This window comes from Hyla sarda, chromosome 9, assembly GCF_029499605.1.
Source record: "Hyla sarda isolate aHylSar1 chromosome 9, aHylSar1.hap1, whole genome shotgun sequence".
In the NCBI taxonomy this organism is placed as follows: domain Eukaryota; kingdom Metazoa; phylum Chordata; class Amphibia; order Anura; family Hylidae; genus Hyla; species Hyla sarda.
The window spans coordinates 84,210,583-84,354,761 of NC_079197.1; the positions used below are offsets into that span (position 1 = coordinate 84,210,583).

Consider the following 144,179-nt stretch of genomic DNA (forward strand, 5'->3'; position numbering starts at 1 on the left):
ATACTTTTTCTTCCTTTTTTTACACAACAAACATTTAAAATTAAGGATTCACTAAATTGTGACACCACTTTTGCTATCTATTTATTAACCTGTGGTTGCGATCGCCAATACGTTGGCCGTACCACACAAACGGTGCGCTCCAGGATGAACAAACACAGATGGAACATAAAACATGGTTTTTTGTTGCATAGTTTTTCCCGTCACTTCACTCTTTATCATCAAAAAAACACTGAAACTTTAAAATTAATTATTTTAGAAACTATCCCCATTCATCTACCCAATAGAATACAAAGACTGAACAATCGCGAATCCTTTTGGATTCACAAACTACATACTTTGCACCCTCAAGGTTTTAATGAATGTATCGATACAGTTAAATAATTTGATAATTTGGGATTTAAAAATTTCCCATCTTTCCATATGGATTAATTTCGAAAATATTGTACCTTGATTTTCTCTTCGTTCCTTCTGTACTGTTCACCCTGGAGCGCCCCACGGTGTATTTATTTATTCCTTATGTTTTATTATTTAAGTTTTGTTTATTTTTCTTTCTTTTTTACATATAAACACTTTTGTATTTTTAATTTATTCATTTCTGGATTCTTGTACGAATATTCACACCCTGCGTTTTCGCCGGTTGCTGTATTCAATACCGCATTAGTTAATTGAGTTCATCTTATTTTCTAAATAGTGTTCATACATTTCCTTTTTGATCAGTTGCGGTTTGGTTTATCGCACTGTCATTTATTTATTTTTTACTATTTTATTTTTTAATAAGGTAGCGATATACAATTAAATAATAATTTTTCTATCTCTTGAATCAATTGACATAACTCTTTATATCATATATATTTTTTGAAATAATATCTAACTTGTGTTGTTGAATGCCGCACCGGCTATTTAGCGGTGCGACCTCTTGAGTCGCTTGTGGTGTTACATTCACATCACATGCGATTATAATTATATTATATATATTTATATACATATGTTTATAGGATTGCATTGTGCTTTCATATTGCTGTCTTATTACTATTTTTGTGATTTCTGTTTATATTTATTTATATATTTTTTTCATACATTGTCATATGGATATGTAATTCTATGTAACAACTCTTTTCAAAAAGCACTCTAATGGTTAATTCCTGGAGGTATATATACCTGTTACCAGCCTCCCCTTGTCATGCCTGATGAAGCTGCGCATGCGCAGCGAAACGCGTTGCATCTAATAAATCCATTGATTTTACTTGGCTGTCTGATGGTTCCTCTCTGCGCCAGACAAACTCCTGACTCCCTGGTCATTCGCCTTTGATTCTACACCTATCCAGGAGGGCTGCAGTGGACCTGCCTTCATATCTCTTCTGCTCCTAACCTTGTTGTGTGTGGGCGCACAACCAACTTTGGTAAGCGGCTTGGGAATCACCTTCCCCTACCCCCACCTGCAAGATCTACTGATCCCGCACATGAGGCGCCTTCCTTTCTTTCTCTTTATATAATAGGTATTTTTCTGAGGACACATTCCTTTCAAGTCAACAGTAGGCAAGAATTACCCAAAGCCTCCAAACAAAGCTTAGCTTTAAAAAAGGCAATACACTGGTAAAGTTAGAGCGACAATCAAAGTTATTTCATAGGTCAGTCAGTACAGCTGCTACTTCATTGTAAAAAATGTTAAGGAGACATTGGCTGTCACTCTAGTTTCTAAATATTATTTTCTACTTACATTGTATTTTCAATGTATATTCAGCAAATGCACTGAACCTGTGGGCTTGATACATATGCTAAAAGAAAACTGTAGGCATCCACCATATTGTTATATCTTTTGTTTGCTGGACAGAAAAGAGTAGCCTTCTGTGCATTGTATACATAAAAACATAACTGTAGAACACAGTTATATACTTTGGATGTATATGGTGAGAACAGATTCAGTATGAAAGTAACCTTATGTGGGTTATATGTAAGCCTTAAAGATGAGCCACATTGGAAACCATATTTTTCTGTTGCTATATAACTTAAAAGGGTGCTCCGGTGGAAATTTTTTTTTTTTTTTCTTAAATCAACTGGTGCAAGATAGATAAACAGATCTGTAAATTACTTTTTAAATTTAAAAATCTTAATCCTTCCAGTACTTATCAGCTGCTGTATAATACAGAGAATGTTCATTTATTTTTTTAATTTCTTTTCTGTCTGTCCACGGTGCTCTCTGCTGACAATTATGTAAATGTCAGGAACTGCCCAGAACAGGAACAATTCTCAATAGCAAACGTCTCCTGCTCTGGACAGTTCCTAACATGGACTGAGGTGTCAGCAGAGAGTACCGTGGACAGACAAAAGAAATTCAAAAAGAAAAGAACTTACTCTGTATTATACAGCAGCTGATAAATACTGGAAGGGTTAAGATTTTTTAAATAGAAGTAATCTGTTTATCTGGCACCAGTTAAAAAAAAAAAAAAAAAAAAAGGAGATTTTTTGTACTTCCTGTAAAATCTCTTTCTCGAAGGATCCATTGGGGGACACAGACCTAAAAACCGGGACAATAACTTCCCGAATGAGGAGGGACTGGAGAGCGCTCCCCGAAAGGCCCTCGCCAGAGAGGGGGACCGGGGAGCCCAGGTACGAAAAAAAAGCGGTACCTTGGAAGGGAGGCAAATTCGATCCGGTATGCGTTGGACACCACGTCCCTGACCCAGGAATCCTGCATGTGTGTGGACCAAGTGTGCCAGAAGAGAAGCAGACGACCACCCACCCGAGAAAGAACCGCAGGTGGGGCGTCCCTTCAGGCAGAGGTAGGCTTGCGGTTGCCCACTTTGGCCAAGAAAAAAATAATTACGGTTATTCGATTTACAGGAGGAACAGGTTTGGAAGGAGGAAGCCTTCTTGTCCCGTGAGGGTGCCGGTCTGGACGTCCCACTGGAACCAAACGCACGAAAGGACCGAAAGGAGGTCGTGCTGCGAGTTTTATTTTGGGGTAACAAGGAACTTTTACAACCCGTCGCCTCTGAAATAATCTCATCTAGGCGCTTGCCAAACAGACAAGAACCAGTAAATGGAAGCTCCGTCAGAGACTTCTTAAAAGCAGCATCCGTGTTCCAGCCCTTGAGCCACACAGAACGGCGAAGGGCCATCAAGTTGCCCGTGGCAAAGGCCGCACAACGGGCTGATTGCATAGAAGTGGTACAGAGATAGTCTCCAGCCCTTGGATAGTTGAAGAGCTAAATCAACCAATTCCTCTGCGGGGGGGATCCAGAAAGAATACCCTGGCGCAGTTGAGAAGCCCAGACAGAGAGCTTTTGACACCCAGGCAGAAGCAAAAAAGCCGGAAGCAAGGAAGAACCCGCTGCTTCAAAGGTGAATTTCACCAGTCTCCACCTTCTTGTCCGCCGGGTCTTTGAAGGAAGCTGCGTCCACCAATGTCAGAGTAGTCGCTTTTGACAGGCGGGAGACCAGAGGGTCCACTGTGGGAGGAGTGGTCCACCGAGCAATAAGGTCCCTGGCGAAGGGAAATTGTGCTTGAACCTTCTTGGTTTCTTGAAACTTCTTGTCAAGGTGTCTCCAGGCAGACTCCAGCAAGGCATCAAATTCAGCAAGAGAGCTGAAAGCCTTAGGTGCAGGCCGGGATCGGTGAAAGGAAACTTCTGGAGTCACATCCGAAGTTCCTTTGTCATCTGGATGAAAGGTGTCCCTTATGGCCGCGACCAAAGTATCCGCCAGGTCAGACGTATCTGTTCGGTCCTCTGAGTCAGAGGCAGAACCAGAAACCTTATCTTCCAGTTTTCCAGGAGCGTGAGAACGGGTGGAGGCAGCCTTGGATGAGGGAGAAACAGACCTGGTGCACTGATCTGGAGAACCAGAGTGGCGACCTGGTGAGCGCCCTTTAGAAGAGGTGCGTTTGCGGGCTGCTGAGGCAGAGAGGCAATACCCATTAGGGGAGCGCCTATGTCTACTAGTAGACTCCTTAGATGAGTGAGAGGAACTACCCTTGGTACATTTGTTAGAGCGCTTGGTATAGGGAGAACGGATCTCTCTAAAGGGTCGGCTAAAGGAGGACCTCTCTAAGGCAGTCACCACGGAACGGGAGACCTGAGCTAAGTCAGAGATAGAGAGAGAAGACACCCATTCTGGAGGGACAGCGAAGCCCACAGAGTCTGGAGGAGAATCCTGAGTAGAAATACCAGGAGGGTCTAGGGGTTCAGTGGTGCAGGTGAAACAAGTTGGTTCAGCAGAACCAGACATTTTTGTATTACAGCACTTGCAAGTGTAATAGGTGACCAGGGCCCCGGTTAGCTGTCTAGAAAGAGGGACAGTTTTGGGTTCGGACATAGCAAATTAAAACAGCCTCACCCAGTGTCTGTGTCCCCAGTAAGGTAGCTGCTGTGAGGAGAACTCTGTCCGCAGCTGAGGAAAGGAGAGAGAGAGGGGGGGGGGGGGAGGATATTGGATACAGCCCTTGCATGTGTAATAGGTGACCAGGGCCCCGGTTAGCTTTCTAGAAAGAGGGACAGTTCTGGGTTCGAACATAGAAAATTAAAACAGCCCCACCCAGTGTCTGTGTTCCCAGTAAGGTAGCTGCTGTGAGGAGAACTGGGTCCACAGCTGAGGAAAGGAGAGAGAGGGAGAGGGGGAGAGAGAGGGGGAGGGGGAGAGAGAGAGAGAGGGGGGGGGGAGAGAGAGAGGGGGGGGGGGGAGAGAGAGAGGGGGGGGGAAGAGAGAGAATACTGGACCAATGAGAAGAGGGGCCGGCTTAACTAAAGGCGCCTCACATTGGCCCTGGTAACACCTCTGCGCGCGCACAGCGCTCATTGACTACAATGTGAGCCCACAAGTTAAAGAAAGCCGACAAGAATAGCCGACAAGAATCGCAGACAGGGGATAGAAATATGCTCGGCTATAATGGCGCCCGATAGCTCTATATGAGGGAGCGTGAGGGGGTTGACAGAACATCCACGATGTCTGTGCTCCCTCAATCGCAAATGGGGAAACAGTGAATGCCATGTTCCTGAGTCCCCACCTAAAAACAGGAAAGGAAAAGGGAAATAAAAATCTAAACGCCCCTAAACCGGAAAATAAAAAATGTTTGCCTGGGGAACCCTAGACCAGCGTCTACCTCCTACAGACACTAAAGCTAAAACTGATTCGCTCAGGTGCCTGTAGGCGGGTATACCGGGCCGACTTTTCTTGCTGCCATAGTGTCAAGTCTCCTAGTGACAGCAGCATATACCCATGGTCTGTGTCCCCCAATGGAGCCGATAGAGAAAAAAAATTTCCACCGGAGTACCCCTTTAACAAAAATAACTATTGAATATGTTACTATTTTTCACACCAAATATATTTTCAAAGGGGCTACTGACATGCCATTCTACCCAAGTAATACATTCATACAAAGACACAAAAACAAAACTCAGAAATTAAGTTATTTATAATGATGTGAAATGACATAGGGAAAAAGCATTGAACAGGTCAAGAAAGGGATGTGCAAAAAGGCATGAAAAGCTAAGATAATAGCTGAAATCTATCTGTAATTAAAGAGCAATCCAGCTCCTTGTCAATGAAAATTGATATCAGCTGGTTCAGTCCTAACTGATGACCTACAAGAAGAAGTTCTCTTTACCAAGGAGTCACACAAGACAACTCATGATGGGTAAAAGCAAAGCGCTGTCTCAAGACATATCTGTGTAGGTTACAGGCACATTTCTAAGCTGCTGAATGTTCCAGTAAGCACTGTTGGGGCCATAATACGGAAAAAGGAAAGAATCATATCACCATGAATTTGCTTCTACCCGATGCTCCTCGCAAAATTTCTGACAAGAGAGTGAAAATAACTATCAGAGGAGTTGTCCAAGAGTCAAGGACCACTAGTGTAGACCCTAGAAATAGCAGGTACTGTTGTCTCAAAGAAAACAGTAGTAATGAATGCACTCATTATGGCCTGTATGCACGATCACTACACAAGACTCCACTGCTGAATAAAAAGTATTTTGAAACTTAAAGTTTACTGCACAACATTTATAAAAGCCAGTGAAATACTGGGAGAATATAGGGGGGGGGGGGGGGTATTAAAGGATTTACCAGATTTTGCATTAAATAAGTGTGTTAATTTGTCGCAGAATTTGTTTGTGTTAAATTTGCAACTTTTCCTGTGACTTTTGGGTTTACACAAGAAATCAAGGTGTTGTCCTTTTAGATTTATAGTAACTTCAATGCAGTGGTAATGGATTCATCAGGTTTTTAAAAAAAATCGATCATCTAAACCACCCTTGATAAATCTCCCCCATAGTGTGGTCAGATGAGAGCAAAATTAAACCTTTTGGATGCCATAATATACAGCATGTTTGGTACATATTATGTACACGCCACTGCACTTCACCCTAAAACACCATACCAATAGTAAAGTTTGGAGGTGGGAACATCATGGTGTGGGGCTGGTTTTCATCAAATTGTACTGGCTATGGAAGAAAGGATAAATGGGCAAATTTACTTCTTGACAAAAATCTGCTGCCATCTTTCAGGATGATGAAGATGAAAGGAGGGTGGACATTTCCCCAAAACAATGATTCAAAACACAAAGCCAAAGAAAACTCTTAAATGGTTATAAGGAAACAAAATAAAGCTGCTAGAATAGCCCAGACAATAAACTGACTTAAATCCCATTGAAAATCTGAAAGAACTAAAGATTCATAGAAGAGGCCCTTCAAGATTTAAATATTGTTTGTGTGGAAGAATGGGCCACAATCCCACCAGACCAATGCATGCAACGAGTTTCTACATACAGAAGGCTTCCTGAAGCTGTCATTACCAACAAAGGCTGGTTCTTTGTATGTATAGATTACTTGGGTTCTTACCAATATCCGGAGAAAATTCAATAGCACCTTTGGAATATACAGGGTGGACCATTTATATGGATATACCTTAATAAAATGGGAATGGTTGGTGATATTAACTTCCTGTTTGTGGCACATTAGTATATGTGAGGGGGGAAACTTTTCAAGATGGGTGATGACCATGGCGGCCATTTTGAAGTCGGACATTTTGAATCCAACTTTTGTTTTTTCAATAGGAAGAGGGTCATGTGACACATTAAACTTATTGGGAATTTCACAAGAAAAACAATGATGTGCTTGGTTTTAACGTAACATTATTCTTTCTTGAGTTATTTACAAGTTTCTGACCACTTATAAAACGTATTCAACGTGCTGCCCATTGTGTTGGATTGTCAATGCAACCCTCTTCTCCCACTCTTCACACACTGATAGCAACACCGCAGGAGAAATGCTAGCACAGGATTCCAGTATCCATAGTTTCAGGTACTATAGAATGGGAAAAACAAAAATTTGAACAGGACCCTCAGTTTACGCAGAAGATTTTGTTCAGTGATGAGACAAACTTTTATGTGAATGGTGAAGTTAACAAACAAAACCACCGCTATTGGTCTAACACTAACCCACATTGGATAGATCCCTCCAAGACTGTTGGAACACAAAAATTGATGGTATGGTGTGGTATATGGGGTACAAAGATAGTGGGCCATTCTTCATCAATGGAAACCTCAAGGCCACTGGATATGCAAAATTGCTACATGATGATGTGTTTCCCTCTTTATGCACTGAAGCTGGCACATTCCCTGAGTTTTTCCAGCAAGGTGGTGCACCACCACATTATGGGTGTCAGGTCTAAGCATTCCAAGATGAACAGTTTCCTGGAAAGTGAATTGGTCATCGTGGGCCAGTTGAATGGCCCCCAAGGTCTCCCGATCTGTCCCCCTTAGACTTTTATCTTTGGGGTCATCTGAAGGCAATTGTCTATGCTGTGAAAATACGAGATGTGCAGCACCTGAAAATATGGATACTGGAAGCCTGTGCTAGCATTTCTCCTGCAGTGCTGCTATCAGTGTGTGAAGAGTGGGAGAAGAGGGTTGCATTGACAATCCAACACAATGGGCAGCACATTGAACACATTTTATAAGTGGTCAGAAACTTGTAAATAACTCATGAAAGAATAAAGTTCAAACCAAGCACATCATTGTTTTTCTTGTGAAATTCCCAATAAGTTTGACGTGTCACATGACACATGTGTCACTCTTTCTATTGAAAAAACAAAAGTTGGATTCAAAATGTCTGACTTCAAAATGGCCGCCATGGTCACCACCCATCTTGAAAAGTTTCCCCCCTCACATATACTAATGTGCCACAAACAGGAAGTTAATATCACCAACCGTTCCCATTTTATCAAGGTGTATCCATATAAATGGCCCACCCTATATATTTAGTGAGAAAAATGGTGACGTATTCAGTACAATATTTTAACCACTGTATACAATTTACTTGAAACACTGTAGGAGGCTGGACTTAACAGCCACCTCTTGCATAAGATAGTGCCATGCTGTATCCTGGTATGTGTAGCTTATTTCAATAAAACGAATACCACTATATTTTTTAAACAAAAGGTGACTCTTGAATTCTAGGCCATACAGGCCTTTCAAACTAGTTAAAAGTAAGCAACTTTTCTATTGCTTTTATATTTAGTTTATTTTTACATAAAGATGATCCTGCATCTTTTAGTTGTATACCCAGATAAAAATCATTTCAAGTGGTTTTTATGGAAATTTCTTCCTATATTTGTGCCTAAAATTAGAAGTACAATTCAAGTTCTCATTTTAAAAGGCTATGGCCACCATTGCAGACAATGTTTTTTTTTTATTCAATAAAGCATATTTACCAAAAATTACAAATTTAAGACAGATTGTCTTCTTCCGCTTGCAAGTTTTACAATGAGATTGCTCAGTGTTCATTCTGTTAGCCAAGTCCAAAATTTGTATTAAATCCAACTGTAAATATGTTACATAAATATGTACACAAAATGTATATAACGCAATACAAATATCTGCAAAGGTGTCCATTACCTTTAAATTACATTTGCCAATGTGTGGTTTTAGTGCATTTTTTGGATTTTTTTAATAATTAAAAAAACAAAAATCCTTGGTGCATTCTAGTTATCAGGGTGTTTGTAGAGGGCATCCCTCTACACCAGCCATACATGCTTTCATACTTTGCCAAACTTTTAAAACAGCTAATTCCCACAGTGTTTTTGTCTGTAGTCTTAAAATGTTACTGTCCTTTATGAAAACATTTGTTTCGCACATATGCCATAAGGTTTGATTGGTCAGGGTCTCAGTGCTAAGATTCCAACCAATCTCTAGCCATGGGAAGCACACTACAGCGTGCTTAAATCTTGGGCTTGGTATTTCATCCAAATGATTAAAGGAGTCAGTCTTCATAGACTTAGAATGGATTTCCTGCAATCAGATGGGCTGAGTGAATAGCCGAAATGTAAAGCGCGCTGCCATGTGATCCACCAGGCTATATCTAAAGATTAGAGGCAGGTCTCAGCAAAGGGATTCAATCTAAACTATTGACATTACTCATTGACTTGCCAAAAGGTTTTTCAACCACAGTAACTCAACATCTGCGTTTTATTGTTGTGTTTTTGTCAAAAATGCTATGGCCTGATCTTAAACGGGAAAAAAAAAAAATATAAATCCCCATAGTTAAAAGGAGTTTAAAAACAAAAGCTGAAAAAGTTTGAGTAAAAGTAGCCTTAAAGAAATTAGACAATAGTAGACCCTACTGTACAGTAGAATAAAAACTGCAAGTAATAAAAAAAACTGTCCCAAAGGTTAAACCCCACTCCAAGTAAGGATAAATGGGTTACTTTATTTATGGGATTTTACACTATAAACCTTCATCACCTGTCTCTTATAACTGAGGTTTTTGGACAGCAATTGCAAAAAGCCTAGAAAGCAAGGACTCTGGAATCCAGCAGTAAACATTTTTCAGGACCGGATGACAGGAGCACAACTAACCAAGTGCCATACTAACCTTGGTGCCCATGTGCATAGATCCTGAAAAATGAGAAAAGAAGTTAATGGTTGCAGGCAGAAACCTTTAAACAGTTTTGCACTCTTATTAGTCTATGTCCATCTCTGCAGTAGTATTTTCAGAGGACAACTTGAACAATTAAAAAAAGGTGCTAAAATTCCAAAATATATTGAAAGAAAATTTAAATAACAAAATAAAAAATAACAAGTGATCCCATTGTTTAGTGTGCAGAACAGCAGCCTCTTAACACTCACTACAAGGAGTGTAACAGCAAAAAAATAAAAAATGGAAGGTAGAAAGGTGCAGGTACAGTTATGGTTATATGTGATATGAAAAAAACATTCTTTGTAATGAATATCACATTTGCCAAATGGTAACAATTTCTATTGTGAACTCTCTCCGAACCACAGCTGTCTTCTGTCTTACAAAGTGCTATCTTCTTAGCTTGGGTCTGGGAGGCTCATAACAGTCAATGGCAGACTCCATTTTTCAAGGGTCCATTTAGTATGTAACTATTTTGCAGCCTACAAAGACTTTGGAAGGATGAGACTTTTTGGTGTGGTAAAAACACCTACACCTGGTTATGAGAAGACAGACTAAAATGGCTTATTGGAGAAGATTGGTTTAGTACGGCTGACATCAATAAAATATGAAAGTAAAACAGTCCATCCAGATACTGATAGCAGATTTTTGTGGCAGCAGTTATGAGCTTCTCCTCTGTACTCCATATAGAACTTTGATCCCTCATTCACTGTCCAACAGTCCACCCTTCTTCACGAATAGGAATTTACTCTAACCCAATCATGGGATTTAGTCTCTGGATTGGTAGAATAGGATATATCCTGACTCTGAGTTTTTGGAAATGTCTGACGTTAAACCGTAGAACTCTTCAATGGCTTGGGCATCAATTTTCTGTTGTCAAAAAGAAAAATATATAAGTTTTAGTGAATAGTTTTTAAATACTGCACGAAATTAAGCAGTGAGCAACTGAAACAAATAGATCATTCACAGTAAAATTGTGACCTGTAATTTACCTTTAATCCCTTTTCATGGGAGGGAAGCAAACAACACTTACAACCCACCCCCCCAACAAAAACACTGAAGTTGTGCAAATTCCTCATAATAGAAGAATACACTTCTAGGTTTGAAACAAGCATAATATGTGAGTGATTCTTACTCTGTACAGCACTACATAATGTTCAATGCACTCAATGAAGTTTTGTACACTTCAGCCTTTATTTCTTTCAGAAGTTGGCAATTTAATGCAGTTCACATTTGGTATCATTGCCTTTAAATTCTCTAACTTGGGTCAAATGTTTTGGGGTCTTCCACAAGCTTCTTAGAATAAACTGCTGGAATTGTGGCCCATTCCTAATTTTAACAGTCAGGTTTGTAGGCCTCTTTGCTCACACACATTTTTAGTTTTGCCCATAAATTCTTTATTGGGATTGGGGTCACGACTTATGAGGGTGACTTCATTACTTTCATCATCACTTTGTTGTCTTCAAAGCCTATTTTGCCACAACTTTGAAAGTATGCTTGAAGCTAGATTTTGTAAAATATCAAGAGATGTATATTTTTCAATATACAATATCATTGTATATACAGTCATGACCGTAAATGTTAGCACCCCTGAAATTTTTCAAGAAAATGAAGTATTTCTCACAGAAAAGGATTGCAGTAACACACGTTTTGCTATACACATGTTTATTCCCTTTGTGTGTATTGGAACTAAACCAACAAAGGGTGGAAAAAAAGCAAATTGGACACCAAGCTCCAAAAATGGGCTGGGCAAAATTATTGGCACCCTTAACTTAATATTTGGTTGCACACCCTTTGAAAAAAATAACTGAAATCAGTCGCTTCCTATATCCATCAATAAGCTTCTTACACCTCTCGGCCGGAAATGTTGGGCGCCTTTTCCCAATAGCAACTTTAAGATCTCTTTACAGGTGTTCAATGGAATTTAGATCTGGACTCCTTGCTGGCCACTTCAGAACTCTCCAGTGCTTTGTTGCCATTCCATTTCTGGGTGCTTTTCGAGATATGTTTGGGGTCATTGTCCTCCTGGAAGACCCAAGATCTCGGACGCAAACCCAGATTTCTGACACTGTGCTGTACAGTGCGACCCAAAATACGTTGGTAAACCTCAGATTTCATGATGCCTTGCACACATTCAAGGCACCGGATGCCAGAGGCAGCAAAACAACCCCAAAACATCATTGAACCTCCACCATATTTTACTGTTGGTACTGTGTTCTTTTCTTTGTAGGCCTCATTCCGTTTTCAGTAAACAGTAGAATGATATGCTTTATCAAAAAGCTCTATCTTGGTCTCATCTGTCCACAAGATGATTTCCCAGAAGGATTTTGGCTTACTCAAGTTCATTTTGGCAAAATGTAGTCTTGCTTTTTTTTTTTTTTCAAAGTAAAATTTTACATAGAGTTCAAGGTGTAGCCTTGCTTTTTTATGTCTGTGTCAGTAGTGGGGTTCTCTTGGGTCTCCTGCCATAGCATTTCATTTGATTTAAATGTCGATTGATAGTTTGCGTTGACACTGATGCTCCCTGAGCCTGCAGGACAGCTTGAATATCTTTGGAACTTGTTTGGGGCTGCTTATCCACCATCCGGACTATCCTGCGTTGACACCTTTCATCAATTTTTCTTTTCCGTCCACAACCAAGGAGATTAGCTACAGTGCTATAGGTTGCAATCTTCTTTATAATGTTGCGCACTGTGGACAAAGGCAAACCTAGATCTCTGGAGATGGACTTGTAACCTTGAGATTGTTGATATTTTCCCACAATTTTTGTTCTCGAGTCCTCAGACAGTTCTCCTCTCCTTTTTATCTGCTTTCAAGTTGCTTTTTATGCCCACACCTGTTACTTGCCCCAGGAGAGTTTTAAGGAGCATCACATGCTTGAAAATCAAATTTTTCCAAAATTTTGAAAGGGTGCCAATAATTTTGTCCAGCCCATTTTTGGAGCTTGGTGTGACATTATGTCCAATTTGCTTTATTTCCTCCTTTTTTGGGATAGTTCCAATACACACAAAGGGAATAAACATGTGTATAGCAAAACATGTGTTACTGCAATCCTTTTCTGTGAGAAATACTTCATTTTCTTGAAAAATTTCATGGGTGCCAACATTTACGGCCATGATAGCAGTCATTTTACCCAAAAATCTATGGCGAAACGGAAAAAAAAAATCATTGTGCAACAAAATGGAAGAAAAAACACCATTTTGTAACTTTTGGGGGCTTCCATTTCTACGCAGTAAATGTTTTGGTAAAAATGCTACTTTATCTTTATTATGTAGGTCCATACGATTAAAATGATACCCTACTTATATAGGTTTGATTTTGTATTACTTCTGAAAAAAATCGTAACTACAAGCAGGAAAATGTATACGTTCAAAATTGTCCTCTTCTGACCTCTATAACTTTTTAATTTTTCCACGTATGGGGTGGTATGGGGGCTAATTTTTGGCGCTGTGATCTGAAGTTTTTATTGGTATTATTGTTTTGATCGGACCTTTTGATCGCTTTTTATTCATTTTTTTTTAGGTATAAAAAGTGACCAAAAAGACGCTATTTGGGAACTTGGAATTTTTTTGCGTGTATACCATTGACCGGGCGGTTTAACTAACAATATATTTTTATAGTTCGGACATTTACGCATGCGGCGATACCCCATATGTTTATTTACACCGTTTTTTTTTATGGGAAAAGGGGGGTGTTTAAAACTTTTATTAGGGAAGGGGTTACATCATCTTTTTTAACAATTTTTTTAAACTTTTTTTGCAATGTTGCAGCCCCCATAGGGAACTATAACATGCAGTACATTGATTCAATACACTGAACAATGCTTTTGCATTGCAATGCATTGATCAGTGTTATCAGCGGTTGATTGCTCAAGCCTGGATTTCAGGCTTGGAGCAATCAATCGCCGATCGACACGCAGGAGGAAGGCACCCTCCTGCTGCGTCCTAGCTGATTGATACATCGCGATTTTATCGTAATGGTCCCGATCAGCCTGACTGAACAGCCGGGAAGCTTTCACTTTCGACCCGGCGATCAATTTTGATCGCCGCATCTAAAGAGTTAATGCCGGACATCTGCCGGAATAGTGATGTCCGGCGTTAGCCACGGGTCCTGGCTGCTGATAGCAGCCGGGACCATGCGGTTATGAAGCAAGCTCAGCTCCTGAGCTCGCTTCATAACCCTCCTGTGCCGGAGCGCCGTATAAACCCGGCGGTTTGCGGCAAGGGGCTAAAGTTATGTTAACCACGTGTTGAAATAAGCTCACAACAGCTGTTTCAAGAATATCACAGTATAGTATATATAGATATTGAATCTATGACATATTGCCATTCTATTTCAGGTACACATGTAGTGTGAGGAAGAACAAGGTCATATGTGGATGGTTGGTAATTTCCAATCAGGAACGAGTACATAATACACATACACCCACAAGTTAATGCTATACAACCAACCCACATGGTAAATCATATATGTATATTTATAGACAGGAAATACATCCTGAATAAGGATAAACATGCCCACATTTATAAAAGGACACTTCAGTCATCATAAACACACCCATCATCTGAGCATAAGTGGCTCCAGAGAAAGCCAACAGGAGTGCACAGAGGAAAGAAGCTCAGGAGACCAGGCCAACCTGGAGGAGGCGTGGATGAAGACACTAGGACAACTGACCAGATGGGAGAAGGAGGCGGCCATCTTAGACAAAAAAGCAAGATGAATCCTCTATTTTGTATGGACTGACTAGGCCTGAGATGGCGAGATGGGATTATTCTGACATTAAGAAAACTCCTACATAGTATATAAACTAATCATTGTAATAAAATATAGTATATCTATGTATGTATAAGTGCCATATTTACTCATTAGTTAATAAATAATCCACTTTTTATATAAAAGCCTGGCATGATAATTTCTCCATCATAGATAAGAAATGTTTTCTTGATTCTGAAATTTCTGACATGTTTCCACACAGTTTTTGGATATCTGCTACTGCAGTTTTTGAGCCAAAGCCAGAAGTGTATTCAAAAGGAATGGGAAATATAAAGGTTGGACTTATACTTCTGCTTCCTCATGGATTCACTTCTGACTTTGGCTGGAAAAACGACAGTTTTCATGCCCGATGAAGTGATTTGCATCTTAGGTAAAAGCAAACACAGGTTTATTTTCCCCATCTGTTGGTGTGTTCAGGCCTTTCAATATTGACAGTTTTCTGAAGCAAGTCTGTGTATGATTATAAAAACTAAAGTGGCAGTTTTCCACAAAAAAAAAAAAAGTGTGGAAACCTAGGAGACTCTTTTGCACCGAAACTATACCTTCCTGGCTAATATCCTGAGATGTTGATTCAATACCTTACAATTTTCTAATAATGACATTTTTTTGTGTGAAGTGCAACATGATGCTACCACTCCCATGCTTCACAGTTGGGTAGGTGTCCTTTGGCTTGAAAGCCTCTGACATTTTTCTATGTACATATTTATGGTCACCAAGGCCAAACAGTGCCAGAAAACATTTCTCTAAAAAGTACAACCTTTTTTGTCATCATCTACCCTTACAAACTATGATCTGTTATTTTTTTTTCATTTATTTTTTTTACGTGCGTTTTGGAGCAGCGGCTTCTTTTTAGCTGAGAGGCCATTTAGGTCATGTCAATATATGATAATCTCTCGGAGCCAGAACAGTACCGTATTTTTCGCCCTATAGGACGCACCGACGTATAAGACGCACCCAATTTATAGGCGCAAAATCTAAAAGAATAAAGATTTTGAACCCAATAGTGGTCTTCAACCTGCGGACCTCCAGATGTTGCAAAACTACAACTCCCAGCATGCCCGGACAGCCGTTGGCTGTCCGGGCATGCTGGGAGTTGTAGTTTTACAACATCTGGTGGTCCGCAGATTGAAGACCACTGGATAGGAGGTAATACTCACGTGTCCCCCGCCGCTCCGGACCAGTCACCGGTGCCCTGGATGTCGCTCCATCGCTGTTGCCGTGTCCCTGTCGCTCCAGAACGTCTCTGCTGCTGGCCGAGTATCCTCGCTTTCCGTCGCCGCCATCACGTCGTTACGCACGCCGACGCACGTACGCAACGACGTGATGACGAGGAAGGAGAGCGCCAGCATACAGGGGACTCATGAATGGAGAAGACACAGAGGAGGCAGGTAAGGTCCCTCCCGGTGTCCTGTAAGCACTAACCCGGCTATTCAGTCGGGCTGTTCGGCACCGCCGCGGTGAAATCACGGCGGTCCCGAACAGCCCGACTGAACAGCCGGGTTAGTGTCACTTTCCCTTCAGACGCGGCGGTCAGCTTTGATCGCCGCGTCTGAAGGGTTAATACAGGGCATCACCGCGATCGGTGATGTCCTGTGTCAGTCGCGGGTCCCGGCTGTTGATGGCCGCAGGGACCGCCGCGATAGGGGTGTATTCGCCGTATAAGACGTACCGACTTTTCCCCCTCAGTTTTGGGGAAGAAAAAGTGCGTCTTATACGGCGAAAAATACGGTACTTCTTCCTGTATGGCATGATGGCTGTGTTGCCATAGAATTTAAATTCACATATCAATTGAACAAAAGAACATGGGACCTTTAAGTATTTTGATATTGGTTCCAAGCATCTACCAGACTAGTAGATCTCCAATTCTTTTTCTAAAGTCTTGGCTGACTTCTATTGATTTCCTATGAGGTCATGCAAAATCCTGCCGAAGGTCCCCTCTGGTTTCCTCACGTGATCTCAATTAGCCTATTAGACACTTCTAAAGCCATGGACATTGTTTTTTTGTTTTGTTATAAGCGATAGAAAAGCAGTCAGGTGGATGTAAATTTCTGACCAACTGGAATTTTGTTATAGAGAATTATAAATGAAAAGATCTGCTTGTAAGAGTAGATATCCTAAACAATTTACTAAAACTATAGTTTGCTGACATGGTTTCTGTGACTTCAACTTAAAAGGGGTATTCCAGGCAAAAACTTTTTTTTTATATATCAACTGGCTCCAGAAAGTTAAACAGATTTGTAAATTTCTTCTATTAAAAAATCTTAATCCTTCCAATGCTTTCTGATGACTCACGTCCCAGGAGCTGTGCAGCTCCTATGGGGATATTTTCCCATCATGCACAGCTCCCGGGACGTGAGTCATCAGAAAGCAGTTAGACAGAAAACAGCGAATCAACTTCAGAAGCTAATAACTCTTGGAAGGATTAAGATTTTTTAATAGAAGTTATTTACAAATCTGTTTAACTTTCCGGAGCCAGTTGATATATATAAAAAAGTTTTTGCCTGGAATACCCCTTTAACAGCATGAAAACTTACAACTTTAAATGTAGGTTTCTGGTACTGTTTGTCTGGCATAGTCACAATATGTCCATGCCATCATCACCTATTAGGTGATCCAATATGATTAGGAGACTACTTTCTCCTGTGGATAATCATGTCACCCTGTGCACACAAAGGCATATTCAGGGTGCATATTGCATGAATCCTGCTGAAAAAAATCCTACTGTATGCAATTGTGTCATCTGCTGAGCACCTTCTTAAGGACAGCAATACATCCAGTGACATTATTTCACTACACTTCGCATAACTACTATTCATTCCAAGAGCTGTACAGAATTAGATAGCTGACTCATAACTTCATATTGGGGTTTCTATCACCTCGTTTTACTTGTATATATATTTTATACTACGCATTTTTGCTACTTATGAAAATATGACAATGGGAGATTACAATTAAGAAAACACTCTCAACCACATAAATATGTATGTCTGACTGCCATATTCCCAATTCCTTACTGCATAATAGATACTAGAAAAATTTGGCAATATAAAACCAAGGCTGAAAGAGTGATCAGCCAATATGTAAAGACACTAGTATGGATGTAACAGGGTGTATACTAGAAGTATGACTAAAGATCGGGAAACTGAAAAGAAGAGGCCACACAAAAAACAACCAACCTCTACAATGTCATCATCAAACAGCAGCCAGAATCCATGACTCTTCACAATGGTGATGTAGTGTCCACGATTTGGGCCACTGCAAAAAATGAAAAATATAAAAAGTTATGTTAGGTTTGCAAATTTAAATTTTAACTCCTTAAGGAGCTGTTTTTTCCTTAATGCATTTTAAAAGCCATAGCACTTTTATTTTTCCATCCACAGAGCCATATGAGGGATTGTTTTTTTTTTGCACCGCTAAAGACTATTTTACCATAAGACGTACAGCATAAACAAACAAAATTATTATTTGTCTCAATTTCTCACAACTACAATTTTGCAACTTTTGAATTTCACTTTTATGGAGTGCACTTTACGGTACCACTGACATGCGCTTTTCATTCTGTGAGTCAATGTGATTAAAACTATTCAGTGGTTACATGCTTATCCTTTATTGTACTGCTATTAAATATTTTTTTTTTTTTTTTTTTTTTTTTAATTTTTTTTTTTTTACACAAAATAAGTATGTTTCAAATTTCCCAATTCTAACCCCTACAACTTTCTTATTTTTAGATATACACGACTGTATGAGGGCTCAATCTTTTGCGAAGTGAACTGTATTTTCTTTTTTATTGCATAAATGTGACTTTTTGATCACTTTTTTATTTATTTTTTTCCTAGGATGTGATGTGACAAAAATCATCAATTTTGGAATTGGTATATAATTTTTTTTGCATTTACGACGTTAATCAATCATACGGGATTATTAACATTCTATTTTAATAGCTTAAAAATTTTCACATGCAGCAATACCAAATATGTTTATTGATTTTTTTTATATATATTTTTTATTTGTAAAATGGGAAAAAGGGGTGATTTAATTTTTTATTGGGGATGGGCTTATTCAAATTTTTTTTAAACATTTTTGATTAAAATGTTTAGGTTCACATAGGGGACTTTTTATAGCAATCTACTGATTTTGATTACTGCTAAGCACTATGCATTGGCATAGCACTGATCAGTGATATTGGTGATGCATTTGTATAACTTACTAGAAGAACCTTACAACTGGATCCTGAAGAAGGTGAATTAATCAAGTAGAGACTCATTGGACCCCACAATCACAATAATTCTATGGGTCTAACAAAGCCCCCCTAATGCTTTAAATGCCACGATCAGCATTGATCAATGCCATAAGTGTTTGTTTTGATTTTTCTTCTCTTTGTCTTTCCAGCATGCTTCACTGCAGTGCAGATAACAGATCTTATTCTTAGTGCTGTGTTAAAACAGTTTTGCAAGCAGAGGCGCCCAGGCTGCAGTGAAAATAACAGATCAGAATACTTACTGCTCTCTGTAGATATGGAACTGTAGATAAATAATAAATCTCCCCACCGCATATTATATATATATATATATATATATAGCTAGAAGTCTCCAAATCAGGAATAACAGGGGAAAAGGGGAGTGAATAAAAAGGAGATTTTTTGTACTCGCCGTAAAATCTCTCTCGTAGCCTTCATTGGAGGACACCTAACTGATGGGTATATGCTCTTGCCACTAGGAGGCGCTGACCTTAGGAAAAAAGTTGTCTCCTCCCTGGTAGGATATACCTGCCCACCTGCAGTGAGGTAATCAGTTTTGTCACAAAGCAGTAGGAGAAGCCAACAAACACATACGTCCAAAGGACCCTAGAAAGGAATCCCGGATAAACAACCCAAGAACCAGAAAAAATTGTCCGGAAAAAAGATGATGAAATGGGTGGGTGCGGTGTCCCCCAATGAAGGCTATGAGAAAGAGATTTTACAGTGAGTACAAAAAGTAATCTCCTTTTCTCAGTGGCTCTTCATTGGGGGACACATAACTGATGAGACGTACCAAAGCAGTCCCCTAGGGTGGGAAAAAAAGCAGCAGTAGATAGCCAAAAACAGAAAGAGAGCCAGGCTGTAATAGTGGACAGTAAGCACACAAGCCTAGACAGTAAAAATGTCTGTTGAATGCTCTCAACAGAAAAAAACAAAAAAAAAACAGGGGCCCCGCCAGATACTCCACCTATATAGTGGGAACAGCTAGATGGCATCATCTTGGAGGCAGAAAAAAAAACTCACCAAAATAGTCCCTCCTGAGGAGGGAAAACAAGGGTGGCCGAGATGAAAACTCAAGTACAGACCCATGCCAAGCACCCTGATCCCCATACCCCCTGTGGAAAGGGCATTGGCAAAACACACCAGGCGCAGTAGGAGCAGGGAAATGCTGCCCCACAGGCACGGGACAAGTGCTGGGCGGTCGGAGCCCCCATGCCCCAGCGGCAACCATCGCTGTTTGGAGGAGCCACCTTGTGTCCCAAGAGGGATCGGAATCCTGTACACTGGAGCTGGGCAAAAAAGACAAGACGTGTTGAGAGCCATTCCAAACAGTGACGAGTAGGAGTCTGAGCCACATCGGACAGAAACCCCAGAAAAAAAGACCTGGAGGTATAGGGAGGGGCTAAACTGACTGTCGCTCCAGCAGGCCCCATGTCAGAACAGAAGTGCTGGAAAGGTGGGCTCTACACCTACAGAGCGGTCTTAGCATATGTAGGAACACAGACATGGGTACCCCACGATAGTAGTTGGGTACCAAGACTGCAGACACAAAAGAAACCGCAGACATCCAAGGGACCAGCAGGAAGGGAGGTATGCCTCTAGCAGACCAACAGTGCAAACTAAGCAAGGAGAACACAGAGTGATGCCGGTTGCTAAGAAATTCCTTGGGACCTGCAGAAAAAAAAAACACACCCCATTCCCTAATGGTGCCAGACACCAAGGCTGCAGACACAGACTTAGGAGATGAAGAATGAATATGGAGCAGGAAAAATGCAGACAGCGTGACTTAGAGGTAGAAAGGGTGCCAAGAATCCACAGGTACACACTCTGTGGAACTGCCCCTGGAAGAGAGATACTGGACTGCAGCTGCGGCAGAAACGTGGGAGGAAACCAGGTGGAATAGAACACCATGCAGACACAGTCTGGCTATGTGGCAAAGGGACCATGGCCATGCCGGGTCCCTCATACGGAAACACACAGTGGAGTGAGATACCAGCCTGTAGACAGAGAAGCAGGCATGCAGAGAGGGACCTGGCCAAGTAGGTAACCTTGTAAACCGGTATGTGGTGCGGGGTACAAAGCCCATGGAGCAACATGGGGTGACGCACTTGAAACTACACCATGGCAGTGGGTAACCTGAACTACCGTCCACAGGGTGAAAGTGTATGGTAGGTGACCTGAAGTAGTAGTAAGCCATGCGGAAAACAGTCTGGCCAGCAGGTAGAGGATTCCTGAGCACCCAGGGTGACTCCATTCAACCTCCCACAAAAAGCGGGGTACTAGAGTGCGGCCTATCCAATGGGTGACCTGGTGGTGCAGAAAACCCAACAGACGAAGGATTGTCCTACTGGTATCAATTCTGTATACCTGTAGGGATCCTACTTCAGATCCCTCACCCAGCTGTGAGGTACGGAAAACCTGGCTGGAATACATCCCTGACATCCCGTATAGCTGGGTCAGTTCTATGTATACCACGCACAACAGTGGGGTACCGGAACTATAGCCACAAAAACATCAGCCGTGCGACGTGTGACAGTTGGCAGAAGAAAACATGCAGACAACTGTCTGGCTTACTGGAATGGATCCATAGTGGACAGAGAGTCAATCAGTCGGGCACCTCACACAACGGTACCGGAACTCCAGCCACAGATTAAACAGCCGTGAGATGTGTGAGAGGCAGTGTAGTAAACCATGCAGACCGCTGTCTGGCTTACTGGTATGGATCCATAGTGGACAGCTAGTCGTTCCATCAGAAACCTCGCACAGTAGTGAGGCACCGGAAGTCCAGTCGCATATACACCAGCCGTGTGACAGGTGGTGTAGGAAACCATGCAGACCACTGTCTGGCTTACTGGCATGGATCCATAGAAGACAACGAGTAATTTTGTCGGCACCTCGCCCAGTAGTGAGGTACCGGAACTCCAGCCGCAGATACTTCAGCCGTGGGATGTGTGACAGACGGTGTACGAAACCATGTAGACCACTGTCTGGCTTACTGGTATGGGTCCGCAGTAGACGAGTCATAGGGTCCGTATGACACACTGGGTCAGTTCTCAATATACCGCACACAGCAGTGGCGTATCGGAACTCCAGCCACGGATACATCTGCCGTGTGACAGGCGGCAGAGGAAACCATGCAGACCACTGGTACGGGTCCAGAGCAGACAACGAGTCATTCCATCGGACACCTCGCACAGTAGTGAGGTACCGGAACAACAGCTGCAGATACATCAGCTGTGTGACAGGCGGCAGAGGAAACCATGCAGACCACTGTCTGACTGAATGGTATGGGTCCCTAGTAGACAACGGGGCATTCCTTCGGACACCTCGCACCAGCAGTGGGGTACAGGAGTGTCAGCAGCTGCCGCGGCAGCTGTATGATGAGTGACAGACGAGACCACTGTTTGGCATAGTGATATCAGGTCCAAACAAAGCCCACACAGGGATATTCCCATGGAGATCTAGCGCAGGGTGTGAGGTCCTGGGCACTAAATGCCCTAGCCTGTGGAGAAGGGATCATATAGTATGACATGCCAAGAACACCCCAGGATGGGTGGTCGGCATACATGACAGGTGAGGAACCTCAAAAGAGACCTGAGTGTCTGTAAGGAACGCCAAAGAGCTTGCACAAGGTATGGAACTCAGTGGTAGGAGAGAACAGGTTACTTAAATATATCCCGATAGTTTCCAATGGACCGGTACATCCCAGGCAACAACCTGCCACGGTGTTTCGCATATGCTCCATGACAGTGAGCAACAATGCAGAATTAGGGACGCCAGAGGGATACATTAAGCAGCTCATGTATAGCGGGGTCACCATCTAGGGTGACTGAAACAAATAAAGCAGCCCCTAATGCAGACTCTAGGAAAGGACTGCAGATATTAAACTGCGGCCAAGGCTGCAATAGATTTAGAGTGCAATACAAGAATTGGCCACAAGTGGGTGCCAAACTACACCAAATGGTGAGAGTGACCAGGTAATGTGTGTGTGGAATAATTTTTTTATATTTTTTTTTAACTTCTTCTCCAAGCCTGCATTTTAAAATTTTGCATCCATTATTACTTTTTGGTCCACTGGGGACTTGAACTCTGCACCTCATGGTATTAACAAGATTCAAAGGAGCCACAAACAGTTCTCTTATAGAATTAGAAGAAAAACACACAGCAGGCAGACTCAGGAGCGGCGACTGCACGGAGCAGCATGCTTAGAAGCGCCTGCTAAGCCGCCGCATAGCTCCGAGGCTAGGGAAACAGGACGGCCCGGATAGGAGGAGCTCCCGCAGGGTCCGCAGCTCAGTGAGGCCGACGGAGCCACTCTGAGTACAAAGCGGTGCCGCTCCTCGAAAAAGTGGAGGGGCAGAGCTAAACTCCGCTGGAGGCACACAGTGTTAAGGTCGCAGGTAAGCACCCGTAGGCCGTAATAAGAGCCGTGTAGCATGCAAACCTGCCAGAGGGAGCCGCTGCAAAGGGCCGGCGGCTGTCCCTACAGAAACACAGCAACCCACAGAGTCCCTTTTTAGGTGGTGGTCGTGGGGGGGGGGGGGGGGGGGGGGGGGGGAAAGAGACGTACATACTCACCTGCAGATGCCAGTTTCTTATACTCACTTCAGGCATCTTCAACCAGCTTACAGCTACGCTGCATCATACCAGGCTGAGATAGCGGGGCGAGCAGGGGCAGTGGGGGACCCGGACTGGTGTTGTCTATCCACTATATCCACTATAAGACGTAAATATGGACTCACTGTTAAATGCAATAGGTACCATATAACAATGTGTGTCAACAATGTGTGGTTATAACGAATCCATCAACCGTGCTGCTATATGCTAAATTCAGCATCCCTTATAATCATCTGCTCCTATATGTTATATTATATATATATATATATATATATATATATATATATATATATATATTTTTATATATATACACATACATATATATATATATATATATATATATATATATACATACACACACACACTAGGATGACGCATCCCCCGGCTGACATCACAAGCCAGGGGGCGCGCAAAACGGGTGCCAAGTAAATTAGCTAACCCTACCGCGGCTGATGAGTCACTCTGCCTCATATTACTGCACCTCCCCCTATGAGAAACTAGGGAGTATGTTTAGATTAATATTTTTTTTAGTATTCTGTGCCTTACATAATGTGTTTCCGTACAGCCATTAAGCCTATTGCATACTTATTACATGGCAGCCAATAGTTGCAGCTCATTACTAGTCCCCCCCCACCCCCCGGCAGCGGTAGGGTTAACTAATGTACTTGGCACCTGCTCCATTGATACGGAGTGTTTGACGTGCCCCCTGGCTTGTGGTGTCAGCCAGGGGATGAGTCATCAGCCTAGTACCGCCTTCCGCCCCGGAGGCGGATATGAGGTCAGACACCGTGATAGCTCTCTGTGCGTGCTCGGTAGCCGGCATAATTGCACGGCTCACCGCCACTGTGGGTACGCATATGAGACAGACAGGACGCCTAACCTAGCTTGCTTTACAGGAAACTTTCTTTCACAGATGCTGAATATGGCCTGATAGCTTGCTTTATGTGATTTCTCCTACAGGGTTACCAAGATTCGGTGTAAGGCCTTCTCCTGCTTATAAATTTAGTGCCCCATGACATGGGGGTACAGCGGTACCTAAATTATATGTCGGTTGGGAGCTACTACTGTATCGATCACTCCTACTGTTGGTTTTTGTGTTTTGCCTGGAGGATATGACTTATCTCTTGGTATAGGCTATTATAGCCCACCTAGCCCCAGAAGAGGTCACATATAGTGTCTGAAACGCGAGTCGGGCAGCTTTAAGGGATGATATATTTGGGACAGCCAATATTACGCCTTGACACACTGTTATATGGTACCTATTGCATCTAACAGTGAGTCTATATTTACGTCTTTATAGTGGATAGGCGACACCAGTCTTTTCCCCAAAATGTTCACTTAAATGTATACATTTTTTATCAATACATTAAAGGGGTATTCCGCCCCTAGACATTTTATCCCCTATCCAAAGGATAGGGGATAAGATGTCAGATCGCCGGGGTCCCGCTGCTGGGGATCCCCGCTGCGGCACCGCGCTATCATTACAGCACAAAGAGAGTTCGCTCTGTGCGTAATGACGGGCGATACAGGGGGCGGAGCCGCGTGACGTCATGGCGCCGCCCCTCGTGACATCATGGCCCGTCCCCTTAATGCAAGTCTATGGGAGGGGGTGTGACGACCACACCCCCTCCCATAGACTTGTATTGAAAGGGGCGGGCCGTGACATCACGAAGGGCGGAGCCGTGACGTAACGATGCTCCGGCCCCTGTACCGCCCATCATTACGTGCAGAGCGAACTCGCTCTGTGCTCTAATGATAGCACGGTGCCGCAGCGGGGATCCCAGGGGTCCCCAGCAGTGGGACCGCAGCGATCTGACATCTTATCCCCTATCCTTTGGATAGGGGATAAAATGTCTAGGGGCGGAATACCCCTTTAAAAGTTAAGTTTTATTCACTCCCCCCTCTTCCCTCTTTAATAACATAGTTGACATAGATATGTATAAATGAATCTATAAAATGGTCCTAAAGCCATAACCTTTGAATCTCAGGGAACCGGACTTAAATTTATCATTTATCTTTCTGTCTGTGAGGTGGGGGGTTTAAAACTGTAATGAGTATATTGTAAGGAAAAGTAAAACTATTGAAGGCGATTTGGGGATACTGCTTTACTGTATTGTTCGAATAGGGTATGTCAACTGATTGATAAAAAAAAAAAGTATTTATGAACAGTGAGGTACACTTAGAACCCTCTAAACATAGTCAAAGTTAGTTTTACAAATTGCTCCCCCTTAGCTACTCATTAGTTCTAGAAGATGTCTGTACTTCGAGGCATCCTAGTTTCCTAGCAGTGGCGGATCCAGGGGTGGGGACAATGGGGAAATTCCCCCCCCCCCCACCCCCAAATTAATTTCCCCCCATTAATACTAAGGACATACCTTTGTCCTGAAATATATTTTTGGGACACAAGGATGCCCCGGTTAACACTCTGCGGCCCCGCATTAACTTTAAAAATGCAAAAATGGGGCCGCCGGGAGGTAACGCACACAGGGACGTCACTGACGTCCCGTGCATACACCCATACGAGCGGAGCATTGAGAAGGAGGACGTGCGCTGGCCAGCATGGTAAGTTACCAGCGGCATGTCAGCTTCGGTGCTCTGACCACCGCTCTTCCGGTCCCAGGACCTGCTGCTATGGCCTATAGGACCGGTGGTCATAGCACTGTGGTGGGGCAGTACACACAGCCACCAGCCATACACTGTATATGGCTGGAGGCTGTATGTCTGTTGGGGGGGGGAAACTATGCTGCCAACCTAATGTGGGGGAGAACTATACAGCCAACCTAGTGTGTGTGTGTGTGTGTGTGTGTATGTATGTGTGAAGGGGGGGAACTGTGCTGTGTACTTAAAGGGGTAGTCCACTGCCCCAGCGTTTGGAACATTTTGTTCCAAACGCTGGGTGCAGACTGCGGGGGTCGACACACCCCCTCCCATAGACTTGCATTGAGGGGGTGTGGCATGACATCAAGAGGGGCGTGGATGTGATATCACGCCACGCTCCCTCAATGCAAGTCTATGGGAGGGGGCGTGATGACCAACGCACGATACTCTGATTGTGCCCCTCCAGAGACTAGACTCTGGATCTGCCCATGCTTCCTAGGGTAATGGCATTGTAAAAATAAAACATTCCTATCTTCTATACACTTTCCCTTTATCCCCTATTATTTTGCAAGTCTTCTCTTTCTGATATTCCTCTTCTCTCTATCTTCTTTCCTAATACAATACTGTTTATCATAGAAGTCCTATGAATAATCTGATATGTACCCACCTGCCACAGTGAACAACCACAGCTACGAGGTCATACATTCGCTCTGGGTTAGTGGCATCCCCGGAAGTGTTGAAGAGCCGCAGTTCAAGTGGAAACACCACACGGTAGGAAAGTTTGGTATATCGGTGCAGCTGGTCCATGTATTTAAACCTTTTCAAGTGCAGGGCTAATATCATAGGCAACTTCTTCACTCTCATCCTGCCAACAGATTTACAACACATTTTGTAAGCACTACATGGGATTACTCTATAACAGTCTTTGGCAAGAGAGAAGGTCAATGACATACACAACTATAAGAGAAATTAGGAGAAAGAGAATTTAATCGTCCTCAAGCACCGAGGACAAGTACAGTAATACATTCCCTGCTGTGAAGACACAACAAATGAGTTGTCTGCTCGCTGAGAGGACAAAATGTAAAATATGTAGTGGATGACAAAGACTGTCAGTGATCTCAGACTTATGAGTGAAAAGCCTAATACAGATCAATATACATAACCAGAACTACGACTAAAGGGGAACACATGAATTATACAGCCTCACATGAGGTCTGTGCCTGGAGTGACAACTATGCAATGAAATATATTGTGAATAAGACTGGGTTAATGCTGTGATCCTGAGCTAATTAATGCACGGACATATAGGAGTAGGTCTAGGATGGCAAATATATGCTGTGTAAGCCGCCGGGGTGTTGAATCTTATATAAAGACAAGTCCAATAATATACCACTGGTAAAAAGTAGTAAACGGAAAGACATACCGAGGTGCTGCTGTAGACATAGTATCTTTAATATGTTGCATAACGCACAAGAAGTACAGCGTGTGTGGAGACAGACAGGAATGGGAGGAGCTATTAGGTTCTCCCTAATCCTGTTTATCCCCGTTGATTCCCCACACATGCTGTACCGTTTGTTCATTATGTAACATAATAAATATACTATGTCTACAGTGGCAGCCCTGTGAGTAGTTCCGTTTACTTCTTCTTACCAGTGATACACAATAAAATATACTTGTATTGGGGCAGGTGCTTAGTGCGCCATAGGGTAGACATGTTATATAGGAAGTCTGTGTTCCTAAAAGGTTTGTTTCACTTTATTTTGTTACTGTACCTACAGGCAAGTCCAGCGACTTGACATTGACTAATGACACGGACACACATTCAACACCTGTTGATACATACTCTCTCTGTACTGAGGATGAAGTCTACTTGTCACCAGACCACTGACTAGGCCTGTGCTGAGGGAAGATACTAACTTACTGAAGGGGTTTCCTTGAAGACACAGCTGCCTTGCTTTACTGCCGGTCCATTCATTCTCTGTAAGTGCCGCCAGGGAGTCTCAGGGGAGACTCTGCCCCAATTTCTGGAGATGACATAGGTGAAGGGGTTCAAGGAATAAGGCTCCTTTCACAATATTAGCATTCATCCATTATTAAACATCCGTTTTCTGTGTAAAAATGGATGTATAATAACTAATGAAATAACGGGGGCTAATAGCCGAGTAAATATTCATCCGTTAAGACCCGTTATAACATCCCTCATGTATGGCCATTTTAACACCTCTGCCTACAGACTCCCACAGCCGGGACTACTACTACTCCCATCATGGAACAGACTTCTTTCCATGATGGGAGTAGTAGTTCCCCGGCTGCGGGAGTCTGCGGGTGGCTGGGGAGGCTACATTAGTATATATACGCTGCGGGGTGAACATATATATATATATATATATATATATATATATATATATATATATATATGTATGTGCTTCAGGGGGAACATATACATGCGCTGCGAGGGGAACATATATGAATGCGCTGCGAGGGGAACATATATGAATGCGCTGCAGGGGGGCAAGATATATAAAAGCACTGTGGGGGCTAGATATATACCCCCCCCCCAACGATTCTATATATTTTTCCCCACCGCAGCGCTTCTATTTGAAAACCCCGCCAGGAGCCCTGAATGGCTCCTCAGTACCGGCCATTCAGTGGAGTATGCTGCCCGCTCCTGTTTAACAACTTCTAATCGCATCGGGTCTCAGAAGTGAGACCCGGTGCGATCAATCCCTCAGCCCCTGTACTAAAAACCCCATCATGGAACAGAGTCTGTTGCATGATGGGGGTAGTAGTACAAACACTTATGTAGCCTCCCCAGGCCACCCGCAGCTGTGGAACTACTACTCCCAACATAGAAAGAAGTCTGTTTCATGATGGAAGTAGTAGTAGTCCCTCAGCACTGCAGGAGTCTGCTCATGTCACCTCCACGGATATTATAAACCAGGTGCAAACTTATGACATAAAGGCTCATCCGTTTGCCATAGACTTCAATGTTAAAAATAATGGCCGTTAATTTACCCGTTTCTTGTGACGGAAGAAAAATTAGTACATGTGCCGTTTTTTCTTCCATCACAATTAACATCTGTTATTCATGACGGGCCATAACGGATAATCAAAAAAATCCCATAGACTTGAAAAGGATTTTTTAACGGACGTTTAACATCCGTTTTTTAAAGCTTTTCTAATAGACGTTTATAACTGATCTTTTAGCGGATTAATTTTATATTGTGAAAGCGGCCTAACTTGTGTTCAAGGGAAAGCCTCTTTAACAGGACGTATGGTAAAAATAATGTCCGCCATCTGGGAGTCTAACCTTGTACATCTAGCTATTTTCCCAATTTCAAAGTTATACTCACATTTATACTGTAAAACATAAAACATTTAAAAACTAATACTATATTAGGAAATTTTGAGCAAACAGAAGGAGGTCCTCAGTAATCAATCAGCAAAGAGAGCATCTTTCACTTTGTAGGACAGTGTTTCCCATTCAAGGTGACTAGCTTTTGGAAAACTTCTAATCCCAGCATAAGGTGCAGTAAAACAGGAAGCTTTATTGGAGGATCATAGGACACACAGGCAACAGGACAAACGCTGACACGTTTCGGATCTCACAGGATCTCTTAGTCATGGCATAACACAGGAGACTTTATATACTCTAAAAACATCGTGTGTAGATGACATCATACTCTATAGGTTTAGATGGAAAACCTAGACACTGGATCATGCCCAGGAACAAGAGGGGAAAAAAGGGGGAAAAAAAAAGGAAACAGAGAGAGGGGGGGGGGGGGGGGGGAATAAAAGAAAATAAAGTAGGAATGAATAGAAAATTAGCAGATTGGGAGTAGTAGTTCCCCGGCTACGAGAGTCTGAGGGTAGCTGGGGAGGTTACATTAGTGTTTGTACTACTACCCTCATCATAAAGCAAATATCTTTATATAAATTGTTAATATGTCAAAATAAAATCATGTCTCGGATTCATTCCTTTAGGTTCTCTAGTTTCCAATACAGAAATCCAATAGGATTCTCTGTTAAAAAGCTTGCTACTTAAATCTCCTCCTCTGATGTTGTTCCTGACTCTTTCAATTGCACTAACGCATTGTGTAGACATATTCCTATTTTGTTTTTCACAGAAACGGCGAGAAAAAGCTGATATGTTAAATTGTTCATTATTAGCATCAGAAATATGCCATCTGATGCATGTTTAAAGAGTGTTTGGCGTACAACCAACATATTGGCAACGGCATGCTGTACAAGCAGATAAATAACTGAAGTAGTATTACAGTTGATATAAGTTCTATTTTGAAAACGCTTGTCTGAGCTGTAAGATTCAAAACAGTCCGATGTCAATATGTGGGAGCAGGTAATGCATTGTCTCTGACCACATTTCCATGTTCCGGGGAGTGTTACCATGTAGGGTTTATGCGTTTTCTATTGCTGTCCAGATATAAACTAGGGGATAGTGTAGAACCTAGAGTGGCCCTCGTCTAGAAACTATTTTAACATGTGATTTATCTACATGTTGAAAAGCCACATTACTTTCCAAGATGGGTAGGTATTTTTGAATTATATTTTTGATGGCATGAAATTGTTTGCTATAACTAGTTACAAAGACCTATAATCTTGTTTAATTATTATTAGGTTTAGTATATAACAGTTTTTTGCTTTCTGAAATCAACAATTCCAGTTTTAGATTTTTTGCCCTTCTGTAAGCCGTGATCAAATCATGTTCTTTATACCCTGTACCTAAAAGTCTGTCATGTAATAATTTTGATTCCTGCTCAAAGATGTCATAATTGGAACAGTTTCTTCTCAAGCGAACCCATTCTCCATAAGAAATGTTTTGTACCACATGTTTGGGTGGCATGAGTTCACTTGTAAGATAGTGTTCCCCGCTGACTCCTGTCTATATGGTTGTATAATCCCCTTTTTGCCTCCGGTATTGAAATCAAATGAGGAGGGTGCACATAACTTAAGAACCTAGAAAGGGGATGCTGGATTTGGAAAATTGGGCTGTAAATTTCAATTTAAATCATTGTTATTAATATAGTAAACAAACTCATGAAAGAGACTGTCTGTACCCCCCCCCCCCCCCATACCACGACAAGATAGTCTCTATAATCTTCCATTAAACAAAAAATAATTATGAGATTAAAAAAAAATAATAATAATAATAAATTCCTTTAGATCAGGGGAGTAAATGCTGTGTGAATTGAGATGGTGAGATAATGCTAACAAACCTTGTTGTCGTGGCATGGAGGGATAAAGAGTAGTGACATCACAGGTTGCCATTTTCAGACCATTCCATTTTGTCTACAATCTCCAAAACATGTTTGGTGTCCCTTAAGGAGGACAGGGTTACTTTAGTAAGTGGTTGCAAATGAGAATCAAGACAGTTTCCCCAATTTATACCCAAGAGAACCTATACCGGCCACAATGGGCCGGAGGGGAGGTGGAAAGACCCCTTTATGTAACTTGGGAGGAGAATGAAAGACCGGTGTAATAGGATTCTCCACATAAAAATAATGTTTAAGTTTTGTGTCAATAACACCCATGGCAATTCCTTCCTCCAATAGTTTTTTGGAGGGAGGACTGACATGACTTAGTAGGATTTGCAGATAATTTTCTATATGTGGAAGCATCACTAAGCAATTCTAGATTAAGTTTAGAATATAGACCTGAGTCCAGGAGAACAACTGCCCCTCCTTTATCGGCATTACGTAGAATTAAAGGAGAACTCCAGAATATAAAAATTGTTGCCCATACTGCCGGCAGTAAAAAAATTAAGATGTACATACCTTCCTCCGCTCCCCCGGGGCCTCCGGTAACCAGCTCTGGTCTCCGCCACCATCCACTTCCTGGTTGCTGGTGGTCGGAGAGTCATAATGCGCTCAGCCAATCGCCAGCCGCAGGGAAGTCCAACTCGGCCAGGGATAGGCTGAGCGGCAGTGTGAGAACGCTTCAGGACACAAAATTCTTCACTACACCGGCACCTGCTGCCGGGGCCGAAAACGTCAGACTGCCGCTCAGCCTATCGCTGGACTCAGGCTACCATGAGCAACATGTTTTTAAAGATCTCGGTGTCCTTTTCCACTAATTCTTGAAATTTGTCTAGGGGAGTAGTTCAGGACACTAAGGGATAGAATCTATGGTTGGGAATACGAAAGGGAACTTTTTCACTATAATAATCATTAGACTCAAGACTGAGAGTGTGCAGCAACAAAGTGTTATATATTGATCAAAAAAATCTGTAAATATAGCATGTTCAGCAGTACAAGTAGGGCTCACATTATTCCCTTCCCCTGTAGATTAATCACACAAAATAAAATATCTTTGAATTGTGAGATTTGGGGTGCAACGATTAACGTCTAAAAGTGGAAAATAGAGTGGAAAATAGATTAAAGTTGCATGATGGGACAAAATTAAGTCCTCGACTGAGCAGATGAAATAATATAGCTTGATAAGTTGATGACGGAGAGACTTGGCCGGTGTTCGAGACCTCAGGTTGAAGCTATGATCTTCTATGCTTCCGGCCGGCTCTCCTACAGCGTCCTATGGGTGATGCAAAATGATATAGCAGGTGTAGAATCAGCTTGTGAGTTACCAGCCCCCACTCTCGCTTCTTGGTAAGTATTCTCATTATCAGAGAAACTTACTCTGTGTTTCACAGATTTTTTTCTATTGGAATTGCATTTTCTCTGTGATTTATGTTCTGTTTTGAAAATAGACAGAGGGATGGCAGGCATATGATGTTGTGTAGCCCAAGTATATACTGTGTCACTTTGGTAATCCAAAGAATCACCACTGAACTTGCCTTTTTTGTTATCCATAATTATATTTTTAAGTGTACTCCGAGGTATGTTCAAACGGCTTTAGCTGGTTTTCGATATCTTTGATTTCTCTTTCATGAGTAGAGAGCTCAAGCTCTTCTTCCTCCACAAATTATCAAATACATTTTTTGGAACACTCAGATAAGGCATTAGTCCACTTGTCCTCAAATTATGCTGAAAATGTCCTGATAGGACGTTTCTTTAGGCAGAGGCCTCTGGGAACCGTATCCCTGGACAGATAGGTGGAAGGAGTTGTAAAATCCCACCATAAACGCATTTCTTGGGTCTGAACAGTCTCCAGATGTCTAATGAGCATGATGAGGGGGTGCGGGGTTAGCTTGAACTGTAGTACTTTGAAACACCATACATGCTTTATCAGCCCTATCCAGTTCTTGTGGTAGCTGCGGTATATTTCTGATGCTTATAACAAACAATTTAACAAATCAGCGTTGTCTCGCCATTTCTGTGAAAAACATAATAGGAATAGGTCTACACTATGCGTTAGTGCAATTGAAAGTCAGCAACAACATCAGAGGAGGGGATTTAAGACGCAAGCTTTTTAACAGAAAATCCTATTGGATATTTGTATTGGAAACTTGAGAACCTAAAGGAATGAATCAGAGACATGATTTAATTTTGACATATTAACAATTTATATAACAATATTTGCTATATGTCTCTGACTTCTAAAATCTGCTAATATTCTATTTATTCCTGCTGTATTTTCTTTTATTCTACACCCCCCCCCCCTCTCTCGGTTTCCTCTTGTTCCTGGGCATGGTCCAGTGTCCAGGTTTTCCATCTAAACCTTTTGAGTGTGATGTCATCTACACGTGATGTTTTTAGAGTATATAAAGTCTCTTGTTTTAATTGTAAGTTATGACATGACTAACGATCCTGCGAGATCCGAAAGGTGTTGGCGGTTGTCCTGTTACCTGTGTGTCCTATGAGCTTCCAATAAAGCTTCCTGGTTTTACTGCACCTTGTGCTGATATCCCTTTCTACATTGCTGCATTCGGTCCGGGGATGCTGCCGGCCAGTCTGGGCGCAGGTGTTGAGAGTGAGAGAGTGAGAGAGAGAGCTGTTTGCTACTCAAATCCCAGCATGTTGTAGTTTTTTCCAACAGCTGGAGGCACTCTGAATGGAAAACTCTGATTTAACACCTAGCAATAAAACAACACAACCACAGAAGATAGAGAACAGTAAATTTGTTCAAAGGAAAACAAACTGTTCCCCTGCTTTAAATCTAATACACAAGGTAATAATGTGGGTGAACTGGAATAAAATCATGTATTACTCATCCAGATCGATGCCATTGTTCCAGAGATACACAGAGTATTAGCCAACATAATGTTTATCACCAGTTTTGTGCAATGGAATCAGGAGTCGGCAAACCCAGAATCCCTGCCTCCTTCTTCCCCTCTGCTACGATATACCTGACCACTTCATGCTCTCATAGCTGAAGGGGATCTCCTAAATACTCATGAAGTAGGCAGGCATATTGGAGCAGAGGGGAAGGAGGCAGGCATGCTCGGTTTGCCGACTTCCAACTCCATTGTGCATAGTTGGCTATTGACATATTAGTAATGGAGGCTAATACACATAATGGCCCTTATTTACGGAGCTAAAACCCACTAGTTTTTGTCTGTTTTTTTCCCCAAGTTATTTTGGTGCACAGTGTCTGAGACCAGTCTGAGACATGTGCATGTGCACCAGGAAAATTCAACTAACCCGACATTAGATTATGAAAATCAGAAAGGGGGAGTGGCCTGTTACAAAGCGTGCGTGGTCAGACAAAATGGGGTGTGGTTTCACAACCCGACCTATTTACTATTGAATTCAAAGAAAATCATGTGAATAAATGGCTGGAAATTTCCACCTAGAAAAAGCTGGTCAGAAAATGTTCCCTACTTGTAAATCTGTGATCCCCATAGTAAATAGAATCCTACAAGTCTGAAATAACATTTTCCACTAGTAAAAACCCTACACTCTGAGTAAATGACTCTGGAATGGTGGCACCAACCTGTGTGAATAACACAGTGTTAATCAGGTTCACCCGCACTATCACCCAGTGTATTGGGTTTAGTATGGTGACCCGGCTGTCAGATTCACTTTAACGCTGCAATAGAAAACAGATCATCATCCATATGTCCATAAATACTCTTACTCACCTCTTCTGTCCTTCCTGTTTGCTTCGACACTGCTCACAGTAATATTTGTATTCACTGCATAGTGTTTCTGTATTACTGAACCCCCTGTGGCAACACAAAAAAGGCTATATAAAGTCTACAACAAACTATTATCAGCTCACTTCCACAGGCAGTAGAGGGTCCTTGAATAAAAAAAAAAACATGAATATAATTTTTCCCCATATCATTTGTATTTCATATGACTTACGCATTATAACAATGTAGGTATTTATGCAGTAGTCACCAAAAATCTTGTATTTAATGTTTTTGATGATCCTTTCTCAAGAGTGCAGTTTATAGAAAAACATACAGCAGCCTGTACACAAGATGAATATGATCATTTCAAAGGCTTAGAGACATAACACTCATAGCATACTGATAGACCTTTAGCCTACATTGTGTTCACTCCTATCTTTTCACACACTTTATTATGGGTAAACCTCATGATAGCATTGCACAGTGCAAGCGTACATTGTGAGGAATTCCCATGATATAACTGCTATAGTAAGAAGATGCTCGATATGCAGAAAAAATTGGAAACACAAAAGGGAAGCGCAACAATGTGCCGTAAAAGTTTTCAGATATAACGAAGACAAAGAGGTGAAAAAAACTTGCTCACCTTCTGGTGTTGTGCAGTGGGCACAACACCATATCGCGCTTGTATCCCGTTGCAAAGGGAATAGTGAAATCAGGGGGTGCAGCTCACACCGTGGCGTCCTGGGATTCCTGGACGTCTGGAGAATGCAAGAGGTGAAGATCCCCGGGGCTCCGGTTCACGTGTAAAAAAGGTGTGTTCGAGCGCTCACTCCTGTAGAATAGCTTGGCTGGGATCGTGGCAGGAAGAAGTAGCCGGACACTGTTAAAGATATAATAACCGGATTTTATTTGTATAGATCACAGATAACGCGTTTCGAGGGGTGGGACCCCCTCTTCGTCAGATCAATGATGTGGCAGATGTGGGAGGCCACTAATTTATGCAAAAAAATCCCGCGAAATTTAACAGCAATTACCGGGTACAGATTAAAATACAAATATGCATCTGTGCAATACAATTTCCACAGTGTTGAAGATGTCTCAAATCCAAAGCAAAACAAATTTAAATTAAAATTTAACACATATTACAATTAACATGAATGGTGCTTGGATGGCAGATCAAATAAGGTATTACTGCTATTAGCCTGGCCTTCCGTTCGGGGAGCTGAGCAAGTAGAAAAATCAAAGCGCCGCTCTCCATGTTGCGGCGTCATCTCAAAGATAGAGGCACAACTGGACCCTGGTCTTCCCCTGTATGGGAGACCCCTCATCCAGGTGCTCGGGAGGAAATGTCCCAAATTACAAAAAAGTTCATAGTAGAAGCGCATATCCTGCGCTGGACCGATTTAACAAACACAGGCATCGGCATTGCAATAGAGCATATTCTATGCAGTAGTGCCGTAGTGTATATTGATGTCATTGATACATACATTTATATATATATATATATATATATATATATACACACACACATGCGCAGTTGTACACACATCCTCCCATGTATTCTTCTTTGGTTGATTGCTGGGCTGGTGGGGGTCATCTTTATTGGTAAGAGGGCAGGATGACACATTCAGTGAATGAGCTCTGTAGCCTCATTCAGCCCATGGGGTTGGAGCGATTCTAGTCTGTAAATCCAATACATCTCTTTCTTTCCCAGAGCTTCCAGGCGATGGTAACATGTGCTGGGATGTAGTCAATGGGCAGGATGGATGAAATTCCTGTGGCCCCATTGTGTTTGGTCGTGACGTGTCGTGACAAACCTTGAAGCATAAATCCCTTTTTTATATTGCATCTGTGCTGGTTGAGTCTTTGGTGTAATTTCTGAGTGGTTCGACCCACGTACTGTTTCCCACAGCAACAGTTGATAAGGTAGATGACGAACTGGGATTGGCATGTCAGATGGAATGGTAGCTCAAAGGTTTCCCCTGTATGATGGCTTCTAAAATCAGTGTTCCGGTCCGCTATGATGTTGCAGCAGAGACATCTCTTCTTGACGCATTTGAACACACCTTTTTTGAGAGTGGTCTCAGTGGTGATGCGTTTAGCTGGCCTCTGTCTTTTCAAACGGCTTGGAGCCAGCATATTCCTGAGGGAAGGAGCTCTTCTAAATGTTAGTAGGGGTTGGGTAGGTAAAATTTCTTTTAGGTAGGGATCATTCTTGAGGAGACTTACAACATAAGGAAAATCCTACAAAAACATTGGAGTCTCCTCAAGAATGATCCCTACCTAAAAGAAATTTTACCTACCCAACCCCTACTAACATTTAGAAGAGCTCCTTCCCTCAGGAATATGCTGGCTCCAAGCCGTTTGAAAAGACAGAGGCCAGCTAAACGCATCACCACTGAGACCACTCAAAAAAGGTGTGTTCAAATGCGTCAAGAAGAGATGTCTCTGCTGCAACATCATAGCGGACCGGAACACTGATTTTAGAAGCCATCATACAGGGGAAACCTTTGAGCTACCATTCCATCTGACATGCCAATCCCAGTTCGTCATCTACCTTATCAACTGTTGCTGTGGGAAACAGTACGTGGGTCGAACCACTCAGAAATTACACCAAAGACTCAACCAGCACAGATGCAATATAAAAAAAGGGATTTATGCTTCAAGGTTTGTCACGACACGTCACGACCAAACACAATGGGGCCACAGGAATTTCATCCATCCTGCCCATTGACTACATCCCAGCACATGTTACCAATCGCCTGGAAGCTCTGGGAAAGAAAGAGATGTATTGGATTTACAGACTAGAATCGCTCCAACCCCATGGGCTGAATGAGGCTACAGAGCTCATTCACTGAATGTGTCATCCTGCCCTCTTACCAATAAAGATGACCCCCACCAGCCCAGCAATCAACCAAAGAAGAATACATGGGAGGATGTGTGTACAACTGCGCATGTGTATATATATATATATTTATATATATAAATGTATGTATCAATGACATCAATATACACTACGGCACTACTGCATAGAATATGCTCTATTGCAATGCCGATGCCTGTGTTTGTTAAATCGGTCCAGCGCAGGATATGCGCTTCTACTATGAAATTTTTTGTAATTTGGGACATTTCCTCCCGAGCACCTGGATGAGGGGTCTCCCATACAGGGGAAGACCAGGGTCCAGTTGTGCCTCTATCTTTGAGATGACGCCGCAACATGGAGAGCGGCGCTTTGATTTTTCTACTTGCTCAGCTCCCCGAACGGAAGGCCAGGCTAATAGCAGTAATACCTTATTTGATCTGCCATCCAAGCACCATTCATGTTAATTGTAATAGGTGTTAAATTTTAATTTAAATTTATGTTTTGCTTTGGATTTGAGACATCTTCAACACTGTGGAAATTGTATTGCACAGATGCACATTTGTATTTTAATCTGTACCCGGTAATTGCTGTTAAATTTCGCGGGCTTTTTTTGCATAAATTAGTGGCCTCCCACATCTGCCACATCATTGATCTGACGAAGAGGGGGTCCCACCCCTCGAAACGCGTTCTGTGATCTATACAAATAAAATCCGGTTATTATATCTTTAACCGTGTCCGGCTACTTCTTACTGCCACGATCCCAGCCAAGCTATTCTACAGGAGTGAGCGCTCGAACACACCTTTTTTACACGTGAACCGGAGCCCCGGGGATCTTCACCTCTTGCTATAGTAAGAACATATACAGTGGGTCAAAAAAGTATTTAGTCAGCCACCAATTATGCAAGTTCTCCCACTTAAAAAGATGAGAGATGCCTGTAAGATGCCTGTAGTTGAGGTATACCTCAACTATGAGAGACATAATAGAGAGAAAAAAAAATCCATAAAATCACATTGTCTGATTTTGAAAGAATTTATTTGCAAATTATGGTGGAAAATAAGTATTTGGTCAATAACAAAAGTTAATCTCAATACTTTGTTATATACAATGTGTTGGCAATGACAGAAATCAAACTTTCTGTAAGTCTTCACAAGGTTTTCACACACTTTTGCCGGTATTTTGGGCCATTCCTTAATGCATATCTCCTCTAGAGCAGTGATGTTTTGGGGCTATCGATGGGCAACACAGACTTTCAACTCCCTCCAAAAGTTTTTTTTTTATGGGGTTGAGATCTGGAAACTGGCTAGGCCACTCCAGGACCTTGAAATGCTTCCTATGAAGCCACTCCCTCGTTGCCAGGGCCTTGTATTTGGGATCATTGTCATGCCGGTATTTTGGGCCATTCCTTAATGCATATCTCCTCTAGAGCAGTGATGTTTTGGGGCTATCGATGGGCAACACAGACTTTCAACTCCCTCCAAAAGTTTTTTTTTTATGGGGTTGAGATCTGGAAACTGGCTAGGCCACTCCAGGACCTTGAAATGCTTCCTATGAAGCCACTCCCTCGTTGCCAGGGCCTTGTATTTGGGATCATTGTCATGCTGAAAGACCCAGCCATGTTTCATCTTCAATGCCCTTGCAAATAAATTCTTTAAAAATTAGACAATGTGATTTTATGGATGTCCGCCCCTCATTATGTCTCTCATAGTTGAGGTATACCTATGATGAAAATTACAGGCCTCTCTCATCTTTTTTAAGTGGGAGAACTTGCACAATTATTGGCTAACTAAATACTTTTTTGCTCCACTCTCAAAGAAGATATGGAAATTCCTGTGTGGTGCATTGTATATGAAATCTCTACTGACATGCCCATTTGCAGCAAACACCTGTAGGTCTCATGAAATAATTAATGCCCTGTTCACACCACATTTTGCATCCCATTACTGTACACTGAATTGACCACAGTTTTAGGTCCGGTTGTAAAAGCGCATACGGCGCAAAAATGAGCCGATCGAACGTTTCACTCCGGTCGGCTCATTGAAATGAATGACATACGGGAGCGCATACGGTCACATACGGGAGCGCGAGCTTTTAGCTCCCCCCTGCCGTATGCGCTCCCGTATGGGACAAAACGTAGTGTGAACCCAGCCTTAGATGTATAGGGCTTCAAAATAAATAAATAAATAAATAAATACACATGTGGAAACATCTGGCTCTGATATATCTACTTCATATATATGCACCCTTTCACTTTTTGGCCCCTGCAATAGACCCGATGTAAGGACTCAAAAAATTTCTGTCATGAAGGCAATAATAAAAATCTGATTTAGCAGAGCTGAATTTATCAAAACAGCCAGATGTATAGAACTTCAAAAATAACAAGTGAGCTCGGCGACATCGGCTTTATATCATGTCAGGGACATTCCTTTTGTAATAGAAGGACTTTCCATACAGCGCTTCTCCTCTCAGGAAAGATGCAAGGCAGCCGTCCTCAGTGTAAAACGAAGAACTTTATTTGCAACAATAGTTCTTCGTCAAGCATACTGTCAGATTATCCAAAACACAACACTTACAAAGCAACATTTAGAAAGCTTGGGGAGAGAACTTCACTTAAAAAGCTTGGGGAGAGAACTGTGTTGAAGTTCTCTCCCCAAGCTTTTTAAGTGAAGTTCTCTCCTCAAGCTTTCTAAATGTTGCTTTTTAAGTGTTGTGTTTTGGATAATCTGACAGTATGCCTGACGAAGAGCCCAGTACGGGTTTGAAACTATTGTTGCAAATGAAGTTCTTCATTTTACACTGAGGATGGCTGCCTTGCATCTTTCCTGGGAGGAGAAAGTATGGAAAGTCCTTCTTTTTGGAATTGATCCACGTACTCTATTACACTGCATCCAGCTGACCTTGAGGCATCTGGAAAGGACACCGTGGCTGCTGACCTCCAACTACCACTGCGAGTCTACACGTCTTCCGAGGTGTTGTGCACTGAGCACAACACCATCTGGTAAGCCTCCCATTTTTTGGCGCACATTGTTATTACCCTAAACTGCCTGCACTAGGAGTGCACCTTGTTTTTTCTTTTATATCTATTCCTTTTGTAATGGCCTTGTAACTGGGTGGTTTCACACATGGCATCAAGACGTAAGTTAGAAAAATATCATATAGATTCATAACTTTTTCCTTGTACGAAGTGACAGAATCAAAAAAATTCAGGCTGCAAACACACACTTTCTTTGGGTTACGTTTGAGCTACATAACCCAAAGATTTGAAATTTCTGTCATAGATATCTGTTTTGGAATCTCAGATGAGAGGGGCCCTGCTGTAGTTGCCTACATGATACCACCTGTCCACTAGGTCTGTATGCTGGAGGGGATAGTAGGGAGGCAGTGACCCTGGTGACAGTACGATACTATATAAAAGGCAAGGCTGAGCTGGGGACCTTGTAAGCAAGCAGGACAAACTGAAAATACACTGCAGAGGGAGGGGTGGCCCCTGTGATATAAGTTGGATATATAAGTTAACATTTATGCACTGCAGGAGTCAAAGACAGAAGCACGAGTCCCTTTACATATTTCACTTGTCCGGGGCCCCTAACTAGAGTACCGCTAGTACTGCCCTAATAGTGACCCTGGGTACCTGCCATACAGGGCTGTGCTAAGTTAGTAACATAGTTTAGAAGGTTGAAAAAAAGACTAGGGTCCATCAAGTTCAACCTATAACCCTAATGAGTCCCTACTGAGTTGATCCAGAGGAAGGCAGAAAAAACCTCATACTAGAGGTAAAAATTCCTTCCCGACTCCAAATATGGCAGTCAGAATAAATCCCAGGACTAACGTTCTGTCCCTATAAATCTAGTATACATAACCGGTGATGTTATTAGTCTCAAAAAATGCATCCAGACCCCTTTTGAACCCCTTTGCTCTTAAAGTAAAGCACCCCATGATTTTATTTGCCTTGGTCGCAGCTGCCTGACACTGGTCAATACAGCTAAATTTACTATTAACTAAGACTCCCAAGTCCTTTTCCACGTCAGTCGTCCCAAGTGTTCTCCCATTTAATACATAATGCCAGCCCTGATTTTTCCTCCCCATGTGCATTAACTTACATTTATCAGTGTTGAACCTCATGTGCCACTTCTTAGCCCAAACCTCCTACCTATCCAGATCCATTTGTAACAGTGCAATGTCCTCTATAGTGTTTACCGCTTTACAGAGTTTAGTATCATCTGCAAAGATTGCTACTTTACTATTCAACCCCTCTACAAGGTCATTAATGAATATATTAAATAGAACATGACCCAAGACTGACCCCTGTGGTACCCCACTAGTAACAGTCACCCAATCAGAATAAGTACCATTAATAACCACCCTCTGTTTCCTATCACTGAGCCAGTTACTTACCCACTTACACACATTCTCCCCCAGCCCAACCCTTCTCATTTTATGCACCAACCTTTTATGTGGCACCGTATCAAATGCTTTGGAAAATCCAGATATACGACATCCAGCGATTGCCCCTGGTCCAGTCTGGAGCTCACCTCCTCATAAAAGCTGATCAGGTTAGTTTGACAGGACTGATCCCTCATAAAGCCATGCTGATAGGGAGTCATACATTTATTTTTATCAAGATATTCCAAAATGGCATCTCTTAGAAAACCCTCAAACAATTTACATACAACAGAGGTTAAAATAACAGGTCTATAATTCCCGGGGTCACCTATTGACCCCTTTTTAAATATTGGCACCACATTTGCCATGGGCCAGTCCTGGGGAACAGTCCCTGTTACTATAGAGTCCCTGAATATTAAAAATAGGGGTCTGTCTATTACATTTCTTAATTCCTTTAGAACACGGGGGTGAATGCCATCTGGACCTAGTGACTTGTCTATTTAGATTTTTTGTAGGCGGCACTGTACTTCTTCCTGGGTTAGACAGGTGCCCTGTACTGGGGAGTTTACCTTATCTCTCTGTATTTCACCTGGCATTTAATTTTCCTCGGTAAATACAGTGGAGAAGAATTTAATATATTAGCATTTTCCTGATCCCTGTTTATAATTTCTTCCTCATTTTTTTAAAGGGCCAACACTTTCATTTTTGACCTTTTTTGCTATTTATATAGTTATAGAAGAACATTTTTATCTTTCTGTCTCTATTTTTGTGGCTTTTATAAGTTTTTTTTTTACATATTTTAAATTTTTCTCTATAGTTTTTTAATGCTTCTTCACTGCCGTCCTGTTTTAGTAGTTTAAATGCTTTGTTTTTGTCATTTATTGCCACCTTAATGTTTTTATTCATACATATTGGTTTTCTTTTATTTCTGACCCTATTATTCCCATAAGGTATATACATCTTACAGTGAGAATTTAAGATATTTTTAAGTCTCCCATTTAGTGTCAGTATTCTTGTTTTTGAGGACATTATCAGATTTTATATTGTCAAGGGCTTCTCTGAGTTGGTCAAACTTTGCCTTCCTAAAGTTCATTGTTTTTGTGGCCCCTCGCAAGATTCCCTTATTGAAGAACAAGTAATGAATTATATTATGATCACTATTTCCTAGGTGTCCTTCTACTTGAACATTAGCTACACTGTCTGGTTAATATTAAGTCTAGTAGGGCACCACCTCTGGTCGGGCCCTGAATCATTTGGGACAGATTTTTGTCTTTAGCTATAGTCAGAAACCCGTTTCCTTTACGAGATTCACAGGTCTCAGTCTCCCAGTTTATATCAGGATAGTTAAAGTCCCCCATTATTATCACTTCATTCTGATTTGCTGGCTTGTTTATTTGCCTCAGTAATTGATCTTCTGCCTCTTCTGTTATATTTGGTGGCTTATGGCAAACCCCTATCAGAATTTATTTTTATTTTTATCTCCATATATTTCTATTGATAATGACTCCACATTATCGTTTCCCTCCCATATATCCTCCCGCAGTGCGGCCTTCAGACTGGACTTTAAATAAAAACAAACTCCTCCCCTTTTCCATTGTGTCCGATCTTTCCTGAATAGACTATAACCCTGTATGTTGACCGCCCAGTCACAACTATCGTCCAACTATGTCTCTGTTATATCCACAATGTCATAATCCTCCTCAGACATTATCAACTCCAGTTCGTCAGACTTCTGGCATTAGTCATCATGCAATTCAATGGTGTGTATATATATATATATATATATATATATATATATATATATATATATATATTTTTTTTTTTTTTTTTTTTTCTATGAAGCCTATCCCTAACTAACTCTTCTAACCCCTCCCTCCACTCCACTCCCAGGTACATTAATAAGTCCCCCCTCTCTATCTACACTACATCTGTTGTAGGTTCCCTATCCCCCAGTCCCTAGTTTAAACACTCCTCAAACCTTCTAGCCATCTTCTCCCCAAGCACAGCTGCACCCTCCCATTGAGGTGTAGCCCGTCCCTACGGTAGAGCCGTTAATAGACAGCGAAGTAGGCCCAGTTCTCCATGAACCCACACCCCTCCTTCTTACACCAGCTTCTGAGCCACTTGTTTACCTCCCTAATCTCCCGCATCCTCTCTGGTGTGGCTCATGGTACAGGTAATATTTCAGAAAATATTACCTTGGAGGTCCTTGCCTTAAGCTTGCGGCCTAAGTCCCTGAAATTATTTTTAAGGACACTCCACCTACCTCTTACTTTGTCATTGGTGCCAATATGTACTATGATCGCTGGGTCCCTTCCAGCCCCACCCAGCAACCTGTCAACCCGATCCGCGATGTGCCAAACTCGAGCGCCAGGAAGACAACACACTGTTCGGCGATCCCGGTCTTTGTGACAGATCGCCCTGTCTGTCCCCCTAATAATTGAGTCCTCCCACTACCAGTACCTGTCTGGCCTGCCCTGAACTCCTCCCTCCCTCCTTACTGGAGCAGACACCCAGTTGCCGGTCAGAGGCAGTATCTTGCTGCAGTACTGCTAGCTCTGAAATGGCATCCCCCTCATCTGCCAACTGGGAAATCTTGTTGGGGTGTGCCAGATCAGGACTAGCCTCCCTGACACTTTTCCCTCAACCCCGTTTTCTAACTGTAACCCAGCTAACTGCCTAACTGTCCTGCACCCCCATCCCACTATCCTCCCCCACCTCTACCCCAGAGAATACTTGCTCAGTGAGCAGGAGACTCCTCTCCAAGTTGTCAATGCATCTCAGTGTTGCCAGTTGCTCCTCTAGATCCCGGATCTGGGCTTCCAAATGAACAACTCGCGCACATCCTGCACAACAATATGCACCCTAAAACTGCTGTTCAAGGATTGCATACATTGAACAGGATGTACACTGGACTGCATTTCCCAATATGGAGGCCATACTAGTTATGGGGATTTCACAGATTAAAAGCCATAAACAGACAGTAAATATTACAATTTAATTCTCTGTAGACCTTGTGAATTAAAGTCTCTACAGTGTAAGAAAAGTAACACTCACGGAGATTTCAAACTCCCGCTTACAAACTCTCTGGTTAACTAACTCTCTTACAAATTCCTCTCTTTCCAAAGGCCACTCAGACAGAAACCAAAACTAAGATTTAAGAACCTATATGTGACCAGGGATGTGGAAATCCTATCACCCGACGCCCGGGACAAGTAGTTCTGGGCACCGGTCAGGTGAATTGTTCATAGATTTAGCCCTGTATCGGGCTAACAGGGACAGACCGACTTCCCCCTTATTTTTCTTTAATGCCGGTGTGAGGCGCAGGAGCCAATGCAAGTCTGGCGCTCAGGGTGTATGGAGGGGGCGGCGGCCCCCCAGCTGATTTCAGTAGCCGGGGGCCGCTGCTCAGAGCCCCCCCAGCCGGCGTTTCTGCCTGTCTTCGTGATTGTAGCTGGGAGCAGATCTGCAGACGTGCGCTGCGCACGCACAAGTCTGCTCTTAGTCCCTGAGGTGCTTGTGTGAGGTGAGATTTCCGAACCCATGTAGAAACCGAACGGCTCCTTCGGAAAACTTCGGAGAGCGAAGGGGAGGAGCGAAAGAGCTAAAGGGAGGAGCGGTTCGGTTTCTGCATGGGTTAGGAAATCTCACCTCACACCGGCGTGAGGTGAGATTTCTAAACCAGCCCGTGCAGTGCAGTCTGTCCTCCTTCACACGCAGAAATCCTCCCCAGCCCCGTGCAGTGCGCCCTCACCCCCCCCTTGCTCTGTGTTTTCCCCGTGCAAACTTGCAGCCTCTCTGTGGTAGATTGGGTCCTGTGGAGATAGTGAAGGGGGAGTGGGATGGAGCTGTGTACGGGGGAGGAGCTGTGTACCGAGCTGTTTTAGTCCTCGCTCTCCCCCTGCTTCTTGTGTAATGTAGAGCGGGGGGTGTGAAGCTCAGGTGAGGAGGCCGAGCCTGCAGGCGGCGGGAAGGGTGGTTGTATATGTATGTAATGTATAATTAGGGGGGTGTATTAGTGGTGGGTGTATGTATGATGTGTGCATATGTATGGTGTATATGTATGGTGTGAGTGTATATATGATGTGTGTATGGTGTATGTGTGTATATAATGTATGATGGGGCAGCGGTGGGTGTATGTATGATGTGTGCATATGTATGGTGTGAGTGATGTGTCTATGATGTCTGTGTATGATGTCTGTAAATATGATGTCTGTGTATATATGATGTGTTTATGGTGTCTGTGTGTATGTAATGTATGATGGGGGAGCAGCGGCGGGTGTGTGTATGATGTCTGTATGATGTCTGTGTATACATGATGTGTGTATGACGTCTGTGTATACATGATGTGTGTATGACGTCTGTGTATACATGATGTGTGTATGATGTCTGTGTATACATGATGGGGGACATGTATCAAAGATTTTACCCCTGTTTTGTGTGCATTTTTTTGCACAAAATTTTGCGCAAGCCCTTGTTTGCGCATTTTTTTTGCGCACGTTTTGGTAGAGCATGTCCTCCAGATGTGGCCGAATCAGGGTACCTTGGAGTGACATCTATAGTACACATGGATTTATTAACTGCATATTTTTTTTACACCAAAAATGTTGCCGCAAGAGCCGTTTTTTTTGCTCAAATATAAGCCATCTTTGACTTATCGTAGCAAGATGCTCTAAATCATCGATTCTATTTTCCAAGAAGTGGATTGAGGAGATAACTATATTTACCCACAATTTATGAAACTCATTGCGCTTGATTGATAAATTTAGCGCTTCTGCGCATAATTTAGAATTCGGGAAAAGGGGTAAACTGCTTATACCATACACAAATAATGATACATGTCCCCCGATGTGTTTATGATGTCTGTGTATACATGATGTGTGTATGATGTCTGTGTATATATGATGTGTCTATGATGTCTGTGTACATATGATGTGTGTGTATAATGTCTGTGTATATATGGTGTGTATGGTGTATGAGTGTATGTAATGTATGATGGGGGGGCAGCGGCGGGTGTATGTATGATGTGTGCATATGTATGGTGTATATGTATGGTTTGAGTGTATGTGTGATGTGTGTATGATGTCTGTGTGTGTGATGTGTGTATGTGTGTGTGTATGTATGTAATGTATGATGGGGGGGCAGCGGCGGGTGTATGTATGATGTGTCTGTATGTATGATGTATGTATGTAATGTATAATATAGGGGGCAGTGGCCGGTGTATGTATATGTGTATGTATGATATGTGTATGCATGTATGTTTTGTACAGGGGTGGACTGACAAGTGCTGCTGCCAGTTGTGCTAATTTCTATTTATTTTTAGTGGCTTCTGGCCACTCGCACTAAATTGAACCCCCAGAATCCTACCCCCTTCATACTCGCCCGCCGACCAAGAGCCCCTCGGATGCACGCAAACACGCCCGAACCAAAACTACAACTTCCAGCATGTTGCACCATAACCTGAACTGTAGAACTATGAAGTGTAACATGCTGGGAGTTGTAGTTTTGGTTCAGGTCAGCTGCAGAGCCATAGGCTGCATCAGGGCATGCTGGGTGTTTTATTTACTAACTGCAATTCCCTGTATTCCTTGACACATCCTATGGCTCTGTAGCTGACACAAACCAAAACTACAACTCCCAGCATGTTACACAATAACCTTAACTGTCCTACTATACAGTGCAACATGCTGCAACACCCACACAACCATAGGCTGTATCAGGGCATGCTGGGAGTTGTAGTTATCTAGTAACTAAATGGAACTTCCAGCATTTTCTGACATGAATTAGAGTAAATAAAATGCAGCACACAAACTGGAGAAGTAGAACCCCCCCCCCCCCCCAGTAACACAGCGTTGTTCAGTGTTTCCCAATCTAAAGACTCCATGTATAAGTCCCTATGAAGACTGAAAAATTGTGATTAAAATATTTTAAAAAGTGCGTATATATGTGAATAAGCCCCTTTCCTAATAAAAGTTCTTATAATAAATGGTTCGGATAAAAACTACAGATCACAGCACATAAGATTACCCTCATACATCCCTGTATATGGAAACATTGGAGTTATAGGGGGTCAGATGGGGGGGGGGCTTGCTTCGGGTGTAAAAGAAGCTAGCTACAACTCTTCCGCCGCTAATAGCCTGGCATACTGCGATCACTGTGGCCTCTATTAAACCATTAGATCACCACTGTCTAAGTTGACAGCAGTGTCTAAAGGGAACTTCTATCCATCCCTGGTGGTCTAGTGGGGTGAATTGTAGCATTTTGGTTGAAATTATTTCATCTACCAGGACAAGTGGATTTTTTTGAGGGACAAGTAGATTGTGTTCCGCTTTAGCCCCTTAGACAAGTAGTTTTTTTTTTGTTTTGTTTTTTATTTCCACACCCCTGGTGACTAATCTACCCCTCCCCCTAGAGGTAGTTTGTTAGTAATCAGTGAAGCTCTTCAGAAGGGAGAAGACAAGGGTCAGTGGGCAATTGCAACATTATTGGTGGAGGGGTCATGGAGCAGGAACAAAATGTCACATGATCTATGACGTTTCGTTCTTGACTTTGCTTATTATGAAAATTGAAATTGACTTCCGGGTCACTTAAAACCGCAGTGAAATATAGGCATTGGGGCAAAATTGTTACATGCTTCTATTTGTAAGTTGCTGATCTGCCCTCTCCCCTACCTATTATATGTAATTTTTGAACCACTTCCCCACATTCCAATAATTGTGGTGGGAAGACATGGAGCGGGCTTAGGAAATGCCAGCTGTATATTATCGCCGACATTGGCCCACAGCTGCTGACATAGGACTTTAGCTTGTGTTCAGCAGTTTATCGCCCTAGATGCCATGGTCAATATTAACCACAGCATTTAGCAGTTATCTGATTGGTTCAGGGGGTTCGGACAGATTCATTCATGCTGATCGGTTGTCATGGTAGCTGGGCCTTTCAAAAGATAGAGTGTAACAGCAGACAGGCGGCAGTTTTGACAATACAATGCAATACGTATGTACTACAATATCATGCATAAGCAATAAAAGGATCGCATTCCTGTGGGACTAAATACAGTATTTTTTTTAATTAAAAGTTAAACAAGGCCATTAAAGAGTTAAACGGGGAATAATTTTTGTGTCCAGTTCACAGTGTTTAAATAGCAAATTTGAGTTGCTTTCTTGAGGGGCTTCAAACCATACCTTTCAACAGGTTACAAAAACATTGCTAACCTAACCAAACAACTCCAAGAAGAGAGCAGCCGACATCACCCTTTCACGCTCTAACCTAAAAAAGTTTAGAAAAGTAGAATTTAAAGTAACTTGGAAATATCAATATTAAAGTGTACCTCTCATCAAAAAAACTTTTGATATATTATAGATTAATGTATGCAGAATAACTTTACAATTGCATGTTATTAAAAAATATGCTTCTTTCTATTTAATTTTCCACTTTGAAGAAATGACCACTAGGGGTCTCCCTACCAGTCCTGGCAGCAAGCATTTCAGACTCATGCTGGAGTCCTAAACACTACGAGCTGCCAGTCTGCTTTGTTCACAAAGGAGAACACTCAGAGCTGCCAGCCTGCTTTGTTCACAGCCTGTTTGGCTGTGAACAAAGCAGGCTGGCAGCTCTCAGTGTTTAGGACTCCAGCATGAGTCAGAAATGCTTGCTGACAGGACTGATCGGGAAAAATACAATAGAAAGAAGCATATTTTTCATTAACATGCTATTGGAAAGTTATTCAACATTCATTAATCTAAAATATATCAAAAGTTTATTTGATGAGAGGTACCCTTTAAGTAAAAGTCCATTACTATAGAATCTATGCTAAAATGCATTTCTTGTATTTATAAAGAATTGAAGCAAAGATAAAGTTCTTCATGGCTTGTGACTAGGACTCACCTTAAGCAGTGTGTAATGGAAGTATTCTGTTCCACATCCACAGAGAGATCCAAGAAATCTTCATCTTTGCTACTAACCTTGAAAAGCACAAGCAAATAATACAGTGTAAGTGTTAAGAGCTAGAATCTTCATGGCATATACAATTCTAACCGAAATTTATATAAATGTTAGGCCCACTAAATGCTACAGAGATTCGATCAGAATTTCCACACGGAAATTCTATAGAGATTACACTTGCAGCAGCTTCCTATAGATCTTGAAGGGTTTTGCTGCTTAGTTCACACGTTGGAACTTCCATAACTACTTTTGATGAGGAATTTGGTTTAGGTGGAAGACTGCACATGTCCTATCTTTCAGCGGAATCAGCCAGGAAAGTGCTATTTGTCAATGGGGCAGATTGTCGCGGACAAAAAGAATCGATCACAGAAGCCACAGATCAACTTAGGAAATTCTTCAGTGTAAAAGTACTCTTAAAATCTATCAATCTGTCTGAAACCAATACTGTCTGGTTTTGCTCATAACAACCAATCACAGCTCAGCTTTCATATCTTATCAAGCTCTGGTAAAATAAAATCTGAGCTGTGATTGGGTGGTATGGGCAAAACCAGACAGTTTTGGCTTAAGACAGATTGATAAACCTGGGCCAGTTTATTGCTTTAAATAAGTCTACCATTACAATTAGTCTGCGTTGAGGCTTCTAACACAGCTGGCATCTGCTCACAAAAAATGAATGAACTATAAAGTGCCAGATACCCAGATCCAATCCAAGAATTTCTTCATAAAAATAGATTAAAAGATTTCAAAGCATTCATTTCCATAAGAACTAATGGGGAATAAAATAATAATATAAATCGGGTCGGAGCTTAGGACCTTCCGCTATGAGCCAGAGCAGGTAACTGCTACATATCATGTATTAGGCTGGGTTCACACTACGTTTTCTCCCATACGGGAGCGTATACGGCAGGGGGGAGCTAAAACCTCGCGCTCCCGTATGCCTTCGTATGTCATTCATTTCAATGTGCCGGCCGGAGTGAAACGTTCGGACCGGTCGGCTCATTTTTGCGCCGTATGCGCTTTTACAACCGGACCTAAAACTGTGGTCAACCACGGTTTGAGGTCCGGTCGTAAAAGCGCATACGGCGCAAAAATGAGCCGACCGAACGTTTCACTCCGGCCGGCTCATTGAAATGACATACGGGAGCGCAAGGTTTTAGCTCCCCCCTGCCGTATGCGCTCCCGTATGGGGAAAAACGTAGTGTGAACCCAGCCTTACATGGAACGCCTTCCATTTATTACTACAATTCTCCTGCAGCAAAACCCGCTTAGGGCTCTGGAAGCTGAACAAGTCCTCCATATGTAGCAACTCTCCACTTTGGCTAAAAGATGGAGACCCAGATTTCTGAAATACCTGTCTATTAGCCCAAACAAACTTTGACCAGCGATGTTTTGCACTTTTACAGTAGTCCAGTGTATTATGCCCTTTAGCATTATTCCTCTAGCACTGCTGTATACTGGCACATACACGGCAGATCTGGGGGCCTTCAGAGAGCCATGGCTGCCATGGAAACTCATAGGCAACCGGCAATTGTGTGGCCAGGATGCATATGAGGGTCATATATCCCCAAAAATCCCTTATGTAAATGTAAGATCCATAAATGTTTATTAAAGAGCAAATAATTGACAGTTTCTACAATGATTGTTTATATGACACAATGTTGTATCAGCCCTACTTCATTAAACTTCTATTCTCTGATCTGTCAATTACTTTGTTAGTCTGTACATGTTTGTACATGTATCCTTTATAAGGCTGTGGAATATGTTGGAGCTAGACAAAGATTACTTCTGTAGCGCATTGTTCATATGGAGGGGCATTCATCAATATTGTTAATATTGTCAATATTACTAGTATATGTGCTATTATAGATGTGAAAAGTTGCCAAAGAATACACCTTCCTGCACCAAATTCACCAAAAGTTGCACGCCATTTGATGAATTTGGCGCACTGGAACATTACCTCAGAGTCCTCTTATTTTTCCCAAAAGTTCTGTCAGCGTGCCGTACTGGAAATAAACCAAGCAGCCAAGTGTCAGGCAATAGAAACAGGCTGCCTCACTTGCCTGTTCGGCATCACCATCCTCCCCCGGCCACTCGTTATCCAAAATTATCCTGCAGGCACAATTGAGCGGGGAAGCAGAGGACCAACACCGCGTCAGTTCATCGGAGGGGATGTGTTCCACCTGTCCCCCACTGTACTGACGCTACTGCTACTCGTTTAGACTGCTTTCCAGGGCTGATGTGACATGGTGTGAGTTTGTGTGTAAATCACGACGCTGCAACTTTTTGGGGACTTTCAGAGAAAAGTCGCACATAATGAATCAGTGCACACTGCATAAAACTAGTCTAAAAGCACTGCACATTGTAGCTCACTTTTCAGTTATGTTCTTTAGCAAAAGTCGCAGGAAAAGTGACAGACTTGATGCAACTTTTTTAGACGGTCTAAACTGCTTGATGAATTCCCCTCATGGAACCTAAATAACTGTGACTAAATGACAAAACAAAGTGCCACAAAAGTAAAGAGCTTGGAAACTGCTAATTGTCCATTTTGAGGCTTTAAATCTGCAGCACTTACTGAAAGGTTTATGACTAATATTGTGATTTGGGAAACAGATGGTGACTAAATGTTACTCTGACCTGAAAGAACCAATAATAAAATATAATTTACGCCTCCATAATTCTGAGGGTAATCACAAGTAACTGTCAGAGGCAAGTGACGTCCTGGAGGCTCAGATTTGTGACAACTTTTTACGCATATGTTATGTCTATTTTTTATAGGCAAACTCCACATGTTGTCCTGTCTGCAGGCAGCAGGGTGCATTGGGTAAATTGATTGATATATATATATATATATATATCAATCAATGGGAGGAATTTATTATTGTATATAGAGTTTTTTTTGTCTATTTTTAACGCAAAAATTTGCACAAAAGTTTTTTTGCGCAAAATCTGATAGAATTCTTCATAGCCATGTCTACGGTTAAGTTTACAATAGAGCACTTTCTACTGTAGAATCGAATTTATTAACTGTGTGTTTTTTTTTTTTTTAAACGCAAAAAAAATGCGCAAATGCACTTTTCTTGCGCAAATATACACCACCTCGGAGGACACGTACCAAAGTGTTCTAAAGCATCTGAGAATTATATTAACTATTTTGGGACAGTTAGGACTACTACTCCCATCATGGACAGACTCAGCCCATGATGGGAGTGGTAGTTCAGGGGCTGAGGTGCAGATCGCACCAGGTCATTCTCCAGAGACCCGCTGCTATCCGCATTTATTTACTGTAAAAGCCGGCAGCACATGCGGCTACACTGCCCTACCCGCCGACTCCTGTATACACCGCTCATAATTCATAATCCCTGCCGCCGGGAGACAGGAGCTCTGATTGGTGAATAGCTATTAACCAATCAGAGCTCCCGTCTCACGGGCGGGATTATGAAATGTGACAGCTGTATAAAGGAGCTGGCGGTCAGCGCAGTGTAGATTCATGTGCCGCCGGCTTATACAGCTAATAAATGCAGATCTGTTTATGAACATGCTGCATTATGTGCGCTCTCCCCAGGGGAGAACGCAGAAAATGTACTAAACCATATTTCTTGTTTTTCTTTTCAGATACCTGAGGACTACGTCAGATTCGGTGGACTGCGCCGATTACCAGCGTTTTTTTATTTTTTTATTTCAATAAAACGGTTAACGAGGGTTGTGGGGGAGTGTTTTTTTAAAGCAAACATTATTTTCAATGTGTTGTGTTCTTTTATAATTGAATTTTCAGGCTTAGTAGTGGAAGCCGTCCATTACTATGCCAGGGCTTAGCATTAGCCACAAAATCAGCTAACACTAACCCCCAATTATTACCCTGGTACCCACCGCCACAGTGGTGCCGGGAAGAGCCGGTACCAACAGGCCCGGAGCATCAAAAATGCCGCTCCTGGGCCTAGGCGGTAACAGGCTGGCATTGTTTAGGCTGGGGAGGGCCAGTAGCCATGATCCTCGCCCACCCTGGTAATGTCAGGCTGTTGCTGCTTGGTTGGTATCTGTCTTATACTGAAATTATTATGAAAAAAAAAAGTGGGTGGTTTCCCCATTTTTTCATTATCAGCCAGATACCAACCAAGCAGCAACAGCCAGCATATTACACCAGGGTGGGCGAGGACCATTGTTACTGGCCCTCCTCAGCCTAAATAACGGCAGCCTGCTACCGCCTAGGCCATTTTTGATGCTCCGGGCCTGTTGGTATTGGCTCTTCCTGGCACCCCTGTGACGGTGGGTACTGGGGAGCAATAATTGGGGGTTTGCGCTAGATGATTTTGGGGCTAACGCTAAGCCCTGGCTTAGTAATGGATTCTGTCTACAAGACAGCTTCCACTACTAAACCTGAAAATTCAATTATAAAAAACACAACACATTGAAAAAAAATGTTTTATTTAAAAAAATTAAAAATAAACTCCCCCACAGCCCTCGTTAACCCTTTTATTGACATTTAAAAAAATGCTGGTCATTGTCGCAGTCCACCGAATCTGACGTAGTCCTCCGCATTCATGTATCTAAAATGAGAAGAAAACAAAAACAATAAAACTACAATCTACACTATCAAAAGGCTGTTGTGAAATTTTTGATATAAACTGGACTCTCACCCCTTCGAAAATATCATCTAAAGCAGACAATATACGTGGACACGCCCACTTTTACAAAACTGATGTGAACAGTGTAAACTGCGACACAAAGCTCTTTGAAAATGTGGTCGATACTTTTCACGCCAAAATTTATTTTGATTCTTTTTTGGTGCAAAATTCTTTGAGAATCTCCCCCTCTGTGTACCCTCTGTGTGATTTTACTATTGTGCAGAGTTTTGTTCGGTGCACACTGCTGCCCCGGCAAATCTTGCTATGTGAGCAGTGTACAGCAGGAAAATGCCACAGCTCTGTGAAGTGTGAGGTAGAGAAGGAGCGGACGGTAGAGCGAGGGGGGGACGATTCTATTTATCAAAGGAGTGCGCAACTTTAGTAAATCTTGAGCAAGAGAGTGTAAATTAGACAAGCAGTGTAAAGGGGTAGATCTGTGTCTACAATAGACACCTAATGATAAATCTCCCCCAGTGTGTGTGTGTGTGTGTGTGTGTGTGTGTGTGTGTGAGTGTGTTCCAGCATCATGTCCAAGTGGCTGAAGATATTAACATGAAACTTGGCACACATGTTACTTATTTGTCAACAACAAACAAAGGATAGGTGATTTAACCCTTACTCACCCCTATTTGCCAGGGTAAGGGTTTTTGGTTAAAGTTCCATACAGGTCCATGGGTAATATATGTTACTGCATAACTTCCAAACAGCTGGAGATATTTCGATAATACTTTGTCACATGTTACTTATCGCAGGTGGGGAGTTTGACTGGGGCGGTACACCTGTCAAACCGTAACGCAGGTGTCCTAAGGCAAGCTCAGGGAGGACAGAAACCTCCCGTGGAGCAGAAGGGCTTTAACACCCCCATTCAACCCTTAACTACCCTCATTTGTGAGGGTCGGTGTTTTTGTTTAAAGTTCCATGCAAATCAATGGGAAATGTATGTTCCAACATAACTTCCGTTCGGCTGAAGATATTTCAATAATACCTGGTACACATATTACTTATATGTTAGTTAATTTAACTACTTGCAGATTTGCAGAGAAAATGTGGGTGCAACCTAGAAATTGTATCAGCACGTAAAATACAATATGCACTGAAAATGTTCTGTGCACTCATCCTTAGGGTCACAGCACCAGCACTACACAGTGAATGGGACTGAAAGCAGTTTTGCCTAACTGTTGATCAGTGGGGATGCCAGGTAGTGACTGCTGGCCTACACTAAAAAGACCATTTATCTTCCTATACTAATCTTCAATATTTATTATAACCAGAAATCTGTCTGGAGAACTAGTGGAGTTTATCATCAGACACCACTCTATAATAGATACTATGGGGGTTATTTATCAATAACGGTCTTGGCTAGATAATTTTTGTTGTTTGTCTAGAAGCATTTTTTTTTTTTTTTTTGGCGTTGCTGCTCCAAATTTATCATATAGCAGAGAACGTGATAAATTTAACACAGATCTGCACCCTGATCATTTTCTACCGCCGCTTTCCGATCGTGTCTACCCTGCTTCTGAGGAGCTTGTTTGTGTGTGTGTTTGGCTTCATTTGTTTTAGTTTTAATTTTAAGGCAAATTAATATCTAAAAGAAGGTCTGCAAAGAGAGTCTCACATTTGAGTGGTGCTTTACCTTGCCGCAGGCCAGAGAGGAAATAAAAATTATTGTTTGAGAGATGGAGGTTTCAGTTGAACAGTTTTTATTTTGTTATCCTCACTTTGTCGGATATTTTTTTAAACTTGGGCACATGAAATCGTGAGATGTTGGCCATTGCTTACAATCATATTGTTTCTTACATTTTTACCATTCCTTTTTTGTACCTTAAAAAATATATCTGATTGTTTCATATGGACAACTGCTTTACTTTTCATTTGCACATTTTTTTTTACTTTTTATGTCTTTAAACGTTCTTATTGTCTACCTTATTCGCTCTCTCTCTTTCACTCTGCAAAAAATTAAAAATCATTAGCCAAACAGACAGGAGTAGTAATCTTTTTTAGACCTGGTCGGGAGGTGGTGTAGATTTGCGGGGTTTTTTGCACCAGTTGCGGCAAAATTAGCGCAAAAAATAATAAGTTCGTGACCACTGCATCCGAAACTATAAAAAATGGTCTAGCAACACCAAGAGGTCAAAATGACAGATTTTAGAACTTTGAAAAAAAAATAACTAAAAAAAACTGCAATTAGAGCAACAAAACAAAAATTTTCAAAAATTTGCAAATGTAGACAAAAAAAAAACAAAAAACAATAGAACATGATAAATAACCCCCTATATTCTTGTATAGTTTACTGCATTCTGTGGGTATTTGTTATTCCTTAGTACGTCCATCAGATTACAGCACTTTGCAGAGTCCAACAATTACAATTCTCAGGAGTGAAATCTTTTTAAGATACTGGACATTTATACAATCCAGGAGATTTGAGGGATGCAGAATTGTGAATTCAGCCCTAGGCTATAATACAGGATGTAACTCCGTATCAGTACAAGATTATTAAAGCGCACAAATCAAGCATGCTTTGCAGGAATGTTATATTATGGAAGCCGTGAGAAGCTGCCAGACGCATGGAGTGTCAGTCAAGGCTACACAGACCTTTGTATTGAGATTTTCCCACTTTAACAATGAAGTAAGGCTAAGTTCAAACTATGGAATTTCCGCCTGCAATTCCGCTTTGAAATTGCAGGTGGAAATTCCGCTTGCTAAAATGCATAGTGTAGTGAATGAGTTTCCGTACACAAAATCACACTTCGGAATTTGTGAAGCGGAATTTGTGAACGGAAAATCCGCTTGGAAATTTCCGCCTGAAGAATGGCGTTGCTCTTTCTTCAGGCGGAAATACTCGCGGAACACATTGCAGTCTATTGGAGACTGCAGTGTCCACACGGTCCTAGCGCCGACTGATTCAGTTGGCGCTGACCGCGCTCGGAAACTCTGGGCGGAAATTTTCTGCCCGGAGATTCCGTAGTCTGAACCTAGACTAATAGGTGCAGTCTACAGCTTACTGCAATTAAAATGGGTTTTTGAGGTTTAGAAGAACACTAAATCTCTTGCAAAAACAGCTTGGATCTGTTGAGGTTAATGGGACTGAGCTTCAGTACTACACACAGCAGGAGTGGTGCGTTTTTGCAGAAAAGAAACAGTGTTTTTAGAATCCTGGACAACGCCTTAAAGGGGTATTCCAGGATTTTTTTTTATTTGACTATGCTACAGGGGCTGTAAAGTTAGTGTAGTCCATAATATAGTGTCTGTACCTGTGTATGATGGTATTCTCACAATTCTTCTGTGATTTTAACTCCAATATTTATAATTCACAGCATACAAAAAGACTGTTGTCTCAGATTTTTCCCAGGTTGCAATGCGGCCGGGACCTGACTCACTTGCCAGCTGATGACAGGGAGCCTGTCTGCTTCAATGGGTGGAGGGATCGCTTGGTGGGAGAGAGATCAACTGCAACTAATACAATAGCTGTAGGCACCCTGATTGAAAACCACAGGTCTTTTGAATGGATGCAGCTCATTTATGTTTCAATGGGTGGGGTGGCTGATGTGTGGGAGGGAGGAAAATGGAATTATGGGATTTGTAGTCAAAAAAAGAAAAGTCAAACAGAAAATACCAGTTCACGAAAAGCCAGCCACAGTGTTATGGTAATCTCACAACATAGCCATTTAGCCCAAGACAAGTGAAGATCCTTCCTAAGCATGCCCGTTACTGTCTGCCAGGTACATACTAAAATCACCTTATGGTGGATAACCCCCTTATCTATTCACACGCACAGTATTCTGTGCAGATTTGATGCGCAGGTTTTTCTGCTGCATATTTCAATGTAAACAATGACTGAACACAGCCTGAAATCCTGCACATTAAATCTGTGCAGAAAACTGTACGTGTGAATAGACCCTTAACATGGCGGTGGGGTTGGAGTTAGACACTTTCACCTCACCTGTGTGCCAGATTTGCAAAACAGCCTGAGCTGCTATAATATCCATAAGCATTTGTAGACTTGTCTAGTCTATGTTTACACTGCCTTTATCTTCCCAATATTTTCCTGTGTACAGCAGAAGTAGCTCAATAGTTAAAATGGACAACTCTTTCTACTAAGTCTGTGTGTATCTTATGTTTGCCTAACATAGATTTTTATAGCTGGGCTGTGGAGTCGAGGAGTCTGAGTCAGACAAAATTTTGGGTACCTGGAGTAGGAGTCTGCAAACAATGCACCGACTCCTACTAAATTTAGATTGGAGTAAAAAAAAAAAAAAAAAAAGCAAGTTTAAATGTCCCAATTTACAAAGAGTTATAATTAATGACTTCTCTACTGTAAGAATAAAGACCAATGCATGCAGTGCCTCATGTAACCACAAAATGAACACGTTAAGTGACCATGAAGAAGCATGCTTTTCATGTGCTTCACTATATGGCACACGATGCACAATTAGGAGCTGCAATACTTATACTTTCCATAGTGTTGTGTTCTGCTGTTACAGGGAACCCATGGGTAACCTAGCCTCTCACTGATAAGGGATTTAGTAAATATGTATTTTGCAGGACTAGAGACACTTGTATAAGTGAAGGGAATGGAGGGTCAATAGTTCAAGACTGAAGCTGTAAAGAATTGAAAAAACTGCTGCCATTCAGCTAAGGCTATAAAAACTTGTAAACTCCGATTGTTAGCTTAAACTTTAAACATGACTATGGGATTATACTAGGGAAATCATGTTTTATAATAAATGCCCTTTCCTGGATCCTCCCACTGCCCTTTCTTCAGCAGCAGATCAGCACACAAAATGGAGAAGGCAGCAGCTTCTGCCCAACTACCTCTCTCTGCTAGAAGAGCTTAGAAGAACTTTGGGGAACAGTTTCTTCGATTCAACTGGTTAAGTGTTTATAAATACATTCGCATATTAATACAGAGGAGACTGAGTCAAGGAGTTGGAAGTACAAAAAACTGTGGAGTCGGAGTATTTATCTACCAACTCCACAGCCCTGTTTTATAGATCAGTGTTTCCCAACCAGGGTGCCTCCAGCTGTTGTGAAACTTCAACTCCCTGCATGCCCGGACAGCCAACGGCTGTCCGGGCATGCAGGGAGTTGTAGTTTTGCAACAGTTGGAGGCACCCTGGTTGGGAAACACTGATTTAGACCCATCTACTCTACTTGAGCATTTAAAAGAACCTGTCAGGCAGCACTTGCTCTTCTGTGAGTAGCTAAACCGGTATGCTTCTGTAGAAAAAAAAAAAATTGTAAACTTGGGAGTTTGGAGAGTTAAATGTGGGCAGTTCTATTCAGTGACTGACAGATACATCTGTATACACTGGGAAAGAGGTAATTCGCTCAACAAGAGGGTCCCCAGCATTCAAGTATGGACGGTGATCAAATCAATACATTCTAGGTTAAACTGAATCATTTCTCTCAAAACTAAAATCAATCTGCTCCTCCTACCCTATAATGCAGCAGATCTAAAAGCATGATCAACATGACAGGGTCCCTTTAAATCAACAAAGGCATGTCCCCTTATTAGGTCTCTCACATATAAGACAGAGCAATGAATCACTGCAAAGAGTATCTACTGGTCAGAAGGACCATGCTCATTCTCTGAGGTAAACAGACACCCCAGGGGAGATCAAAACCTGTGCAGAGGAAAACTTGCCCAGTTGCCCATAGCAACCCATCAGAACGCTTCTTTCATTTTTAGGAAGGCCTGTGAAAAATTATAGAAACAATCTGATTGGTTGCTATGGGCAACTGGACAACTTTTCCTCTGCACAGGTTTTAATAACCCCCATGCTAAAAAGGGGATGTTAACCACTGTTTATACACAAAATAGCATGGATTGCACTTCATGTTGGAATTTAACATATTTGGATAATATTGCAAGGTGGGCTGCAACTGATATAGAGCATTTGGCATCATTTTCCTTGCAAATCCCAAGTTGCGTCCTGGAAACTGTTGAGTGATATGGTATTGTAGAAAAAGGTATTATCTAGATATTCTAATCAGGATGAAAAATGAATAGCTAAACATTGTAAACAATCTATCCTGCCTAGCTACCATAACAGAACTTTGTGACAATGCTTGGGGGTACAGAGCGGCTACTTAAATAATATATATTTTCTTATATGTAGAGGTATACTTGGATACTTATTTCATGTATATGCAAGCAGAGGCACCCATATTGTGCTTGATCCTATATCTTCTCACATTACCAGAACCTTATTTATGTTGCCTAATATGTACGTCCGAATCATATAGAAGCCAATTCCTATTGTTCTTGGAAGGGGATGAAGTGTGAGGTCAGTTCTGTGGAGGTTTTGTCTTGTATTTTTTATGTATGTAAAAGAAAAACTAAAAAAAAAAAAAAAAAAAATATATGATAATAAAAGGGTTCCTCTTAAAATACAGAGGAAATACGTATTCCGTGAGCTGCTCTTCTAGGCACGCCAGTTAACTGCATCATTACATTGTCCTCACAACTAGTTCTTAGTCTAGGACACTTAACTCACAGTTTCACAGTTAAGACATCTGGTTTCATTGGTTAAAGTCCCCTGGAAGATCTCATGAACCCAGGTGAGGTCAGGCTTATCTGGCTCCTGAAGGTCTAAGCTCCCATTCTGCAGCTTTCCGTTCTGGTTCTCCTGTTTCTTTTCTTCCTGCAGCAGGTCCGCAATAGTGTTGAGAAGGTAGTTTAAGAACTCATGGGCATCCTGTTGCATGTAGTTATCAAACAGTTCTGCAAACAACAATAAAACACCATCACTGCTATGTGAAGTTTTCAGTTTACATATAAAAAGTAAAATAAAAAAATAATATCATAGCAAGTTCAGCTGTGACTATAGTTCGCCCCTATACTCCATTCTCCCAATATCTTAGGTAGAGGGGTATAAGAAGTTGTTCTTTTATACTGGAGAAGTGTTTTAGCTGTCCAGTGGCTACCTGGAAATAAAAATAGCAAAACGCTCCAATCACAAACAAATCTGCTGCTTTGAGAAGGATTTTTTATTTATTTATTTTTTTGGGTGGTTAAAGGGGTACTCCGGTGGAAAACAAATTTCTGCAAATCAACTGGTGCCAGAAACTTAAAACAGATTTGTAAATGACTTCTATTTAAAAATCTTAATCCTTCCAGTACTTATGGGTTGCTGTATGCTCCACAGGAAGTATTTGTATTTATTTCTGGAGTTCTTTTCTGTCTGACCACAGTGCTCTCTGCTGACAAGTCTGTCCATATCAGGAACAGTCCAGAGCAGGAGCAAATCCCCATAGCAAACCTCTCCTGCTCTGGACAGTTCCTGACATGGACAGAGGTGTCAGCAGAGAGCACTGTGGTCAGACAGAAAGGAAATTCAAAAAGAAAAGAACTTCCTGTGGAGCATACAGCAGCTAAGTACTGGAAGGATTAAGATTTTTTTAATAGAAGTAATTTATAAATCTGTTTAATCTTCTGGCACCAGTTAATTTAAAAAGATTTGCTTTCCCCTTTTAAGGAATATATAAGTCTAGAAAGAGAGGAAAAAGCGCTCCATAGGGTAACTCACACTGGAGGGTATGGTTAAAACGAATGATAGCCGCTCACCCTGGGTGGTTTTGGACCATACACAACAATGATTAGCGCATAATAGTAATTCAGGATCACCATCTGCAGCCTTCCAGCACAAGTGACCAAGACGCAACCAAGGTACACACAACAAGAACAAGTAAAAACAGATTTAATGACCAAGATGCAACACGTTTCGCTGCGCATGCGCAGCGAAACGCGTTGCATCTTGGTCATTAAATCTATATTTTTACTTGTTCCTGCTGTGTGTGCCTTGGTCCCGTCAGCGCCGCGTTGATCCTGCCTGCAAGGAAGCTATAAGTCTGGGTATAAGCTCTTCTAATAAAAAGGCAGAAAACATATAAACAGAAAAAACTAAAGTTAAAAGACAAAAGTGAAGTGAAACACCTTTCAAAAGAACAACTATTTTACTTTTTCATCCGAATAACCATACATACCAAGGCTTAATTTTAAAAGGGGTTGTATTTTTTGATGGCACCATAAACTTATTTAAAAAAAACTACCGTAAATAATTTATGGAGTAGAACGGAAAAACAGCCCGCACCAACTGCATATGAAGGAGGTTAAAAGGGTTGTCCCACCTGGTCACTTGCTGCTTTTTCAGGTCCTTTGGCCTGTTTGCTGTGGCCAAAGGTGGTCAGAAAAGCCAAAAAGCAGACGAAGCAGGAAAGTTGTGTAACTTGCGTAACTTCTATTGACTTCTATACATTTTATAATGCACTTAAAGAAACCATATTTGACTTTTAAACGTTTAAATGTATTTAGGATAGCATTTATGTGACCCAAATATACCACATTACAAAAAATTATTATTTTTCCAGCCATTGACTTTTTGGTTATATCTGCCCGATCCTCTGCTTCCAGTGCATACCTATCTTGCTGTATATCATACGACTGCTTTTGCTACTCGTCTTAGAGAAGTGCGCACATTTACCCACAAGATGGCGTTGTTCTACATCTTGTGAATCAAATCTGTTCTCAGCCACATTCTGTGCCTCCTAGCAAATTACATTTTTTGGCCACATTCAGATACGATTAAAAAACTGACAGACTCCACTATTTTGTGGCTATGTTCCACTGTGAAACAAATGCCGGATTCTTCAAGAAAAAATATAGAAAAGTTTGATCTTGATTACTTCTGTCCTTATTCCTTATGTCCTCATTTACTCTGTGCAGTTTGGTTTTTTAGACCTACATCCTATCCTAGGTGTGTGCTAAATATCCACCAAGACTCACGCCGTGGTACATCTCCACAGCCGACACAGCTGCCGCAAGGACTAGGGTCAAGCCATACAGGGAGTGTGTGCTGCTTGCACATTTGTTCTTAAAGAAAATGTCATCAAAATATGACTAAATTAAGTTTTGAGGTTAACCAGGTGACACCAGTGTATAGATAGAGCAGGATCCACCACCTTTCACAGCAGATATGAGCATCCCACTTCCTATAGAATGACCTCTGAAAAGAGAACGCTCAGTAGCTTTAATTTAGCAGAATGAAACAGCTTTAGGGTGTGTTCCCACCTGGTGTATACGCAGCGTATTTCACGCTGCGCAAAATTTACGGCAGCAGCGGAAAATATGCTGCGTATTCCTTACTCACTATACACAGGGCTTTCCGGCGGCAGCCCTATGTGTGTAGTGATTTTTGAAGGCGGGGCCGTGTGCCGGCATGACTGACGCACGGCTCCGCCTCCAAAACTCACTGCACACATAGGGCTCCCGCCGGAAAGCCCTGTGTGTATAGTGAGCAAGGAATACGCAGCATATTTTCCGCTGCTGCCGTAAATTATGCGCAGCGTGAAAACTGCTACAGGCAATATGTCAGTTCACATAATAATGTACAAAAAAAGAAAATAAAAAAAATTAATCAGAAAATAAACTGATTAGAAAAAAAGGAACATTTTTTAGTATCTGCCTTTAATTAGGGGAAAAAATTATATGTTTATATATACACACACACAAAATCATACATACATACACACACAGAATATTGGAAAATTGGATGTTTTATTACACAAAAAAAATAACCTTAATCTGGCATCTCAGATGAAAGGACCTGTAGATCCTGTACACTGCGGCAGACGTACATCCAAGAATAAATGCAGAGATTGTTAATAGTGTCTAAAATGAGTTTAAAGTACTTTATCCGTGAACAACGGAAACCAATTCCAAAAGGAGACGAAGGATTTAGGTAAAATGTTTCCAATTACTACATGGGGAGTTAAGAGCCAGTGATGATGTAGAAGGGACAGTGAAATGAGCGAGTCATGAAAAATAACGCCACTTACAGGCATATGAGCAAGAGTCCTGTATAGTCATTGACTGGATCCATATGTAATGCTGTGGGTCTAATGAGTATAGTCACAGACTAATTAAAATATATATATATATATATATATATATATATATATATATATATATATATGTAATAGCACTGTACTAAACAAATGACTATTATCTATGCAATAATCCTAACATGCACACAATGTAGCAAACAAATGTTTTGGACAGAGGGCGATGCAGAGGAAACCAACAGAGATGCAGACTATTACATATGAAGCTGGAAAGGAGAATAAAAGAATCGGCTGTATGCCTTGTCACTCGCACACTGCACTCTATGGTCTGTGTGCTCTGTGGTTGATGTGTAGGGTGGCTTGGTGAATGTTAAAGAGTACCTCTCATCAAACCACATTTTCTGAACTAACTCAGATTATATTCACTAACTACTCCTAACACACCTCTTGCCCTAAAAAATAAATAAATCTGAGCATTAAAAAGCTCTACATCATACCTTTCCCTTTCCTCACATTGTGTGAGCTCCCGGCAGGAGAAAGTGGGCGTTCCCCAGCAGGGGCGATGTCAGTAAAGTCTGCGAGAGCTATGAATCGCCATGCCCTGCACACACTTCCTGAATTTGGTGGTGATCAAATTAAAAGTAGTAGTCCAGTCCTGAAAAACGTATCCCCTATCCTAGGGGATAATTTTCCGATCGTGGGGGATCTGACCGGTGGGGCTTCCCGCAACCTCCTGTACGGGGCCACGGCAGGGAAGGGGGCATGTTGACCACTGCACAAAGCGGCGGCTGACATGCCTCCTCAATACAACTCTATAACAGAGCCAGTGCGCTGCCTTTGGCAATCACCGGCTCTGCCATAGCGCTGTATTGAGGGGGTGTGTCGTCCGCCACTACGTGCGGTGGTCAACAAGCCCCCTTCCAGCAGGCTGCCTGGGCCTCGTACAGGAGATTGCAGGGACGCCGGCGGTCACCCCCACCCCCGTGATTTGAAACTTATCCCTGATTGGCCAATGGATAATAAAATTCAATGGCCAATTCCAGCAAATCCTCTCAAAACAAAAAGTTTGGCACATTTGCTAATCTCTTGCCATGGCTTAGATTCTAGCCACAGCAAGCATTAAATGGGCACTGTCAGATTCAAATACTTTTTATATGTTGTACATCTTGGCAAAACATTAATCTTTCTAATGTACTGCATGAGAAAATTTGATATTCTTTGGTTCACACATATAGGATCTGCTGCATATTTTCTGCAGTCAATTTTGCCACCCATTGAAGTTAACGGAAACAAAATATCAGCAAAATATCTTGTAAGTGTAAACATACCCTTTTTATAGAAACCATGGCTTATTAAAAAAAACACCCATACCATCCAGAACACGGACCTGTCTGGCTGCAGCATCATCTTTGTCCACAGGCATGGACAAATCCAGTAAATGAGGCTGGAACTAGCACTCCACTGTGCTCACTACTGTCCAGAACAAAACTGTGTTACTTCATATTTTTTGTGTCACTGTAAAGGAAGAAGGGGCAAGTGGCATCATGGGAAAAGATCACAACTTGTCATTTTTCCCATTCTCAGCCTCCAGTGACTCCAGACAAGGACGCAATAACTAAATAATCAGGTTATCACCCTCCTTACCAACACATGCTCCCAGATAGTCACAATGGATAGGGATTTAAATTTGTACTAAAAAGAGGATATAACTGCCAGATGAACATGTAATCAAACCCGTCACCTATTCAGCAAATCTGAGTGATATATATTATTTTTTTCTGGTGACTGTGTCAAGTCTTCTACATGCCTCTCTGAGGCTCGTGCACTACAGACATCTCTATTGGAACTGAACATTGGGATCAATCAAAATATATATTATATAAAATATATATTTATTCAATTCAAAGAAGAAGTGCAGTTGGTCTCTTTTTACTGTGGCTTTGGTCTAACCAACCATCAACACCCTATAGCAACAGGTGGAGCCCAAAATCTGAACAATTTATACATGTAGACAGAGGTACAAGTGGTATGTGTGAACTTATGAAAGCGTAGCTCTAGTCACAGGAATATACCGCTGCACCTGAACTTTTCCTTGCGTAAAAAAAAAAAGGTTATTTATGCTAATATAATAACACTGTACACTGATAGGTGCCTTAAATTTTTCAAATTTGACCAGAATTTTTTTTTTCTAGCTTTACAATACATTATATAGTAGAAACTTTTATTAGGAGAGAGGCTTAATCCCATTTATTTCATTTTTCCTTTTTTTTTTTTGCCCTCATAGGAGTCTATACCATGCAGTAACAAACAGGCACAAACCAATAGAGCAACGTTTAGCGTCACGCTTCTTCCGATGCAGTGTGTGACGCGAAACATTGCACTATTGGATTGTGCCTGTTACTGCACCTGCCACTGCTAATAAAGAAGCTGTTGATCATCAGAGTGAGTTGCTGTTTCATCTCTACTTCATGACTACAGTTTGCTACATTCTACGGGACTGAGCACTGCTTGAGGGCTTGCAGGGGAACCGCAGGAGCTATGCATCGGCGGGTGATTAGCAGGAAGCCAGAGATAGAGGTGTGGTAGTGCCAGCTACATCTCTTTTTGTGCTATTTTAATTGCATACAATGTTCAATGCTATGCCATAGCATAGCATTGATCAGTGTTATGCATAGCATTGATCAGTGTTATCAGAGCTTTGCTTCTCCAGCCTGCATGGCTGGCTGGGAGAAGCAGAGGACCAATCAGATGGTGAGGAGGCAGGTAAGGGCTCTCCCACCATCCTCTCAGCTGATTTGGACATTGCAATTTCATTGCGATGGTCCCGATCAGCTCTGCTGAGCTACCGGGGTGCTTTCACTTTCATTTTAGACGCCACAATCAACTTTGATTTTGATTGCAGCATCTAAGGGGTTAAAACCGGGCATCTGCCCGATCGGTGATGCCCAGCATTAACCCCGGGTCCTGGCTGCTTATAGCAGACAGGACCCACCGGGTGTAAAGAGTACTTAGCTTGTGAGAATGCTTTAAACCACGGTAAAGGGACCAGGGTGTACAGGAATGCCCTGCGTCCTTAGAGGGTTACTCCACCGGAAAATATATATATTTTTTTTTTTTTTCAAATCAAATGGTGACAGAAAGATAAAACAGATTTGTAAATTACTTCTATTAAAAAATATTAATCCTTCCAGTACTTAGCTTCTGTATGCTATAAAACACACAAAACTGGTCTGCAGTATTCAGCAAATGAATGCAATGTCCTATATGGGAGCTCCACGCCTCCCCCTGAAACACTTACAGTACATACAATGGGCTAGACAATGAATAAAACAAGACCCAGCAGGGTAGTAACTCACGATTAGACCGATCGTTTTCCAAACTTTTCAGGATTTATTTTCTTTTTCTTTAAAGTATAAATCTTTTTTTTACAAAGTGGAGCAAAGCTTGTAACAGACACAGAGCTCAGATCTTCCGTCTGCTCAAAACCTCAGACGCGATGTCGTTTCGGGGGCGTGCTCCCTTAGTCATGAGTTTGCAAAATGATCGGTCTAATCGTGAGTTACTACCCTGCTGGGTCTTTAATCATGGACATTGTTTTATTCAATGTCTAGCCCATTGTGTGTACTACAGCTGCTGTATGCTCCAGAGGAAGTTCTTTTCTTTTTGAATTTCCTTTCTGTCTGACTAAAGTGCTCTCTACTGACACCTCTGTCCAGGTCAGGAACTGTCCAGAGTACAAGCAAATCCCTATAGCAAACCTCTTCTTCTCTGGACAGTTCCTGATATGGATAGAGGTGTCAACAGGGAGCACTGAGGTCAGACCGAACCCCTTTAACAGGTTAAATATGTCTAGTAGGTCCTGAGATATGCCCCCCCAGAAGATAGTCTACTAAATTCAGTGAATCGTCTTCAAGGGGTGGGGCTTCGCCTACTCAATTTACATATTCATTGAACAAAACAAAACACACACATTAACCTCTTCCATATTAAGTTTGACATTCCAAATTCCATATAAAACTTACGTTAACATAATAAAAATAATCATATGTGGTATCGCTGCGTGCGCAAATGTCCGAACTATAAAAAGATATCGCTAATTAAACACTTTGTATAACCCCCAAAAAAAACGTATAAAAAGCGATTAAAAAGTTGTATCAAAACATAAATAGTACCAATAAAAACTACAGATCACAGTGCAAAAAAATGAGCCTGCAAAATTCCCCATATACAGAAAAATAAAAAGTTATAGGGGTCAGAAGATGACAATTTTAAACATTCAGTGCCTCTTGAGAAAGGGAAACCGAAACTATCGTAGGGGTCGGGGCGGTGGCTGCTCTCCCACATGGGTAAGGATATCCTAGTACGCTGATGTGATCGCTCATTATTTCTATAGCTGTACGGACTATGTCTGCATCTGCCCAGTACTTATCTCACATATGTGATGCATTTGCACTTTATGGTTAATATATTTCCAGTTCTGGGTGGGATTAACCAATCGTTATCCCTAGTACTGGCATAAGTCCACATCTAATGCACTAATACTACAAAGGAAATACTTTTGTTGTACTTGAGATTGTGCATGTTTACACATGTTAATAATTCTGAGCAACCATTTTTTGCCCCTCTAGTTGTATTGGATACCCATCCTTGTTACTTCACTGCTGCATGATACAGGTTTTTAATTGAATATGTGTTTAATAAAGATGTATATACTTTTTACATAGGTGTTTGAACTCTTTTTTTCTATGGTTTCTAATTATATTATTGAGTTCCCCTGTTGATGACAGGATTTTTTGGCACTCCCTCATGGGTGTCAATAAGCTAGAACTGTGGTATTTAACATTAATACATATGTAGAAATACATATCCGCGCGTACCACATTTATTTCCTCCCTTTTTGGTTGACCTTGATGGGCATGGGCTTTTTTTTTTTTTAACAGTACTATGTAACTATCAATATCTATTTTAATTTTTTGTGCTGCTGGTGTTGCTTTTTCCATATCCAGAGATTTATGGAATAGTTACCACAGAACAGTTTGCCCTCCATTACTGCATGTTATGAGTGAAGCTGACATTAATATGGGATTTATTAGCATACCATTTTCTTTTCTCAATCTGGAGATGAATTTCTTGGGTGGTATAACCCCCACTTTTTTCTTTTGCGTGGCAATGCTGTTGAACAGGTCTGCCAAGCATGTGAGTAAGCTTTCCTTCTTCCGTGGCTGGACCTTGTATGCCAAAACTTTTTCCCGAAACGGACGACAAAAATAAAGTGCTTGTAGAACAGAGTTGCAGTAGCAGGTGTTGCCAAACTAAAAGAAACAAAAGAAGCGGTAGATGTTAATACAATAGATCTATACAAATATGGAAACAAGTAGAAGTAAAACACATATGGGGAAATGTATCAAAACCTGTGTAGTGGAAAAGTTAATTAGTTGCCCATAGCAACCAGATTGCTCCTTCAATTTTTACAATCATTTTTTAAAATGAAAAAAAGCTATCTCATTGGTTGCTATGGGCATCTAATTAGCTTTTCCACTGCACAGGTTTTGATAAATCTCCCCAATTGAGAGTACACCGACATAGAAAAAACACAAATGAATAAGAAGAATATTTTTAGTGCTTTCACTTTACAAGCACCACTTGAATTTGAGAAACAAAGATTTGTCACTGAGAGACTGAATTACCTAGTGAGAATGGCCTAGCTGTGATTCTTCCCTTTCCAGTAATGGAGATCAGCACATATCTTTCCACGAAGAAGCCATTGACATATAAACCACAAGTTATTCTGCAGACCAGTAATTAATACTACACGAGTATGGAGCTTTAGCATAGCCATCTGATGACTCCAGCTACCATTGCCAGGCAATTGGCAGTTAAAGGGGTACTCCCATGGAAAACATTTTTTTTTAAATCAACTGGTGCCAGAAAGTTAAACAGATTTGTAAATCACTTCTATTAAAAAATCTTTATCCTTCCAGTACTTTTTAGGGGCTGTATACTAAAGAGAAATCCAAAAAGAAATGCATTTCCTCTGATGTCATGACCACAGTGCTCTCTGCTCACCTCTGCTGTCCATTTTAGGAACTGTCCAGAGCAGCATATGTGTGCTATGGGGATTTTCTCCTACTCGGGACAGTTCCTAAAATGGACAGCAGAGGTCAGCAGAGAGCACTGTGGTCATGACATCAGAGGAAATGCATTCCTTTTTTGGATTTCTCTTTAGTATACAGCCCCTAAAAAGTACTGGAAGAATTAAGATTTTTTTTTAATAGAAGGGATTTTTCACGGGAGTACCCCTTTAAAGGGTTTATCCAGGAACAGAAAAAAATAGAGCTAATTTCTTCCAAAAACAGCACCAAACCCCTTCTCAGGTTGTCTATGGTATTTCGCCTTAGTTACAATTAAAGTAAATGGAGCCAAGTTGTAATACCACACGCAACCTGAGGGCAGGTGTACAGATGTTTTGGAAAAAAACTGCTCTGTTTTTCTATTCCTGGATAACACCCTTTAACTGCAGGAACCATCACATATATAGGTTAGGTTTACACACAGGTTTTCTGGCTCCCCCCCATTTTTTGGAAAACTGCCACAGCAGCCAGCAGCGGATCCAGTAGGGAGGCAAAAGTTTTCCAAACAATACCTGTGTGCAAACCTAGCCTAAAGGGGTTATTCAGCAAGAAAAAAATCTATTAATTTTTGTTGTTGTTGCCTATAACCCCTTTAAGGCCAGTAAATGCAAAGTATACTGCTTCCCTGTTATTAGACAGTAACCTTCTTAAGAGCAACAGCTTACATTTTCTATAAGATTTATAAGTCATAGGCTGGTAAAAACAGCAGAATACAACCTACTGCTAACCTTTTGCAGGCCTGAGGGGGGATACTTTAAGTAACTACAACTACAGGAAGAGATTACTTCTTATTTGAATCTATTAGTTTTATTACAAACCTTTTATTTTTATCCTGGCAGTGTTTTTTTTTTTTTTGTGTTTTTTTACTTGACTTTTCACATAAAAAAATAAATCGGAAATATTACAGTCCGAGTAGGCAGAGTTTTTCTGCCTTCTATAGCCAACTAGTCCCCTTTGCTGTATAGACAAGGACAGAATGAGCAAGGGTGTTACTGAAAATAATGTAGAGAGGCAATAGAAAACTTGCAGCACCAACTGAGTAGAAATAATCTTTTATTTAGCATCCTATTGTTCAAATAAAAGATTTTTTACTCTAGTGAGGGCCACAAGTTTCCTATTGCCTCTTTCTACAGTTGAATGGGAATCTTCTTCAGAATATGGAGCGCACACACAGGCAGTTGCTGTGTTTCCTTGTCTTGCAAGAGATTTTACTAAATAAAATAACGTAGGTAGATAAAGAGGATGAATGAATGGATAAAAGCATATGCAAAGCGTATCTGTTATGAAAATTGGTTGTGACTGAAATAGTAACACCCTGCAATCAAACTTGGGATTCAATGCATTTCTAAAAATAAAAAAGTCACACTGGGTAATACATTACAGATATAAACTGCTCAAAAAAATAAAGGGAACACTAAGATAACACATCCTAAATCTGAATGAATGAACTAATCGTATGAAATACTTTCGTCTTTACATAGTTGAATGTGCTGACAACAAAATCACACAAAAATTATCAATCAAATTTATCAACCCATGGAGGTCTGGATATGGTGTCACACTCAAAATCAAAGTGGAAAACCACACTACATGCTGATCCAACTTTGGTGTAATGTCCTTAAAACAAGTCAAAATGAGGCCCAGTAGTGTGTGTGGCCTCCACGTGCCCGTATGACCTCCATACAACGCCTGGGCATGCTGCTGATGAGGTGGGGGATGGTCTCGTGAGGGATGTCCTCGCAGACCTGGACTAAAGCATCCGCCAACTCCTGGACAATCTGTGGTGCAATGTGGCGTTGGTGGATGGAGCGAGACATGATGTCCCAGATGTGCTCAATCGGATTCAGGTCTGGGGAACGGGTGGACAAGTCCATAGCATCAATGCCTTCCTCTTGCAGAAACTGCTGACACACTCCAGCCACATGAGGTCTAGCATTGTCTTGCATTAGGAGGAACCCAGGGCCAACCGCACCAGCATATGATCTCACAAGGGATCTGAGGATCTCATCTCGGTACCTAATGTCAGTCAGGCTACATCTGGCAAGCACATGGAGGGCTGTGCAGCCCCCCAAAGAAATGTCACCCCACACCATTACTGACCCACCGCCAAACGGGTCATGCTGGAGGATGTTGCAGGCAGCAGGATGTTCTCCACAGTGTCTCCAGACTCTGTCACATGTGCTCAGTGTGAACCTGCTTTCATCTGTGCACAACCCCCCACATGTGGACGTCGGGCCCTCATACCACGTTCATGAAGTCTGTTTCTGACCGTATGTTTCTGGTCTGCTGGCAATGCTGCTCCTTGCACAAAGGCGGAGGTAGCGGTCCTGCTGCTGGGTTGTTGCCCTCCTACGGCCTCCTCCACGTCTCGCCTATAATTTTCACCTGTTGTCTGTTCCATTTGCACAACAGCATGTGTAATTGATTGTCAATCAGTGTTTCTTCCTCAGTGGACAGTGTGATTTCACAGAAGTGTGATTGACTTGGAGTTACATTGTGTTGTTTAAGTATTCCCTTAATTTTTTTGAGCAGTGTATAAACATATCATAAACACCTTAATATGAGCTTAAGATGTAGAGGCAATTACCGTATTTATCGGCGTATAACACGCACTTTTTAGGCTAAAATTTTTAGCCTAAAGTCTGTGTGCGTGTTATACGCCGATATACCCCCAGGAAAGGCAGGGGGAGAGAGGCCGTCGCTGCCCGCTTCTCTCCCCCTGCCTTTCCTGGGGTCTAGAGCGCTGCTGTCGGCCCTTCTCACCCCCTGGCTATCGACAGCCAGGGGGAGAGAAGGGGCAGCGGCACCCATTGCCGGCGCCGCTGCCCCGTTGCCTCCCCCCATCCCCGGTGGCATAATTACCTGAGTCGGGTCAGCGCTGCAGCAGGCCTCCGGCGTGCGTCCCCGGCGTCGTTGCTATGCGCTGAACGGTGCGGCGCATGACGTCAGTGCACCGCGCCGTGCATAGCAACGACGCAGGAGACACACGCCGGAGGCCTGCAGAAGCGCGGACCCGACTCAGGTAATTATGCCACTGGGGATGGGGGGAGGCAACGGGGCAGCGGCGCCGGCAATGGGTGCCGCTGCCCCTTCTCTCCCCCTGGCTGTCGATAGCCAGGGGGTGAGAAGGGCAGACAGCAGCGCTCTAGACCCCAGGAAAGGCAGGGGGAGAGAAGCGGGCAGCGACGGCCTCTCTCCCCCTGCCTTTCCTGGGGGTATATCGGGGTATACACGCGCACACACGCACCCTCATTTTACCATGGATATTTGGGTAAAAAACTTTTTATACCCAAATATCCTTGGTAAAATGAGGGTGCGTGTTATAGGCCGGTGCGTGGTATACCCCGATAAATACAGTATGTCATACAATATTAGCAAAAATTATGTCATACAATATTGTCAATATTGTCTATTTTTAGGAAATTATTTTTGATATCATAATTGAGGACATCTAAGTGCCCCCTCAATAATATTTGGCTGAAATAGAACACAGGCAGTGTTATTTTTAGTATTTCTATTCATAGTTCAGTGAGAAAGTTTACTCCCTTTTTGCAGTCTCTTGCTTTTTAGCCAGACAAAACTGAAACAAAAAAAGTCTTTGTGAGTCTACAAAATCACAGAATTTTGGAATAGAAAGAGAGCTGATGACTATTTTATCCTTTACACAGTGGGTAGTAGGGAGGGGAGGATTACTTTTTTGGTTGATACGTTTTAGTTGATAACTATGTAATGCTAAGGCTACACAGCAGCTGTGGCCGTACGGCATTAGGATCGCAAGAGCATGAGGATAAAGCTTACAGATATGCAAAATTTATGTTGTGGCTATGAAATCCAGCAGGTTTGGATTTCCTCCAGATGTTATGTCATAGACGCGTTAATCACAGGTTGCAAAGCAAGAAAACGCAATTATTAGTTGCGATTTAGTATTCTGACTTATTAATTAATGTCACATGGCCAAAGACACTGTGTAGCCCCTAGATAAGTCTAGAAAAGAAATGACTACCTACCTATCACTTTAAAGAACCTGTAACAAGTTTCTTTTTGCTAAAAAATAAATGGTGAGCCAGCAGGTTTTATATTGTGGCATATTGTGTAGGCAGGAAAGCTCGGCAAGCTGGATCCACGCCTCCATTTTGCACAGAAGCGCTTGAGCAATAGAACAATGGAGGGGCATTATTTTCAAACTACTGAACTGATTCACTACCTGCGTGTTGTCACGTCACCAGGAAACTGAGGAGCAGGGACCAGAGAACCATTGGAGCGGCAGAAATTAGAGATTGGGCAGGCAAGTATCCTTTTATTTTTATTTGTGGCACCTGGATTTGCAAGTGTACTATGTTACAACGAACCTATCATCAGTTTCATTCTGCACAAACCCCAGGCAGCATGAAATAGGGGCAGAACCCCTTGTCACAACGGTCTCTGAAATGTTTTTCAGAAAAATCTAAGTTAAAAAATCAGCCAGGAAATGGACCCCCTGTGATTCATTGATCCCTTCTCTGTACATAAGTAGGGAAGAATCCATCAAATCAAGCCCAATGGGACGGGAAGGAGACAGTGAGGTCACCCCAAAGATTCAAAGCCCTATCCCATTTATTTCTGTTAAAGAGTACCTCTCATGATCTTGTTAAATGTTATAATCCTCCCAGTTCACTGCCCCATCATGATAAACCACCCCCTGCCTTTATTTTTATAATTTTTTTAGTTTTCTACCTTGATATTGCTCAGTATTTTCTTCTCAGATTCATAGACTGGGAAGGGGCATTACCCAGCAGGCGTGACATCATCTGGAGCCATACAGGGGAGAACTTCCTCCCTTACTCGGCTAAACACAGCCCAGAGCAGTTCAGTGTATGAGATGAGCTCTGATTGGATAAGGCTGCTCTTACACCCCCCCCCCCCTTTCAACATTTTCTGCTTTTAGACTTCTGCCAGGCCAGCAGGAGTCCAAAGTCTGTGCAAAAGATGGGGGGGGGGGGGGGAGAATGTGCTCTGGACAAGTAGGGGAGACACTTAGTGGCAGCTCTTTTAAATACAAACAAAACATAGAAATCTTCGTTTAAAAAAAATAAAAAAATAAAGTACATTACAAATATTTTTTTTGTTTACCATAAAGAGTGCAATAGCAAAAATTAGTTTTAACCCCTTGCTGAAAAAAAACATTTATAAATGGTGCTGCGGCACTACAGGTTTATGAAGAGAGCTCAGGAGCTGAGCTTGTATCATACCCGCACAGTCCCAGCTGCTATCAGCAGCCAGGACCCGTGGTTAATGCCAGACATCGCAGTTCAGGCAGATGTCTGGCATTAACTCTTTAGATGCGGCGATCAAAGTTGATCGCCGTGTCTAAAGTGAAAGCAAAAGCTTCCTGGCAGCTCAGTTGGGCTGATCGGGACCACTGCGGTGGAAACGTGATGTCCTGATCAGCTAGGACACATCAGGAGGGTGCCTTACCTGACTCCTCCGATAGGCGATTGATTGCTCCAAGCCTGAAATTCAGGATTGAGCAATCAACTGCCGATAACACAGCAATGGCATTGATCAGTGTATTGAAACAGTGTACTGCATGTTATAGTCTCCTATGTGGGCTATAACATTGCAAAATAAAAGTTAACAAAGATGATTTAACCCCTTCCCTAATAAGTCTGAATCACCCCCCTTTTCCCATTTATAAAAAAAAAAAAACTGTGTAAAAAATAAAAACATGCATAAATGCCCAAACTATAAAAATATATAGTTAATTAAACCGCATGGTCAATGGCGTACATGCAAAAAAAGTCCAAAATAGCGCATTTTTGGTCACTTTTCATACCATCAAAAAAATGTCAAACAGTCCGATCAAAACAAAAATGCTACCAATAAAAACTTCATATCACGGCACAAAAAATGAGCCCTCAAACCTCCCCGTATGCAAGAAAAAAAAAAAAAGTTATAGGGGGTCCGAAGATGAAAATTTTAAACGTATTAATTTTCGTGCATGTAGTAATGAATTTTTCCATAAGTATGACAAAATCAAACCTATATAAGTAGGATATCATTTTATGGTGTAATTATTACTGAAAAATGTACTGTGTAGAAACGGAGGCCACCAAAAGTTACAAAATTTTTTTGGGGCTTCACCGTAGATTTTTGAGTAAAATGACTGATGTCCCTGTAAAGTAGAATTGGTGGCGCAAAAAATAAGCCATCACATGTATTTTTAGGTGCAAAATTGAAAGTGCTATGATTTTTAAAAGGTGAGGAGGAAAAAACTAAAGAACATCAGAAAGTTGTAATAAAAAGGAGCCTGTGCCCATGGTTCAGATAACAATAACTGATGACCGGTTCCTCTTGGCCCACTAGGATATGTACAGTGCAGAGTATTCTAAATGATAGGCCCTACTATTGTCTGCTGAAAATCCCCAAAGTTTTTTTTTCATTTTCATTGTACTTTCATATCTTAGAGAAGGTGGAGAAGACATCATATTTAACACTAAAGAGACCTGCACCCGGCACAGTCCACACTATAGTGTGGATACAACTTCCAGTGAAAGGTAAGCAGCGGAAACAAATGTTGATAGGTGGTGCTACATGTCAAAGATAAAAGGGTTCATAAACTGTGAAGAAAAAAAGAAGCATGGAGCACTCACCACAAAAAGCTATTGCAAGACGCATTATTCAAGTATTGGCATGACAAGCATCAGTCGTGGGGTTGCGCAGAGCAAAGAATACATATTTAATACATTAAGAAAAGGTAGGAAATTAAAATAATACCTACATTGACCAATCCAAAATAATGTTCATTTACAGGAAATTGCTCTGGGCCGATTTCTTTTTCCAATGTTGAGGCATTGGTGCCCTATGGAAACAAAAATTTAATTATTTTTAGAAAAATGTATAGAAATGTTAGAGTATATAATTAGAGGTCCACATATCTGAATATTAGAAGTCAACTGGTTAGAAAATACAGGCAAGGAGGGGTAATCACTGTCCTCAATTATTTGACAAAAAAGGCATTAACAATATCACTTGCTCCCCCCTTGATCTTCAATATCTATGTTGACCATTGGGCTGCGTTTTGTGCTAGAGACTGCTGTCTGGAGAATTCCCTAACAAATTGCATTGCACAGAATAAGGTAGTTTACAACATTATTGTTATACAGTTAAAGGGTACATTTATGCATACAGTGTTTGCTCCAGGTTTTATTATTGCGTTCAGACATTTACATACATTTTGCACTGTGGAATTTATTGAATGTAAATCCATGTGTAAGTGTACTCATAAAGTGGGAAAAAAAAAAAAAGGAGGGTTCCAATGCATATTGGCTCCATGTATACCAAAAGGGCACCCTTTGGTCATATGCTGGGTAAATGTGGTACCTATAGATACACTGCGTGTACACATTGGATAGTACGCAGTGTAAAAGCCTAATATGCATTTTCTTTACGTGCTCATTTGAAGAGATATTCTGGGGGAAAAATTCCAACTGTAACAAGCCGTCAATAGGACTGTTCAGAAATGCGTTGTCTTAATACCTTAAGGACTCAGCCCATTTAAGCCTTAAGCACTTTTTATTTTTACGTTTTCGTTTTTCCTCCTCGTCTTCAAAAAATCATAACTCTTTTATATTTATTTTCATCCACAGACTAGCATGAGGGCTTGTTTTTTGCGCGACCAGTTGTCCATTGTAATGCTATCACTCACTTTACCATAAAATGTATGGCGCAACCAAAAAAATACTATTTGTGTGGGGAAATTAAAAAGAAAACCACAATTTTGCAAAATTTGGAAGGTTTCGTTTTCACGCCGTACAATTTACTGTAACAATGACATATGTTCTTTATTCTTTGGGTCAATATGATTAAAATGATATCCATGATAACATACTTTTCTATTACTGTTGCGCTTAAAAAAAAATCGCAAACTGCTTAACCAAATTAGTATGTTTAAAATCCCCCTATTTTGAAGGCCTATAACTTTCATTTTTCCGTATAAGCGGCAGTATGACGGCTAATTTTTTGCGCCGTGATCTGTACTTTTTATTGATACCATATTTGCTTATATAAAACTTTTAATACTTTTTTTTATTACGGTAATTTTTTTTGGAATAAAATGTTATAAAAACGCAGCTATTTTTGACTTTTTTTCTTCAATATTACGTTCATGCCGTTCCCCGTACGGTATCATTAACATTTTATTTTAATAGTTGGGATATTTACACACGCGAGGATACCAAATATGTATATAAAATATTTTTTTTTTACACTTTTTTGGGGGTGAAATAGGGAAAATGGAACAATTTACGTTTTTATTGGGGGGAGGGGGTTTTTCACTTTTTTTTACTTTTATTTTAACACTTTAATAGTCCCCATAGGGGACTATTTATAGCAATTATTTGATTGCCAATACTGTTCAGTGCTATGCATAGGACATAGCACTGATCATGATGATCAGTCATCTTTTGCTCTGGTCTGCTCGATCTCAGACCAGAAGACCCGTGGAAGGCAGCGGAGGCAGGTGAGGGGACCTCTGGCCGCCATGCTGGATGAACGGATTGCCACGGCAGCGCTGCGGGTGATCCGCTCATCCATTCAAATTACCGCGATGCTGCAGATGCCGTGATCTGTATTAATCACGGCATATGAGGGGTTAATGGCGGACATCCGTGTGATCGTGGATGTCCGCCATTACGGGTAGGTCCCTGGCTGCTATCAGCTCCGATGCTCGCGGTTATGCATAGGACGTAAGTGTACGTCCTGGTGCGTTAAGTACCAGCTCAGCAGGACGTACATTTACGTCCTGTGTCGTTAAGGGGTTAATATACAATAATGCATTTCAGATCGGATTCTGCAGACAAAATAAACATGTTAATTTCTTTAGCAGAGCCTGTGATCCGGAATTTCTGCGGCGGAATGTAGTGTTAATGGTGCACCAGAATCCCATTAAAAACAGTGGGAGGCTGCTGCACTGTAATTTATGAGCAGAATCCCACTCAGAAAATATGTAGTCCTAATGGGCCCTTAGAAATACAGACTTACCATCCAAAATACACAGTTACTTATCAGCTCAGTCTCCTGTATCCAATACTATAGAGTGAATCTAAACTTTATTAAATGTGGAATCTCAGAATGTGTTAATGTATTTGATTTGACATAAAACTTACTTTATGTTATTAAATTAAGTGGTAACAAGGATACAAAATATAAATGTAGGTATAGAATAGCCAGCACCTCAACAACAAGAATGGGTTTGCACTATATGCTATAAGGAAAGCTCAGAAAACAAATATGGAGAATCCCTTACTAAGTGCACAAGTAGCTCAACCTGGAGAAGACGACAAAAGAATGTGGGTAGTAACTGTACCCTACTTTTAGCGGCAAAACACCAATTTCATGATAAGAATCCAAGACAGAAACAAACAAAAGGAGAAGACAAACAAAGGGAGGGAAGTATGGGAGAGCAGTCAAGAACAGATCAAGGCCACCACAGAGATAAAGATTGACATAGAAATGTCACAAGTCTGGAGGTAGAGAGAACTCTGCCAAAGTCAACAAGCCCAAGTTCCACATTTTCATAGACAGATAATACATTTGCCAGTAGAATCATGTTCTGTCCTGTAGGACAGATGCCAATTTTGTATTCACCATAATCCAGGAAAGTTTTAGTTTTACTGGCTCCAAACACACAGAGGGCTTTTTACAGCTACTAGAGACAGGTTTCAGACCACAATGAACCACAACTTACTGCCTATGGGGCTACATAGCTGCAGGCTGGTCAAAGGGCCCATGCTGATCCCTGTCCGACAATGAAAATGCCAACAATGGGCTCATGAGCATCAGAACTGAATAATCTAGAAATTGAAGAAAGTTTCTTGGTCTCGTGATAGGTGCTCATATACACTAGAACATTTCTGCCCAGAGTTTGTTGGAATTTTCATGCAGCAGAGATTAGAGCGACAACAGCAAATAGCAAATGTCAAAACCAATAATAGCAGAACTTACAAGAATTCCTGCGCGTACAAGGCCGGAAGAAGCACATCACGCCGTGCGAAACCGCCGGCAGTCGCCTCTGAGCGCCCCACGCTAACCTTGTCTGCCGTAGGTCTCGAAGAGGAGCCATTTGACCTATACTACTGCGGTGATTGCAGGATTTCTTGTACGTTCTGCTATTATTGGTTTTGTTAGAATTTCCCTTGCAACAGCCTGCAATTGTTTGCAATGAGCTGTACACACTATGCAGTTTTTGCTGCAGAGATTCTGGATTCCGCCAAAAGAATGAACATGTTAATTCTTTAATGTTGATTGTTTCGGTGAAAAAAGTGCTTTAATACATAATGTTAGCATATAAACACCAATAATATTGTGTACATATTTTTGTCCTATAGGACCATCAAACTGCCCACTAGCTTTTTAGTGGAATAGGGTTCACTATAAACATTGGGTGAATTTTTTACGGTACTATTAAAAGTTATGTATTAAAGCACTTTTCAAATTTTTTGTATATTATCTTTGCTAGGATGATTATGCTATATCTGGGCTGGCTGCAGGGCCTGAAATTCCTGGTTCAGCATTAGACTTCAGTGGGATTCCGCCATAACCTGCATAGCTGTCAAGGAGTTTAATGTTGCATGGACATTAGAGCCAATTCTGCCGACGCCTGCTCCATGTGGAATCTCCACCTAGAATTTCTCTGAGATAAAATTCTGTAGTGTGCATGGGCCGTATTCTTTTCTATTGATGGCAGGGTGCACATGTGTCTCTTACCTAAGTCAAGAGATGACACCAGGAATATGCCAAGCTGGTGAAGGAAAATGGACGCTCTGCACAATGTTCTGATGGGTGACCATGGGTCCTCACAATTGTCTGGATATTACATTGTGATGTCTTACCTACCTACACATTGTTTCAAATCACATAAACCCATTCATGGCAACGATATTCTCAAATAGCACTGGCCTTGTCAGCATCATGATGCACCCTGTCACACAGCACCAATCCTGGAGGAATAGTCTGGGGAACATGACAGATTTCAAGGTGCTGACTTTACTTCCAAATTTCCCAGATCTCCATCTAATTGGACATCTACGGACTATATTGGAAAACAAGTGTGATCCATGGAGGCTGCGCCTTCCAACCAACAGGGCTTGAAGAGTTAATCTAGTGACAAGGAGCGAGCGCTCCATAGAGTAAACCAGCACAGTAATATGAATCGCATAATGTGGTTTGCGCTTACCTGGGCATGTTGTGAAGCCCATACACCAAAATGGAAAAGAGTATGTGGAACAAGTATGATCCTTCTACAGCCCTCCTGCCTAGGTATAGTGGATAAGCTTCAGAAAAGGGAACGCTGGCCTTCCAGGCGCTGAAGAGACCAACTCAGGAGTAGGTAACAAAAGTAGTTTAATAGACCATCATTCAATGCGTTTCACAGCACCAATACTGCCTCTTCTGGCCTGAGGAAGTAGTGTGTGTGCTGTGAAACGCATTGAATGATGGTCTATTAAACTACTTTTCTTACCTACTCCTGAGTTGGTCTTTTCAGCGCCTGGAAGGCCAGCTTGGCCACTATTGAAGAGTTAATGGCATAAAAAAATAAAATAAAATAAAAAAAAAAAAAAAACATGACAGCTCTCACCATAATAGGGCTGTGCACAAGGCCACCTCTTTATTGAATTACATAGAGAACATGCAGCTTGGAGGTCCGTGGTTGAGATGACTGGCCCCAATGTGTGTGGATTTCTGAGGTGAAAGCAAAACTTATAAGGCATTTATGACATAACCCTTGTATACAAAAGAAATAACCCTTTAATATTTAAGGCTTATGGATAATTATTATCCCATGCTATGCCTGCAGACAGAAGTAAAGGAAATTTGGATAACGTCCATAGGTGTAATAATAGATGAGTCTGGGTCTGCTATTTGCCATTATACAGTAAAGTTTTATGTATCTAACCAGATATAAACAGACATATTTAGTAGACAGTGCCCACATCCACACATACAAAAGATTTGTGCTCATTACGTTCAAAGTGACCTTTGTGTAGATCTTTTTAGGTATGATCTCCGCATACATTTTTGTTTCCCACCAGCACACTGTTAAAGGGGTTATCCAAGAATAGAAAAACAGAGCTTATTTCTTCCAAAAACAGCACCACACCTATCTGCAGGTTATGTGTTGGCATTACAACTTAGCTCCATTTATTTCAACAGAATTGAGCTGCAAAACCACAACAAACCTACAGACAAATGTGGTGCAAGTTTTTGGAGAAATCAGTTTTACTAATGCTGAATAACCCCTTTAAAGGCGGAGAACCCCATGCTTATACATATTAGCCATGCAGAAGTTTCATAGCCCAAAATGTTGCTGATATCTGTATCTTTACATATATGTGCAGTATTTTGTCTACCAAAGAAAGTAATATACAGGATTAGCACATATATTTAGAAGTAAGTTGTCGCCTCTTAAAAATATTTGTCTTTTTTATAATCGTTAATTCACAGCCTGTGACAATAGAAAAGTGACATAGAAAAGTATATGGTATTATCCTTTGTGGAGAAATCATTCTGATGGTGGAAATTTCTGCATATGTACTTAACTCTTAACAATCATAGGATTTATCACAAAAAATAATAAATAAGAAAAAGCTTCTTTTGTATGGAAGATGCGGCTGTCAAGGGACAGGTTTTTGTCCTTTAAAACCTCATAACATTAGAACATTTTTGTTGGTCCAGTTTCTTGTCTGGAGGGACAGTCAATATAGATTGTGTTAAATGGGCACTGTCATTAAGACTTAATTTTTGCTATAGCACTCCTTATGGTAAATAAAAATCTTTCCAATGTACTAATGTAAAAATGAAGTTTTCTATGTTTTATTTGTGTTTTAAAAAGCTGCCACTAGGTGTCTCCCTGCTTGTCCAAAGCACATATCCCCCCATATCTTTCACAGACTTTGGACTCCTGCTGGCCTGGCAGAAGTACAAAATCAGGAAATGCAGTCTGGAATGCAGAGAGGGGTGTGTGCAGCCTTGGCCAATCAGAGCTCATCTCACACTGAACTGCTCTGAGCTGTGTGTAGCAGAGTGAGGGAGGAAGTTCTCCCCTGTGTGGCTTCAGATGATGTCACTCCTGCTGGGTAACGCCCCTTCCAAGTCTGTGAATCTGACTGAGACTGAGCAGAAAATACAGAGCAATATCTAGGTAGAAAACTAAAAAATAATAAAAATAAAGGCAGGGGTGGTTTATTATGATGGGGGCAGTGAACTGGGATGATTATAAAGTTTAACAAGATCATGACAGGTACTCTTTAAATAGAAATAGTCCTCAATTACATTTTCTTTAGTAGAATCTATCCAGTGGTCATAGCACTGAATGCCACTGTCTTCTGTGGCTCCCAATAAGTAGCCCTATAGTCACAGGAGTGTATAGCCACATGAGCTGGATAATTTAAATCCTATCTTTGGACTATACACAACATTCTTTTTATTTATTTCTGGCAGCAAATTACGACCTGTTGCAAGTAATATAATGCTCATAATGCATACAAAATTGGTCTGTCACATAAGACGTGACACCAAGTAGACAGAGAGCAGACAGCTCCATCGCTTCCCTGGTCTGTTCTATGGAGGTGTTTTTCCACATTAACATTCTGATCCTAAACAGCTTCTGTAGTCAAAGGAAAGGATGCGTAATAAAACCATATTAGTAAAAAAAAGAAACCAATAGCGGCGATAAAGACATGGAACAGCGATAGGGAAACCTTGGTGAATGCAAGGTAGTGGAAAATACAGAACACCTACATGATAAACATACAGAGAGATGTTAGGATCAGTATTAGCTAAGATTAAAGTAAAGTCATACTAACTTATTCTATTACATATAAATGGAGATGTGAAAGTATCGGAAGTTCAGTCACACCAAGTCAGCTATTCTGTATCCAGAGAAGGGACATCTGGTAGCATCAACCAAGAAGACTCCTTTGTCCCTTAACTAAATTTTTACACACCTAGTTGAGTCTATGTTCTAGCAGGTAAGAAGATAGCCAAGATTTTACCCTTAAGTTGGTATCACTTGCAGATACTTCCTGTTACCACATGGTAATTTGAGGAAATAATATAAGTGCAGTCATATTAGTGGTGATAGTCAGAAACTGAGAATCTGTCACTTTGCCACAGGTTAACAAAATGACTGCTGCCAAGTAAAACTAGATCCTAATTGTGAGTCAGTAGTACGGTAAGTACAGGGGTGTGCAAGCAGGGCTCTCCTAGCAAGTAAATAATGCCCCATATAGATATGTCCTCCCAGTTGGTAGGAAGGGTGGGCTCCCCCAGTAGGCAGACAGAGCCCCAGGTAGATATGTCCCCCATTAGGTAGAGCTCTTCCAATGAAGACAGGCCCCCAGATAGATGTGACCCCAATCGGATAGGGCTTCCCAGTATGTAGACAGGCCCCAGATAGATATGAACCCCATCACTGATGGGGGTCAAATCTATTTGGGGGCCTGTCTACCTACTAGGGAGCCCTACCTGATGATCAGGTAGGGCTTCTCAGTAGGTAGACAGGCCCCCAGATGGATATGACCACCGGCAGGTAGAACACTCATTTACACAATTATACCCCCTAAGTAGACAAGGTTAGTCCCTGGTGGTAGGCAGGCCCTCCCTTATGTAGTAAGTAACTGCTAATTACATCTGCCTGCGGGGACTTCCTGGCGGAGGTGCACGCTATAAGTGACGTCATCACATGAGCCATGTAGGACGTCGGTGTCCTGGCGTGGCGCTTGCGATGAAGTCATTCATCGTGCGCACCTCCGCCATGGAAGGCCCCACAGGCAGATGTAAGTAGCAGTTACTTATTAGCAGTTTAGTGACGGGGCAAGATTGGTTGCCCCCTCATATGTGAATTTCTTACGGCATTTAGCGCATTTTGCTTGAAGCAGGGCTAAATGCCTGAAGAAATCACCTGCAGGCGGCCGGAACTGCATGTGCGGGGCGTCGAGCAATACAAATTCCACATGCCTGTAGTAATTAGTAGAAGTATGTAAGTAGTATTAATATTAGTAATAGCTGAGTAATAGTTGTAGTAAAAAGTAAGTGAGTTGATGTGAACTAAACCTCCCCCCAAAATTTGTAACCCCATAGAAATACCCCATATGTGGATGTAAAGTGCTCTGCAGGCGAACTACAATACTCCGAACAGAAGGAGCACCATTGAGCTTTTTGAAAGCACATTTTGTTGAAATGGTTTTTGGGGGGCATTTCACATTTAGGAAGCCTCTATGGTGCCAGAACAGCAACAACAACAAAAAAAAACACATGGCAAACTATTTTGGAAACTAGGGTGTTTGACAAATTTCCGCTAAAGTTGGATGTGAAAATGAAAAATGTAATTTTTTTTCACTAAAATGCTGGTGTTACCCCAAATTTTTCATTTTCACAAGGGGTTATAGTAGAAAAAGCCTCCCAAAATTTGGAAAAATGGAAATACCCCATATGTGGATGTAAAGTGCTCTGCAGGTGAACTACAATGCACAGGCGAGGAGTGCCATTGAGCTTTTGGAGAGAGAATTTGGTTGGAACAGAAGTCTGGGACCATGTGTGTTTACAAAGCCCAACAGAACAGTGAACCCCCCCCCCTCCCCGACACCCCCGCATGTGACCTCATTTTGGAAACTACACCACTCACAGAATTTATTAAGGGACAGTGAGCATTTACACCCAACTGGGGGGACGGACAGTGGAAGGGGGTGTATATGTAGTGTTTCACTTTTTATTATGTGTTAGTGTAGGGTTTTTAGGGTACATTCACACAGGCGGGTTTACAGTGAGTTTCTCGCTGGGAGTTTGAGCTGTGGCGAAAAATATGCCGCATCTCAAACTTGCAGCAGAAAACTCACTGTAAACTCCTGCCCGTGTGATTGTACCCTGTACACTGAAGACCATACATGCTGGGAGTTGTTGTTATGCAACAGCTGGAGGCACATTGGTTGCAAAACAGTTTGTTACTTAACTCAGTGTTTCACAACCAGTGTGCCTCCAGCTGCTGCATAACTAGAACTCCCAGCATGTACTGTCTCTCAGTGCATGCTGGGAGTTGTAGTTTTGCAACAGCTGGAGGCACACTGGTTGCAAAACTACAACTATCAGCATGCATTGACAGCCGAAGGGCATGCTGTGAGTTGTAGCTGTACAACAGCTGGCTGCACACTTTTTCCATAGAAAAAATGTGCCTCCAGCTGTTGAATAACTACAACCCCCAGCATACGCAGATAACCAAAGGGCAAGGTGGGAGTTGTAGTTGGAACTCCAGCTGTTGCAAAACTACAACTCCCAGCATGCCCTTTGGCTGTGCATGCTGAGAGGTGTTACTAAGCAACAGCAGGAGGTGAACATGCCTCACCTCCTGGGGTATCCTGCCTCCTGCACCGCCGCCGCTGCTCCTGCCGCTACCACTGCTCCTAACCGCAGATCTTGAGGGGACCCCCACTGGGCCGGGCAAAGGTAGGAGACTCCCGCCGCCCCCCATCACCGCCCAGCAGGGTAGTGATTGGTTGGTCATTCCGACCAATGAATCACGTGATTGTGAGATGGCATCTGTGCCACCTCACTCCTGCTAGGTAAGGGTGAATGGGGCTGTCTGAATTGACCGGCGATCGCAGACAGTGGGGACCCCCCAGGTGTTTGCACGGGGTGCCTGATGAATGATTTCAGCAGGCATCCCGGTCTGGCCCCGAAATTCCCAAGGGCGTACAGGTACGCCCTGTGTCCTTAACTACCAGGACACCAGGGCGTACCTGTACGCACTGTGTCCTGAAGGGGTTAAAGAAGATGTCCAGTGCTAAGAAGTGTATCCCCTATCCGCAGGTCAGCTGGTTGAAACATGTCCCCTGTGTCTCCGCCTCTCCCACAGAGATGAATGGAGAGGCAGAGACACACCTTAAGAAAGGTCTTAAAAAAATGTCCCACCTGATGAACAACAAAGCGTTAAATACAACAAAGCGTAAAAAAATTAAATAATGAATGAGTTCACTATTATCATTTGTAGATTACATGTGTCCCCGCCCCCCCCCCCCTTTACTTGCTGTCAGAATAACCGAAATAGTTACATAAGGCCTTTCAATTTCAGTTTTAATAGAAAACTGAATGGTTAATGCAATAAACCCTGCCAAAGAGAGACAGAAAGATGGGTTGCTGACAGTTTTCTGGCCTGACCACAGCACTAGTAGATACATCAATATACGCAAGCTGCTGAGCGCAGATACAAGGCGTGGACTGCTTTCACCCGTTACCAATGCTGTACACCCAGCTACAACATCATACACTATCATTCATGTAATAATTGAAAACAGGCAGCAATGTGATGCTTACACAAGCTAAACAGGCAACGTTTGCCAGCTCCATGAGAGACCACAATATATGCTGTGTGATATGAAGCATTTTAGCCACCTTTAAGGGGCGCTCCAGGGAGCAGAAAAGGTATTACCTCTTTTCCTCCCGGAGCTCCACTTCTGCCCTTGGCACATCTCTCTTCCAAGACGAGAGGGGGCAGGTACAAGGTTTGCAATCATCCACATGCTTTGTCTAATAGCTGCTCGAGGATGCCAGTGTTACAGCAATATTGTACAGCTATTGGATATCACATGTGAGAATGGTTTTGCCTGCATGCGATGATCATAACTTGGTGCCAGCCTCCTCTTGTCTCAGAAGGTATACTTCTTAGACGTTCAGCAGGTGGAAGTAGAGTGCCGTGGAGCAAGAGAGATACTACCTTTTCTTCTCCCCAGACAACCCCATTAATGGTTTTAGGCCACGGCAGATGCAAATACTTTTAATATGTTGTTACTGATGAAAATTAAAAAGACCTTTTGTAATATGGTTGTTTAAAATGTTTTGAATACTTAATAAAAGAAAACTGTTCCTGAAAATCCCACCACTAGGGGTCCCCATACCTACTGGGATACTAACCAGTCCTACAGCAGCATCAGGCTTGTCCATGAGTCATGGACAAGAGAAGTCTCATGGACCAGACTGCATAAGCAGACACAACAATCACCTCCCACCGGCACAAGGGGGGGGGGGGGGGGGGGATGAATTACCCTTTCCCCTGAGAGGATTTCTAACACTGAGCTAATGAAAGAGGTATTTATAAAATAATTGTTTATGTGTTAAATGCATAAAATGAGATGTACATAGTCAGGATTAGGTACGATTAGTTTTACTACATCTGCTGTTACCAAGAACACATCATGGGGAAAAACAAAGGGAGATTATCACATCTGCTTGCTCCAAAATTCCCCTATTGTTTCAAAAATACAAAAAACACCTTAAGACATTTTTCCACATCACTTGACAATGGGTGGGGCTTATCTAACAGAATTCACCTAAAGATTTACCAGATTTTCTAACAGCCTGAGTCACGGTTAATCTCTTAAAAATCTGTCTCATTCTTTAAGGCCTAGTCCAGTGTCAGAATGCCAGTCTCCATAATGATTGGCTACAATGTGCTTCCACTTAAAGGACAGGGGTCAGCAGAGAATGACCTATTGTTTAAACTACGGTAAGTGTTTTATCTTAAACATACATTTTACAAATATTTGCCGATTTTTTTTAATTTTTATGTAAAAAAAAAAAAACAATGACCGCTGTACAAGTCACAGAGAATGACCGGAACACTCTCCCATTGAAGCCAGTATCCTTCGGATAGGGGATACATTTTTGGGATAAGTTTTTGTTCATGATACTTGTCCTTTAAATTTTTAAAGGGTACCTTTCATCAAAAAAAACTTTTGATATATTATAGATTAATGTATGCAGAATAACTTTCCAATAGCATGTTATTAAAAAATATGATTCTTTCTATTTAATTTTCCACTTTGAAAAAATGACCACTAGGGGTCTCCCTACCAGTCCTTTTTTATAGATTTCAGACTCATGCAGGAGTCCTAAATCTCAGACTGCATTCGGAACACAGACAAACTCACCACTGCTCACTGCCAGGGAGCAGTGTTGAGCTTGTCTGTGTCCCGGCTGCAGTCTGACATTTAGGACTCCTGCATGAGTCTGAAATCTATAAAAAAAAAAAGGACTGGTAGGGAGACCCCTAGTGGTCATTTTTTCAAAGTGGAAAATTAAATCGAAAGAAACATATTTTTTAACAACATGCTATTGGAAAGTTATTCTGCATACATTAATCTATAATATATCAAAGGTTTTTTTGATGAAAGGTACCCTTTAAAGGACAAGTATATTCAATAACTTTAGGCATAGGACTTTTCTAATCGTAATTTCATCTCACCTGAATATCCCCATAAGGTAACAAAACTAAATGCAAAAGCAAGAAAAAAATAAGTAAATGTCTGCCAGGTAACCCACCTGGAACACACAAAGACGGTGGAGTGTAAGAGTATGAGGGTATCCAGTAACAAGAGGAGACTAGACAAGTACCTGACAATAACATGGTATAGTCATTTGTGCCGTGTCAGCTAGTCATTTGCTACACAAGTCAAAGGAACACATTTCTCTGGGGATTAAGGATAATGTATGTGTGAAACCAGCGCTGCTTAGTCAAGTGCCCTTAACATGCCTCTATGAAGTAAATGCATAGCTATTTAACTCTTTAACACTGGCACTGACAAGACTCTATGATCAGCAGACATTGTCTGGCTCCATCCAGCCTCAGTATTGATCTGTTTCCCTCTGTGACTGTGGTTTCCTCAAGAGCTAAACAAAGTATCATCAGCAAAATAAGGAGAGAACAATCAGAATCACCAGGAGAACAGACTCCCTGACATAGAACCAATTCCACAAACACCATCGACGCTGCAGTTCCATTAAAGAGTAATTTTATATCTAACGTCAAGCATCACATACACATGTAAGTGTTGTCTTTCCCAAGGCCATTGGGAAATGATGACAACAGCCACAGAGTGTGATGCATTCTAATAGCCAGTCTGCACCTGTCCATCGCTGAATCTAAAATGTGTTGGCGCAGTTCTGGGCACTACAACCCCTTCATTCCAGCAGTCAGTTGAGGTCACAATGTTTGGACTCTAAGACGAAAATATGGAAGAAGTCACTTACAACCGGAATTATGATTTAAAAAAAGCTCTTCTGGACTTTACACTGGTGATGAGGAACCACAGCGTAGCTATGCTCTATAGGATGGACTGAGCTGTCAGCTGATGCCTCAGGAATCGGATCCCCATGATCATACAGCAATGACCTATCCTATGGACAGACTGTAACTTTAGTGTCCAATGTCACACAATATAAAGACTGTAATAAATCACAATAATAGGAGTCGGTAAACCCAAACCATATAGGTATACAACTTAATCATCTATGAGCATTGTAGAATATAATGTTGGCGAATGAGCGCAAAACTGTAACTTCTACTGTACCTTGTATCTTTTAGATCGCAATCTCCTCCACGGCACCCCAGCTCTCATCGCGCATGAAGTGGGGGTCACCACACCCCCTCAATGGATCTCTATTGGAGATCCAAAGATACATGATCACAGCCCTCATGTATCTCTAGACAGAAAAGAAAAAACAGGCTCCAACCAAGGGCGCTATGCCTTAAGGAATATGATGAGTGAATAAAATTAAATAAAATAAAAAATTAAAAAGAATAGATGACTCAATGGATTTAGCAGAACTTATACTTTATTTGCATAAAAGTGGTCTGCATGTACATCCATGGGCAAGACACATTTTGGGTAGGATATTACCCTTTCTCAATTGCAGATGTATAGTGTGTCAAAGAGACGGCTCTTATTTATAGTTAAAAAGACCGCCAAAAGACAAAAAGAAACGGGGAGGGGGCGATTGGCCCGACATAGTACATGCATGTTTAAAAACAAATATAGGAAACACCAAGCATAAATACATAAGACATTACAGCGGTACAAAGATACGAGGAAGGAATGTTAAAAATTCAAGTGATTTAAGGAAGCTTATATAAGTAAAACAATGCAGTTATGCAATGTAACCCGGATGTTAATAGCTAGGGTTCATGCATATACTTCGTAGAATGGATTATTTTTTATCAGGTACTATTAGCTACGAAGTATATGCATGAACCCTAGCTATTAACATCCGGGTTACATTGCATAACTGCATTGTTTTACTTATATAAGCTTCCTTAAATCACTTGAATTTTTAACATTCCTTCCTCGTATCTTTGTACCGCTGTAATTTCTTATGTATTTATGCTTAGTGTTTCCTATATTTGTTTTTAAACATGCATGTACTATGTTTGGACCAATCGCCCCCTCTTCCTTTCTTTTTGTCTTTTGGCGGTCTTTTTAACTATAAATAAGAGCTGTCTCTTTGACACACTATACATCTGCAATTGAGAAAGGGTAATATCCTACCCGAAACGAGTCTTGCCCATGGATGTACATGCAGAAACGAGTCTTGCCCATGGATGTACATGCAGAAACGAGTCTTGCCCATGGATGTACATGCAGAAACGAGTCTTGTGATCAGACCCTTGACCCCTATCCTTTCAAGAAGTAGTAAATGCTGGACTACCCCTTTAATGCTACATACATGGTTATTTATTGACCAGTTCTTTTTTGACATGACACCTTTAAAAGGAGTAGTCCAGTTTAGGAATCCCCTATTCGATTCCAGGGGCTTTAGCTCTCTTTTTGGGTCCAGATTAGAGCTGCAACGATTAATCGATAAAATCGATTAAATTTGATAACGGGATTCACTGTCGACGAATCCCGTTATTGAATAATCGCCCGATTTGTTGTCCGTGGCGGCAGTGAATGAATGAATGAAGCTGACATGTCCCGCATGTAGGCTTCATTCATTCACCACCACCGCCCGACATGTCGCCACTGCTGCTCTACTCCTAGCGCAATTAGCGCAGCGCCGGGACATGTCTATTCTTTGCTGCTCATCTCTGTACCCGACGGAGATGAGCAGCAGAGAACAGACATGTCCCGGCGGTGCACTAATTGCGCTAGGAGTAGAGCAGCAGCAGGGACATGTCGGGCGGCGGCCGTGAATGGAAGTATCGGGCCAATACTAGGAATTTGCATGGTATCGGTGATTCGTTCAGTGGCCCCGATACCAAAACCGATACCTGCTTCTCCCGTCCGCATCCCGTCCCATGGAGGAGCATGTGACACACACGCCACTCCACCTCCTCCCCCGCGCCCAGCGTAACACTACGGAGGAAGCAGAGTGACGTGTATGTCACATGCTCCTCTATAGGACGACATGATGCGGACGGGAGAACAGGGCAGAGGACAGCCGCAGGTGGGGGCTGCCGTCTACATGAGGGGCTGCTACTGCTGCCTAAAGTTGGGGGGGGCCCTGCCGCCTAAAGTCGGGGGGGGCCCTGCCGCCTAAAGTCGGGGGGGCCTGCCGCCTAAAGTCGGGGGGGGGGGGGGGGGCTGCTGCCTAAAGTGGAGTGGCCCTGCTGCCTAAAGTGGAGTGGCCCTGCTGCCTAAAGTGGAGTGACCCTGCTGCCTAAAGTGGAGTGGCCCTGCTGCCTAAAGTGGAGTGGCCCTGCTGCCTAAGGTGGAGTGGCCCTGCTGCCTAAGGTGGAGTGGCCCTGCTGCCTAAGGTGGAGTGGCCCTGCTGCCTAAAGTGGAGTGGCCCTGCTGCCTAAAGTGGAGTGGCCCTGCTGCCTAAAGTGGAGTGGCCCTGCTGCCTAAAGTGGGGGAACAATGGTGCAATGCTCTGCACAAACACCCATCTGTATAGGAATGTACATACATTGCTATGCATGGGGGGGGGGGGGTATGTGCAGACTGCATAGCATTGCACCCTAGGGTCTGTAAAAGCAATGCTCTGCAGTCTGCCCATACCCCCATGTGTATAGAAGTGCTATATAAAAAAAAGCAACAACAAAAATTTTTTTAAATGAACCGCTCCCCCAATAAAAATTAGCTCCCCCTTTTCCTATTGCTATACAAAAAAAGTTCAATATATTTTTCTTTTACATATTTGATACTACCGTATGGCTAACTGTCTGAACTATTAAAATATTAGTGAATCATTAACATTTTATTTTAATAGTTCAGACAGTTACCCATGCTTTTCTGTACAGGTTCATTAACAATGACAGCAACCGGCGTAAATGTTAAAAAATAAAAAAAAAGATCCAAAATTGCTGCTGTTTGGTCACATCATATGCTAGAATACTTTTAATATGGCCATTGTACATAATTTTTCAAGTAGAATCAGCTGAACCCCTTTTTTGGCATTTTGAAATTTTTTCCAATTAATCGATTAACCAATGAAATAATCGGCAACTAATCGATTAGCCCTAGTCCAGATAAGTACCAGCTATTTTATCTGATTTCATACACCTACAGACTGGATAACAGCACAGATCAGTGATAACTTGCGTCACCTGTGGTGTGTTTTGGTTAATGCACATACCGTATATACTCGAGTATAAGCCGAGTTTTTCAGCACGATTTTTCGTGCTGAAAACACCCCCCTCGGCTTATACTCGAGTGAACTCCCCCACCCGCAGTGGTCTTCAACCTGCGGACCTCCAGAGGTTTCAAAACTACAACTCCCAGCAAGCCCGGGCAGCCATCGGCTGTCCGGGCTTGCTGGGAGTTGTAGTTTTGAAACCTCCGGAGGTCCGCAGGTTGAAGACCACTGCGGCCTTCAACATCATCCAGCCCCCTCTCACCCCCTTTAGTTCTGAGTACTCACCTCCGCTCGGCGCTGGTCCGGTCCTGCAGGACTGTCCGGTGAGGAGGTGGTCCGGTGGGATAGTGGTTCCGGGCTGCTATCTTCACTGGGGAGGCCTCTTCTAAGCGCTTCGGGCCCGGCCTCAGAATAGTCACGTTGCCGTGACAACTACGCAGAGGTGCGTCATTTGCGTCATTGTCAAGGCAACGCATCTATTCCGGGCCGGAAGCGCGGAGAAGAGGCGCCCCCGGTGAAGATAGCAGCCCGGACCACCTCCTCACCGGACCACCTCCTCTCCGGACAGCCCTGCAGGACCGGACCAGCGCCGAGCGGAGGGGAGTACTCAGAACTAAAGGGGGTGAGAGGGGGGCTGGATGATGTTGAAGGCCGCAGTGGTCTTCAACATGCGGACCTCCGGAGGTTTCAAAACTACAACTCCCAGCAAGCCCGGACAGCCGATGGCTGCCCGGGCTTGCTGGGAGTTGTAGTTTTGAAACCTCTGGAGGTCCGCAGGTTGAAGACCACTGAGGGCGAATGATGAGAAGAGGATGATGAAGGGGGGGTGTGGGGATGATGAAGGGGGGTGGGGATGTGGGGATTACAAGGGGATGATGAAGGGGGGATGTGTGGGATGATAAGGGGATGATGAAGGGGGGATGTGCGGGATGATAAGGGGATGATGAAGGGGGGATGTGTGGGATGATGACAAGGGGATGATGAAGGGGGATGTGTGGGATGATAAGGGGATGATGAAGGGGGGATGTGTGGGATGATGACAAGGGGATGATGATGAGGATGTTAATGACGGGTCTGGATGATGACAGGGGGGATGAGGTATTTCCCACCCTAGGCTTATACTCGAGTCAATAACTTTTCCTGGGATTTTGGGTTGAAATTAGGGGTCTCGGCTTATACTCGGGTCGGCTTATACTCGAGTATATACGGTACCTTATGATGCTTATCGGTTGCCATTATAGGGCATTTTTCCAGGCTAACATCTACCAAGTTGTCTTCATACATTATTGCCAGGGGATACTATGCATGATTTGCATCCATTATTCAAAAGGGAACAGCTGGAGAGAGGGCAGCCTGGCAGGGCTAACCTCTGGACCTAGGAGGAAAATCCGACTATATGGCTTAAATAGCGCACTCCCGGAGACTTCAAAATTGAGAATCAATGCCGACTTTATTGGTCAAGAAAGGCAGTTTTCAGTAGGACAACGCGTTTCAAAGGTTACAATTTCTTCTTCAGGTCCAGTTACATCTGGTCACATAATGCACACTATTTATACACAAAGTTACAATACAAAAATTTTTTTAAAACGGCGGGAGAGGGGATCACGGGGTCAGTGGTGAAGTCACACGGCCCCGCGGCTCCTCTCCTATTACCGTTCAGTTTGTGGTTCACTGTATGGTATTTTTAACATCATGTTTTTTTTCCCATTGAAATCAATAGGCTGGTTAGAGCCTATGTATAATCTCTAACCTGCCTATTGATTTCAATGGAGCCGTTGAAAAAAAATAAAAATAAAATTCACATGGAATACTATTTTGGAAACTACACCCCTCAATTAACGTAACAAGGGGTACAGTGAGCATTAACACCCTACAGGTGTTTGAGAAATTTCTGCTAAAGTTGGATGTGAAAATTTAAAATTAGATTTTTTTTCACTAAAATGCTGGTGTTATCCCAAATTTTTCATTTTCACAAGGGGTAATAGGAGAAAAAAAACTTCCAAAATGTGCAACCCCATTTCTTTTGAGTATGGAAACACCCCATATGTGGATGTAAAGTGCTCTGCGGGTGAAATAAAATGCTCAGAAGAGAAGGAGCGCCATTGAGCTTTTGGAGAGAGAATTTGGTTGGAAGTCAGGGGCCATGTGCCTTTACAAAGCCCCCTGTGGTGCAACATTGGACCCCCCCACATACACACACATGTGACCCCTTTTGGAAACTATACCCCTCACAGAGTTTAAAAAGGGGTGCAGTGAGCATTTACACCCCACTGGCGTTTGACAGATCTTTGGAACAGTGGGCTGTGCAAATTAAAAATTTAATTTTTCATTTTCACGGACCACTGTTCCAAAAATCTGTCAGACACCTGAGGGGTGTAAATGCTCACTGTACCCCTTATTACATTACGTGAGGGGTGTAGTTTCCAAAATGGGGTCACGTGTGTGGGGGGGGGGGGGGTCCACTGTTCTGGGAGCTTTGTAAACACACATGGGAGCTTTGTAAACACACATGTCCTTCAGTTTCGGACACATTCTCTCTCAAAAAGCCCAATGGCACTCCTTTTCTGAGCATTGTAGTTCGCCCGCAGAGCACTTTACATCCATATATGGGGTATGTTCTTACGCAGAAGAAATGGGGCTACAAATTTTTTGGGGGGGCTTTTTTCCTATTCTCCCTTGAGAAAATGAAAAATGTAGGGTAACACCAGCATTTTAGTGAAAAAAATTTTTGTTTTCATTTTCACATCCAACTTTAACGAAAATTTGTCAAACACCTGTGGGGTGTTAAGGCTCACTATAATCTTTGTTACGTTCCATGAGGCGTGTGGTTTCCAAAATGGGGGTTACATGTGGGTATTTATTGTTTTGCGTTTATATCAGAACTACTGTAAAATCAGCCACCCCTGTGCAAATCACCCATTTAGACCTCAAATGTACATGGTGCGCTCTCACTCCTGAGCCATGTTGTGCGCCCGCAGAGCACTTTACACCCACATATGGGGTAGTTCAGTATTCAGGAGAAATTGCATTACAGATTTTGGGGGTCTTTTGTTTCCTTTTACCGCTTGTGAAAATTAGAAGTATAGATCAACACCTGCACGTTTGTGTAAAAAAAAAAAAAAAAATGTTTACACTAACATGCTGGTGTAGACCCCAAATGTAACTTTTCATAAGGGGTAAGTGGAGAAAAAGCCCCCAAAATTTTTAACAATTTTCCCCAAGTACAGAAATACCCCATATGTGGCACTAAACTGTTGCCTTGAAATACGACAGGGCTCCAAAGCGAGAGAGCGCCATGTGCATTTGAGGCCTATTTTGGGGATTTGCATCCACCACCAAAATACCCTACAGCAGTGTTTCCCAAACAGGGTGCCTCCAGTTGTTGCAAAACTCCCAGCATGCCTTGACAGTCAGTGGCTGTCCGGCAATACTGGGAGTTGTTGATTTTTTTTAACAGCTAGAGGCTCTATTTTGGAAACAGTGCCGTACAAAACTTGCCACAGAAAGGTACACCCTGGGTCCTTAAGTGGTTAAGGACTGTAGCCTTACCTGGATCCTTGCAGAGCCATAAAGACTCCTTATCAGTAAAACACATTTCTTGGAAAACTATTACACCATTTTATCAGTGTGGGGTGCATTGTCATGGTGTAAGCTGTATTTTGATTATAATTTTGGTTGTGAGATTTTTTGACTGACCAATTTGATGATTTTAGTGGATCAATAAAAAGTTATAAACCTCTACTTACCACCCAGTGCTCCTGCAGTGTATCCGGTGTCCTGCCCCAGTCCCCTAATTCAATTGTCCTAAGCTGCAGCATGAATGTCAGGCCCGGGAAGTACCTGGGCCCAATGTGTAATACTGTTGCTCAGCAAATTGCTAGCCAAGTCAGAACATCGCTGCAAAATGACATATTGGACTCGTCCCTTTCTGGACCAGATGAGTTACGCTGCAGCTCAGGAATACAGTCGCATCAGGACAACAAAGCAAGACATCGGAGGCACTGTGTGGCATCCCGGAGCACTGGAGGAAATTAAAGGCTTAATGGGAGTAGTTTTGAATTCCCCTATCCTGCTAGATAACCCCTTTAAAGGGTAGCTCCCACCATCCTATTTTATTTTTTTTTGCTAGCCCGTTTCCACCCCCCCCCCCACCCCCGCTACGGCACTAGCCCGTTCCATCCTCCCCCCCCCCCGCTACGGCACTAGCCCGTTCCATCCTCCCCCCCGCTACGGCACTAGCCCGTTCCATCCTCTCCCCCCCCGCCCCTCATACCCCGTTTCCTCATTACACTTGCAGTTACTGCAGAGTCCGGCAGCGGGCATGCAGGGACAGCGGTGGCAACGAGGCGGCGGCGATGTGCGGGGGCCAGTGGCCGGGGAGCCAATGCGCTCGCTCCCGCCTGTCTGATTGACAGGCAGGGAGCGAGTGCAGCCTAACTGAAAAAGGACTGATTGCCACTCCAAAATCAGTCCTTTTTCAGTGTCCGGTTTTTAAATGTAAATTAAACCTTTTTAATGAAAAAAAATAATAATAAAAGTATATTAGAGATATGTTGTAGTACATAAGTACTACAACATATCAAAAAATAAAGTTGGTGACAGTGCCCATTTAACATCTGAACCAAAGATCCACACCAAATCCATCCTAAAAATGTGCATGATTTTGTGTGGATTTGGATGTGGAATCGCTTTGGATTTTTCACCTTGTGTGAATATAACCTTAGACTCACAGTAAATAGAAATAAAGCAACTATGCAAATTGTCTTGAATACTAAAAATATTCTATTCTATTAGAGGAAACAGCTTCTATTTTTACACATCCATTTAATCATGTTACTCCCCTCCACCTTATGCAGTGTCAGCACATCTGATCTATCTTCAGCACGTAAAGATTTATCAAACTGTGTGAGAGAAAAAGTGGAGAGATTTTCCCACAGCAACCAATCACAGCTCAGCTAACGAGCTTAGATAAAGTGAAAGCTGAGCTGTGATTGGTCGCTATGGGAAAATCCACTTATTCGCTCACACAGTTTGATAAATCTAGGCCAAAGGGTTTTTCAAACTCTTCATAGTTTTAAATTGCGTCAAACAACTGCCCCCCCCCCCCTGCCTGCTTGAACACATACTAGTCCTGCTGTGTCCATGTATCATCACCTGCATCATGGACACACTTCCTTGATTGACAGCAGTGAGCGCAGGGCTCATAGCTGGAGGAAAAATCCTCCCACTGTCAGCTTGTGTCCCGCTACTGTCAGTGAGGAGAAGCTGGCAGTTGTAGTTTTGTTAATGCTAGGGGAGATGTGAGCAGACAGCATACTGAGGGAGGGGGCTGGGACCTGCACAGTGAGGCCATGCCCCCTCCCTTTGAGAGGAATTCAGAATAGTGAGCTAAATTAAAAGTGTAATAAAAAATATAAATAAAGGTGCTAGACACAAAAATTAGATGTACATGGTCAGGATTAGGGATCGACCGATATCGGTTTTTTTTAGGGCCGATACCGATATTCCGGTATAAGTTATCGGCTATTTATCCCCCCGCGACACCGCTGCAGATCATTGATTTAAAGCGGGCGCTTTAAATCAATGCATTGCAGTGGCTTTTTCGGTGCCATAGGCCCCCGCCACCACCCGCTTCTCTACCCCTACCTGTCAGGGTGGTCCAGGCCATCCTTCCTTCCTGTAGTGTCCGGCGACATTCCGGGTGGAGGGTGAACCGGTCCGGGCTGTCCTTTTCCGGGGGGTCATCTTCTCCACTCCGGGCAGGCTCCGGCCTAGTAATGCAGCATAGACGCCGCTGCGCAGTGACGCCCGTGCGCAGCGACGCACCTGACGTCACGGCGTAGCGGCGTCTATGCAGCGTACTAGGCCTGAGCCTGCCCGGAGTGGAGAAGATGACCCCCGGAGAAGGACAGCCCGGACCGGTTCACCCTTCACTAGGAATGCCGCCGGACACTACAGGAAGGAGGGATGGCCCAGATCACCCCCATTACGGGTAAGTTTAATTTTTTTATTGACTCGGAGGGTGGGGAGGGGCCCGACCGGTATAGCGGTATGGGCCAAAATCCATACCGGTATACCGCCCGGCACTACGGTGGGGGGTGCCACGCGGTGTAGTGGGTCGGGGGGCGGTCGCGGTGCGGCGGGTCGGGGAGGGGGGCGGTCGCGGTGTGGGCGGTGCATTATCAGCTTATCGGCAAGGTAATTGCCGATACCGATAATGCCCAAAATCGTGATTATCGGCCGATAATATCGGCCATACCGATAATTGCTCGATCCCTAGTCAGGATTAGGTGTTGAGTGATATATTTAAAAAAAAAATTATTTGTTGGATCTGACGGGTACGCTTTAACTTATGAATTTAATTCCAAGAATGTTTTTTCGTGACATATTCTACTTTATGTTAGTGGTAAATTTTGTCGATACTTGCATCATTTCTTGGTGAAAAATTAAAAAAGGTCATGAAAAATTTGAACATTTTGCATTTTTCTAACTTCAAAGCTCTCTGCTTGTAAAGATTATATATTTATTCACATATGCAATATGTCTACTTTATGTTTGCATCATAAAGTTAACATGTTTTTACTTTTTGAAGACATCAGAGGGCTTCAAAGTTTAGCAGCAATTTCCAATTTTTCACGAAAATTTCAAAATCAGAATTTTTTAGGGACCTTTTGAATTTGAGGGTTTTTATGTTAGAAATACCCAAAATGGACCCCATTGTGAAAACTGCACCCCTCAAAGTATTCAAAATGACATTCAGAAAGTTTGTTAACCCTTTAGGTGTTTCACAGGAATAGCAGCAAGGTGGAGGAGAAAATTTTAAGTGCAACCTGTCATGAAATTTTAGTGTAATAACCTGCACACAGCCTTTGTACTGTGTGCAGGTGTTGTGTACAACAATTATTTTACCTCATATTTGCAGGCTTTCGTGACGCTAAAAAGTGCTTTTAATCAAAGCCACTGACAGTCGGATAGGCGTGGTGCGAGGTACACGATGCCCCGCCCACCCACACGCCCACTTTGAATCTCAGTGCTGGGACCGCTGTGTGAATGACACACAGGTCCCAGCGCATGCGCCCTTCAACTAATGTAACGTGCGCGCCGCTGCGTGTCATCCAGCAAGCACTTGCTCCTCCAGCGAGCGCTCGCTCACGCCGCCGTCGTCCTCCTCAGTGCGCCTGCGCAGGGCTGGGTGCAGAGAGCGCGGGAGCAAGCGCTCGTTGGATGACACGCAGCAGCGCGCACGTTACATTAGTTGAAGGGCGCATGTTCTTGTAGACCCATTTTTTTTTCATTTTTACAAGGGGTAAAAGGAGAAAAAGCCACCCAAATGTGTAACCTAATTTCTCTAAAGTAAGGACCTCATATGTGGATGTGAAGTGCTCTGTAGGTGCACTAGAGGGCTCAGAAAGGAAGGAGCGACAATGGGGTTTTGGAGAGCGAATTTTACTGAAATGGTTTTGGGGGGGGGGGGGGCATGTCACATGGCACACTATTTGGAAAACTACACCCCTCAAGGAACGTAACAAGGTGTATAGTGAACCTTAACACCCCACAGGTGATTGACAAATTTTTGCTAAAGTTGGACGTAAAAATGTGATTTGTTTTCACTAAAATGCTGGTGTTACCCCAATTTTTTCATTTTCACAAGGGGTAATATGAGAAAATGCCCCCCAAAAATTGTAACCCCATTTCTTTTGAGTTTGGAAATACCCCATATGTGGATGTTGAGTGCTATGTGGGTGCACTACTGGGCTCAGAAGAGAAGGAGCACCATTGGGCTTTTGGAGAGTGTACTTGGTTTGAAAAGAAGTCAGGGGCCATGTGCGTTTACAAAGCCCCTGTGCTACCAGAACAGTGGATCACCCCCCCCCCCCCACACATGTGACCCTATTTCGGAAACTACACCCCTAACGGAATGTAACAAGGGGTGTAGTGAGCATTTACACCCCACTGGCATTTGACAGATCTTTGGAACAGTGGGCTGTGCAAATGAAAAATTTAATTTTTCATTTTCATGGACCACTGTTCCAGAAATCTGTCAAACACCTGAGGGTGTTAAGGCTCACTGCACCCTTTTATTACATTCCGTGAGGGGTGTAGTTTCCAAAATGGGGTCACATGTGGGGGTCCACTGTTCTGGTAGCAATTTTGCTCCTTCCCTTCTGAGCATTGTAGTTCGCCCGCAGAGCACTTAACATCCACACATGGGGTATTTATATACCCAGAAGAAACGATGCTACAAATTTTGGGGGGCTTTTTCCTATTACCCCTTGTGAAAAAGAAAGATTTGGGGTAACACCAGCATTTTAGTGAAAAAAAAATAAAAATTTTAATTTTAACGTCCAACATAAATAAAAATTCTTCAAACACCTGTGGGGTGTAAATGCTCACTATACACCCCCTCCCCCCCCCCCCCCCCCCCGAGGGGTGTAGTTTCCAAAATGGGGTCACATGTGGGTGTTTTTTTGCGTTTATGGCAGAACCGCTGTAGCGATCAGCCACCCCTGTGCCGATCACCTCAAATGTACATAGTGCGCTCTCACTCCTGAGCCTTGTTGCGCGTCCTCAGAGCATTTTACATATGGGGTATTTCCGTACTCAAGAAATTGCGTTAAAAATGTTGGGGGTCTTTTTTTCCCTTTCACCTCTTGTGAAAATGAAAAGTATGGGGCATGCAACACCAGCATGCTAGTGTAAAAAATTTAACTTTTTTATATTAACATGCTGGTGTAAGACCCCAACTTTTCTTTTTCGTACGGGGTAAAAGGAGAGAAAAAAAATAAATTTGTTAGGCAATTTCTCCCGAGTACGGAAATACCCCATATGTGGCCCTAAACTGTTGCCTTGAAATACTTCAGGGCTCCAAAATGAGAGAGTGCCATGCGCATTTGAGGCCTGAATTAGGGATTTGCATCGGGACAGAACTGGATGCAAGCATTACACTTGCCTCCGCTGCCAAATTACGCTACGGCAGTGTTTCCCAAACAAGTTGCCTCTGTCTATTGCAAAACTACAACTCCCAGCATGCACTGATGACAGGTTACAGACTAACAGACTAATTCAGTGTTTCCCCCACCAGTTTGCCTCCATCTGTTGCAATACTACAACTCCCAGCATGCTCAGATTATCCAAGCATGCTGGGAGGTGTAGTTCGGCAACATCTGAAGGGCCAGATGTTGCAGAACCACAACTCCCAGCATGATTGACTGTCTAGGCATGCCAAGTTGTAGTTTTACAACATTTGGAGGGCCACAGAACATTGCACAGTTGTCTCCAAACCGTGGCCCTCCAGATGTTGCAAAACTACAACTCCCAGCATGCACTGACAGCTGAAGAGCAAGCTGAGAGTTGCAGTTATACAACAGCTGGAAGGGCCACAGTTTGGAACCCAGTGTAGTGGTCACCAAACTGTGCCCACCCCCCCCCCCACCCCCATATGTTGCAATACTACAACTCCCAGCAAGCCCAGACTGTCCAGGAATGCTGAGAGTTGTAGTTCGGCAACATCTGAAGTCGTAAATGTTGCAGAACTACAACGCCCGGAGGAGTCCTATCAGACAGGAGAGAGCACAGAGAGAGGAGTCCTATCAGACAGGAGAGAGCACAGAGAGAGGAGTCCTATCAGACAGGAGAGAGCACAGAGAGAGGAGTCCTATCAGACAGGAGAGAGCACAGAGGAGTCCTATCAGACAGGAGAGAGCACAGAGGAGTCCTATCAGACAGGAGAGAGCACAGAGGAGTCCTATCAGACAGGAAAGAGCACAGAGGAGTCCTATCAGACAGGAGAGAGCACAGAGGAGTCCTATCAGACAAGAGAGAGCACAGAGAGAGGAGTCCCCCACCCCCCGAGAAATAATCTGGGAGTAATGGTGGAAGTGGATGAGGAAAAGGCCAATCTACTAAAGGTCTTCCTGTCATCTGACATTGGAATTTTCTGCAGTAGAAGTGAGTGGGGATAAGGTAAATTTTCCAGCAAATCTCACCTGTTTAACCTAACAAAAAGTGTTCTAGATCTATACCATGACCACGTAAAGCAAACCCCCTGACTCTTCACAGAGCACCATCACTGACCCCCCCTACTGTACAACAAGCTGTTAGAGGACAGTCTCAGTACAGCTGAGAACTACTCAGTATTAAAAACCATAGCAGACAATAAATTCCTGACAACGTAATGCACATTGCAAAAGACAAGAGGCTGCAGCAGAGTCCTCCACATAACCACAGCAGACGCCTGATGGATGTCGTCCTCCTTTATTCTCTATATATGAGCTGTTCACAGCTCAACCACAAAAGCTGTGTAAGGAAAAAGAGTGATGGTGGAGGGCTGAACATCAATAAGGCTGGGTGCACACTTAAAGGAGTACTCCAGAATAGGAAAATTGTACTCCATACTGCCAGCAGTAAAAAAAATAAAGAGGTACATACCTTCCTTCGCTCCTCCGGTAACCCGGTCCGGTCCTCTTCCTGGCAGCCGGTGGTTGGCGAGTTAAACTGTGCTCAGCCAATCACTGGCCACAGCGAAGTCCTGGCTCGGCCGGCGATAGGCTGAGTGGCAGTGTGACCTGCTGCCGGGGCCGAAAACGTCACACTGCTGCTCAGCCTATCGCCGGCCGAGTCGGGACTTCGCTGCAGCCTGTGATTGGCTGAGCGCAGTATAACTCGCCGACCACCGGCAACCAGGAAGAGGATTGCGGCGGAGACCGGAGCAGATTACCGGAGGAGCGAAGGAAGGTATGCACCTCTTTATTTTTTTACTGCTGGCAGTATGGAGTACAATTTTCCTATTCTGGAGTACTCCTTTAAAGGGGTTCTCCAGTGCTTACACATCTTATCCTCTATCCAAAGGATAGGCGATAAGATGCCTAATCGTGGCACCCAGTTTGTAATCAGTCCCCGGAGCGTGGACTGTCACGCCCCCTCCCGTCGGCTTGCATTGAGGGGCGGAGCGTGACGTCACAGGGGGGCGGAGGCGTGACGTCACACACCGCTGGCCCTGTAGTCGCCCGTAATCAGACCCGGAGCAAACACGCTCCGGGGACTGATTACAAACGGGGTGCCGGGTGAAAGATCGCGGGTGTCCCCAGCTGTGGGACTCCCACAATCAGGCATCTTATCTCCTATGCTTTGGATAGATGTGTAAGCACCAGAGAACCCCTTTAACATGTTCGGTAGTATTTTCAGCTAAATCCACAATTCGAAAATACCATGCACGTTTTTTTAACAGCACACAAAGCTGAATGAGGATAATGACGTATAATGCAGGCACATTTCTGCACCTATATTCCAACCACAAATCCTTGCCTGACTTTGGGTCTGAAAACAGTACGATAAGAGCCTGTGACATTAAGTTTTCATGATCACAGCCACAGTTAGACTGGGATTTACTGTGACACTGGCCTTAGTCTGCAGGTCTAAAGTAGGGCTACACGATATATCGCAATCAAATCTCGATTTTTGCGAATTGCGATTTTGCCCTTTCAAAAAATGTGCAATTATTAGGAGAGACAGTGAGACGCATGCTGGAGGGGCTGGAACGCACCGCATGGAAGCAGACAAAGCAGATGAAACACGGGAGCCAAGCCGGTCAGCGTGATCCAGACCCTCCAGCCTGCGTCTCACGGTCTCTCCTCCCAGCAGTGCTCAGCGCTGGGAGAAGGGGACATAACTATTCCACAACTGGCTGCCATATGTATTAAGCGCATCCATGCGGCAGGTCTAATGAAGCGAGCTCAGAAGCAGAGCTCGCTTCATACTGGCTAATGCCGGACAGCAACCCGTAAAAATGCATTAAATGTGAAAAAGCCCCAACCCCTAATAAAAGTTGAAATCACCCTTTTTTCCCCAGTTTTTAAATAAAACAAAAAAACATATTTGGTAACGCCGCGTGCATAAATGTCCGAACTATTAAAATGTAATGTTAATAAATTTACATGGTCAATGTCTTAAATATTTAAAAAACACAAAGTCCAGAATTGCTAATTAATGGTACTTATTCTGATTGGGTGACTGTTACTAGTGGGGTACCACAGGGGTCAGTCTTGGGTCCTGTTCTATTTAATATATTTATTAATGACCTTGTAGAGGGGTTGAATAGTAAAGTAGCAATCTTTGCAGATGATACTAAACTCTGTAAAGCGGTAAACACTATAGAGGACAGTGCACTGTTACAAATGGATCTGGATAGGTTAGAAGTTTGGGCTGAGAAGTGGCAGATGAGGTTCAACACTGATAAATGTAAGGTAATGCACATAAGGAGGAAAAATCTGGGCTGGGATTATGTATAAATGGGAGAACACTTGGGATGACTGACATGGGAAAAGGACTTGGGATTCTTAGTTAATAGTAAATTTAGCTGTAGAGACCAGTGTCGGGCAGCTGCTGCCATATTGACAAGGAAATAATTCTACCACTGTACAAATCACTAGTCAGACCACACATAGAATACTGTGTACAGAACTGGGCACCAGTGTACAAAAAAGATATATAGTGGAGCTGTAGAGGGTTCAAAGACGGGCAACCAGGGTAATATGGGGAATGGGAGGACTACAGTACACAGAAAGATTATCAGAATTGGGGTTATTTAGTTTAGAAAAAAAGAAGGCTTAGGGGAGACCTAATAACTATGTATAATTATATCAGGGGACCTTACAGAGATATCTCCCATGATCTATTCATACCCAGGACTATCTATAACATATTTAAGAAAACACAAAGTCCAGAATTGCTAATTTTTGGCCACTTCATATAGCAGAAAAAAAATAAGTGATCAAAAAGTCCCATCAAAACAAAAATGGAGGCAATCAAAAATACAAATCACAGCGCAAATAAAAGCCCTGTATATGGAAAAAATAGGAGAGATTTAGGGGTCAGAAGAGGACATTTTAAATGAGTACTCCAGTGAAGTAAAACTTATCCCCAATCCAAAGGATAGGGGATAAGTTATAGATTGTGGGGAGTCCGACCACTGGGACTCTTCACAATCTCCTGCACAGCACCCCAGCAGTGCACAGGAAGGGGGCGTGTCGATCCCTAAAGCATCGGCTGACATGTATCCCACAGAACTACATGGAGGGGGCATGTCGACTGCCACTTCCAGTGGGACCGTATTCTAAAACTTATCCCCTATCCTTTGGATTGGGGGATAAGTTTTACTGCACTGGAGTAGTCAAATCCCCCCCAATATTTGTTGGCTATATGAAATGAGGGGTTTGAACATGAAATAGGAGGGATTGCACCATTTGTTATTGTATTACAATTGCATATCGAAATCACAATATTTACCTCCATAATCGCAATCACATATTTTTCCCAAATTGTGCAGCCCTAGTCTGAAGATAAAAGCAAGGCATGCCATACACAACAGCTGGAGAACCAGCCACTCTGTTAACAGTCTGCTAAGGCTGGGCTCACATATGTCCGGCATAGGATGCATCTTAACGCAACTGATGCCATAACTGATAATGTGCATCAGTTGTCATCAGTTGTATGGCATACAGCGTTGCAAGCTCCATTCCCCTTTACGGTGATCTCCGGCATGTCCAACCCTCCGGCATCAAAATTGAGATGCTGGATGATTGTGAACTGTCCAATTCAAATGAATGGGATCATTTCTATCATCAGTTTCCCTTCGATGCACGCCGTTGGGAAACTATGCCGGACGCCTGATATATGTGAACTCAGCCTTAGAACCTAATCTCCACTGGAAAAACTTCTCCAAAGCATCTATGTACAGCCTGTTATAACATCACGAGGGGAAGCAAACGTCTGACAGTCACATCACTTGCCATCACTACCCCACACACTCGCACACCTCCCACACACTCTTTTGGCCTAGTTTAGGAGCAGCATGGTGTAGGGGTAGTGTAGACAGCATAATGAGCATAGTCTTAGGCAGTGGTAGTGTTAGACTGCAGAGGGAGGGAGACTGTAGATTAGACAGATCATACTGACAGTGGAGGGAGACTAGCGGTGAACAGTGGATCATATGTAAAAACTGTTTATGGCCATGACTAGACACTCATATGGCTGCAGGTCTTAAACCGATTAAAAGTACACAGAAGCAAAGCTTCAAGTCTACCGGTCCTATATCCTCTAAACGTATTTAAAAAATCCCAAAAATTGGAGGACCAGGTAAAAATAAAAGCTTTGACACAAAGCAAATCTACTGATGTTCCTAGAAAACATCATTACCCTCTGCCCCAGAGGAGGTACATGTTAAGCAGGCATTAAGGCCTCTGCTAAGGCAAAGCCAATTGTTACCCCCATTTCTCCTAGTGAATCCTCTGTTGAGGAGTAGGAAGATCAATCTATGTATGAAGATATCTCTGAGGAAGGGGAAGATGATAGTAACATAGTTCATAAGGTTGAAAAAAGACCATCAAGTTCAACCTATAACCCCTAATAAGTCCCTACTGAGTTGAGTTGATCCAGAGGAAGGCAAAAAAAAAACCTCATACTAGAGGTAAAAATTCCTTCCCAACTCCGAATATGGAAGCCAGAATAAATCCCTGGATCAACCTTCTGTCCCTATAAATCTAGTATACATAACCAGCAATGTTATTACAGTGACCCCCCCCCCCCCCGACCTACGATGGCCCCGACATATGATCAAATCGACATACGATGGCCTCTCAGAGGCCATCGCATGTCGATGTCAGCATCGACATACGATGCTTTTTTATGTCGGGGCCATCGCATCAAGTGCTATTCGGCAGCGCAAAATGCTTAAGCTGCTGCCGGATAGCAGCTTAATGTTCCCCGTGTGGTGCGATAAGTATTACGTCCCCCACCACAATGCTCCGGGGTGCCCTCCGGGTCCAGCGCTGGTCTTCCGGTGTCTTCTCGGCCCTCTCCGATTACGTCAATACGCTGCTGCGCACGTCATCCAATAGGAATGGTGTACGCAGCGGCGTAATGAAGTCGCTACGCAGGCCCAGTAAGGCCTTGCGGAAGACAGCAGAGGACCGGAGAAGACAGCAGAGGACCGGAGAAGACAGCAGAGGACCGGAGAAGACAGCAGAGAGTCCAGCAGAGGCCCCGGGACACCATCGCGAGCGGCGGGGACACCATCGCGAGCGGCGGGGACACCATCGCGAGCGGCGGGGACACCATCGCGAGCGGCGGGGACACCATCGCGAGCGGCGGGGACAGGCGAGTACAGCTTCCTATACTTTACATTGCACGAATCCCTCAACATACGATGGATTCGACAAACGATGGCTCGTTTGGAACGAACTACCATCGTATGTTGAGGGACCACTGTATTCTCCAAAAATGCATCCAGCCCCTTTTTGAACTCTTTTAAAGAGTTCCCCATGACCACCTCCTCTGGCAGAGAGTTCCACAGTCTCACTGCTCTTACAGTAAAGAACCCCTGTCTGTGCTTGTGTAGCAACCTTCTTTCCTCTAGACGTAGAGATGCCCCCTTGTTATAGATAGTCCTGGGTATGAATAGATCATGGGAGATATCTCTGTAAGGTCCCCTGACATAATTATACATAGTTATTAGGTCTCCCCTAAGCCTTTTTTTTCTAAACTAAATAGCCCCAATTCTGATCATCTTTCTGGGTACTGTAGTCCTGCCATTCCCCATATTACCCTGGTTGCCCTTCTTTGAACCCTCTACAGCTCCACTATATTTCTTTCTTGTACACTGGTGCCCAGTTCTGTACACAGTATTCTGTGTGTGGTTTGACTAGTGATATGTACAGTGGTAGAATTATTTCCTTGTCAATATGGCAGCAGCTGCCCGACACTGGTCTCTACAGCTAAATTTACTATTAACTAAGACTCCCAAGTCCTTTTCCCATGTCAGTCGTCCCAAGTGTTCTCCCATTTATAGATAATCCCAGCCCAGATTTTTCCTCCTTATGTGCATTACCTTACATTTGTCAGTGTTGAACCTCATCCGCCACTTCTCAGCCCAAACTTCTAACCTATCCAGATCCGTTTGTAACAGTGCACTGTCCTCTATAGTGTTTACCGCTTTACAGAGTTTAGGATCATCTGCAAAGATTGCTACTTTACTATTCAACCCCTCTACAAGGTCATTAATAAATATATTAAATAGAACAGGACCCAAGACTGACCCCTGTGGTACCCCACTAGTAACAGTCATCCAATCAGAATAAGTACCATTAATAACCACCCTCTGTTTCCTATCACTGAGCCAGTTACTTACCCACTTACACACATTCTCCCCCAGCCCAATCCTTCTCATTTTATGCACCAACTGTTTATGTGGCACTGTATCAAATGCTTTGGAAAAATCCAGATATACAACATCCAGAGATTGCCCCTGGTCCAGTCTGGAGCTCACCTCCTCATAAAAGCTGATCAGGTTAGTTTGACAGGACCGATCCCTCATAAACCCATGCTGATATGGAGTCATACATTTATTTTTATCAAGATACTCCAAAATAGCATCTTTAGGAAAACCCTCAAACAGTTTACATACAATGGAGGTTAAACTAACAGGTCTATAATTCCCTGGGTCATCTTTTGACCCCTTTTTAAATCTTGGCACCACATTAGCCATGAGCCAGTCCTGGGGAAAAGTCCCTGTTACTATAGAGTCCCTGAATATTAAAAATAGGGGTCTGTCTATTACATTACTTAATTCCTTTAGAACACGGGGGGTGAATGCCATCTGGACCTAGATTTTTTGTAGGCGGCACTGTACTTCTTCCTGGGTTAGACAGGGGACCTGTACTGGGGAGTTTACCTTATCTCGTATTTCACCTGCCATTTCATTTTCCTCGGTGAACACAGTGGAGAAGAATTTGTTTAATATATTTGCTTTTTCCTGATCCCCGTTTATAATTTCTTCCTCATCATTTCCTCATCAAGGGCCTGCACTTTCATTTTTTTACCTTTTTGCTATTTATATAGTTAATGAACATTTTGGGGTTAGTTTTACTCTCTCTGTCTCTATTTTTGCATTTTTTTATCTGCTTTTTACATATTTTCAATTTTTCTCTATAGCTTTTTAATGCTTCCTCCTCACTGCAGTCCTTTTTTAGTAGTTTAAATGCTTTATTTTTGTCATTTATTGCCCCCTTAACATTTTTATTGATCCATATTGGTTTTCTTTTATTCCTGACCCTTTTATTCCCATAAGGTACATAAATCTTACAGTGAGAGTTTAACATATTTTTAAAAGTCTCCCATTTTGTGTCAGTATTGTTCTTTTTAAGGACATTATCCCATTTTATATTGTTAGGGGTTTCTCTGAGTTGACCAAACTCATTATTTTTGTGGCCCCTTGAGAGATTCCCTCGATACTATGGATGATCCAGATTCTGTCATCCTAGATAACAAATGAATCCCATACTTTGACCCCGGACACATTAGACATCCAAGGTCTGGGGAGTGGATTCCTCTTCCAAAGGTATCCAAATATGTCAGCATGTGGATTAGAAAGTCACTAGACAGAGCAGCTAGAAATAAGCTCAAATCTGAGTGTCCGAGACAGACACTGCCTCAAAAGCTAGCCAATACTTCAGAACTAGATCCCATTCTAATAAAATTTCTGGCTAAATCTTGGAAAAACCCCAAGAAAGGCGTTGATAGCTCCTTTAGGTCTGTACAGGACGGGTTCCTTGACCTTTTAGGGCCATTAATGAAAATACTGGATTTGACAGAAAAAGCCTCACTATCAGGTGAACCGATAGACCTCACTGTATTGAGAGGTTGGGCACAGAGGGCTTTATGCCTATTCGTGAACGCTAACGCTTCCCTATGTACAGAGCATTTGAGATCCATACTAATCCCCAATTAGTACACCTAATGCTTCTGAACAGAGTACTTCATTGGATGGTCATTTGTTCGGACACTCCTTCATAAAGGAGATAAACAAGTATGTGGGGCTTAGGGCTGGGCAGTATATCGGTTCATACCGAATACCGACATTTTTGTGCTGCACGATATGATTTTTAACCCATACCGCAATACCGGTTGGGCCCCTCCCCCTCGGGAAAGAATGAATGAGCCCAGCGCTGCGCTGTCCCCACATCGGGGAACTAATCACAAGTCACCCGCGAGCGCTGTTCTGCCCCCCAATTAATTATCAGCCCAGCTCTGTCCCCATCGGGGTAAATACTGATATGTCACCAGCATGCGCTGCCCTCCTCATCCTCATGTTTGTTGTGGCCGCCGGCGCTGACACTCTATACCAGCCGACCTCCAGATGTTGCAAAACTACAACTCTCAGCATGCCCGGACATACTGGGAGTTGTAGTTTTGCAACATCTGGAGGTCAGCAGGTTGAAGACCACTGCTCTGTATTGTGTGGTATCCCTATGCCCGGGCTGCAAAAAATAAACAAAATAAACTTTAACTCACCTCCCGTTGGTCCGGTACCGGCCTCATCTGCTTCCTAGTGAAAGGAACGTCGGACAGCCGTCAGCCTATCACCGGCCGCAGCGATGTTCCACCTCGGCCGCTGATAGGCTGAGCCCACTGTCATGTAAGAAGCCGCCCAGAGCTTCTTACATGACAGTGGTCTCAGCCTATCAGCGACCGAGGCGGAACATCGCTGCGGCCGGTGATAGGCTGACGGCTGTCCGACGTTCGCGTCCCTAGCGTAAGGCCGACATAGGAACATGCGTGAGTTTATTTTGTTTACCTTGTGTCTGCGCCGGCGGCGGAAACAAACAGCACGAGGAGGGCAGTGGGTGACATGTGAGTATTTACCCCGATGGGGGCAGCGCTGGGCTGATAATTTTTATTGGGGTGGGCAGAATAGCGCAGCGCTGGGCTGATAATTAATTTGGGGGGGAGGAAATATTGTTATATACCGTGGAACCGCCGAAAGTTACAAAAATACCGTGAAACGCAGATTTGGTCATACCACCCAGCCCTAGTGGGGCTCTTCTCCACTCAAGAAAAGGCCCAAACATCATTAAAAAGAGTTTTTAGAGGTCGTGTTTTTTGGAAGGGCTGGAAAAAGAAGGGGCCATTTTTCCAGTCATCAGTCCCGTGAAGGACAATCCTGCAGAGGTCCCTCCCTACCTCCCCCACGACCAGACGGATCCTTTCCCACAAGACGATGGCCCTGGAGGGCAAGAAGATTTCGAGGAACTTTATAGTCAAGACCTCCTACGGGTAAGTGCAATTCTATCTTCTTCCCTCATACCATTGGGAGGAAGGATAGCACATTTTTTCCACGTCTATGATAACGTCAGACTTGTGGATCCTGAATACAGTGTTATGTTACCAAATAGAGTTGGTTTATCCACCTGTCCAGTATCAGTTTCCTCACCCAAAGATATTTTCTCTATCAGAACAAAATCTTGTACAAGAATCAAGGAACTATGTTCCAAAGGCGCAATCATTCAGGTCCCTCTAGATTCAATAGGTTTTCAGAGCAACAGATTTTTAGTGAAAAAGAAAGATGGAGGTCACAGACAAGTAATCAACTTAAAAGGGTACTCCGCTGCTCAGTGTTTGGAACAATCTGTTCCAAACACTGCAGCTCGTGACGTCATAGCCCCGCCCCCTCATGGCATCACATCCCGCCCACTCCCATAGACTTGCATTGATGGGGCGGGCTGTGATGTCATGATGGGGCGGGGCTATGATATCACAAGCTCCTGGCACCAGCTCCATCGTTCAGAACAGTTTGTTCCAAACGCTGAGCAGCGGAGTACCCCAAACCCTCAACAATTATGTACATCACCAACACTTCAAAATGGAGGGTATCCATCTTCTAAGAGACCTCTTACTACAAGATGATTGGCTGGTCAAGATAGACCTAAAGGACGACTAACGCACGATGCCTATGTACCCCATGTCTCAACCTTACCTCCAATTTATTTGGAAGGATCAAAGAATTGCAGTTTACTAGTCTGCCTTCGGACTATCCTCGACCCCGTGGTGTTTCACAAAAATACTGAAACCTGTAATAGCTATACTGAGGGCTCGAGGGGTGAGATTAATAATATACTTAGACAATATACTTATCATGGCCAATACTTTAGATCTCATGCATCTCCATATGCAATGGACAATAACCGTACTATCCAATTTGGGTACTTTTGCAAAAAAATCTATTTTGACCCCTTCCAAAGAAGTAGAGTTTTTAGGGTTCATAATCCATACCCACTCTGCTACCCTGAGTCTGCCATCCAAAAAGTTGAAAAACAATCTGCAGGGAAATACGTTCTATTCTGAACAAACATCTGGTATCACTCCGTTCCATTGCATAAATAATAGGTTAACTATCTGCTTCCATTCAGACAATATTCCCTGCACCTCTACATTACAGGGCCCGACATTTGAGAGAAGGATTAGGATACTCAGACCAAGTTCCCTTTCTCCAGATCCCAAAAAGGAACTTCTTTGGTGGCTCCAACATATCCAATCGTGGAATGGAAAGCAATTTTCAGTTCAATCCCAGACCTGATCATAGAATCGGATGCCAGTCTTTTCTTTGTTAACATATGTTAACCCTTTGTTTGCTGCTTAAATTTCAGTAAAGAATTAGCATAATGTTCATCTCCTGTCCTTCATATAATCTATATTTTCCATCACCAAGGCTTGAAAAATCTCCAATTGTCTAATGCAATGTTTCCCAAGTAGCATACCTCCAACTGGGATAGTTTGGCAACAGCTAAAGGCAAACTGATCTAATGTGCATGTGTGTATGACAGCAGTGTGCCTCCAGCTGTTGCCTCCCAGCATGCCAGGACAGCACACAGTGAAGGCATACTGGTTGAGAAACACTGATCTAATGTGCATGTGTGTATGACAGCAGTGTGCCTCCAGCTGTTGCCTCCCAGCATGCCAGGACAGCACACAGTGAAGGCATACTGGTAGAGAAACACTGATCTAATGTGCATGTGTGTATGACAGCAGTGTGCGTCCAGCCTTTGCCTCCCAGCATGCCAGGACAGCACACAGTGAAGGCATACTGGTAGAGAAACACTGATCTAATGTGCATGTGTGTATGACAGCAGTGTGCCTCCAGCTGTTGCCTCCCAGCATGCCAGGACAGCACACAGTGAAGGCATACTGGTTGAGAAACACTGATCTAATGTGCATGTGTGTATGACAGCAGTGTGCCTCCAGCTGTTGCCTCCCAGCATGCCAGGACAGCACACAGTGAAGGCATACTGGTAGAGAAACACTGATCTAATGTGCATGTGTGTATGACAGCAGTGTGCCTCCAGCCTTTGCCTCCCAGCATGCCAGGACAGCACACAGTGAAGGCATACTGGTAGAGAAACACTGATCTAATGTGCATATGTGTATGACAGCAGTGTGCCTCCAGCTGTTGCCTCCCAGCATGCCAGGACAGCACACAGTGAAGGCATACTGGTAGAGAAACACTGATCTAATGTGCATGCGTGTATGACAGCAGTGTGCCTCCAGCTGTTGCCTCCCAGCATGCCAGGACAGCACACAGTGAAGGCATACTGGTAGAGAAACACTGATCTAATGTGCATGTGTGTATGACAGCAGTGTGCCTCCAGCCTTTGCCTCCCAGCATGCCAGGACAGCACACAGTGAAGGCATACTGGTAGAGAAACACTGATCTAATGTGCATGTGTGTATGACAGCAGTGTGCCTCCAGCCTTTGCCTCCCAGCATGCCAGGACAGCACACAGTGAAGGCATACTGGTAGAGAAACACTGATCTAATGTGCATGTGTGTATGACAGCAGTGTGCCTCCAGTTGTTGCCTCCCAGCATGCCAGGACAGCACACAGTGAAGGCATACTGGTAGAGAAACACTGATCTAATGTGCATGTGTGTATGACAGCAGTGTGCCTCCAGCTGTTGCCTCCCAGCATGCCAGGACAGCACACAGTGAAGGCATACTGGTTGAGAAACACTGATCTAATGTGCATGTGTGTATGACAGCAGTGTACCTCCAGCTGTTGCCTCCCAGCATGCCAGGACAGCACACAGTGAAGGCATACTGGTAGAGAAACACTGATCTAATGTGCATATGTGTATGACAGCAGTGTGCCTCCAGCTGTTGCCTCCCAGCATGCCAGGACAGCACACAGTGAAGGCATACTGGTAGAGAAACACTGATCTAATGTGCATGCGTGTATGACAGCAGTGTGCCTCCAGCTGTTGCCTCCCAGCATGCCAGGACAGCACACAGTGAAGGCATACTGGTTGAAAAACACTGATCTAATGTGCATGTGTGTATGACAGCAGTGTGCCTCCAGCCTTTGCCTCCCAGCATGCCAGGACAGCACACAGTGAAGGCATACTGGTTGAAAAACACTGATCTAATGTGCATGTGTGTATGACAGCAGTGTGCCTCCAGCTGTTGCCTCCCAGCATGCCAGGACAGCACACAGTGAAGGCATACTGGTAGAGAAACACTGATCTAAAGTGCATGTGTGTATGACAGCAGTGTGCCTCCAGCTGTTGCCTCCCAGCATGCCAGGACAGCACACAGTGAAGGCATACTGGTAGAGAAACACTGATCTAATGTGCATGTGTGTATGACAGAAGTGTGCCTCCAGCTGTTGCCTCCCAGCATGCCAGGACAGCACACAGTGAAGGCATACTGGTTGAAAAACACTGATCTAATGTGCATGCGTGTATGACAGCAGTGTGCCTCCAGCCTTTGCCTCCCAGCATGCCAGGACAGCACACAGTGAAGGCATACTGGTTGAAAAACACTGATCTAATGTGCATGTGTGTATGACAGCAGTGTGCCTCCAGCTGTTGCCTCCCAGCATGCCAGGACAGCACACAGTGAAGGCATACTGGTAGAGAAACACTGATCTAATGTGTATGACTAGCTTTACACTTGAGGGGTTGGTTATGGTGATACCTGGGTTCAGGGTCGGTTCTTGCACATGCCCTGAAATCAGCATGGAGGGGTACACAGCCCTGCCTCCTATGGTGCTACCTTACAGGCTGGATCCCCGATGTATGACCCCCACAGGATATACAAAACTGACATCTGATGGTGATGGTCAGATGTCACATAGATGTGGCCCTAGTGCAATCTCTATACAGGTGGGCCCCCATAGTAAGACCCCCACAGGACCACCCACATTACACTGCAGGGCTCCCACACCTGAGGCTGGGAGAGGCATGCTGGCATCTGTAGTGGCGTACTAGCAGGACAGCCCCAGGTTGCAGGACACTGCAGCAGGCTATTGCTATAGGGGCAGGGCCACCTGTACATGCAGGGTATCCAGGTATCTTCCCCTCCTCGCCCCCATCGCTGGGCTTCTTACCTAGCAGAACAGGCACCGCACCCCTCCCTACCCGGCACTCACCATCGTACAGATCGAGGCGATCTTACGGACGGTCATCAGTACGTCCATCCGCCCTCCTCCACCGTCGCCATGATGAACCGGAGCTCGGCCCTTGACAGCCGCAGCAGGGTCACCGGGAAAGCGCTCCGCCCGCTGCTGTGCTACATTGAAAACGTGCCGACCGGAAACATGGAAAAGGAGGGGGGTTCCTTCTACAGACTTTTCCTACAAGGAGGCGATCACACTACGGCCATTATGAATCAGGGCTGTGGGGGACTGCTTACTAACAGATACATGAGTGACCATCGGGGCCGCTTACAGATACAGTCGGGTGTAGACCGGAGCTGCCCTGACGTAGAAGTCACATGGTATCGGCCGGTCACGTGATAATACACTTGTAACTTGTTCCGCTCTCCTAGATGAAAATAGGAGTTAAGTGGAGCTGTGCGGTGTTGTGGAGGGGAAGAACTGTTCCTATGGGGAGTGGATGATGGAGGGGTGATAGAGGGGGTCCAGCACTGTATAAGGAGGGGGTGATAGAGGGGCTCCAGTACTGTATAAGGAGGGGGTGATAGAGGGGCTCCAGCACTGTATAAGGAGGGGGTGATAGAGGGGGTCCAGCACTATATAAGGAGGGGGTGATAGAGGGGGTCCAGCACTGTATAAGGAGGGGGTGATAGAGGGGCTCCAGCACTGTATAAGGAGGTGATGATAGAGGGGCTCCAGCACTGTATAAGGAGGCGGTGATAGAGGGGCTCCAGCACTGTATAAGGAGGGGACGATAGAGGGGCTCCAGCACTGTATAAGGAGGGAATGATAGAGGGGCTCCAGCACTGTATAAGGAGGGGATGATAGAGGGGCTCCAGCACTGTATAAGGAGGGGGTGATAGAGGGGCTCCAGCACTGTATAAGGAGGGGGTGATAGAGGGGCTCCAGCACTGTATAAGGAGGGGGTGATAGAGGGGCTCCAGCACTGTATAAGGAGGGGGTGATAGAGCGGCTCCAGCACTGTATAAGGAGGGGCTGATAGAGGGGCTCCAGCACTGTATAAGGAGGGGGTGATAGAGGGGCTCCAGCACTATATAAGGAGGGGGTGATAGAGGGGCTCCAGCACTGTATAAGGAGGGGATGATAGAGGGGCTCCAGCACTGTATAAGGAGGGGATGATAGAGGGGCTCCAGCACTGTATAAGGAGGGGATGATAGAGGGGCTCCAGCACTGTATAAGGAGGGGGTGATAGAGGGGCTCCAGCACTGTATAAGGAGGGGGTGATAGAGGGGCTCCAGCACTGTATAAGGAGGGGGTGATAGAGGGGCTCCAGCACTGTATAAGGAGGGGGTGATAGAGGGGCTCCAGCACTGTATAAGGAGGGGGTGATAGAGGGGCTCCAGCACTATATAAGGAGGGGGTGATAGAGGGGCTCCAGCACTGTATAAGGAGGGGATGATAGAGGGGCTCCAGCACTGTATAAGGAGGGGATGATAGAGGGGCTCCAGCACTGTATAAGGAGGGGATGATAGAGGGGCTCCAGCACTGTATAAGGAGGGGGTGATAGAGGGGCTCCAGCACTGTATAAGGAGGGGGTGATAGAGGGGCTCCAGCACTGTATAAGGAGGGGGTGATAGAGGGGCTCCAGCACTGTATAAGGAGGGGGTGATAGAGGGGCTCCAGCACTGTATAAGGAGGGGGTGATAGAGGGGCTCCAGCACTATATAAGGAGGGGGTGATAGAGGGGCTCCAGCACTGTATAAGGAGGGGATGATAGAGGGGCTCCAGCACTGTATAAGGAGGGGATGATAGAGGGGCTCCAGCACTGTATAAGGAGGGGATGATAGAGGGGCTCCAGCACTGTATAAGGAGGGGGTGATAGAGGGGCTCCAGCACTGTATAAGGAGGGGGTGATAGAGGGGCTCCAGCACTGTATAAGGAGGGGGTGATAGAGGGGCTCCAGCACTGTATAAGGAGGGGGTGATAGAGGGGCTCCAGCACTGTATAAGGAGGGGGTGATAGAGGGGCTCCAGCACTGTATAAGGAGGGGGTGATAGAGGGGCTCCAGCACTATATAAGGAGGGGGTGATAGAGGGGCTCCAGCACTGTATAAGGAGGGGATGATAGAGGGGCTCCAGCACTGTATAAGGAGGGGATGATAGAGGGGCTCCAGCACTGTATAAGGAGGGGATGATAGAGGGGCTCCAGCACTGTATAAGGAGGGGGTGATAGAGGGGCTCCAGCACTGTATAAGGAGGGGGTGATAGAGGGGCTCCAGCACTGTATAAGGAGGGGGTGATAGAGGGGCTCCAGCACTGTATAAGGAGGGGGTGATAGAGGGGCTCCAGCACTATATAAGGAGGGGGTGATAGAGCGGCTCCAGCACTGTATAAGGAGGGGCTGATAGAGGGGCTCCAGCACTGTATAAGGAGGGGGTGATAGAGGGGCTCCAGCACTATATAAGGAGGGGGTGATAGAGGGGCTCCAGCACTGTATAAGGAGGGGATGATAGAGGGGCTCCAGCACTGTATAAGGAGGGGATGATAGAGGGGCTCCAGCACTGTATAAGGAGGGGATGATAGAGGGGCTCCAGCACTGTATAAGGAGGGGGTGATAGAGGGGCTCCAGCACTGTATAAGGAGGGGGTGATAGAGGGGCTCCAGCACTGTATAAGGAGGGGGTGATAGAGGGGCTCCAGCACTGTATAAGGAGGGGGTGATAGAGGGGCTCCAGCACTGTATAAGGAGGGGGTGATAGAGGGGCTCCAGCACTGTATAAGGAGGGGGTGATAGAGGGGCTCCAGCACTATATAAGGAGGGGGTGATAGAGGGGCTCCAGCACTGTATAAGGAGGGGATGATAGAGGGGCTCCAGCACTGTATAAGGAGGGGATGATAGAGGGGCTCCAGCACTGTATAAGGAGGGGATGATAGAGGGGCTCCAGCACTGTATAAGGAGGGGGTGATAGAGGGGGTCCAGCACTGTATAAGGAGGGGGTGATAGAGGGGCTCCAGCACTGTATAAGGAGGGGGTGATAGAGGGGCTCCAGCACTGTATAAGGAGGGGGTGATAGAGGGGCTCCAGCACTGTATAAGGAGGGGGTGATAGAGGGGCTCCAGCACTGTATAAGGAGGGGGTGATAGAGGGGCTCCAGCACTGTATAAGGAGGGGGTGATAGAGGGGCTCCAGCACTGTATAAGGAGGGGATGATAGAGGGGCTCCAGCACTGTATAAGGAGGGGATGATAGAGGGGCTCCAGCACTGTATAAGGAGGGGATGATAGAGGGGCTCCAGCACTGTATAAGGAGGGGGTGATAGAGGGGGTCCAGCACTGTATAAGGAGGGGGTGATAGAGGGGCTCCAGCACTGTATAAGGAGGGGGTGATAGAGGGGCTCCAGCACTGTATAAGGCGGGGATGATAGAGGGGCTCCAGCACTGTATAAGGCGGGGATGATAGAGGGGCTCCAGCACTGTATAAGGAGGGGATGATAGAGGGGCTCCAGCACTGTATAAGGAGGGGGTGATAGAGGGGCTCCAGCACTGTATAAGGAGGGGGTGATAGAGGGGTTCCAGCACTGTATAAGGAGGGGGTGATAGAGGGGCTCCAGCACTGTATAAGGCGGGGGTGATAGAAGGGCTCCATCACTGTATAAGGAGGGGGTGATAGAGGGGGTCCAGCACTGTATAAGGAGGGGATGATAGAGGGGCTCCAGCACTGTATAAGGAGGGGGTGATAGAGGGGCTCCAGCACTGTATAAGGAGGTGATGATAGAGGGGCTCCAGCACTGTATAGGGAGGTGATGATAGAGGGGCTCCAGCACTGTATAAGGAGGGGAAGATAGAGGGGCTCCAGCACTGTATAAGGAGGGGAAGATAGAGGGGCTCCAGCACTGTATAAGGAGGGGAAGATAGAGGGGCTCCAGCACTGTATAAGGAGGGGAAGATAGAGGGGCTCCAGCACTGTATAAGGAGGGGGTGATAGAGGGGCTCCAGCACTGTATAAGGAGGGGGTGATAGAGGGGCTCCAGCACTGTATAAGGAGGAGGTGATAGAGGGGCTCCAGCACTGTATAAGGAGGGGATGATAGAGGGGCTCCAGCACTGTATAAGGAGGGGGTGATAGAGGGGCTCCAGCACTGTATAAGGAGGGGGTGATAGAGGGGGTCCAGCACTGTATAAGGAGGGGATGATAGAGGGGCTCCAGCACTGTATAAGGAGGGGATGATGGAGGGGCTCCAGCACTGTATAAGGAGGGGGTGATAGAGGGGCTCCAGCACTGTATAAGGAGGGGGTGATAGAGGGGCTCCAGCACTGTATAAGGAGGGGGTGATAGAGGGGCTCCAGCACTGTATAGGGAGGGGATGATAGAGGGGCTCCAGCACTGTATAAGGAGGTGATGATAGAGGGGCTCCAGCACTGTATCAGGAGGGGATGATAGAGGGGCTCCAGCACTGTATCAGGAGGGGATGATAGAGGGGCTCCAGCACTGTATAAGGAGGGGGTGATAGAGGGGCTCCAGCACTGTATAAGGAGGGGGTGATAGAGGGGCTCCAGCACTGTATAGAGAGGGGATGATAGAGGGGCTCCAGCACTGTATAAGGAGGGGGTGATAGAGGGGCTCCAGCACTGTATAAGGAGGGGATGATAGAGGGGCTCCAGCACTGTATAAGGAGGGGATGATAGAGGGGCTCCAGCACTGTATAGAGAGGGGATGATAGAGGGGCTCCAGCACTGTATAAGGAGGTGATGATAGAGGGGCTCCAGCACTGTATAAGGAGGGGGTGATAGAGGGGCTCCAGCACTGTATAAGGAGGGGGTGATAGAGGGGCTCCAGCACTGTATAAGGAGGGGGTGATAGAGGGGCTCCAGCACTGTATAAGGAGGGGGTGATAGAGGGGCTCCAGCACTGTATAAGGAGGGGGTGATAGAGGGGCTCCAGCACTGTATAAGGAGGGGATGATAGAGGGGCTCCAGCACTGTATAAGGAGGGGATGATAGAGGGGCTCCAGCACTGTATAAGGAGGTGATGATAGAGGGGCTCCAGCACTGTATAAGGAGGTGATGATAGAGGGGCTCCAGCACTGTATAAGGAGGTGATGATAGAGGGGCTCCAGCACTGTATAAGGAGGGGATGATAGAGGGGCTCCAGCACTGTATAAGGAGGTGATGATAGAGGGGCTCCAGCACTGTATAAGGAGGTGATGATAGAGGGGCTCCAGCACTGTATAGAGAGGGGATGATAGAGGGGCTCCAGCACTGTATAAGGAGGTGATGATAGAGGGGCTCCAGCACTGTATAAGGAGGGGATGATAGAGGGGCTCCAGGACTGTATAAGGAGGGGATGATAGAGGGGCTCCAGCACTGTATAAGGAGGGGGTGATAGAGGGGCTCTAGCACTGTATAAGGAGGGGGTGATAGAGGGGCTCCAGCACTGTATAAGGAGGGGGTGATAGAGGGGCTCCAGCACTGTATAAGGAGGGGATGATAGAGGGGCTCCAGCACTGTATAAGGAGGTGATGATAGAGGGGCTCCAGCACTGTATAAGGAGGGGGTGATAGAGGGGCTCCAGCACTGTATAAGGTGGGGATGATAGAGGGGCTCCAGCACTGTATAAGGAGGTGATGATAGAGGGGCTCCAGCACTGTATAAGGAGGTGATGATAGAGGGGCTCCAGCACTGTATAAGGAGGTGATGATAGAGGGGCTCCAGCACTGTATAAGGAGGTGATGATAGAGGGGCTCCAGCACTGTATAAGGAGGTGATGATAGAGGGGCTCCAGCACTGTATAAGGAGGTGATGATAGAGGGGCTCCAGCACTGTATAAGGAGGGGATGATAGAGGGGGTCCAGCACTGTATAAGGAGGGGATGATAGAGGGACTCCTGTTGCCTCTTCTTTTCATGACTACTCTGCTTCCCTCTATTCTCTTCCCTAACCCTTGTCCTCCCATCCACAGGCCCTAAGTGATTTGTTCCATTTTTTTCTGCTTTCCCTCTCGATAAACTGCCCTCGGAAACCATTCCTTACCTTAACAAGGACGTCTTTATTGAGGAGTTATCTAATACTATTAAAGACTTGTGCACACAGTCTCCCTTATTTATATTGCAAGATGTTTGGACATATCCTTTATCCTCACTTGTTACAACTCTCTTTTTTCTTCTATCACCCTTCTGCCTAAGCCTGGGACGGGCCATGCAGACTGCTCCAGTTATCATCTCATCACCATGTTGAATTCTGACTCGAAAATTTTTGCTAAGCTGCTGGCTAATCGCCTTAAATATTTACTCTTTACGCACATGACAATTTTCTGTTTTCTTTTTCTAAACAGTAGTTTTATTTATATATTTTTCTCATTTCACTTCATCAATTCAGACAATTGTGTTCCGATCCATCACATAAAATTCAGATTAACAAAACAGTGAACTTAAGGCTGTAATGTACCAAAATACGAAAAAAGTCAATGGGGGTGAATACTTTTGCAGGGCACTGTAGCTAAGTACTACCATACAGCCCACTTATGCCAACTCTCCATTTGAACCTCCTTACCTGCTTATAAGAGGTTAGGAACCTCTGGATTGCACTGTCCCTTTGCAACTCTTTACCCTATGTTCTGCTGCTGGCTCCCATGGCTCTCACTAGGTCGGTTTGGAGTCAGCAAGCATAATGCCATTTTTGACTCTTCGCTCTCTTTCTTCTTTGTCACTCCTGACCTTTCCGATGGATTGACCTCCTCTATGTCAGATCATTGGTCCCACTTTTCTGCTTTCATGACATGGTTCATCCTCTCATGGCCAAAACCATGATTTTATAAGCCATGATTTCTATAAAAAGGAAATAAATATTTCTGTACACCCTTCCGTTCCCAAGATATGTGGGTTAATAGCATAACAATTTAGGGAATCAGTCAGAACTAAATTTAAAAAATGAGAGTGAATATCAGGAGATGGGCGGTATTGTACAGTCAGGGGGTGTGAATGTTTTACACTGAGAGGCATGTGTACCTAATACACACGACCTCACTATATAATCCAACCTTCACCTGATATTTATTCACATTATTAAAATTAAGATCATACCCATCTGTCTGATTCCCTAAATTGTCTGACAAATTATAATCCTACCTATTTTAGGAATGGGAGGGTGTTTTAAGAAACTGTAAAAGGGTGTGTGATCAGGACACCCTAAGCTATTTAATGAGAATGCAAACTTTTTTTTTTTGTTGACCACAGGTCCTGTTCAAAGTGTATGGTGGACCAGTGAGCCACTGGCTTCCTCCCCCACCGTACACTATGGAAGACTGCTGACATCAGTGGTTCAACACAGGCCCCACAATCAGTTTCACCCCTGATGTCCTGAGCATGCACCCTAAGCCTCATAGGCCGCAGGTGTAAACCAGCCTGTGACCTACGAAGATGGCACTCAGGAAACCACAAGAAGAGGATATCCTGGAAACAAGGGGAGGGAAGTATAAGCAGTTTTTTTTAAAATTCATTTAAGAGCACATAGGGGCTAAGCCAATACTAATATATCGGGCACCATTACTGTTTTAGGGGAACAAAGGAGGCTCCATTACTGTTTTAGGGGCACAAAGGGGCCACCATTACTGTTTCAGAGGTGTAAAAAAGTACTAATATGGGTACAGTCCCTTTTGCAGGAAACCAAGGGGCCATTTGAGACGTTAAAGGTGAGGAAAAAGTGAGGATGTTCCTACAAAAGCGAGGAGCCCAAAATCTTTTTTTTTTTTTTTTATAGATTTATAACTGGAAGAAATCTTCACAATGGGCTGGATAAAGAAGAAAGGGGAAAAGTATGACCCAAAGAAGACATCACTGTACTTACTGAATGTAACTGCACTGTAATTTTTTTTATATATTCTGCAGAGCCTGTGTAGTGCTGATATTTTCCACAATATGGGTCACTGTATTGTGGGAATTCTAATCTTAGTGTAGTAGTTGTTATTCAGTGCCGGAGACCAGGCAGTCAGGAAACTATCAGAAGCAGCGGAGTGATATGGGTATGAATCCTTGTTAGGGTGCATTCACACCCCGTTTTGTACATACAGGTGCCGGATCCGGCGGGGGGAGGGGCAAACCGGGCGCTCCCGTACCCCGGCCGGATCAGCCCGTGACTCCATTTACTTTAATGATACTTTAATGAGTCATACAGTGACTCCAGGCGGCTCAGTTTTGACCCATATGCGGGTTTTGGACCAGACCTAAAACCGTAGTATACTACGGTTTTAGGTCCAGTCAGCCCGGAGCATCAAAAATAGCGCTCCTGGGCCTAGGCGGTAATAGGCTGGTGTTATTTAGGCTGCGGAGGGCCAGTAACAATGGTGAACCCCTATTTTCATTCTCAGCCAGATACCAACCAAACAGCAACAGCCTGACGTTACCAGGGTGGGCGAGGACCATTGTTACTGGCTCTCCCCAGCCTAAATAACTCTAGCCTGTTACCACCTAGGTCCAGGAGCGCCATTTTTGACGCTCCGGGCTTGTTGGTACCGGCTATTCCCAGCACCCCTGTGGTGGTGGTTCATGGAATGATAATTGGGGGTTAGCGCTAGCTGTTTTTGGGGCAAACTCTAAGCCCTGGCTTAGTAATGGATTCCGTCTATAAGACAGCTTCCACTACTAAGCCTGTAAAGTAAATAAGAAAAAAAACACAACACGTTTAAAAAACTTTAATTCCAAAAAACATTCTCCCACAACCACTTTATTAATATAAAAAAAAAAGTGAGTCATCATTGTAGTCCTCTGAATCCAAAGTAGTCCTCTGCATAAACATATAAATGTATTCTAAACTACAACTACCATGATGGGAGTTGTAGTTTATCAACAGCTGGAGACACCCGTTTCTAAACTACAACTTCCATGACAGGAGTTGTAGTTTAGAAACAGCTGGAGGCACCTTGGTGTTAAAATGCCAGCCCGCTAGCTGTTGCAAGACTACAACTCCCAGCATGCCCTTACAGTGAGGACATGCTGAGAGTTGTAGTTGCAATTCTTGTGTGGGGGGGGGGGGTTGATAGAGGTCGGTAGCCAGGGCAGCGGAGCTGGCCGCCTCCCAGAAATATGAAACTACACTGTAATTTAATATTTCACGGGTGGTGCCGTGATTGGCCAGCTGGTCTCGGCCAATCACAGCACCGCCCGGGAAATATGAAACTACAGTGTAGTTTCATATTTCCAGGAGCCCTCTGCTGCCCCGGCCCCTCATCTCCCCCTCCCCCGTAATTTTAACCCACTGCTGCCGCCCATCTCCCCCTGCTGCCACTAATCTCCCCCCCCTGTCGCCACTCATCTTCCCCCCACCACCACCATTGCACATCTCATCCTGCCACTCATCTCACCCTGCCGCCGCCGCTCAACTCACCCTCCCGCCCCTCATCTCCCCCCAGCCACCGCATATATCACCCTTCTGCCGCCCATCTCCCCCTGCCTCACATCTCAACCTGCCACACATCTCCCCCTGCCGCCACCGCTCTTCTTGCCCCAGCGCCACTGTCGCTGTTCATCTCGCACCCGCACTACCTCGTGCAAGACTACAACTCCCAGCACGCCCGGGAAATATGAAACCATCCGCCACAGCTACTACACCCAGCATGTCATCACTGTAAGGACATGCTTGGAGTTGTAGTCTTGCAAAAGGTAGTGCGGGTTTAAGATGTACAGCGGCGGAAGCAGGGGGAAGAAGAACGGCAGGGTGGGGGAAGATGAGCGGTGACAGGTTAAGATAGGTGACAGGTGACAGATATGTTTTAGGGGGCGGTGGGAGGGGAGATATGAGATGAGCAGGTGGGGGGGATTCGATTCATAAGATGGAGCCCGGGCTCCTTCATGCAGCTGTGATTTCATATTATCCGCAGGGGCCACGATCTCGGCTCCCGGCGGAAAATTTGAAATACTGCTCTCCAAAGCAAGTTTTGTAAGCCAGGTCCGGGCTGGCTTACATTTACGGTGCTTTGGAGGCGGTTGCGACTTTTTGTGCGACATTCGTACTTGATAAATCACTGACCACTGCAAAGTAAAAACTGAAATTTGCTTTGGGAAGCTCTTTTGTAATTTTTTTGCTTACAGGCAAAAGTCGCACAAAAATTGCATAGGTGCACATGCGACTTTTTGTGCGACTATTGTAAGCAAAAAAAGAGCTCTAAATCCCTTGATAAATTTCCCCCTATGTGTTGCCCCTAGCATTTTTAGGGGCATACTTTTAAGAGGAAAGGCCTTGTGTTAAACCAACCTTAAAGGGGTACTCCGGTGAAAACCTTTTTTCTTTTAAATCAACTGGTGGCAGAAAGTTAAACATATTTGTAAATTACTTCTATTAAAAAATCTTAATCCTTCCAGTACTTATTAGCAGCTGAATGCTACAGAGGAAATTACTTTCTTTTTGGAACACTGATGACAACACGAGCACAGTGCTCTCTAATGACATCTCTGTCCATTTTAGCAACCATGCATAGCAGATGTATGCTAAGGGCAGCATGGTGGCTCAGTGGTTAGCACTGCTGCCTTGCAGCGCTGGGGACTTGGGTTCAAATCCCACTAAGGACAACAATAAATAAAGCATTATTCTTATTATAATAACGTCAGTAGAGAGCACTGTGCTCATGATGTCATCAGAGAGCATTCCAAAAAGAAAAGAATTTCCTCTGTAGTATTCAGCAGCTAATAAGTACAGGAAGGATTAAGATTTTTTAATAGAAGTAATTTACAAATATGTTTAACTTTCTGCCACCAGTTGATTTAAAAGAAAAAAGGTTTTCACCGGAGTACCCCTTTAAACCAATGGATGTAGAAGGCCTTTCACACTGACCTGCTGACTTCATAAATGAACCAAGCAGACTGATTTCCTTCTGTCAAATGTTGTAGGCATATTTGGCAGTTTACCCCCTGTAATGCATAGTAGCTTACAGCTCCTATCTCCTAAATATGTACTATTTATAGGGGCATTATAGCAGTAAGTCACCAAGAAGAAATAGTCCAGTGCTCATTGGATGATGTATAAAATAATTTTTTTTGTTGAAGAATCTTTAAAGCAGCATACAGACACGTACCATGAAGGTAAGCTTGACGCGTTTTGTGGTGTCCCACTTTATCAGATAAATGCTTTTGATAAAGTGGGACACCACAAAACACGTCAAGAGTGCTGGACTACTTCTCCTTGGTGACTGCCTGTTCCATTGCTGGTGAGATGGTTTTCTACGTTCCCGTTGCATCATAGCAGTAACACCAAGGCTCTGGTGGACATCAACATTCTAAATAGCACATGGGGGGGATAGGAGCCCTGTTACAGATACTGCATTGGGGTTCAATAGTTTTAAATGATCCCTCTGCCCTTCATGTGTAATGTATCACAATGAGAAACTTCTATTCATCATCTGCATAAAGAGTCAGAGTTCCTTCAGGCTGAGAGATATTTACCAGATGCCTCCTCTTGGGACTTCTCCATTCTCTTCATCCACTGCAACTGCATCCACCTACACAAGAAGGGCATTATTATACAGTGGCACACATTGATCAGACATCTAGCAAGGACTGGCAGCACATTCGATTGTCCGAGCCTTGGCATTAAAGATTTCAGCTCTGTCTTGTGTTCTTCTCATTTTTTTATCTTTCAATAGCAGCAACCTCAGGGTCTACGGGAAAATACCTGTCTACAACCTACTTTTTGTGCACTTTGTATTTGACACAGCAGCATGAGTGGAAGGTAAGGATGCAGGTAGGGTCTGTGTTAGGGGGTAGGGCATTGTGTGGTATGGGATGCACACCACTCCACCCCCTCCCTTTCCCCTTCCCGCACACCCCCCGACCCTGCACCCTGCTCTCTTACCATTCTGCATGCCGCCCCACCCCGTAATGCAGACCCTCTCTGCCCCTTACCATCCTACACACTGTCCCACCCCCTAAGGTGTATCGTCCGTACGCCTTAACCATCCATGTTAGGGGATGTTAATGTTTTTGAGGGTGAGGCGAGAATAAAGGTTAGGAATGTTGTATTAGCCAATAGAAGTGTTAGGAAGGTCTCCGTCTTGGTGCCTTCACCTTGACATGGTGAGGGAGCTTGCATGGCTTGGTGATTCTATGAGCTAAACTGTCTGGAGCTAATACTCCTGGTGGGGTCACCCGTGCCAGACAGGTCAAAGGGGAGAGGCCAGACTAAGTAAGGTACCCATAAGAAATAGCTTACAATCCAGTTCCTTTCCTTGCTATTGGTTCATTGGATTCTACACTAGAATAGACATTCCAATGAAATGCTAGATGATAAGCCATTAATTTCAGGAAGAGATTTGGGCTGTATATATTACTTAAGCCATACACATGGGCTCATTTGCTGTAGAGCGTTGAAAAAATGCAATGTGAGGGACATGATGGTGTTTTGAATCCCGACATCTGATTGGTTGAGCTGACAGCACACCTTTCCTTGCTATATATTAAGCTGTGGCTCAGTCTGGCCATGGTGCAGAAGGATTCAGATTGGGTAGCCAGAGCAAAGAATACATGTGAAACTCAAAAAATTAGAATATCGTACAAAAGTCCATTGCCTTTCAGTAATGCAACTTCAATGGAAAGGAAGCATGAAGTGCTCCAAAATCTCCTGGCAGATGGATGCGTTGACCCAGGACTTAACCACTTAAGGACCACGGGCATATGAGTACGCCCTTGGTCGCTGGTACTTAAGGACCAAGGGTGTATCTGTACGCCTGTGGGAGTTCCGGTCCCTGCCACGCGCCGTAAGGGGACCGGACCGGGATGCCTGCTGAAATCATTCAGCAGGCATCCCGTGCAAATTCCCAGGGGGGGTCCTGAGAATTCACACCAGCGATTTGCGGCGATTCCGGTCATATGGTTCACGTGTGACCTGGAGATACATGGTGATCGGGGGTGTAGAATAAACCCCCAATTACCTCATGTATCTATGGGGAGATGGCGATTTCTTCACACCCCCCCCCCCCCAGGAGTGCTGCTATTGGTCGGACGATCCCAGGGGAGGGGTTAATGTCCCCTTCTCTCAGCTCTGCTAGCCCACTGAGTTCAGTCAGCGGACAGAGCTGTGAGAAGGAGCCAGGGACCCCCCCTCTGACGAGATCTGAGCCCAATGAGATCTGAGGCTGAAGAAGTGTCCATTAGTCAGGGTGAGTTTACAGTGAAGGGACAGGTAGGAGGTTAAAAAAAAAAAAAAAAAAAGAATAGTAAAAAAACATTCCGACCCCCTAATAGGTCCTTAAGGGTCCACTGCAGATTTTTCAGCGTGACCCGGGCCCTATTAGGGGTTCAGGGCGCTTCATTTGGTGCCCCCCCCACCTTTTTTATGGGCTGCAGCATTTTTTCCCCCGTATAAAAAAAAGTGAAAAATCCCCTCCCCCAATAAAAAAGTAAAACGTCTATTTTTTTCCTATTTTACCCCCAAAAAGCGTAAAAAAATTTTTTTATAGACATATTTGGTATCGCCGCGTGCGTAAATGTCCAAACTATTAAAATAAAATGTTAATGATCCCGTACGGTGAAAGGCGTGAACGAAAAAAAAAAAGTCCAAAATTCCTACTTTTTTAATACATTTTATTAAAAAAAATTATAAAAAATGTATTAAAAGTTTTTTATATGCAAATGTGGTATCAAAAAAAGTACAGATCATGGCGCAAAAAATGAGCCCCCATACCGCCGCTTATACGGAAAAATAAAAAAGTTAGAGGTCATCAAAATAAAGGGATTATAAACGTACTAATTTGGTTAAAAAGTTTGTGATTTTTTTTAAGCGCAACAATAATATAAAAGTATGTAATAATGGGTATCATTTTAATCGTATTGACCCTCAGAATAAAGAACACACGTCATTTTTACCATAAATTGTACAGCGTGAAAACGAAACCTTCCAAAATTAGCAAAATTGCGTTTTTCGTTTTAATTTCCCCACAAAAATAGTGTTTTTTGGTTGCGCCATACATTTTATGATATAATGAGTGATGTCATTACAAAGGACAACTGGTCGCGCAAAAAACAAGCCCTCATACTAGTCTGTGGATGAAAATATAAAAGAGTTATGATTTTTAGAAGGCTAGGAGGAAAAAATGAAAACGTAAAAATTAAATTGTCTGAGTCCTTAAGGCCAAAATGGGCTGAGTCCTTAAGGGGTTAATCCACACATGGGGTACTTCGATACTCAGAAAAGATGGGGTTACAAATTTTGTGGGGCATTTCTCCTATATACCCTTTGTAAAAATGTAAAATTTTGGAAAATAAATGCATTTTAGTAAAAAAAATTATAATAATTTACACATCCAAAGTCATCAAACACCTGTGGGGTGTTAAGGCTCACTGTACCCCTTGTTACGTTCCGTGAGAGGTGTAGTTTCCAAAATAGTGTGCCATGTGTTTTGTTTTTGTTTTTTGCTGTCCTGGGGCTTCCTAAATGTGACATGCCCCCCAAAAACCATTTCAGCAAAATTTGCTTTCCAAAAGCCAAATGTGACTCCTTCTCTTCTGAGCATTGTAGTACGCCCGCAGTGCACTTGACGTCCACACATGGGGTATTTCCATACTCAGAAGAGATGGGGTTACAAATTTTGGGAGGCATTGTCTCCTATTACCCCTTGTAAAAAAAAAAATTAAATTTGGGGGGAAACCAGCATTTTTGTGAAAAAATAATAAATTAATTTACACATCCAACTTTAACGAAAAATTGTCAAACACCTGTGGGGTGTTAAGGCTCACTATATCCCTTGTTATGTGCCTTGAGGGGTGTAGTTTCCAAAATAATATGCCATGTAGGGGGTGTTTTGCTGTTCTGGCACCATAGAGGCTTTCTAATTGTTACATGTCCCCCAAAAACCATTTCAGTAAAACTCACTCTCCAAAAACCCATTATCGCTCCTTCCCTTCTATATGAGGTATTTCCTTACTCGAGAGAAATTGGGTTACTAATTTTATGAAGATTTCTCTCCTTTTACCCCTTGTAAAAATTCAAAAACTGGGTCTACATGAACATGCAAGTATAAAAAAATTAAGATTTTGAATTTTCTCCTTCACTTTGCTGCTATTCCTGTGAAACATGTAAAGTGTTAACACACTTACTGAATGACATTTTGAGTACTTTGAGGGGTGCAGTTTTTATAATGGAGTAATTTGTGGGGTATTTCTAATAAAAAGGTCCTTCAAATCCACTTCAAAACTGAACTGGTCCCTGAAAAATTCTGATTTTGAATATTTTGTGGAAAATTGCTGCTGAACTTTGAAGCCCTCTGATGGCTTCCAAAAGTAAAAACATGTCAACTTTATGATGCAAACATAAGGTAGACATATTGTATTATTGTATATGTGAATCAATATATAAATTATTTGGAATGTCTCTGTTCCTTACAAGCAGAGAGCTTCAAAGTTAGAAAAATGCAACATTTTTAATTTTTTCATCAAATTTTTGAATTTTTCACCAAGAAAGGATGCAAGTATCGATAAGAATTTACCACTACCATAAAGTAGAATATGTCATGAAAAAACAATCTCGGAATCAGAATGAAAAGTAAAAGCATCCCAGAGATATTAATGCTTAAAGTGACAGTGGTCAGATATGCAAAAAACGCTCTGGTCCTTAAGGTGAAAATAGGTTTGGTCCTTAAGGGGTTAATGAAGCACAGTGGACCAACACCAGCAGATGACATGGTTCCCCAAATCATATAATTTATTGGGGGGCTTTGGGGTTTTCATAAGCTGTAAATCATAATCATCACAATTATGACAAATCATGGCTTGAACTGTCTTGCTTTGCCTGTAATGAGTCTCTCTCATACATTAGTTTCAGTGGCAGTGCGGGTGTGTCTATATATCTCTAGCTCAGTCTAGGTTCTGAGCTGGTGATGGACCTGTTGCTACTATGATGTCTGTTTGTGCATACATGCTGCTATTAAAGGGGTTCTCCCTTGTTTATACAGTTTTTTGTTATTATGTTTCTGTGTTATGTGTGTATAAGTATGTGTTTTTTTTATGTGTGTTGTGATTATGTATATATGTATTTTCTTACCTTTTGTGAAGATCCGGAAGCTGGCCCCTTTTTCTTCCAGCGGCTTGCTGTGTAACCTCGGCCTCCGCCATGTTGTGTTCGGTAAGTGGGATGTCGGGGTGTGTGTGCTTGCTTCTGTCCTTCCTATCTTCTGATGTGCGAGGCAAATCTTTTCTTCCTGTTTCTTCTGTGGCTCAGCGACGAATCTGCGGCCTCTTCCGGCGCATGCGCAGGTAGTTTTTTTTTTTTTTTTACCAATAAAGCTTTTTTTGTCTAATTGACAAACTGTCTGCGCATGCGCGAGTGCGCAAGTGCTACGCTAATAGCGTAGCTTCGCGCAAGCGCAGTTTGTCAATTAGACAAAAAAAACTTTATTGGTAAAAAAAAAAAAAAAACTATCTGCGCATGCACCGGAAGAGGCCGCAGATTCGTCGCTGAGCCACAGAAGAAACAGGAAGAAAAGATTTGCCTCGTACATCAGAAGATAGGAAGGACAAGAAGCAAGAACACACACCCCGACATCCCACTTACCGAACACAACATGGCGGAGGCCGAGGTTACACAGCAAGCCGCTGGAAGAAAAAGGGGCCAGCTTCCGGATCTTCACAAAAGGTAAGAAAATACATATATACATAATCACAACACACATAAAAAAACATATACTTATACACACATAACACACAAACATAATCACAAAAAACAGTATAAACAAGGGAGAACCCCTTTAAGTCTGTTAGTGCAATGATGCTATTATGAGTCTGTTTGTGCAATATACTTCCTAGTCTGCTTTAACATGCACTTTGTAATTATCTTTGATATGATCTGAGTTTTTAGCCATGGTTTAAATAGCCTTCTTTAGTAGATTTTAGTCTGTGTTACATTAGTCGGTTTTTAGGATAGTATTAGAGATGAGCGAACTTTTCAAAAATTCGATTCGGCCGATTCGCCAAATTTTCCGATAAAGTTTGTTTTGTTTCAAATTTTTTTGCGGCAAATCTATATTAAAAAAGGCTACTTCTAGCCTACATACAGCCTCTATAGGGGTATAGAACACTTTGCTGTGTTCTAAAACGCATATGGAGTGTGCTGGGTTAGTGAAATAATCCTGTTATTCAGACTAACATGCAGATTACCGGCATCGCTTTTAGAATCACTGCCGCACAGCAGCACAATGACAGAGCCTGGAGGTGGCATCAGTATGAGGAGACCATATAGTGGCTGAATGACATAGCGTGGAGGTGTTGGCAGCATGAGGACACCATATAGTGGATGAATGGCACAGCGTGGAGGTGTTGGCAGCATGAGGACACCATATATTGGCTGAATAGCACAGCGTGGAGGTGTTGGCAGCATGAGGACACCATATAGTGGCTGAATGACACAGCATGGACATGTCAGCATGAGGAGACCATATAGTGGCTGAATGATACAACATGAAGGTGTTGGCAGCATGAGGAGACCATATAGTGGATGAATGGCACAGCCCGGAGATGCCAGCAGCATGAGTAGGCTCCAGGCCTTCACAATCCCTAAGATTAAAAGATGAATTAAGAAATTTTAACCGAAGATTTTGGATAGCGGGTGCTACCTATGAGAAAATTTGAAATTCCCAGACCCAGGCCCAACAGCGGCATCAGTAACCCATATATTGCCTGAATGACACAGCCTGGAGTTGGCTGATGCACAAGTACACAGCAGGGCTTCACAATACAATCCCCACCCCAAAAACACCACAATTTTAGAAATTTTTGAAAAAGATTTCGGATAGCGGGTGCTACCTGTGAGAGAATTTGAAATTCCCAGACCCAGGCCTCACAGCAGCATCAGTAACCCATATATTGCCTGAATGACACAGCCTGGAGTTGGCTGATTCACGAGTACACACCAGGGCTTCACAATCCCCCCCCCCAAAAACACCACAATTTTTGAAATTTTTGAAAAAGATTTTGGATAGCGGGTGCTACCTATGAGAAAATTTTTAATTCCCAGACCCAGGCCCCACAGCGGCATCAGTAACCCATATATTGCCTGAATGACACAGCCTGGAGTTGGCTGATGCACAAGTACACACCAGGGCTTCACAACCACCCCAAAAAACACCACAATGTTAGAAATTTTTGGAAACGATTTTGGATAGCAGCTGCTACTATTGACAAAATTTGAAATTACCAGACCCAGGCGCAGCAGCGCCATCATTTTTTTATTTGAAAATTAAAACAAACTTTGAGTGTCCCAGACCCCATCTTGTGGGTACGAAGGACCAAATCCAACAAGCCCCCACAGCAACATCAGTAAAGCATATATTGCCTGAATGACACAGCCTGGAGTTGGCTGATTCACGAGTACACAGCAGGGCTTCACAATTCCCCCCAAAAAACACCACAATTTTAGACATTTTTGAAAAAGATTTTGGATAGCGGGTGCTACCTATGAGAAAATTTTAAATTACCAGACCCAGGCCCCACAGCGGCATCAGTAAACCATATATTGCCTGAATGACATAGCCTGGATTCGGCTGATGCACAAGTTCACACTAGTGCTTCGCAATCCCCCCCAAAAAACACCACAATTTTAGAAATTTTTGAAAAAGATTTTGGATAGCGGGTGCTACCCATGAGAAAATTTTAAATTCACAGACCCAGACCCAGCAGTGCCATAATTTTTTGATTTGAAATTTAAAGCAACCTTTGCGTGTCCCGGACCATAGCGTGTGGGTACGAAGGAGCAAATCTAACTATATATTACCAGAATGACGCAGCCTGGAGTTGGCTGCAGCATGAGGAGACCATTGAAATGTGTGATTTTTTTATTTGAAATTTAAATCAAAATCAGTGTCCTGGACCCCGCCATGTGGGTACAAAGGACCTAATCTCACAAGCACCCACAGGGCTCATGTGGCCGTAAGATGTAGGCGCAATGTCTCCTGACCGGCCATTTTAGTTTTTTGTACCTTTGTTTAAGAACAAGCGCATATCCAAGAGTCCAGAAGACTCTATAATGCAGGACGGTGGACCACCAAAAGATATTCTTCTATAAAAGAATTTTTTATTAAATAAAGAAACAGAGTTCATCCCTCTGCGTATTTTTTTTGTTGAAAATTTTACTTAAAAAATCACACGCAACAATCGTTCACTGGTGTAATTATTGTGGAGAATTCAAGTTTATTACTGTGATAATTATCAAAAAATTTGAAAAAAACACTACCCAAGAGTGTTTAATAACCCCATACATTGCACCATAAATGTTGAAATTTAAATTAAGCATGTATGTATGTATTTCAAAAATCGTAAAATTAAAGGCCCAAGCCCAGAAGCATCGTGAAGTCAAGTAGTTCCTGAAAGACACAGGAGCAGTCAGGAGTAGGCATCAGCAGTACCCAAGAGGCTTTAATAACCCCTTACATTGCACGATCACTCGCGAGATCGAGCAATAACAGGTGTGTTATGTACTCAGATGTCCGGGGCTGCACGCGCACTACACTGAACGGACCAGCGTGTGTCTATCTTTCACCGACAGGTGCGGGTAACCCGCTTAACCCTATTTGCGATAGGGATCAGGGATTGCAATTATTTGCCAGGAAAGAAGAATCACAACTAAGCACGGGTCATAAGCTCGGGTTCATTAAGTCCCTGCCCTTTGTACACACACCGCATGTCTCTACTACAGATTGGATGGTTTAGTGAGGTCCTCGGATCGGCCCCGGTGGGGTAGGAGAAGGCCCTAGCAGAGCGCCGAGAATTTAAAGATCATAGTTGAAATTTGCATTAAGCATGTATTAGCTACTGCTAAACTTCCAAAAATTGAAGGCCCAAGGCCTGAGGCATCAGGGAGGCAATTATTTCCGCAAAGACACAGAATGAGTCAGGAGCACTCAGGAGCAGTACACAAGAGGGTTTCATAACCAACCTCTTACATTTAAAGATCAATGTTGAAATTTGAATTAAGCATGTATTTAGCTACTGCTAAACATCCAAAAATTGAAGGCCCAAGGCCTGAGGGCAGGGAGGCAAGTAGTTCCTGAAAGACACAGAATGAGTATGGAGCATGCATTCGCAGTACCAGAGAGGATTTCATAACCCCTTACATTTAAAGATCAATGTTGACATTTGCATTTAGCATGTATTTAGCTACTGCTAAACATCCAAAATTAAAGGCTCAAGGCCAGAAGCATCAGTGAGGCAAGTAGTTCCTGAAAGACACAGGATGAGCCAGGAGCAGGCAATCGCAGTACCAAAGAGGGTTTCATAACCCCTTACATTTAAAGATCAATGTTGACATTTGCATTAAGCATATATTTAGCTACTGCTAAACATCCAAAAATTAAAGGCCCAAGGCCAGAAGCATCAGTGAGGCAAGTAGTTCCTGAAAGACACAGGATGAGCCAGGAACAGGCAGTCGCAGTACCAAAGAAGGTTTCATAACCCTAATTGATAACCCAAGAGGGTTTCATAACTAACCATAATTGGGAAATGTTGGTGTAGCAGCATGGTCAATCTACTCTGAGGTATCTGGCATTGGTGGCTGGAAATCCTGGCTGATCCATCCCTGATTCATCTTGACAAACGTCAGTCTCTCCACATTTTTAGTGGACAGACGAGTTCGCCTTGGGGTGACTATGGCCCCGGCCGCACTAAGCACCCGCTCTGATGGCACACTACTGGCCGGGCAGGACAGCTTTTCCAGGGCAAACTCTGCTAGTTGTGGCCATAAATCAAGTTTGGCTGCCCAGAAGTCCAGCGGATCTTCAATGGTTGTTGGCATGGCCATGTCAAGGTCATGCCACCACCTGCTGGTTCAGGTCCTGCTCCATGTCTACCTGCTGCTGATGAGTTGCTTCACTATGCGGGTGAAGAAAGCTACCCATCAGCAACTGTAGACTCAGGCTGCTGCTGATTGAGCTGGTACTGCTCCTGCCACCCCTCCCCAGCAGCCATGGCAGTGGAAGGTGAGTGCAGAGGGCCCCCTGAGTCAGACTTGCCAGTGGATGGACCATGTGGCCAATAGGCATCAGCCAACTGACTACTTTGAATCTCTCTGTAGTAGGTCAGCTTGTCCTCCCTCTCAGTGGGTGTAAAAAAGGCCCCCATTTTGGGACGGTAGCGAGGGTCTAATAAGGTGGAGATCCAGAAGTCATCCCGCTGACGAATTTCGACAATTCGGGGGTCACTACACAAGCACCTGAGCATGCATCATGCCATTTTCCCCAGTGACTCGGAGGGACTACCTGCCTCCATCTCCACTGCATACTGCCACGGTGTGTCTGGGTCCTCTGTCTCAACTTCCTCATAACCCTCCAGCTCCTCTGGCTGCTCCTGCTCCTCCTCTCTGTCCGAAGACTAGAAACACCGGCCATCTCATCCACCCTAAACTGTGCTCCCCTCATCATCCTCCTCCTCCAGTTCAGCCCCCACAATGCTCATGTAGCCTTGAGATGTAGGCACAATGTCTCCATTGCCGTGACCAGCCATGGTTTCAATCATTTGTTGTAGGAAATATAGGAGTGGAATTACGTCGTTCATGGCGTAATCCAGGCGACTCAAAAATAATGTGGCTACCTCAAAGGGCCTCAGCAAACGGCAGGTGTCACGTATGAGCTGCCACTGGTTCATTTGAAGATACAAAGGGGAGTACTCCTATCTGCTTGGATCATCAAGAAATCGGTGATGGCTTTTCTTTGTTCGTATAGTCTGTCCAACATATGGAGGGTGGAAAATAAGACTATGTTGTGGGATACCGTTCTGACGCTGCAGCTCAAGGAAGGTGTGCTTGGCGGTGTACGAGTGGCTGAAGTGCATGCACAGTTTCCTTGCCATTTTCAGGATGTTTTGCAAATGGGGTGAAGACTTGAGGAAGTGCTTGACAACCAGATTCAACACGTGTGCCATGCAGGGCGCATGTTTCACACTTCCTTGTCGCAGCGCGGACACGATGTTCTTCCCCTTGTCGGTCACCATGGTTCCCATTTCCAGATTTCGTGGAGTAAGCCATACTCGGATTCCTTTACGATTGAACTTTAGCAGTTCCTCCCCTGTGTGACTCCGTTCGCCAAGGCAAACCATGTGAAGAAAATCTTGACACCGCCGTGCCCTACACACATGGTACGATGAAGGGCCACCGAGATTTGGACGTGCAGTGGAGGCCGAGGACACGGTGGAGGATGAGGAGGCGGCGTTGCACGCTGTAACAGGACCAACTGCCTGGGAACGAGAGCGTGGAGGAGGAAGCGGTGTGACCTGTCCAAGTTGCTGTTGTGGCTGTGCAGGAACCACATTTACCCAGTGGGCCGTAAAAGACAAGTATTGTCCCTTCTTGTAGTTACAGCTACACACGTTGGTGCTGCCGTGCACTTTTGAACACACCGACAGGCTCAAGGACTGGCCCACCTTCTCTTGTTCAAACTTATGCAGGGCTGGTACTGCCTTCTTCGCAAAGAAATGACGACTTGGGACTCTCCACCTTGGCTCGGCACAAGCCATCAATTCTCTGAAAGGTGCAGAGTCCACCACTTGAAAAGGGAGGGACTGCAACACTAGCAACTTGGACAGGAGCACATTCAACTTCTGACCGGCCCCGGTACTTACCTCGTCCCTGAAGACCCGGATCCAGACGATGAAGATGGCGGCGGCGGCGACAGGTGAGTAGATCTTCAGCCGCGGTCGGGCCCTTTACAGCAATGCATGTCGCCGTAAAGCGACATGCATTGCTGTAATAGGACCCTGTAAACTACAACTCCCAGCATGCCCAGACAGCCCTTGGCGTCTGGGCATGCTGGGAGTTGCAGTTTTGCAACATCTGGAGGTCCACAGTGCCCTTCCAGATGTTGCAAAACTACACATCCTCAGCATGCCCTTACTGTCCAGGCATGCTGGGAGTTGTAGTTCTGTAACATGTGGCCCTTCAGATGTTGCAGAACTACAACTCCCAGCATGCCTGGACAGTTTTGGCATACTGGGAGTTCTAGTTTTGCAACATCTGGAAGGGCACAGATTGGGAACCACTGTATTAGTGGTCTGCAAACTGTAGTCCTCCAGATGTTGCAAAACTACAACTCCAAGCATGCTGGGAGTTGTAGTTCGGCAACATCTGGCTCTAAAGATGTTGCCGAACTACTACTCCCAGCATGCCTGAGAATGTTTGGGAGTTGTGGTTTTGCAACAGCTGGAGGCACACTATTGGGAAACATTGTTTCCTAACTCAGTGTTTCCCAACCCGTGTGCCTCCAGCTGTTGCAAAACCACAACTCCCAAACATTCTCAGGCATGCTGGGAGTAGTAGTTTTGCAACAGCTGGAGGTCTCCCCCTGTGAATGTACAGGGTACATTCACATGGGCAGGGGGCTTACAGTGAGTATCGGGCTGCAAGTTTGCGATGCAGCAAATTTTGCCCGGCAGCTCAAACTCGCTGTAACCCCCCGCCCGTGTGACTGTACCCTAAAAACACTACACTACACTACCACAAAATAAAATAAAAAACACTACATATACACATGCCCCTACACAGCCCCCCTCCCTCCCCAATAAAAATGAAAAACGCCTGGTACGCCACTCTTTCCAAAATGGAGCCTCCAGCTGTTGCAAAACAACAACTCCCAGTATTGCCAGACAGCCATTGACTGTCCAGGCATGCTGGGAGTTTTGCAACAGCTGGAGGCACCCTGTTTGGGAATCACTGGCGTAGAATACCCCTATGTCCACCCCTATGCAAATCCCTAATTCAGGCCTCAAATGCGCATGGCGCTCTCACTTCGGAGCCCTGTCGTATTTCAAGGCAACAGTTTAGGGCCACATATGGGGTATCGCCGTACTCAGGATAAATTGACTAACAAATCTTGGGGGTCTTTTTCTCCTTTCACCCCTTATGAAAAGGTGAAGTTGGGGTCTACACCAGCATGTTAGTGTAAAAAAATAAACTTTTTACACTAACATGCTGGTGTTGCCCTATACTTTTCATTTTGACAAGAGGTAAAGAGGAAAAAAGCCCCACAAAATTTGTAACGCAATTTCTCCCGACTACGGAGATACCCCATATGTGGGCGCAAAGTGCTCTGGGGGCGCACAACAAGGCCCAGAAGGGAGAGTGCGCCATGTACTTTTGAGGTGATTTGCACAGGGGTGGCTGATTGTTACAGCGGTTTTGACAAACGCAAAAAAAAAAAAAACCCCACATGTGACCCATTTCGGAAACTACACCCCTCACGGAATGTAATGAGGGGTGCAGTGAGAATTTACACCCCACAGGTGTCTGATCTTTGGAAGAGTGGGCTGTGCAAATTAAAAATGTTGTACAGCCCACTGTTCCAAAGATATGACAGACACCAGTGGGGGGTAAATGCTCATTTTATGCCTTGTTACGTTCCTCAAGGGGTCTAGTTTCCAAAATGGTATGCCATGTGGGGGTTATTTTGCTGTCCTGGCACCATATGGGCTTCCTAAATGCGACATGCCCCCCGAGCAAAATTTGCTCTCAAAAAGCCAAATATGACTCCTTTTCTTCTGAGCATTGTAGTTCGCCCGTAGTGCACTTCAGGTCAACTTATGGGGTACCTCCATACTCAGAAGAGATGTGGTTACAAATTTTTGGGGGTATTTTCTGCTATTAACCCTTGCAAAAATGTGAAATTTGGGGGGAAACACACCTTTTAGTGATTTTTTTTTTTTTTTACATATGCAAAAGTCGTGAAACCTGTGGGGTATTAAGGCTCACTTTATTCCTTGTTACGTACCTCAAGGGGTCTAGTTTCCAAAATGGTATGCCATGTGGGGGATTTTTGCTGTTCTGGCACCATAGGGGCTTCCTAAATGCAACATGCCCCCCAAAAAACATTTTTAAAAAACTTACTCTCCAAAATCCCCTTGTCGCTCCTTCTCTTCTGAGCCCTCTACTGCGCCCGCCGAACAATTTACATAGACATATGAGGTATGTGCTTACTCGAGAGAAATTGGGCTACAAATATAAGTATAAATTTTCTCCTTTTTCCCCTTGTAAAATTTCAAAAATTGGGTCTACAAGAACTTGCGAGTGTAAAAAATGGAGATTGTGAATTTTCTCCTTCACTTTGCTGTTATTCCTGTGAAACACCTAAAGGGTTAAAACGTGGACTGAATGTCATTTTGAATACTTTGGGGGGTGCAGTTTTTATAATGGGGTCATTTGTGGGGTATTTCTAATATGAAGACCCTTCAAATCCACTTCAAACCTGAACTGGTCCATGAAAAATTGTGAGTTTGGAAATTTTGTGAAAAATTGGAAAATTGCTGCTGAACTTTGAAGCCCTCTGGTGTCTTCCAAAAGTAAAAACACGTAAATTTTATGATGCAAACATAAAATAGACATATTGTATATGTGAATAAAAAAAATTATTTGGAATATCCATTTTCCTTACAAGCAGAGAGCTTCAAAGTTAAAAAAAATGCTAAATTTTCAAATTTTTCATAAAATTTGGGGATTTTTCACCAAGAAAGGATGCAAGATACCACAAAATTTTTACCACTATGTTAAAGTAGAATATGTCACGAAAAAGCAATCTCGGAATCAGAATGATAACTAAAAGCATTCCAGAGTTATTAATGTTTAAAGTGACAGTGGTCAGAATTGCAAAAAATGGCCGGGTCCTGAGGTGTAAAATGGCTGGGTCCTTAAGGGGTTAAACAGTATTTGTCTAGAACAGCAGTAGGTGATTACTTATGGCTGTCCTTTGACAGTATGTAGGCCCTTGACAGATTAACAGGTACTAGATGGTACAGTACTTGAATGTACCTATGCGGTCTGCACTGATGAGGGCAGTAATAAGTGTAACTATACACAGAAAAAAATCTGTATTTTTGTAACACACCAGCCGGTGGATACTATTGTTTGGACTTTGACGGTTTGGAGCACCTTGACAGATTAACAGGTACTAAATGGTACAATACTTGGATGTACGTATGCAGTATGCACTGATGAGGGCAGTAAGATGCCTAACTATTAGCAGAAAAAAATTACCTGTATTTTTGTAAAACACCAGCCGGTGGATACTTGTTACGCCGAGCGCTCCGGGTCCCCGCTCCTCCCCGGACCGCTCGCAACATCCTCGCAATCGCAGCGCCCCGGTCAGACCTGCTGACCGGGTGCGCTGCGATACCTCTTCCAGCCGGGATGCGATTCGCGATGCGGGTGGCGCCCGCTCGCGATGCGCACCCCGGCTCCCGTACCTGACTCGCTCTCCGTCGGTCCTGTCCCGGCGCGCGCGGCCCCGCTCCTTAGGGCGCGCGCGCCGGGTCTCTACGATTTAAAGGGCCACTGCGCCGCTGATTGGCGCAGTTGGCTTAATTAGTGTATTCACCTGTGCACTTCCCTATATAACCTCACTTCCCCTTCCCTTCCTTGCCGGATCTTGTTGCCATCGTGCCAGTGAAAGCGTTTCCCAGTGTGTTCCTAGCCTGTGTTCCAGACCTCCTGCCGTTGCCCCTGACTACGATCCTTGCTGCCTGCCCCGACCTTCTGCTACGTCCGACCTTGCTCTTGTCTTCTCCATTGTACCGCGCCTATCTTCAGCAGTCAGAGAGGTTGAGCCGTTGCTAGTGGATACGACCTGGTTGCTACCGCCGCTGCAAGACCATCCCGCTTTGCGGCGGGCTCTGGTGAAAACCAGTAGCAGCTTAGAACCGGTCCACTAGCACGGTCCACGCCAATCCCTCTCTGGC

The 144,179-nt window shown here is 43.5% G+C and overlaps 1 protein-coding gene across 1 annotated transcript; it reads right to left on the bottom strand.

The window, feature by feature from the left end:
* Positions 1–10,031: 10,031 nt before the first annotated feature.
* On the bottom strand, positions 10,032–117,828 carry LOC130290381 (ubiquitin carboxyl-terminal hydrolase 12-like). The gene is made up of 9 exons (XM_056537952.1): positions 117,537–117,828; positions 77,661–77,741; positions 69,871–70,084; positions 61,427–61,653; positions 50,251–50,327; positions 35,129–35,212; positions 26,801–26,998; positions 17,858–17,936; positions 10,032–10,778 (listed from the first exon to the last, which is right to left on the bottom strand). The coding sequence occupies exons 1-9, from the start codon at positions 117,582–117,584 to the stop codon at positions 10,677–10,679; spliced, it is 1,110 nt and encodes a 369-aa protein (XP_056393927.1). The 5' UTR covers positions 117,585–117,828; the 3' UTR covers positions 10,032–10,676.
* Positions 117,829–144,179: the final 26,351 nt, after the last annotated feature.

Bases quoted from the DNA above. Each gene is read 5' to 3' on its own strand.
- LOC130290381 (XM_056537952.1), bottom strand. From the start codon at position 117,584: ATGGACGTACTGATGACCGTCCGTAAGATCGCCTCGATCTGTACGATG. The intron at 26,999-35,128 runs GTGAGTAAGAGT...ATCTGTTGGCAG, and splicing joins AAACAGGAAGGACAGAAGAG to GATGAGAGTGAAGAAGTTGC. The intron at 17,937-26,800 runs GTGGGTACATAT...CATTTTTTGCAG, and splicing joins GTGGTTGTTCACTGTGGCAG to TGGCCCAAATCGTGGACACT.